This window comes from Salvelinus namaycush, chromosome 3 (genome assembly GCF_016432855.1).
Source record: "Salvelinus namaycush isolate Seneca chromosome 3, SaNama_1.0, whole genome shotgun sequence".
Taxonomy (NCBI): Eukaryota; Metazoa; Chordata; class Actinopteri; order Salmoniformes; family Salmonidae; genus Salvelinus; species Salvelinus namaycush.
Genome location: NC_052309.1, coordinates 28,425,422 through 28,569,600, shown reverse-complemented (window position 1 = coordinate 28,569,600; position 144,179 = coordinate 28,425,422). Strand labels below are relative to the sequence as shown.

The 144,179-nt window shown below is 43.5% G+C and overlaps 2 protein-coding genes and 1 pseudogene across 8 annotated transcripts; 2 read left to right on the top strand and 1 right to left on the bottom strand.

Moving 5' to 3' along the window:
• Positions 1-32,807: 32,807 nt before the first annotated feature.
• LOC120045176 (glycerophosphodiester phosphodiesterase domain-containing protein 5-like) lies at positions 32,808-104,743 on the bottom strand. Of its 7 annotated transcripts, none has more exons than XM_038990131.1 (16): positions 104,343-104,657; positions 79,503-79,680; positions 59,677-59,780; positions 59,373-59,466; positions 59,204-59,263; positions 58,996-59,094; positions 58,800-58,893; positions 58,450-58,595; positions 56,492-56,574; positions 56,012-56,162; positions 55,591-55,812; positions 55,325-55,470; positions 54,991-55,138; positions 50,613-50,695; positions 49,668-49,780; positions 32,808-34,430 (listed from the first exon to the last, which is right to left on the bottom strand). In XM_038990131.1, the coding sequence occupies exons 2-16, from the start codon at positions 79,620-79,622 to the stop codon at positions 34,384-34,386; spliced, it is 1,710 nt and encodes a 569-aa protein (XP_038846059.1). In that variant the 5' UTR covers positions 79,623-79,680; positions 104,343-104,657; the 3' UTR covers positions 32,808-34,383. The 7 variants fall into 7 exon arrangements, with proteins under 7 accessions (XP_038846059.1, XP_038846056.1, XP_038846057.1 ...); XM_038990128.1 differs by lacking the exon at positions 32,808-34,430 and adding an exon at positions 48,973-49,538 and having other exon boundaries at positions 104,644-104,743; XM_038990129.1 differs by lacking the exon at positions 32,808-34,430 and adding an exon at positions 48,973-49,538 and having other exon boundaries at positions 104,629-104,698.
• LOC120044720 lies at positions 34,565-47,051 on the top strand (annotated as a pseudogene).
• Positions 104,744-116,406: 11,663 nt separating the features above from the next.
• LOC120045178 (serpin H1-like) lies at positions 116,407-121,099 on the top strand. Its single transcript, XM_038990134.1, has 5 exons — positions 116,407-116,513; positions 118,393-119,013; positions 119,133-119,231; positions 119,365-119,597; positions 119,900-121,099. The coding sequence occupies exons 2-5, from the start codon at positions 118,416-118,418 to the stop codon at positions 120,200-120,202; spliced, it is 1,233 nt and encodes a 410-aa protein (XP_038846062.1). The 5' UTR covers positions 116,407-116,513; positions 118,393-118,415; the 3' UTR covers positions 120,203-121,099.
• The last annotated feature ends 23,080 nt before the right edge of the window (positions 121,100-144,179 follow it).

Genomic DNA, 144,179 nt, shown 5'->3' with positions numbered 1-144,179 from the left:
ATGGCAGAATGGCAGATTTTTCCACCTTGCTTGGGGATTCAACCAGCGACCTTTCTGTTACTGGCCCAACGCTCTTAACCGCTTTGCTATTTGGTAACTGAGTAACTGGGTTTTATATGGGCATTTATAACAGACTTTAGGGGTTTCTGATACTAACCAACCCCAAATATGCTGAAAAAATGGTAATACTAGAATTATGCCATTCCAATCACTCAACACAGACTTGACTGAGCACAGAACTCATGGACTGTGTGTATACAGGAAGCCCAATTCTGATATTTTTTCCACTTAAGGCCTTTGCAGACTGTATGATTTTAGACGTCTTATACTACGATTTTGCCGTCCCAGACAAATGTCCAAGTTGTGGGCAAATTCTTAGGTCGTAAATGATTGTAGGACATCTTGGCTCATTCAGTGTGACAGGGTCTAGGTCTGCCGATTAAGTACCGCTGTGTGTGGTTGTAGGCTCAGACAAAGTTCTGGCAGTGTCCGTGCATTGTGGCTAGTGTTACGAGCCAATCCCGATGACTGACCAATAGGAACACGGCCAGCACTATTTTGAATAGTCAGATTTACATAATTGTTAGATTTAAACGTTTACATGCTGTGCAAGAAGAACGATTTCCCTAATAATCTTGTTCATATGACACATCTAATATCAGGCTACCTGATGGGATTTTGATAAATGCACAAAATTGCTATTCAAAATAAATGTTCTACCACAATGACCATTTTATTTTGGGGAAGCCTATTTGATTTTGAGTTCCGACAAGTTTGTATGTCAAAACTATTTCTAAGATGCATACTTTCAGTTTTTCCCAACTCACGTCACTTGCGCATTAACATAGAGTGAGGCTTGCACTGCAGGTGCCGGCACAAATACACCGCTGCAGTTGACATAGCCTACGTTGGCTAATGTAGCTTCACAAGCGAATCGCAGAGAACTGAAGGAAATCGTACAATCTGGCCAGGTTGATATATGTGCATAGAGTTGCATGGTTTGTTTAACTGTGTAATCATTGTTTTTTGTTTGACATTTTTAAGTGAAAAATCTGAGTCTCAGCATCAATCTGTTACTGTGGAATTGCCAATGGGCATAGCTTTGAACAGGAAACTAGGGTGCATCGTTCTGTTCCTTTATTTAATGAGTACTTGAGAACAGATTTCAGTCTCCTGGCCTGACCTGGCTATCCGCATCACCCCTAATTGGAAGAGTCCAGCACATAACCAAATAACATATCTAGAACTTGCTACCAGACAGGGGACTTTTCTAGCATTACCGCATGCTTTTGACAACCAATATAACACAGTAATTAGTCATGAAACTTGGCAAATCTTGAATTTTGACCTTGGAATAAATCAATAATACCCTATGGAATAATCAATAAACCCAAGCATTCAGTGTGTTTACAGTATTGTAGCCTTCCAGTCCCTGATCATGTTGCTCTCTTTCCTCTGGTCTAGGAAGGCTCGACAGAGTGTTTGTTGAGCCTGCCCTCAACAAACACCCAGTCATCCACGAAAACAGTAGTAGAGTTCCCAGTCGACACAGTAGCCCATCTTTGAGGGGCAAGGGCCAAGTGGAGAGGCTCAGATCCATGTATACCCACGGTGAGTTCAACCAGATGTTCAACAAACTATCAATACACTAACTAACCTTCGTAACCCAAACCCTAGGCAAGTTGTTGCATATCAATACACTTACAAGTTTGAGAATTTATAGACCACCTATAGTTGACTATCCAAATAAAGTGGGACCTAAAGTAGTATATCATACCTCAAATCAGGCCAATAGCTTCCAACACACTGACGTTATAGTCTCCAACAACAACAAACCAGTCAGACACTGCTCGTGACCTGTGACTGCAGTCTGCTGCTAAAGCTTCAGGTCACTGGATGGGTGCCTGAAGACCAAACGTTCTGTGTTAGCCTATATGAACCTCTAGGTTCATCAGGGTATTCTGAAATTATTTCAGCAGATCTACTTGTGTAACACATTACGTGTGCCAAATCAATGCAAAGTGTTACATTCCATTTATTTTCTTCCCAGGAGCTGTCCGGAACTCACAAATCCCATTTGAAAAAGAAGAAGAGAAGGTGTGGAACATTTGTGTATTTATGGCTGTCAGTCAACACATGCTGTGGTTAAAGTTAGAGTGAGGGGCTTAGTTAACTCTTGAAATTGATGTGAAGGTGTGCTGCTTATATCTCCAGGAAATAATGAGTTAATCAGGAGTTCTCAGCAGGTCCACTGTTAGCGTTTTTGTCCTTGTCCTCATGGTGGCCTTCACTCTCTAAGCCTCCAGGCAGCTGTCTGTTTGGATCTTGGTCCCTTGCTCAAACCTGTTTAGAGGGCACCTATTCTATAATTTTTATATCACAACAAGGGCATGGTTCACAGTCTTTGGCAAGAGAAAGAGACACAGGTATGGAGGACACAGGGCGAGGTGCCTCGTAAGGATCCGCCGATGGCGAGTAGGAAATCTGCCCTTCCATCAATATTACCTGCCAACATACAATCATTGGACAATAAATTAGACGAGGTATGATCACGAATATCCTACCAACGGGACATCAAAAACTATAATATCTTATGTTTCACCGAATCATGGCTGAATGACGACATGGAAAACATTCAGCTGGCGGGATATATGATGCACCGGATAGATAGAACAGCAGACTCCGGTAAGACGGTATATTTGTAAACAACAGCTGGTGCATGAAATCTAAGGAAGACTCCAGATTTTGCTCGCTTGAAGTAGAGTATCTCATGATAAGCTGTAGACCACACTATTTGCCAAGAGAGATTTCATGATTTTTTTTCGTGGCTGTTTATTTACCACCACAGACGGATGCTGGCACTAAGACCGCACTCAGTCAGCTGTATAAGGAAATAAGCAAACAGGAAACAGCTCACCAAGAGGTGGCGCTCGTAGTGGCCAGAGACCTTAATGCAGGGAAACTTAAATCAGTTTTACCTAATTTCTATCAGCATGTTAAATGCGCAACCAGAGGGAAAACATTTCTAGACCACCTTTACTCCACACACAGAGACGCGTACAAATCTCTCCCTCGCCCTCCATTTGGCAAATCTGACCATAATTCTATCCTCCCGATTCCTGCTTACAAGCAAAAATTAAAGCAGGAAGCACCAGTAACTCGGTCTATAAAAGTGGTCAGATGAAGCAGATGCTAAACTACAGGACTGTTTTGCTATCACAGACTGGAACATGTTCGGGGATTCTTCCGATGGCATTGAGGAGTACACCACATCAGTCACTGGCTTTATCAATAAGTGCATCGAGGACGTCATCCCCACAGTGACTGTACATACATACCCCAACCAGAAGCCATGGATTACAGGCAAAATTCACACTGAGCTAAAGGGTAGAGCTGCCGCTTTCAATGTGTGGGACTCTAACCCGGGAAGCTTATCAGAAATCCTGCTAAGCCCTCCGACGAACCATCAAACAGGCAAAGCGTCAATACAGGACTAAGATTGAATCGTACTACACCGGCCCTGACGCTCGTCGGATGTGACAGGGCCTGCAAACTATTACAGACTACAAAGGGAAGCACAGCCGCAAGCTGCCCAGTGACACGAGCCTACCAGACGAGCTAAATCACTTCTATGCTCGCTTCGAGGCAAGCAACACTGAGGCATGCATGAGAGCATCAGCTGTTCCGGACGACTGTGTGATCACGCTCTCCGTAGCTGACGTGAGTAAGACCTTTAAACAGGTCAACATTCACAAGGCCGCTGGGTCAGACGGATTACCAGGATGTGCCCTCTGGGCATGTGCTGACCAACTGGCAGGTGTCTTCACTGACATTTTCAACATACCACAAGCAGACCACCATAGACCACTATGTATGCGGATTACTCAACACTATACACGTCAGCTACTACAGCGACTGAAATGACTGCAACACTCAACAAAGAGCTGCAGTTAGTTTCAGAGTGGGTGGCAAGGAATAAGTTAGCCCTAAATATTTCTAAAACTAAAAGCATTGTATTTGGAACAAAACACTCACTAAACCCTAAACCTCAACTAAATCTTGTAATAAATCATGTGGAAAATGAGCAAGTTGAGATGACTAAACTGTTTGGAGGAACCCTAGATTGTAAACTGTCATGGTCAAAACATATTGATGCAGTAGTAGCTAAGATGGGGAGAAGTCTGTCTATAACAAAGCGATGCTCTGCCTTCTTAACAACACTATCAACAAGGCAGGTCTACAGGCCCTAGTTTTGTCGCACCTTGAGTACTGTTCAGTCGTGTGGTCAGGTGCCACAAAAAAGGACTTAGGAAAATGGCAATTGGCTCAGAACAGGGCAGCATGGCTGGCACTTGGATGTACACAGAGAGCTAATATTAATAATATGCATGTCAATCTCTCCTGGCTGAAAGTGGGGGAGAGATTGACTTCATCATTACTTTTATTTATGAGATGTGTTGACATGTTGAATGCACCGAGCTGTCTGTCTAAACTACTGGCACACAGCTCGGACACCCATGCATACCCCACAAGACATGCCACTAGAGGTCTCTTCACAGTCCCCAAGTCCAGAACAGACTATGGGAGGCACACAGTACTACATTGAGCCATGACTACATGACTAATATTCCGACAGAAGCAGTAAAATTTGATTTTAAAAACAGATTCAAAAACTCCTAATGGAACAGCATTGGCACTGAAACATGCATGCACACACGCGCGCGCACACACACACACACACACACACACACACACACACACACACACACACACACACACACACACACACACACACACACACACACACACACACACACACACACACCCTACATACTGTACGCATGGATTTAGTACTGTAGATATGTGGTAGTGGTGGAGTAGGGGCCTGAGGGCACACAGTGTGTTGTGAATGTATTGTAACGTTTTTAGAGTTGTATAAATTGCCTTAAATTTGCTGGACCCCAGGAAGAGTAGCTGCTGCGAAAGCAGCAGCTAATGGGGATCCATAATAAATACAAATACAAAAATAGTCCCTGTGCCCAAGAACACTAAGGTAACCTACCTAAATGACTACAGACCCGTAGCACTCATGTCCGTAGCCATGAAGTGCTTTGAAAGGCTGGTAATGGCTCACATTAACACCATTATCCCAGAAACCCTAGACCCACTCCAATTCGCATACCGCTCAAACAGATCCACAGATGATGCAATCTCTATTGCACTCCATACTGCCCTTTCCCACCTGGACAAAAGGAACACCTATGTGAGAATGCTATTCATTTACTACAGCTCAGAGTTCAACACCATATTGCCCTCAAAGCTCATCACTAAGCTAAGGATCTTGGGACTAAACACCTCCCTCTGCAACTGGATCCTGGACTTCCTGACGGGCCGCCCCCAGGTGGTGAGGGTAGGTAGCAACACATCTGCCACGCTGATCCTCAACACTGGAGCCCCTCAGGGGTGCGTGCTCAGAGACCTGGCCGGGTGGTGCCAGAATAACAACCTATCCCTCAATGTATTCAAGACAAAGGAGATAATTGTGGACTACAGGAAAAGGAGGACCGTGCACGCCCCCATTCTTAATTGACGGCGCTGTAGTGGAGCAGGTTGAGAGCTTCAAGTTCCTTGGTGTCCACATCATCAACAAACTAGAATGGTCTAAACACAGCAAGACAGTTGTGAAGAGGGCACGACAAAACCTATTCCCCCTAGGGAGACTGAAAAGATTTGGCATGGGTCCTCAGATCCTCAAAAGGTTCTACAGCTGCAACATCGAGAGCATCCTGACTGGTTGCGTCACTGCCTGGTACGGCAACTGCTCAGCCTCCGACCGGAAGGCACTACGGAGAGTAGTGCGTACAACCCAGTACATCACTGGAGCTAAGCTGCCTGCCATCCAGGACCTCTACACCAGGGCGGTGTCAGAGGATGGCCCTAAAAATTGTCAAAGACCCCAGCCACCCCAGTCATAGACTGTTCTATCTGCTACCGCATGGCAAGCGGTACCGGAGCGGCAAGTCTAGGACCAAAAGGCTTCGCTACAGCTTTTACCCCCAAGCCATAAGACTCCTGAATAGGTAATCAAATGGCTACCCGGACTATTTGAATTGTGTCCCCCCCAACCAACCCCTCTTTTACGCTGCTGCTACTCTCTGTTTATCATCTATGCATAGTCACTTTAACTATACATTCATGTACATATTACCTCAATTAGCCCGACTAACTGGTGCCCCCTCACAGTGGCTACCCGGACTATTTTCATTGTGTTCTGTACCCCCCACCGGCCATCCCCCTCTTTTACGCTGCTGGTACTCTCTGTTTATCCTCTATGCATAGTCACTTTAATAACTCTACCTATATGTACATATTACCTCAATTAGCCCGAATAACAGATGCCCATTGACTCTATACCGGTACCACCTGTATATAGCGTCACTACTGTTATTTTCACTGTCATTTTACTGTTTTTTAAATAAATTTTTTGTTTACCTAATACCTATTTTTACTTAAAAATTGCACAGTTTGTTAGGGCTTGTAAGTAAGCATTTCACTGTAAGGTGAAACACCTGTTGTATTTGGCGCACGTGACAAATAAACCTGTAGCTCAGAAACTGAAGCAAGGATATGCATATTGTTGATACCATTTGAAAGGAAACACTTTGAAGTTAGTGGAAATGTGGAAATGTGAAATTCATTTAGGAGAATATAACACATTGGATCTGGTAAAAGATAATACAAACAAAAAAACATGTTTGAAATGCAAGAGAAAGGCCATAATATAGTACTGCAGTTTAGGCACAATTTAGATTTCGGCCACTAGATGGGAGCAGTATATGTGCAAATCAGGAGTATTTGTACAAACAAGATGGCGCAGAGATGGTCACCTCAATTAGTCCTTAGCAAACTATGCATTATTTAGTTTTTTTATGTATTATTTCTTACATTGTTACCCCATGAAATCTTAAGGTTTATTACATACAGCCGGGAAGAACTATTGGATAAAAGCGCGATGTCAACTTACCAACATTACGACCAGGAATACGACTTTCCCGAAGCGGATCTTCTGTTTGGACCACCACCCAGGACAATGGACCTAATCCCAGAAGCTGACTCAAAACAACAGCGCCACAGAAGGGGCAGACGGAGCGGCCTCCTGGTAAAGCTCCTTAGACGTGCACATCGCCCACCGCTCCCGAGTATACTGCTCGCCAATGTCCAGTCTCTTGACAACAAGGTAGATGAAATTCGAGCAAAGGTTGCCTTCCAGAGAGACATCAGAGATTGTAACATTCTCTGTTTCACGGAAACATGGCTCTCTCGGGATATGGTGTCGGAATTGGTTCAGCCACCGGGCTTCTCCATGCATCACACCGACAGAGATAAACTCCTCTCTGGGAAGAGGAAGGGCGGGGGTGTATGCTTCATGATTAACGACTCATAGTGTAATCATTACAACATACAGGAACTCAAGTCCTTCTGCTCACCCGACCTAGAATTCCTTACAATCAAATGGTGGCCATATTATCTCCCAAGACAATTCTCGTCAGTTATCGTCACAGCTGTCTACATTCCCCCTCAAGCAGACACCAAGACGGCCCTCAAGGAACTTCACTGGACTCTATGTAAACTGGAAACCATATATCCTGAGGCTGCTTTTATTGTAGCTGGGGATTTTAACAAAGCAAATTTGAGAACAATGCTACCTAAATTCTTCAACGCTGGTCTGACCAATCGGAATCCACGCTTCACGATTGTTTTGATCACGCAGACTGGGATATGTTCCGGTCAGCCTCAGATAACAACATCGATCTATACACTGACTCAGTAGGTGAGTTTATAAAGAAGTGCATTGGAGATGTTCAACCGCTCTCTATCCCAGTCTGCTGTCTCCACATTATTGATGGCCACCATTGTTCCTGTACCCAAGAAGGCAAAGATAACTGAACTAAATGACTACCGCCCGTAGCACTCACTTCTGTCATCATGAAGTAGTTTGAGAGACTAGTCAAGGATCGTATCACCTCCACCTTACCGGCCACCCTAGACCCAATTCAGTTTGCATACCGACTCAACAGGTCCACAGACAATGCAATCGCCATCACACTTGCACACTGCCCTATCCCATCTGGACAAGAGGAATACCTGTGTAAGAATGCTGTTCATTGACTACAGCTCAGCATTCAACACCATAGTACCCTCCAAGCTCATCATCAAGCTGGAGGCCCTGGGTCTCAACCCCACCCTGTGCAATTGGCTTCTGGACTTTCTGATGGGCCATCCCCAGGTGTTGAATGTAGGAAACAACATCTCCACTTCACTGACCCTCAACACTGGGGCCCCACAACGGTGCGTGCTCAGCCCCCTCCCGTACTCCCTGTTCACCCATGACTGCGTGGCCATGCATGCCTCCAACTCAATCATCAAGTTTGCAGATGACATAACAGTGAAAAAAACAACAACATTGCAGTGCTGCGTTATGTGGAGGGATTATGTTAAATGAGACAGCTGAATGAGAGCAAACAGGGTGTCTGTTGTTGGGTGTAATAAAACAAACTGAGGCTGAGACAGATGGCCGGGGCAGTTTCATTTGGATTCTGGACCATGTGTGGTAGTTTCAGTAGTTAACCCTACACCTGCACACAATGGCAACCTGTCATTCAGGGCAGGTGGTGCAGTGCCCCACCTGTTTTGACCCCACCTGTTTAAAAAATACAATTAAAAAGTAGGCCTGTTTTGCATGTAATTCTGGCATTAATTCATGTCACATATCAGTTGAGCAAACAATGTAAAAAAAGATTTTAGTTAATACAGTACCATACAAACTTGGTCTCCTTTGAGTAAGGCAGCTCCAAAATGCAGCTGTTTCAGCCTAGCTCAGTGCTTTCTGTGGTGGAGGGGCTGCCAGCGAAAGCACATAGAGTAGGGAGTAGGCGATGTTAATCTTGTTAATTGGCTCAGGGTTCTGTCACTCATGTGGACATTGTGTCACTGCAGAATTTACAGGAGAGCAAGGCTGAAGATTATGGATATACTGACAAGATACATGTCTCTCTGCCCTAACAATGGGAGTCATCGATTTACAGTAGAAGTGCTCATCCAAGAAGGCTCAAGGTCATCAAAATGAAGTCAAATCACGTTATATCTCCCGTAGCTTTAATTGGACTGATCATGTCAACATCATACTTTCAAAATCTTAGCTATCAAGCAAGCAAGCAGTCATCATCATTAGTCACATTGACAATGTACTGGCAAATACTTTTCAATCCTTGCCATATGAAGAGAAATTAAAGATGACATTTCTTGGTGCTCATCGGCCATTGGACATAAACATTACATACAAAGTCAGAAATCGCAAATTCTACATTAAGTTGTTGGAAGGAAGCAGTGGGTAACTGCGAGCGTCGCAAAGCAATCACTATTATGCTTCCCCTGCCTGCGATTCGGTGGAGAGGGTGTGGTTCAAGTCTGGGTTTAAGGATTTAAAACACCTGTCTGAAATGGTCTCAAAACATAAGAATTGTGCATAACATGTAGACAACGCTGTTAAACTCAGATTACTGGGGAAATCAAACACTGTGGCACAGCTAGACACCCCATCAGAAAGTAATCACACCCCTTAACTTTTTCCACATTTTGTTATGTTACAGCCTGGCCTACACACAACAACCCATAATGTCAAAGTGGAATTATGTTTTTGGAAATATTAAAAAATTAAAAATGAAAAGCTGAAATGTCTCGCGTCTTTGTTATGGCAAGCCTAATTATGTTAAATTGTAAAAATGTGCGTAACAAGTCACATAAAAGTTGCATGGACTCTGTGTGCAATAATAGCGTTAAACATGGTTTTTGAATGACTGTCTCATCCCTGCACCGCACTCATAAAATTATCGGAAAGGTCCCTCAGTCGAGCAGTGAATTTCACACACGGATTCAACCACAAAGACTAGGGAGGTTTTCCAATGCCTCACAAAGAAGGACACCTATTGGTAGATAGGTTAAAAAAAGCCGACATTGAATATCTATTTGAGGATGATGAAGTTATTAATTACACTTTGGATGGTGTATCAGTACACGCAGTCACTACAAAGATACAGGCGTCCTTCCTAACTGAGTTGCTGGAGAGGAAGAAAACCGCTCAGGGATTTCACCATGAGGCCAATGGTGACTTTAAAACACTTACAGAGTTTAATGGCTGTGATAGGATAAATCGGAGGATGCAGTTACTCCACAATACCTACCTAAACTACAGCGTGAAATGAAGGAAGCCTGTACAGACTACAAATATTTGCAACAAGGGACTAAAGAAACACTGTAAAAAAATGTGGCAAAGCAATTCACATTTTGTCCTGAATACAAAGTGTTATGTTTGGGGCAAATCCAACACAACACATTACTGAGTACCACTCTCCATATTTTCAAGAATAGTGGTGGCTGCATCATGTTATGGGTATACTTATAATCATTAAGGAATGGGGATTTTTAGGATAAAAAACCCCCGCAATGGAGCTAAGCACAGGCAAAATCCTAGAGGAAAATCTGGTTCAGTCTGCTTTCTACCAGACACTGGGAGATGAATTCACCTTTCAACAGGACAATAACCTAAAACACAAGGCCAAATCTACACTGAAGTTGCTTACGAAGAAGACAGTGAATGTTCCTGAGTGGCCAAGTTTTGACATAAATCTGCTTGAAAATCTATGACAAGACCTAAAAATGTTTGTCTCGCAATGATAAACAAAGAATTTGAGTTTAAAGAATTTTGAAAAGAATAACGGGCAAATGTTGCACATTCCAAGCATGGAAAGCTCTTAGAGACTTACCCAGAAAGAGAGGGTGTGAATACTTAAGAAAATTAAATATTTCTGTATTAAAATTTCAATACATTTGCAAACATTTCAAAAAACTTGTTTTCACTTTGTCATTATGGGGTATTGTGTGTAGATGGTGAGAAAAAACAACAATTGAATCCATTTTGAATTAAGGCTGTAACACAACAAAATGTGGAATAAGTCAAGGGGTATGAATACTTTCTGAAGGCACTGTAGATGAGCCATCGACCTTCAAAACCAACAAACAGAGGAGAATATGTACGTGCTTGCCAGAATTGTGTTCAATTGTGTTGCTGAACGAATAGGCCTATAGGCTACGTACGTCTCAGCTCGCTAATGTCTTATGCCCCGTTTACATCGTGAAGTATTTCATTACGTCGTACGTCATCTTTACAGAGTCTTGCCCCGCTATTGAACAGACAAGTGTAGTGTTGGAGGAGAGCCTGTCTTTTGTTAGAGATCACATTGATTTTGGGAGATTGCAAAATATGACCAGAGCAGCTAGTTAGCTAAAAGCTAGGCTTTTTCCCCCACCTTTATATAACCAGGTAGGCCAGTTGAGAACAAGTTCTCATTTACAACTGTGACCTGGCCAAGATAAAGCAAAGCAGTGCGACAAAAACAACAACACATAGCTACACATGGGATAAACAATGTACAGTCAATAACACAATAGAAAAATCTGTATACAGTGTGTGCAAATGAAGTAAGGAGGTAAGGCAATAAAATAGGCCATAGTGGCAAAGTAATTACAATTTAGCAATTAACACTGGCGTGATAGAATGTACAGATGAGGATGTGCAAGTAGCAATACTGGTGTGCAAAAGAGCAGAAAAACAAAAATAAATATGGGGATGCGGTAGGTAGTTGGATGGGCTATTTACAGGTGGACTGTGTACAGCTGCAGCGATCGGTAAGCTGCTCTGACAGCTGACGCTTAGAGTTAGTGAGGGAGATATAAGTCTCCAACTTCAGTGATTTTTGCAATTCGCTCCAGTCATTGGCAGTAGAGAACTGGAAAGAAAGGCGGCCAAAGGAGGTGCTGGTGTTGGGGATGACCAGTGAAATATACCTGCTGGAGCGGGTGCTACGGGTGGGTGTTGCTATGGTGACCAGTGAGCTGAGATAAGGTGGAGCTTTACCCAGCAAAGACTTATAGATGACCTGGAGCCAGTGGGTTTGGCGACGAATATGTAGTGAGGGCCAGCCATCGAGAGCATACAAGTCGCAGTGGTGTTGGAGGCTATTTTGTAAATGACATCGCCGAAGTCAAGGATCGGTAGGATAGTCAGTTTTACGAGGGTATGTTCGTCAGCATGAGTGAAGGATGCTTTGTTGCGAAATAGGAAGCAGATTCTAGATTTAATTTTGGATTGGAGATGCTTAATATGAGTCTGGAAGGAAAGTTTACAGTCTAGCCAGACACCTAGGTATTTATAGTTGTCCACATATTCTAAGTCAGAACCGTCCAGAGAGTGATGCTTGTCGGGGCGGGCGGGTGCGGGCAGCGATCGGTTGAAGAGCATGCACTTATTTTTACTTGCATTTAAGAGCAGTTGGAGGCCACGGAAGGAGTGTTGTATGGCATTGAAGCTCGTTTGGAGGTTTGTTAACACAGTGTCCAAAGAAGGGCCAGAGGTATACAGAATGGTGTCGCCTGCGTAGCGGTGGATCAAAGAATCACCCGCAGCAAGAGTGACATCATTGATATATACCGAGAAAAGAGTCGGCCCAAGAAATGAACCCTGTGGCACCCCCATAGAGACTGGCAGAGGTCTGGACAACAGGCCCTCCGTTTTGACACACTGAACTCTGTCTGAGAAGTAGTTGGTGAACCAGGCGAGGCAGTCATTAGAGAAACCAAAGCTGTTGAGTCTGCCGATAAGAATGTTGTGATTGACCGAGTTGAAAGCCTTGGCCAGGTCGATGAAGACGGCTGCAGAGTACTGTCTTTTATCGATGGCGGTTATGATATCGTTTAGGACCTTGAGCGTGGCTGAGGTGCACCCGTGACCAGCTCAGAAACCAGATTGCATAGCGGAGAAGGTACGGTGGGATTCGAAATGGTTGGTTATCTGTTTGTTAACTTGACTTTCGAAGACTTTAGAAAGGCAGGGCAGGATGGATATAGGTCTGTAACAGTTTGGGTCTAGAGTGTCTCCCCCTTTGAAGAGGGGAATGACCACGGCCGCTTTCCAATCTTTAGGAATCTCAGACGATACGAAAGAGAGGTTGAACTGACTAATAATAGGGGTTGCAACAATGGCGGCAGACAATTTTAGAAAGAGAGGGTCCAGATTGTCTAGCCCAGCTGATTTGTAGGGATCAAGATTTTGCAGCTCTTTCAGAACATCAGCTGTCTGGATTTGGGTGAATGAGAAGCGGGGGGGTGCTTGGGCAGGTTGCTGCGAGGGGTGCAGAGCTGTTGGCCGAGGTTGGGGTAGCCAGGTGGAAAGCATGGCCAGCCGTAGAAAAATGCTTATTGAAATTCTCGATTATCATGGATTTATCGGTGGTGACAAGATATCATCGTAGATAGTGACATCCACCCAATAATTATCCTCAAAAACAAACGTCATTGCCATCACAATAAACTTAAACGGGAGGCAACAGTCATATAATCTAATTGGCTTAACAGTCAATGTGTGTTATTTAACATTACTATTAAAATAGTTCTCACTTACAGGAATGGGTAATTGTTTACAAGTTGCTGTCTATCCCATAAAGTCATCACCGAAAACCTCATATTTTCATCTTCTTCTGTGGTTTGGTAACTTTCTGTTCTTCAACGGACTCTGGCTGGACTGAAGACGACGCACGGCAAAAAATTATCTAAGTATGCGTCGTCCGTCTCGCAATGGAGCCTTCAACCTAAAGGGGGCGTTGCGTTTCCACTCAGTTGTGTTCATCCCCATTGAAATGCATGACATGTGCTTATGGGTAATGTGAATGAGGCTTTATTCTAAATTAAAGCTTGCCTCTTATGCGCTCATCATTCACTTATGCCACAGTTCATACATCTCCATTGTTATATTGCTTATATAGACTGAGGGTACAAAACATTAAGACAACTTCCTAATATTGACTTGCACCTCCTGTTGCCCTCAGAATTGTGTTCTTCAGGGATGCTGGCCAATTTTGATGCCGACGCTTCCCACAGTTGTGTCAAGTTGGTTAGATGTCTTTTGGGGGGTGGACCATTCTTGATACACACAGGAAACTGTTGAGCGTGAAAAACCCAGCAGTGTTGCAGTTCTTGACACACTCAAACCGGAGTGCCTGGCTCCTACTACCATAACACTTTCAAAGGCACTTAAATATTTTGTCTTGCCCATTCACCCTCTGAATGGCACATATACACAATCCATGTCTCAATTGTCTCAAGGATTAAAAATCCTTCTTTAACCTGTCTCCTCCCCTTCATCTACACTTGTTGAAGTGTGACATCAATAAAGGATCATAGCTTTCACCTGGATTCACCTGGTCAATCTATGTCATGGAAAGAGCAGGTGTTCCTAATGTTTTGTACACTCAGTGTAGGTCTATCTTATTAGTATCTTATTCATTATTTTAGGCAATGTTAGATTGATGTATTGCATTGTTTTGCTTACTTTGTGCGTATTATAATTAGCTAATGTGCTTTTCTCCACAAGGAGGGCATACTATATAATGTTGTTGGGTCTTTAACCGTTTTTGCCAGGGACAGTGTCTTCCCGTTCAACTATTTTTGTTCAACAAAAAGTTAAATAATAGACCCATGTAGCCAAATTCCAGTCCATTTTGTGTGGGTTGTTTTGTTTGTCAATGCACTGTCTGTGCATCAGTATATTGTTTATAAAAGTGGATCCTCATGATTGTATTTTCAGTCTTTTTTAGACCACATAATAAAACATTTAAAATGGTAGGCTAACCGCTGATTCTCTCTCTCTCTTTGACTTTCTCTCTCTCTCGTGTGTGTGTGTGTGTGGTGACTTAACTTCTTATGGCTGCAGGGGCAGTATTGAGTAGCTTGGATGAAAGGTGCCCAGAGGTGCCCAGAGTAAACAGCCTGCTCCTCAGTCCCAGTTGCTAATATATGCATATTATTATTAGTATCAGATAGAGAACATTCTGAAGTTTCTAAAACTGTTTGAATGATGTCTGTGAGTATAACAGAACTCATGTGGCAGGCAAAAACCTGAGAAGAAATCCAAACAGGAAGTGGCAAATTTGAGGTTGGTCGATTTTCAACCCAGCCCCTATTGAATACACAGTGGGATATTGGTTATGTTGCACTTCCTAAGGCTTCCACTAGATGTCAACCGTCTTTAGAAACTTGAATGAGGCTTCTACTGTGATGTGGGGCCGGATGAGAGCTCTTTGAGTCAGTGGTCTGGCAGAGAGCCAGGTCCTGGTCACGCGCATTTCACATGAGAGCAACCTGCGTTCCATGGCTATTCTACAGACAAGGAATTCTCCGGTTGGAACGTTATTGAAGATTTATGAAAAAAACATCCTAAAGATTGATTCTATACTTAGTTTGAAATGTTTCTACGACCTGTAATATAACTTTTTTAACTTTTCGTCCGACGTTCGGCTGGACCTGCATGAGCGTTTGGATTTGTGTACTAAACGCCCTAACAAAATTAGCTACTTGGACATAAATAATGGTCATTACCAAACAAATCAAACATTTATTGTGGAACTAGGATTCCTGGGAGTGCATTCTGATGAAGATCATCAAAGGTAAGGGAATATTTATAATGTTATTTCTGATTTCTGTTGACTCCAACATGGCGGATAAAAAAAATAATTCTGAGCGCCGTTCTCAGATTATTATTCTGAAAGTTTTTTTTTTAAATCTGACACAGCGTTTGCATTAAGGAGAGGTATATCTATAATTCCATGTGTAACACTTGTATTTTCATCAACATTTATGATGAGTATTTCTGTAAAATTGATGTGGCTATGCAAAATCACTGGATGGTTTTGGAACTAGTGAACGTAACGCGCCAATGTAAACTCAGATTTTTTTATATAAATATGAACTTTATCAAACAAAACATACATGTATTGTGTAACATGAAGTCCTATGAGTGTCATATGATGAAGATCATCAAAGGTTAGTGATTCATTTTATCTCTATTTGTGCTTTTTGTGACTCCTCTCTTTGGCTGGAAAAATGGCAGAATTTTTCTGTGAGTTGGTGGTGACCTAACATAATCGTTTGTGGTGCTTTCGCTGAAAAGCCTATTTGAAATCGGACACGTTGGTGCGATTAAAAACAAGATTACCTTTAAAATGGTGTAAGATACATGTATGTTTGAGGAATTTTAATTATGAGATTTATGTTGTTTGAATTTGGCACCCTGCACTTTCACTGGCTGTTGTCATATCGATTCTGTTAACGGGATTGCAGCCATAAGACGTTTTAAAGAAGAGTAAAGTTAAGGTCTCAACATCTTGATGAATTTATTTTAACCAACATCTATATACATTTCTGTTGCTGTTGTTAGGTTCTTAAAACAAACAGAGTTAAAAATTCAAATGGACAACTAGAAAAAGCTCAAACCAAGTGTATTCACCCACTGGGTCAAACAGCTGCAAAGACATGGCAGATTACACAAGCACATATATTTATAACCTTCTAATAGGCGGGGTCAACTCCTTACACATTTAGAAAACCAATACATCTCTTTAGCTAGACATGAATTTAATTGGTTCCTCTCACTGTTTCTAAAACCATTGTGGAAATGTGTGTGAGATAGGACTCTAGTAGGAAAGTCGTTGTGGTGGGCCTCTCTGGCCCCCCTCCCAGATTTGTTGATTTGACCTTGAGATGCATTCCTCACTCCTCCCTAAAGTAGTTCCGCAGTCGGCCTGCCTTATCAGAGACTAACAATTTCCTTTTGCCTCCCTCCTTAGAAACATGGAACAGAATACTCTTACTCTCTTACTCTTCAGTCTTACTCTCAGTGACTTTCCATATTCCTAGTTCCCATCTACCCTTCATTGACCCCAACATATACATTCCTTATACATGTGAAGTAATTAATGAGTTCTAGTATGGCAACATGAATCAGTACATTTCAAGCTAGAATCTAACACTGTCCATTTTGACAGTTCTGAAAACATTGGCCTACCTCGTCGCAGCACATTTGCTTGCACTTGCTTATACTGATGGCTAAGTGTTAATGTTAAGAAAAACAAACATTATGAATTTACTGTATATAAATGTAATCATGTTTGTGAATGGTTCAAAAGTCAAAACTCATGTCGGCATTCATTATTATTGAAGGAGTATGTGGTTCTTATCGAATCAGCAGAAACCATATCTATTTAATAAAGTCAGCATATCAGCTATGGTTTTTAAAAAGGCAGTAAATGAGGCTGAATTAACTGTTTGGCTGCCAGACAAGGCTCCGCTGATAGCCTAGTGTAGCAGTGGTAAGGCCTCCCTCCATGGTGCTGAATGGAAAGCTCCACTGTCGGGACTGCTTTATGTAGGCCCTAACAATTTGTGGGCACCGTTTGTCACCATTATATTTAGAGCATTTAATGTATTGTTTAGTGTTGTGTAGTGGCTTCACTGGCATGCATCTAAAGAAATTGATTGAGTTTGCTCCACAAAGATTTACATGCAAAAAATTGCCACTACCTGCACATCTAGAACCAAAGTCAAGATGTTGGTGTGTGTATGTGTGTCACTGAAAACATATTGTACCAAAGAAAGGTGGTCTCATTGTCGCCTGTGGTTCCTCAGAGATGGGTCGAGGTCCTTGTCAGAGAAGCGTGTCGGCAGCAGAGGACACAGTGGAGCAACTGAACTCTGAAAGAAGAGAAAAAGATCCCACAACTCAGGTAATACTGTATCATCATCATCATTATCAGCTGTTGGACAAAATACCAAGTGTAGTTTAGCTCTATCCCAAAAATTCAATGTTGGTTTAGAAGTACTGAACTTTTCAAATGTAATCATGGCTGAATTATTGACCGGGAACGGAGGGAATGTGCGCAAGGGCCTTAACCTCCAGGTGGCACCGTTGATTTTGTTAGTCACTCTCACTCAGATATCATATTAACATGTCATAAGTCATGGATATTTTTTTGAATTGCAGGAAATTTGCTTTAAAACTTAAATAAATTCTCCCCACGCCGTGTAAAAAATGTGTAGAATTGCAGGACATTTGCAGTAAAAATGCAAAATAAATTGTTCTGTGAAGCAAACATATTTGTTTAACTTTTGTTAATATATATATTTTTTCTGCTAACAGATCCCTCTGTATGTATTAAATTATAGTTAATGTGAGTTAATGTTTAGCGGCTAATTGTATAGCTAATAGGCTATGTGTTTGTTGATCAAATGAGGTGAATGAGAAATATATTTTGGAATATTTCATTCAATTTCAATTTCCAATTTAGTTTGGACGCTCCATGTTTGCATGTGTCTTGTTGCTCCATCCCACCAAAATGTTGAGTGAGCGCGCATAAAAATACGTAGCCTGTGTGTCACGTTCGGGTCATTACTGTGAGTTGAGATACAATTAGGAAAAATGAACAGCAGTTAAATATAATGATTAGGTCTGATTTGGACAAATTTACCAATGTAATGAATAATATGTAAATGGCCTTTTATGTAGAGCCATGTTGAACATTAGGCCTAACTGTGGTTTTCACTAGAAAGATTGGGGATGTATGAATGTAACTCATTAAACTTTGATTTTACTATCAATCATCTCTGATTGTTATTTGGTTTATGCAGGTTGTCACACCCTGACCTTAGAGATCCTTTTTATGTCTCTATTTTGGTTGGTCAGGGCGTGAGTTGGGGTGGGCATTCTATTTTTTTGTTCTATGTTGTCTATTTCTATGTGTTTGGCCGGGTGTGGTTCTCAATCAGAGGCAGCTGTCTATCGTTGTCTCTGATTGAGAGCCATACTTAGGTAGCCTTTTCCCACCTGTGTTTTGTGGGTAGTTGTTTTCTGTTTTGTGTGAGTGCCTGACAGAACTGTTGGGTTTTGTTCCACTTTTGTTTTTGTTTCAGTGTTCAGGCTATAATAAACATCATGAACACGTACCACGCTGCGCTTTGGTCTAATCCTTCTTCCTCAGACGAACATCGTCACACAGGGGGTGAATTTCGAGGTCTGGAATCCAAACTATGAGCCCCCGGACAGCCACCAGCAGGACATGGTGAGTGTTATTGTTAGCAGGAGTGACCAGAGGCCTCATGCTCATGGAAACTGATGGTGTATCCAGTGGCGTGTCCAGGACTGTCACAGGACTGTGACATAACCCCCCCCCTTAAGGTGCGAACTCCGGGCGCACCAGCATAAAGTCTAGGGGAGGGTCTGGGTGGGCGTCTGTCCACGGTGGCGGCTCTGGCACTGGTCGTGGTCCCCACACCGGACTAAGTGGCAGCACCGGACTAAGGGGCAGCACCGGACTAAGGGGCAGCACCGGACTAAGGGGCAGCACCAGGATAAGGGGCAGCACCAGGATAAGGGGCAGCACCAGGATAAGGGGCAGTACCAGGATAAGGGGCAGTACCAGGATAAGGGGCAGCACCAGGATAAGGGGCAGCTCCGGACTGAGGGACGGCAGCTCCGGACTGAATGGCGGATCCTGGCTGGCTGGCTCTGGCGGATCCTGGCTGGCTGGCGGATCCTGGCTGGCTGGCTCTGGCGGATCCTGGCTGGACGGGTCTGGCGGATCCTGGCTGGACGGCTCTGGCGGATCCTGGCTGGACGGCTCTGGCGGATCCTGGCTGGACGGCTCTGGCGGATCCTGGCTGGACGGCTCATGGCTGGCTGACGGATCTGGCTGCTCATGGCTGGCTGACAGATCTGGCTGCTCATGGCTGGCTGACGGATCTGGCTGCTCATGGCTGGCTGACGGATCTGGCTGCTCATGGCTGGCTGACGGATCTGGCTGCTCATGGCTGGCTGACGGATCTGGCTGCTCATGGCTGGCTGACGGATCTGGCTGCTCATGGCTGGCTGACGGATCTGGCTGCTCATGGCTGGCTGAAAGCTTATGGCAGTACCAGGATAAGGGGCAGTACCAGGATAAGGGGCAGCACCAGGATAAGGGGCAGCTCCGGACTGAGGGACGGCAGCTCCGGACTGAATGGCGGATCCTGGCTGGCTGGCTCTGGCGGATCCTGGCTGGCTGGCGGATCCTGGCTGGCTGGCTCTGGCGGATCCTGGCTGGACGGGTCTGGCGGATCCTGGCTGGACGGCTCTGGCGGATCCTGGCTGGACGGCTCTGGCGGATCCTGGCTGGACGGCTCTGGCGGATCCTGGCTGGACGGCTCATGGCTGGCTGACGGATCTGGCTGCTCATGGCTGGCTGACAGATCTGGCTGCTCATGGCTGGCTGACGGATCTGGCTGCTCATGGCTGGCTGACGGATCTGGCTGCTCATGGCTGGCTGACGGATCTGGCTGCTCATGGCTGGCTGACGGATCTGGCTGCTCATGGCTGGCTGACGGATCTGGCTGCTCATGGCTGGCTGAAAGCTCTGGCTGATCCTGTCTGGCGGAAGGCTCTGGCTGATCCTGTCTGGCGGAAGGCTCTGGCTGATCCTGTCTGGCGGAAGGCTCTGGCTGATCCTGTCTGGCGGAAGGCTCTGGCTGATCCTGTCTGGCGGAAGGCTCTAGCGGCTCCTGTCTGGCGGAAGGCTCTAGCGGCTCCTGTCTGGCGGACGGCTCTGAAGGCTCATGGCAGACGGGCGGCTTTGCAGGCTCAGTACAGACGGGCGGCTTTGAATACTCAGTACAGACGGGCAGTTCATGCGGCGCTTGGCAGACGGACAGTTCAGACGGCGTTGGGCAGACGGGCAGTTCAGGCGCCGTTGGGCAGACGGGCAGTTCAGGCGCCGTTGGGCAGACGGGCAGTTCAGGCGCCGTTGGGCAGACGGGCAGTTCAGGCGCCGTTGGGCAGACGGCAGACTCTGGCCGGCTGAGACGCACTGTAGGCCTGGTGCGTGGTGCCGGAACTGGAGGTACCGGGCTGAGGACACGCATCTCAGGGCTAGTGCGAGGAGAAGGAACAGGGCATGCTGGACCCTGGGAACGCACATTAGGCCTAGTGCGTGGTGCCGGAACTGGTGGTACCGGGCTGAGGACACGCATCTCAGGGCTAGTGCGGGGAGCAGCAACAGGACGCACAGGACTCTGGGGACACACAGGAGGCTTGGTGCGTGGTTTAGGCACTGGTGGTAAAGGGCTGGAGACACGCACCATAGGGCTAGTGCGTGGAGGAGGAACAGGGCTCTGGAGACGCACTGGAAGCCTGGTGCGTGGTGTAGGCACTGGTGGTACTGGGCTGGAGCGGGGAGGTGGCGCCGGAAATACCGGACCGTGCAGGCGTACTGGCTCCCTTGAGCACTGAGCCTGCCCAACCTTACCTGGTTGTATGCTCCCCGTCGCCCGACCAGTGCGGGGAGGTGGAATAACCCGCACCGGGCTATGTAGGCGAACCGGGGACACCATGCGTAAGGCTGGTGCCATGTAAGCCGGCCCGAGGAGACGCACTGGTGGCCAGATGCGTTGGGCCGGCTTCATGACATCCATCCGGCTCAACGCTCAATCTAGCCCGGCTGATATGTGGAGCTGGAATGTACCGAACCGGGCTATGCACGTGTACAGGAGACACCATGCGCTCTACTGCGTAACACGGTGTCTGCCCGTACTCTCGCTCTCCACGGTAAGTACAGGGAGTAGGCGCAGGTCTCCTACCTGACTTCGCCACACTCCCTTTAAGGCCCCCCCCAAGAAATTTTTGGGTAGTACTCACAGGCTTCCAGCCTTGCCTCCGTGCTGCCTCCTCATATCGCCTCCTCTCGGCTTTAGCTGCCTCCAGCTCTTCACGAGGGAGGCGATATTCTCCCGGTTGTGCCCAAGGACCCTTTCCATCCAGTATCTCCTCCCATGTCCATGAATCCTGTGTAGGTGGGTCCTGTTGCCGCTTGACACGCCGCTTGGTCCTGGATTGGTGGGTAATTCTGTCACGATCGTCTTCTTGTGAGAGATTGGACCAAGGCGCAGCGTGTGCAAAATACATCTTCTTTTATTTTAGAAGAGAGAAAAAACAAGAAACGAACAACTATACACAAACTAACAAAATAACGACCGTGAAGCTATACAGACAAATAGTGCTCACACAAACACTACACATAGACAAGACATAACCCCATAAACCTACAAACCCCTAGACAAACCAAAACACATACTTCCCCATGTCACACCCTGACCTAACTAAAATAATAATGAAAACAAAGATAATTAAGGCCAGGTTGTGACAAGGACATTTTGTATAGGGTGGCCAAGGTGGGTCACAGACCCAGTTTAGGGGGGCAATAACATTTTAAACCGTAATCGATGCAAGTGGGTTTATTTTATATAATGATGATAGTTCAACGCATTAAATGCTTCAGCTTCATCTACTCCAAAGTCCAGCATCCAAACAGTGCACTGTGCACACGCCATTTGAATGGAAAGGGACATCTCTTAAAAACACCATAATTGTAAAAACATTCAGCCTACAAAGTGTGTGCCAAGGGAAGCTAGGCTTCTATTGCACAAGAGAAAGCATCCAAACGAGGCAAATAGCGCGCCTCTTCTTAAAGCTGATTCAAGCTGTCCGGAGACACTGTATGGAGGAAGGGTGTGACACAATTGTGGAGCCCATGGAGGGAAAATCAAGCTGAACTCTGAAAATCAAGCTCCCAAATTTTGTAACAATGCGTAGGGCTCCGTATAACTCCGCATTGACATGATTGGTTGATGGTAGGCGAGGGCAGTACATCCTGTATAAACACAAACTCACATCCTTGAAAACTTCCTTCACAACAAACATGGAGAACTTTAACGAAAGGCTATCAGAACAAGTTCGCAAATATAAACAATTTTATGATACCTCGTGTAGGGATTTCACAAAAATGAGTTTGAACTCCTGGAAAGAGATAATGGGGAGGTAATTGGGAAGGAAGGGGAAGCTTGCCACAAGAAAGGGAGGTAGATTTTATGTGACAATATAAAATATACTGAACAAAAATATAAACGCAACCTGCAACAATTTCAATGATTTTACTGAGTTTTAGTTCATGTAAGGAAATCAGTCAATTTAAATAAATACATTTGACCCTAATCTATGGATTTCACATGACTGGGCAGGGGCGCAGCCTTGGGTGGGCCTGGGAGGGCATAGGCCCACCCACTTGGGAGCCAGGCAAACCCGGTGGAGAGCCAGGCCAAGCCAATCAGAATGAGTTTCCCCCCACAGAAGGGATATGAATGGGATATGGTAGTAGGTGCCAGGCTCACCAGTTTGGGTGTGTCAAGAATTGCAACACTGCTGGATTTTTCTCGCTCAACAGTTTCCCGTGTGTATCAAGAATGGTCCACCACCCAAAAGACATCCAGCTAATTTGACACAACTGTGGGAAGCATTGGAGTCAACATTGGCCAGCATCCCTGTGGAATGCTTTCGACACCTTGTAGAGTCCATGCCCCACAAATTGCGTCTGTTCAAGGGCAAGACATGGCCAGGGATGTTCTCTCTTGATGGGTGAATTGGACCATTTTCCTGTCCTGCTAAGCATTCAACATGTAACTAGTACTTTTGGGTGTCAGGGAAAATGTATGGAGTAAAATGTAAAAAAAAATCTTTAAGAATGTAGTGAATTGAAAGTAAAAGTAGATAAAAATATAAATAGTAAAGTACATATACACAAAAACCTACTTAAGTAGTACTTTAAAGTATTTTTACTTAAGTATTTTACACCACTGACTTAAATATACAAGATATACACAATTAATGCAAAGATATCGATTTGCCTATCGTTTCATGAAGTGCTAAATACTGACTGTAGTGTATAATAGATGACGCAGCCATTGTAGATTGGAGAGAAGATCAATGCTCTATGGCATTAGCAAAATCTCCTGAGGGACACAGAAGCAGAAATCCCTTTAACAGCACAATGATAATTATTAGAAATGCAGTGCAGATGGCAGCACATGGCCATGGTAATCCCTCACCCATATGGCCCCTGAGTGGCACGCGGATCAGTCTCTCTGTGTTTGTGTGTGTGTGTGTGTGTTTGTCTGGACGTGACACGTTGATCATTGTGTCTGTAAGGACATGTTTGTTTGTTTGTGAGACCAGACGGGATGTAGCAAGCCCTCCCTGTGCTTCTATAGTATACCCACCAAACAGGCAAGGGGGATGGATGTGAGCACACATGGGTTATTACACATAGTGTCCATTTATATGGTTCTTCTGTATTTGGTCATATCCTTTTGAGATTTTCGGCACAGAAGCCATTGCTGGTGCTGGCATACATGTGTTTATAAAGTGAAATGTACCTTGCATTTTATTGTGGTGTGGCATAATAACCTCCTGGTCCCTCATCCTTCACCCCGCAAGTTGAATTACAACCAACAGATCAACGAAGTCCTCAGGTGACTGGGCAGCAGTGGAGGCTGTTGAGGGCAGGATGGCTCATAATAATGGCTGGAACGGCGCAAATGGAATGGAAACCATGGGTTTGATGTATTTGATACAATTCCACCAATTCCGCTCCAGCCATTACCACAAGATCATTCTCCCCAATTAAGGTGCCACCAACCTCCTGTGCTGGACAGACACCATGAGGTATAGATAGGCCTACTGCTCTGCTGGCCAGGTTTGACAGGGTGGTAGGGGTAAGGAAGAGGAAGAGGTAAAAGTAGGCCGTGAAATAAGCATAAGAGACGTCAGGTGTGTGTCTGTGGCGGCAGCCACATAACAGACACTCGTCAACTTTCATGGCATGTGAAGTTTTCACTTGACAACTTGAGAGTACTAGGCATTACATAATGCACACTGATATTATGGACACTGAAAGCCTACCCATATTATTCTGCTGCAGACTGGTGATGCGGAGGCTGACATCTCTGAATCTAAGGGAATGCTGAAGAGGTTCCAGAGGCTAGTGAGAGTGAAGAAGGGAAGCCAGATGGGACTAGATGATGGAAAGACTGATAGCAACGGTGAGTTCTCATGGATGCACCTCGTCACAAAAAGCAAAGACAGAGCTGCCTGCCTGCCTCTTACAGAACAGATCTTATGAATTCAAAACCGCTAAAATGTTAGGGTGAACTCTTGTTCACAAAGCTAATGATTTTATAATTCTTTAAAGATTAACTGACGTATCGTCCCACAAGGCCATAATCAGAACCTATGAATGATAGAGGTACTGTGGGACAATGTGGAACTGGTGTGTCCTAAGAAATTATTGCTTTGTAGGGCACACTTAACCCTGCCAAATAAATTGATATCCATTTTTATTAAGCATTATGATTTCTATACAAAATAATTGCTGTAATTGAACACTACACAGGGACAATTATTATTCAGGCAAACTTAAGGCCTGTTTATTTGGTACACCCATCTAGTACCGGGTCGGACCCCCCTTTGCCTCCAGAACAGCCTGAATTATTTGGGGCATGGATTCTACAAGGTGTAGCGTTCAAACATTGTTCAATTGGTATCAAGGGACCTAACGTGTCCCAGGAAAACATTCCCCACACCATTACAACACCGCCACCAGCCTGTACCATTGACACCAGGCAGGATGGGTCCATGAACTCATGCTGCTTACGCCAAATCCTGACTCTGCCATCAGCATGACGGAACAGGAACCGGGATTCGTTGGACCAGGCAATGTTTTTCCCCTCCTCAATTGTCCAGTGTTGGTGATTGCGTGTCCACTGGAGCCGCTTCTTCTTGTTTTTAGCAGATGGGAGTGGAACCCGGTGTGGTCGTCTGCTGCAATAGCCCATCCGTGGCAAGCACCAACGAGTTGTGCGTTCCGAAAGGCCGTTCTGCACACCACTGTTGTACTGCACCGTTATTTGCCAGTTTGTTGTCACATTGGTATGAATGATTCGGGAGAAAGGCGCAGGAATGCGTAATATTTTTTTTTATTTCACCCAAATTATGGCATGTCGTGTAAATGCACGGGACTAAGACCAAACAAACAATACAAAACACAGGGTAGAAAACCAAACAAAAGAGCGAGGAGTACCTCGAATAAATAACACACGCGCACAATGATTAACACACGGGACATGACCCGTAATCATCTGGGAAATCCACAATGGCACGAAAGCCAAAACACACAGCACAGGTACTCACACGCACCGACGGACATTGTAACAATAATCAACAGGACACTGGTAAACCAAGGGCACACTTATACAATTACTAATCACTGGGAATAGGGGCCAATTGTGCGTAATGAAAGTTCCAGAGGGATCCGTGACATTTGTGGCCCGCCTGTTAGCTTGCACAATTACTGCCATTCTCCTTCGACCTCTCTTCTTAATGATGTGTTTTCGCCCACAGGACTTGTTTGTCGCACCATTCTCGGTAAACCCTAGACACTGTCGTGCGTAAAACGCCAAAGAGGCCATCTGTTTCATACTACGCGCAAAGTCGCTTAGGTGACTGGTTTTGCCCATTCTAACGTTCAATCGAACAGTAACTGAATGCCTTGATGCCTTATATAGCAAGCCACGGCCACGCGACTCACTATCTGTAGGAGCAAAACAATTTTGTGAACGGGTGTATATTTTGTATTCATTTAACAATGATTTAACTTAGTGAGGTAAGAGAGCTGAAACTGCAATATACAGGATTTGTGGAATTCACCCCTTCCTGTGTTCACCAGTCTCTTGACCACTTCCTCATCAGTAGTTTTACTGGTTACAGTGAGTTGCATTTAACTTGGTGCGTTGTCAAAAAGTGTCATGTAGGCAACAGTTTGGGACATTGATTGAATAGTCTTTCAACTTTCATAAAATGATTTTACCATACAACAACAATCCAGCAGTCATCAATGAGGCTTTCTTGGTGCACTGAAGATGTTTCAGTTTATGCAGCTTGTTGACGAAACTTTACACCTTCCACCTAAAAGTACAACACATTCATGCCTTTGATTACAGATAAACAGACTGTGTAGATATAGTCACATCCTGCCTGACTTAGAGGAAATGTAGCTGCTCTGCACAACTGTTGCGGTACAGTAGGATGTTGATATGATGATTGGTCGAATAGGCTACAGCACAGTTGTTGTTTATCCAAAATAAAAAGTGTCCAGCGGTAATTCAGATTCAGCACAATGCTTCAGAGGAAACCGTCAAACGTCTCAAACAAAGACCCAAAGAGTAAGACAAAACCAAAGGTGAGATCTTTTAATTGTCAGGTTTTTGGGGGGTAAAATTTGCTTTTCGATTTGCTACTATCGAAAGTAATAACAAAAAACAATATTTTGTCTAACTCGTTGGGCATTTTGCTTGACATTTTTAAACTGCGTGTATTACAATAAATTGAAACACTCTAAGGCATATTTTTCCAAACATTGGGCTGTATTATGCACATCAAATCAAACTTCATTTGTCACATGCGCCGAATACAACAAGTGTAGACCTTACCGTGAAATTCTTACTTACAAGCCCTTAACCAACAGTGCAGTTTAAGAAGAGTTAATAAGAAAATATTTACCAAATAAACTAAAGTAAAAAATAATAAAAAGTAACACAATAACATAACAATAACGAGGCTATATACAGGGGTACCGGTACCGAGACACTGTGCTGGGGTACAAGTTAGAGGTAATTTGTACATGTAGGTAGGGGTGAAGTGTCACGACTTCTACCGAAGTCGTTGCCTCTCCTTGTTCGGGCGGTGTTCGGCGGTCGACGTCACCGGTCTTCTAGCCATCATCGATCCATTTTTCATTTTCCATTGGTTTTGTCTTGTCTTCCCACACACCTGTTTTCAATCCCATCCATTACCTCTTGTGTATTTAACCCTCTGTTTCCCCTCATGTCTTTGTCAGAGATTGTTTTATGTGAACTGTTGTTTCTTGGTGTATAGGTGCGCGACGGGTCCTCGTACCCATGTTTATTTTATGTATGTACATTTTCGTGTTTGGAGCATGTTAAGTGGACATTTATTAAAAGTCTCCATTTACACTCAGTTTAACTCTCCTGCGCCTGACTTCCCTGCCACCTATACACACGGCTCTGACATGAAGTGACTATGCATAGATAATAAACAGCGAGTAGCAGCAGTGTACAAAACAATTGGAGGTGGGGGGGGTCAATGTAATAGTTCGGTGGCCATTTGATTAATTGTTCAGCAGTCTTATGGCTTAGGGGTAGTGTAATATTTGTGTTGTGGAGAAATGACCAGGCAGGAGACGGGAGTACAGTTAGTTTTCGTTTAGTCAAAACCTCTCGTGCTCTACAGTTCCCGGGCACACTAGTGCGCATGTGCATTTCCTATTAGGTGTAGTAACGTAACACTGTCGTAATACATCACTGCTTAGTAACAGCATAGTAACTAATATAAACAGATGTAGATCCCAGATACTACACTCCTCCCCCATAGTGTTTAACTCCCAGAGAACAAGGTAAATATGTTAGGGAACTACTAATGCAATATCTGAACAATGCATTCTTAACATTTTTCAACTACTGGGTTGAAGCAGACTTTTCAGAGCCCAGCACAAATCCAGGGGATTATTCTGCCCCGAAGATGGAGTTTGTGTCCTAATAACTAACCCAGGTAATGTCCGTTTTCTTTCCTTTTATCTAGGACATATTAAAGTGTTTGTTTGTTTTACTGTCTGTTACCTTAAACAGCTCAACTCACAGGTCAAGCTTTTGAGGTGCCCTTCGCTGTCGAATAGGATATCTCCGCTCCTCCTGGGCTTCCGGTAGTGGGCCAGGTTCGGGTGGAAGGTCAGGCTCTGTCTCTCCCGTACGTCCACAGTCAGGAGAATAGTCCTGGGGGTCGTTATTGTTCTCTCGGCGTGTCTCTGCTGGGGCGTTGGACCGTAGCAGATGATCCACATGTATGCGTTCCCAAGGTGTCGCAGCCCAGGACCATGGATGAAGAGTTGCAGCAGCAGGCTTGTTGCGAACAGCTTCACAAGGTGAGCAGTGGCCTACATGCTGTTGAATGTCCTGATCCAGTCCAGGCCACCACAGATAACTGCGAGCGAGTGCTTTCATTCGAGTGATCCCTGGATGTCCCTCATGCAGGTCAGATAGCAGTCTCCTCTGGAATTTGTGAGGTACCACCACCCTTGATCCCCACAGAACACATCCTTGATCAGTGGACAACTGGTCTTTCTTGTCGATGAATGGACGAAGGTTATCGTCATTTACGAAGTTTGGCCAACCTCCTAATGTTAAGTCCAAGACTTTGGAAAGCACTGGATCTTTCCTTGTTTCCTCTGCTATGTCTGAAGCAGATATGGGCAGTTCGTCAATGAGAGAGATCTGGAAGACTGCTCTATCATCTTCACTGTCGGAGTCACTATTGCATGGTAGTCTTGATAGTGCATCTGCATTTGCGTGATCACTGGATCGTCTGTACTCAATCTCGTAGTCGTAGGCTAACAATATCAGAGCCCAACGTTGCATTTGAAGTGCAGCAAGGGTTGGTATAGCTGATTTTGGTCCAAGGATGGCCAACAGAGGCTTGTGATCTGTCAGCAGTTGGAACTTCCTTCCGTACAGGTATTTGTGAAACTTCTTCACTCCGAATATTATGCTCAGGGCTTCCTTCTCAATTTGAGCATAATTTTTCTCACTTGGTGACAGAGTCCGTGATGCAAATGCAATAGGGTGTTCTTCACCTGACGATAGAACATGTGAGATGACGGCTCCTACTCCGTATGGAGATGCATCACACGCGAGTCTCAGCTTCATCTCTGTGTTGTAGTGGGCAAGCCACTTGCTCTTTAGCAGACGCTGTTTGCAAGTCTTGAATGCTTCTTCGCATTGTGGGGACCAATTCCACTTTGTATCGGCCTGCAGCAGTTGGTGAAGCGGATGCAACAATGTGGACAAGTTTGCCACAAACTTTCCGTAATAGTTCAGGAGCCCCAAAAATGACCTCAGCTCTGAGATATTTGTGGGTGCTGGTGCGTTTACGATTGCTTCCACCTTGCTGTTGGTTGGGTGCAGGCCTTGTGCATCAATCTTGTATCCGAGATACTCCACTGAGTCCTGGAGAAACTCACACTTGCTGCGTTTCATTCTCACTCCGTATTTCTCCAGTCTTGACATCACTTTGTCCAGCACTACAAGGTGCTCTCCAATGGTTGGTGCTGACACGAGGATGTCGTCCATGAAGCACACAACGTTGTCTATACCGTCCAAGATCTGATCCATTGTGTGTTGGAATATCGCTGGAGCTGTCGAGATTCCATAGGCCAAGCGATTGAATCTGAATAGCCCCTTGTGTGTATTGATGGTCAGATACTGTTCTGACTCCGGATCCAGCTTCAGTTGCTGATAAGCGAATGCCAGGTCCAGCTTACTGAAAACCTTCCCACCAGCTAGAGTGGCAAACAGATCTTCAGCGTTTGGTAGTGGATATTCCTCTGGTAGTATGCAGCAATTTACTGTGACCTTGTAGTCACCGCACATTCTGACGGTCTTGTCTTTCTTTGGGACTACAACAATCGGGGCGGCCCAGTCGCTCCTCGCTACTTTCGTAATTATGTTATTCTTCTGTAGGCGGTCCAGTTCCTTCTCTACTGCTTCCTTAAGAGCATAGGGAACTGGACGTGGTTTGTGAAAGATAGGCTTGGTTCCTTCTTGCACTCTGACTTTTGCTGTGAAGTCTTGTATTTCGCCGTAGCCATCTTTGAAAAGTTCTTTGTGCTTCTCCAGCATGTTAGTGAGTGTAGCCTGACTCACTGGTTTGTCCTTTCTCAGACTGAAGATTTCTCCCCAGTTCAACTTGATCTTTTGTAGCCAGTTTCTGCCTAGCAAGGCTGATTTTTCTCCTTTAACAATGACAAGCGGTAGCGTCCACTCCTTCCCCTCATACCGGACTGGTACCTGGATCTGCCCTAACACAGGAATAGTGTCACCAGTGTATGAAGAAAGGCGGATGGACGCTGGCTGAAGAGGGCACTCTTTCAGTTTTTCTTTGTAGAGTCTCTCTGGAACCAGAGATACAGACGCTCCGGTGTCCAGCTGCATTTTTACCGGTTTTCCCGCTAACTCCATGTTGAGATAGATTCCATCTTTTTGTTGTTGAGCTGTGTACACTGTGGACAGTTCCAATACTGTTTCAGTAGTACCTTCCTCTTCTTGTGCTGCGTCTGACACTTTGTGCGCTCTTGCTGTGCGTTTTGAGGCTTTACACACTTTCTGTAAATGTCCAACCTTTCCACAATTGTGGCACTTTACATTTTGGAATCGACATTCACTGTGCTGATGATTATCTCCCCCACATCTGTAGCAACTTGGCTTAGACCTTTGAGATGTGGGCTGCTTTGTTCTTGTGTAACCTTGAGGACGGGACTGAGAAAAGTGTGACTTTTGTGAGCCTTTTTCACCACGTGCATCACTGACCTTGTGAACACCTTTCTGACGTTCTGCATATCCCGATAGCTCAATAGTATCCCTGTGGGCAAGCTCGAGTCCAAGTGCGATATCACAGGCTTTCCGAAAGGTCAGGTCCTTCTCTGACAGAAGCCTTCTGTGATATGCTTCACCTGTGAGACCACATACAAACTTGTCTCGAAGAGCATCATCAAGAAATTGTGCAAACTCACATGTACTTGCCAGCCTTTTCAAAGCAAGGATGTAGTCAGCCATGGTTTCCCCTTGACTCTGGTGACGTTGGTAAAATCTGAAACGTTCTGCAATGAGAATTGGCTTAGGCTTCAAATGCTTTGAAAGAGTTTCAGTCAGTTCTGCATAGTTCAACTCCACTGCTTTTATTGGTTCAATGAGACCTTTCAGCAATCCATACTCAGTTGGACCCAAAACACTGAGAAATACGTCTGCTTTCTTTTCATCTTTGATTTCATTTGCAGCCAGCCAACGCTCAAAACGCTCCAAATAGGAATCAAAATCCTCTTTTGTAGTCTGGTACTCGACCAATGGTTGCCATTTTCACAGTTAATTGTTCAGTTTCCTTATTCCTTGTATTCCTTAATTTGCATCTAATTCTTCACTTCAGAAGTTTCTGCAATTTCTTCGTTCACTGCACTCATTTGTAATAATGTACACACCGTGTTACGTTCCTTCTTCCTTTTTTTTCTTTCTTGATAATATTTCTCCACTGAGATCGCCTAATTTCAATGGGTTCAATGACAGTTTTTTTTATTTAACCACCAGAGGGCAGTGTCGCTATTCTGGACTCCAATAGTCTTGCTACTTGGCAGCTCCTGAACACTGTACCTGCTAGCAGTGCTTAGCCTTTTTTTTACTGGTGAAAGAAAATAAAAAATAACTGACGAATTACGTAATTATTTTGAGTTTCATTACTCACGCAACATTCTTCCCTTCAAGCAATGTCCGTTAAAGAAGTTTAATCACCTCGTCGCCACTGTAATATTTGTGTTGTGGAGAAATGACCAGGCAGGAGACGGGAGTACAGTTAGTTTTCGTTTAGTCAAAACCTCTCGTGCTCTACAGTTCCCGGGCACACTAGTGCGCATGTGCATTTCCTATTAGGTGTAGTAACGTAACACTGTCGTAATACATCACTGCTTAGTAACAGCATAGTAACTAATATAAACAGATGTAGATCCCAGATACTACAGGTAGAAGCTCTTAAGGAGCCTTTTCATCCTAGACTTGGTGCTCTGCTACCGCTTGCCGTGCGGCAGCAGAGAAAACAGTCTATGACTTGGGTGACTGGAGTCTTTGACAATTTTATGGGCTTTCCTCTGACACTGCCTAATATATAGGTCCTGGATTGCAGGAAGCTTGGCCCCAGTGATGTACTGGGCAGGATATTAAAGATGAAGATTCACTCAAAAGATTTGAGTTCATTATAAAATAAATTCTAGCATTTGCTGCACTTGCTATTTGACCATTATTTCTATTAGATATCATTAGCTTTCCCCAGTAGGTGACGGTGACTGCAGCCGGCCAAGGTTCACGGTTCAGTAATGGTCAGATAGTCAGTGTTGGGCCACAAGCCAGGGTTTAATGTAACAGATGTTGGACGAGAGCCTCAGAATTAATCTAATGGGGCGCCAGTGAACAACGGACCATTGCTTTTCACACTCTTTCCATTTTAATGACGCTTTTGCCGATTATCTTTCAATTAGATTATCTTCAATTAGATTACATGTTTTAGGGAGATCAGGAGGACTAGAATGTGCTAGAACTGTGGTTCTCCCCACACGTCACGTGTATCTCTATGGCCACAAGCACTGACCATGGCATAAACGGTTCACACCCTTTTTGTTTGCGGAGAGATAATTGTACATGTTTAAAGCTTATTTCCTGCAATTCTATCCATTTTGCCATGGACAGATGTCATTTTCTTTGCCATTTAAAAGCAAATTTCCTGCAATTCTACACATTTTGTCATTTCTTATTAGTGTTCATGTGATATCTGAGTGACTCAAACATTACAACAAAATCAGTGGGTAAAACAACCTAGCTGAAAAACATTAGCTGACATGATATAGTTGATCTGGACATTTCTGATGTTATAAATAGATCTCCAAGGTCTGCAATGACTGACATGACAAGAAGAAAACAGCTGATACACTACCCAATTTTACCCAAATGTTGTTGTTTTTTTTTTGGGGGGGGGGGAACACTGAACAAATAAAGTAGCAAAATAATAACAAAATACTATAATATTCAATGTATTGATTTGGCATAAGATATACATTTACATGACATCAATTTATGGAAAATGGCCGACCATAACTGATACAAACCTCATTAGCTGCAGTGAAGCTGAGCGCCACTCAGCACTCATCCATTACTGTACAGTAGTTCTCATAATGCTCATGAGTCCAAACTGAAACTGCAGTTACATCATCAAATCCAACCCTAATCAAATGCAACATTAGATACAATTCAGTACAAAAAAGATCAAAGAAAAGTCTTAGTCCGGTGGATAAAATGGCATAATAGAGCCTGATGGTAATACAGATAGTACTATGTAAATACATGGCCAGAAGAACAGCAGATTAGATGGTTTACAGGGTATAGGCCTACAGACATGACTGCTCGGAGTTCTACATAAACACGGCAGCCAGACAACATGTGTCCTGCTGTTACCATCCAAAACACATTTTAATCCGTTAATCTCCCATCTCACCCAGCGCTCCACCAGCTTTGGCCGATTTGACACCTTCCGACACCAACCAGCCCCAGTGAAGCCAGAGGAAAATGGCGATTCTTCGGTACGTGAAGCATCTGTCTGATTTTGTCGGCTACTTCAACCAGTAATTCCTTATAAGTGACACTGTAAACTTTCTTCATTGTTTCAACATTAGTTTTCGACATTTGTTGAAACAACATGTTTCAAGTCAGCGGGGCTGACTCATCTTTTTAATGTTAACACACAATATTTCTGAAACACTAACTTTGGCCTTTGTATATTGCTGTATCGTAGTTTAAGCATGTCAACTATGTAACAAAATGTGTGTGTTAATGTGCGTGCAGTCTGCAGAGGGAGAGCAGGTTGACAGTGGTGACCAGACCAGATCAGGAGGTATAGGGAAGAAGATGAAGGCCATCTCACTGACGATGATGAAGAGGATGGGCAGGAATTATGCCAAAGCCCTGTCAGAGGAAATGGTGAGTGAGCAGAGCACATTGTGTCATACAGATCAGGCCTGAACATTCAGTGTACCATAGACCTCGGATAAAAGTCAAAAGAGTGAAATGTAAGTTCAACGAAAAGAAAGCGGATGCCCAAATGCAGAGGTATGGGCTAGTATGTAGAAAATACTAAGACCACACAAACTATAGGAATAGACACGCTGTGTAATAAAGAGTCAGAGCCTATGGTAGATTACACACACTTCCTGGCCATGTCAAGTCTCAGTAATAAATGGCAAGGCAGCTCTGTGTGGATTAAGGACTCTTGGCAGAAGAGAGGAGAGGAGCTCTTCTGTGCCCTTACAAAAACTGCCTGGGATACTGAGCAGCTTTGGCACATGAGAAATTAAACACGGAATAGCTTAGAGCCCTGGCCTGACCCAGCCCTCTGATTGGTTTAGCTTTTTCCTGTTCTTCCTCCTCAACTGCCATGCTGTGAGATAAGATGAGATGGGGAGTAACAGCATAAGAAGAAAAGGAGGGCAAAGAAAATAATAAAACCTGACCTTATGTTGTTTTTTACTGTGTAGGTTGACGGGACAGAGAGAGATGAAGAAGGAGAAGGGGATATTGTTAATGGTGCCCATTCATTTCCAAAAGGACACAGAGTGTCCAGTCACTCCCTTGAAAGTATCTACTGTCTCAACAGTGGACACAGCAATTCCAGTAAGCTTCTTGGGCACACAGCCAAGACCTTACTGAACTAATTAAGTTCCCTTTCACTCTCTACTAATGCAATTTTCGCTTACTCTGCGTTACAGTAAAGCATGCTACACATTGTGGTTGATAAAAATCTAAGTATGGAACCCAATCTACAGTTGAAGTCGGAAGTTTACATACACTTACGTTGGAGTCATTAAAACTCGTTTTTCAACCACACCACAAATTTCTTGTTAACAAACTATCGTTTTAGCAAGTCGGGTAGGACATCTACTTTGTGCATGACACAAGTCATTTTTGCCAACAATTGTTTACATACAGATTATTTCACTTACAATTCACTGCATCACAATTCCAGTGGGTCAGAAGTTTACATACACTTAGTTGACTGTGCCTTTAAACAGCTTGGAAAATTCCAGAAAATGATGTCATGGCTTTAGAAGCTTCTGATAGGCTAATTGACATCATTTGAGTCAATTGGAGGTGTACCTGTCGATGTATTTCAAGGCATACCTTCAAACCCAATGCCTCTTTACTTGACATCATGGCAAAATCAAAAAATCAGCCAAGACCTCAGAAAAAAATGGTAGACCTCCACAAGTCTGGATCATCCTTGGGAGCAATCTCGAAATGCCTGAAGGTACCACGTTCATCTGTACAAACAAAAGTATTCAAGATTAAACACCATGGGACCACGCAGACATCATACCGCTCAGGAAGGAGACGCATTCTGTCTCCTAGATATACGTACTTTGGTGCGAAAAGTGCGAATCAATCCCAGAACAACAGCAAAGGACCTTGTGAAGATGCTGGAGGAAACAGGTAAAAAAGTATCTATATCCACAGTAAAACAAGTCCTATATTGAAATAACCCAAAAGGCTGCTCAGCAAGAAAGAAGCCACTGCTCCAAAACCGCCATAAAAAAGCCAGACTACGGTTTGCAACTGCACATGGGGACAAAGATCGTACTTTTTGGAGAAATGTCCTCTGGTCTGATGAAACAAAAATAGAACTGTTTGGCCATAATGACCATCATTATGTTTGGAGGAAAAAGGGGGAGGCTTGCAAGCCGAAGAACACCATCCCAAACGTGAAGCACCGGGGTGGCAGCATCATGTGGGGGTGCTTTGCTGCAGGAGGGGCTGGTGCACTTCACAAAATACATGGCATCATGAGGCAGAAAATTATGTGGATATATTGAAACAACATCTCAAGACATCAGTAAGGAAGTTAAAGCTTGGTCGCAAATGGGTCTTCCAAATGGACAATGACCCCAAGCATACTTCCAAAGTTGTGGCAAAATGGCTTAAGGACAACAAAGTCAAGGTATTGGAGTGGCCATCACAAAGCCCTGACCTCAATGCCATAGAAAATTTGTGGGCAGAACTGAAAAAGTGTGTGCGAGCAAAGAGGCCTACAAACCTGACTCAGTTACACCAGCTCTGTCGGGAGCAATGGGCCAAAATTCACCCAACTTATTGTGGGAAGCTTGTGGAAGGCTACCCGAAACGTTTGACAAGTTAAAGGCAATGCTACCAAATAATAATTGAGTGTATGTAAACTTCTGACCCACTGAGAATGTGATGAAAGAAATAAAAGCTGAAATGAATCATTCTCTCTACTATTATTCTGACATTTCACATTCTTAAAATAAAGTGGTGATCCTAGCTGACCTAAGACAGGGAATTTTTACTAGGATTAAATGTCAGGAATTGTGAAAACGGCATTTAAATGTATTTGACTCAGGTCTATGTAAACTTCCGACTTCAACTGTACTAAGGCATGTTGTTGGACCTTGATTAACCCAACAAGGATGCCTGACAAACATAATCAGTCAAAAGTCTAAACTGACAATGTTTCACTCACTGCCATACCTTTCATAACTTAATGTTCAAATCAGTAAGTAGGCTATCATTAGACCAGCATCAATCCTCATGAATAGACATTCACTGCATCAAAGAGCAGAAAACTCCCTCACTATGTAGCATGATGTACTACAGTACCCAAAATGCTCTGTGTAACACATTTGGCTTTGTCTTTGTAAATATTGATGTGAAGCCGAACAACATGATGTCGGTCTCCTACCAATCAAACTGTGTTGTGTGCTGCTCCCCAGGTGGGTTGACCAGTGGGTCAGATGGCTTCAGTAACAGAGACAGTCTGAGGCTGGATGAGGAGCTGCCCTACACAGGCCAGTTCTGTGGCAGAGCCCGGGTCCACACAGACTTTGTCCCCAGTCCCTACGACACGGAATCACTTAAACTTAAGGTAATTAGCCTACTTGACTAAACCAGTTGTATCCTGATTCCTGACTGACTGAAATATTGCTGTGAATGTAGAATAATATAACATATTATGAAGAATTGTTATAGACAGCCTCTTTCTCAAATGTCAAACCTGTCATTCCACACATCTTCCTGGATTTTTAAGCCGTTGAGATCGAGCCAATGTCTTGCAAAGTAGGCTGTGTAGACCTATTACATGTACAGTATTTCTCAAGTAAAAGAACCAACTCTTCTTTCAGGTGGGGGATGTGATTGAGATAATCAGCAAGCCTCCTATGGGTACATGGACAGGCATGCTGAACAACAAGGTGGGAAACTTTAAGTTCATCTACGTGGACCTCATAGTAGAGAAGGTTCCCGAAACGCCTCAGAAGATGAGGACACACTGGAGGAGCAGGAGACCCCGTCCCAAAACGCTACAGGAGCTCCTAGAGCGCCTCAATCTGGAGGTAGACTGACTCTCTCTTTCTCTCTCTCTTCTCTGTCTGTCTCCTCACAGTGGTTACAAATAATCCCTTGCAAAAAAACAGGTTCCCTGGATTCTTTGGAAAAAATCCCTAGATAAATTGCATCTTTAGGGAACAATATGTTTCTGATGTCAATACAGTGCTAATAGACTGGTTTTAGTTGCGTTTTTCATTGCAACATGGCGACTTGCTTACAGATTGGTATTGTTTATATGTATTGTAGGAGTATGCCTCTTCACTGCTCCTGAATGGCTATCAAACAGTAGATGACCTGAAAGAGCTGAAGGAGAAGTATCTGATGGAACTCAATGTGACTGATCCTGAACACAGACATCTTCTCATGGCAGCCATCGAGTGCCTCCAAGAACCCCAAAGTGAGTTAGGGTAGTCTTCCTCCTACTTAAATTTCCAGGTGGAATGCAACGGGCGGCAGCGTAGCCTAGTGGTTAGAGCGTTGGACTAGTAACCGAAAGGTTGCAAGATTGAATCCCCAAGCTGACAAGGTACAAATCTGTCATTCTGCCCCTGAACAAGGCAGTTGACCCACTGTTCCTAGGCTGTCATTGAAAATAAGAATTTGTTCTTAATTAATAACCTCTAACGAGTCTCCCTCCCGGATCCGGGATCCTCCTCATCAAAAAAGCTGACTAGCATAGCCTAGCCTAACGCGACAGGGATATCATATAATATAATTTCATGAAATCACAAGTCCAATACAGCAAATGAAAGATAAACATCTTGTGAATCCAGCCATCGTTTCCGATTTTTAAAATGTTTTACAGCGAAAACACAATATATATTTATATTAGCTCACCACAATAGCCAAAAACACAACGCCATGTTTTCACCATGTTTCCACCGCATAGGTAGCTTTCACAAAACCCACAAATAGAGATAAAATTAATCACTAACCTTGAACAACTTCATCAGATGACAGTCTTATAACATCATGTTATACAATACATTTATGTTTTGTTCAAAAATGTGCATATTTGAGGTATAAATCATAGTTTTACATTGCAGCCACCATCACAAATAGCACCAAAACAGCGAGAATAATTACAGAGAGCAACGTGAAATACATAAATACTCATCATAAAACATTTATGAAAAATACATGGTGTACAGCAAATGAAAGATAAACATCTTGTGAATCCAGCCAATATTTCCGATTTTTTAAGTGTTTTACAGCGAAAACACAATATATATTTATATTAGCTCACCACAATAGCCAAACACACAATGCCATTTATTCACCGCCAACATAGCTTTCACAAAACCCAGAAATAGAGAAAATTAATCACTAACCTTTGGATAACTTCATCAGATGACAGTCTTATAACATCATGTTATACAATACATTTATGTTTTGTTCAGAAATGTGCATATTTAGAGCTACAAATCGTGGTTTTACATTGTGAATACGTAGCCACAATGCACCATATTGTCTGGAGATATTTTGGACAGTCACCTAATCTAACCAAAGAACTCATCATAAACTTCACTAAAACATACATGTTGTACAGCAAATGAAAGATACACTGGTTCTTAATGCAACCGCTGTGTTAGATTTTTTAAAATAACTTTAGTACAACATACAGCATGCAATATTGTGAGACAGCGCCCTACAATTCTCTGCCTTGTTGGAGCCAACATAAAACACAAAAATATGAAATAACATCATAAATATTCTCTTACTTTTGATGATCTTCCATCAGAATGTTGTGCAAGGAGTCCTAGTTCCAGAATAAATCGTTGTTTGGTTTTAGAATGTCCATTTCTTCTGTTGAATTAGCAACTTTGGCTAGCCATGTGGAGGGCACATGTCCAAGAAATAGTTGCGCCTGGAACGAAAAATTCCAAAAGTCCCAATAAACGTTGAATAAACTGGTCAAACTCGGTTGAAAATCCTACTTTATGATGTTTTTCTCATATGTATCCAATAAAATCAGAGCCGGAGCATTTCGTCGTGTATACGTAACGCATTTCAGAAGACAATGTGGAGCTCCCCTGTGCGCAGTTGAAAACTGACAAAAGAGCAGACCTGTCACTCCAAAAGCTCTCATTCGGCCTCACATCAAGCTAGACACCCCATTCAACCTTCTACTGCCTGTTGACATCTAGTGGAAGGCGTATGAAGTGCATACAGATCCATAAATATAAGCCAGTTGAATAGGCAGGCCCTGACACAGAGCCCCATTTTCAGAATTTTCACTTCCCGTCTGGAAGTTTGCTGCCAAATGAGTTCTGTTTTACTCACAGATATAATTCAAACAGTTTTAGAAACTTCAGAGTGTTTTCTATCCAATAGTAATAATAATATGCATATTGTATGATCTAGAACAGAGTACGAGGCCGTTTAATTTGGGCACGATTTTTTCCCAAAGTGAAAACAGCTATTAAGAAGAAGTTTTAACTAACTTGCCTCGTAAAATAAATTTAAAAAGCATCAGAATTGATAATTGAAACCAATAGAAACCCAAACTCCTTTAGGTGTTGCGCAATAGTGTTAGTTCTGACAAAAGCATATGTATTCAGCATATGTATACAGATCGCCAAAGCAGGTAAGGAAGGGTATACCATCAGCGGATGTGCTGTATCAGGGCTGTGGTATCAGATACACAAGTAAAGAGGCTAATGATAACAGGATACCCTTAATAAAAACACATGAGAAAAAACACTGGGTTTTTGGACACGTGACATTTCACATGGATTTTCACATGAACAAATTACATGTGGTTTGCATACATGTGTGAAGTTCCACATGACCATTTTTCATGACACAGACATGTGGTTTTCCAACATTTCACATGTACTATTATAACTGTCAGGATTAGAACCCAGGCCTCCCACAAGTGAAGCCAACGTGTTGACCATTAGACTAAGAGGGTCAACACAAATCCCGATTAATCGCAAATTCAGAATTTGCACAAATTTAAGATTTTTTAATAAAAAAGCATTGTAAGAATGTTAACGTCTTGATTTTGTCCAAAGTAACATTTAGCAAAATTAGTTTCATTAATGAGCACACTTTCTTTAACCTCAATGTTAACTTGTTTTGAGATTGCATTGTTGTTTTTAGCTGTATAGATTATGTATTTTGAATGTTTTCAGTGTATTTTGAACGCTTTCAGACAATGTGATAAATCACAATAAAATGTGATTGAGTTAACTGATTAACCAAATGTTTACATGTTAAACATGATAAATAAGGAGTCATCTGAGACGCCATCTTTTTCTCATTGACTTGCATACAAAAGTTAGCTAGCTAGCTACTTAGCTTGGCTAAACTCATGTAAATGGTAAAAATCGCACCTTTTTTACTCGTCAAAACTTAACTTAGAAATTGAAAATGACAGTTAAACATGTTATCTCTAGATTTTGAAAATGTAACCTTGCGTAGAAACCGTAAAAAAGGATAAAATTTGGAGACTCAGAGAGCTATCTTACCTGTTATTTTCATTCGGCATCTTCCAATGGTCACTGACCAACGTATGAAGAAGAGAGGCATGCGCCTGCAGCAGTAACAGTCCAAATGAATGGCTCAGAAATAATAAAAAGTTATCTTTAACACACTTGAAATTATAATACTCAGGTAGGCTAAGTAGTAATGTGCAAGGAGAATAACACTGTTTCACTGCCACATGTGAAAGTGAGATTTTCACGTGAAGTTTTCTTACATTTGAAAATGCAAATTAGATTTTCACATGTGATTGGGAATTTGGGACCTTGGGAACTTGCAGTTCCACTTATGAAAGTGAGTTTTTCACATCTGGAAGTAGAAGTAGTAAGAAAGTTACTTTTTGGACCTGAATGCCAAAAGATTTAGAAAATAGAGGTGCTCAAAGTTGACCCCATTTGCAAACCCCTTGCCTGATGACTCTAACTGAATTCTTCCGCTGCTCTGTCGTTCGCTACATACAGTGCATTCGGAAAGTATTCAGACCCCTTGACTTTTTCCACATTTTGTTACTTTACAGCCTTATTATAAAAATGATTGAATTGTTTATTTTTCCTTATCAATCTACACACGATACCCCATAATGACAAAGCAAAAGCAGGTTGCTGAAATAAAAAAAACTGAAATATTACATTTACATAAGTATTCAGACCATTTACTCAGTACTTTGTTGAAGCACCCTTGGCAACGATTACAGCCTCGATTCTACTTGGGTATGACGCTACAAGATTGGCACACCTGTATTTGGGGAGTTTCTCAAATTCTTCTCTGCAGATCCTCTCAAGCTCTGTCATGTTGGATGGGGAGCATAGCTGCACACCCATTTTCAGGTCTCTCCAGAGATGTTTGATCGGGTTCAAGACCAGGCTCTGGCTGGACCACTCAAGCACATTCAGAGGCTTGTCCCGAAGCCACTCCTGCGTTATCTTGGCTGTGTGCTTAGAGTCATTGTCCTGTTGGAAGGTGAACCTTCACCCCAGTCTGAGGTCCTGAGCACTCTGGAACAGGTTTTCATCAAGGATCTCTCTGTACTTTGCTCTGTTCATCTTTCTCTTGATCCTGACTAGTCTCCCAGTCCCTGCCGCTAAAAAACATCCCCACAGCATGATGCTGCCACCACCATGCTTCACCTTCGGGATGGTGCCAGGTTTCCTCCAAACGTGACGTTTGGCATTCAGACCAAAGAGTTAAATATTGGTAACCAGAGAATCTTGTTTCTCATGGTCGGAGAGTCTTTTAGGTGCCTCTTGGCAAACTCCAAGTGGGCTGTCATGTGCCTTTTACTGAGGAGTGGCTTCGTCTGGCTAATCTACCATAAAGGTCTGATTGGTGGAGTGCTACAGAGATTGTTGTCCTTCTGGAAGGTTCTCCCATCTCCACAGAGGAACTCTGGAGCTCTGTCAGTGACCATCGGGTTCTTGGTCACCTCCCTGACCAAGGCTCTTCTACCACGATTGCTCAGTTTGGCCGGGCAGCCAGCTCTAGGAGGAGTCTTGGTGGTTCCAAACTTCTTCCATTTAAGAATGATGGAGGCCACAGTGTTCTTGGGGACCTTCAATGCTGCAGACATTTTTTAGTAACCTTCCCCAGATCTGTGCCTCGACACAATCTTGTCTCAGAGCTCTATGGACAATTCCTTCAACCTCATGGCTTGGTTTTTGCTCTGACTTGTGCTGTTAACTGTGGGACCTTATATAGACAGGTGTGTACCTTACCAATCAATTGAATTTACCACAGGTGGACTCCAATCAAGCTGTAGAAAAAACAGGATGCACCTGAGCTCAATTTCGAGTCTAATAGCAAAGGGTCTGAATACTTATGTAAATAAGGTATTTCTGTTTTTTATTTTTAAGAGATTTACAAAAATGTCTAAACAACTGTTTTCGCTTTTTCATTATGGGGTATTGTGTGTAGATTGCTGAGTTAATTTAAAAAATAAATAATACATTTTAGAATAAGGCTAATGTAACAAAATGTGGAAAAGGTCAAGGGGTCTGAATACTTTCCTTAGGCACTGTACTTCAGTCTGAGACTGCCATCATTTAAGTTGTTTGGGGTGATGTCAAAATGTGGGGGGTTGTTCAAAACAATGTCATTAGCAATTGGATCATCTCTAACCAATCAGAGTATCAAAGCCAATGACTTTTCAAAATGCCGCTAAACCCACGTGTGTTCTTGCTCTTGCCTAACCCATCGGTTTCTGGGACCAATCAGACAGTCTAGAATAGATTTCCATTCTAGAAATTGTCGGGGAGGTACTCAGATCCAGACTCATTGCGGAGAATAAACTAATGTCCATGGGCGTCACATAGCTTTTGGCCGGAGCAAGGATTATGCTTTCACGTCAATTATCTAATATCGCCAGATTTAGATTTTTTTCTTGTTCATAATATATGTTGTAGCTTAGGTCCTATTTGATGTATTTATTGATGGAGGGTTTCATTCAAATCAAAAGGGGTTCAGTCAGAAAGTAATTGAATTCATATAGAAGACGCAGTAAAGACTGTCTGTATTAACAAAGTAATATCACTGCAAGAAGTGAATTTCAGAATGTAACATTAATTGCGTTCACCTCACAGTGTGTGTAAATAACAGGATATCAGCCATCTTGTACTGGCCATGGCTAGCTAAAGAAGATGTGTTATACTATTTGTGTTATACTACCAGTCAAACATTTGGACACACCTACTCATTCAAGGATATTTCTTTATTTTTACTATTTTCTACATTGTAGAATAATAGTGAAGACATCAAAACTATGAAATAACACATATGGAATAATTTAATAACCAAAAAAGTGTGAAACAAATCAAAACATATTTTATATTTGAGATTCTTCAAAGTTGACACCCCTTGCCTTGATGACAGCTTTGCAGACTTTTGGTATTCTCTCAACCAGCTTCATGAGGTAGTCACCTGGAATGTATTTCAATTAACAGGTGTGCCTGGTTAAAAGTTAATTTGTGGAATTTATTTTCTTCTTAATGTGTTTGAGCCAATCAGTTGTGTTGTGACAAGATAGGGGGTATACAGAAGATAGCCCTATTTGGTACAAGACCAAGTCCATATTATGGCAAGCACAGCTCAAATAAGCAAAGCGAAATGACAGTCCATCATTACTTTAAGACATGAAGGTCAGTCAATACGGAACATTTCAAGAACTTTGAAAGTTTCTTCAAGTGCAATCGCAAAACCATCAAGTACTATGATGAAACTGGCTCTCATGAGGACCGCCACAGGAAAGGAAATCCCAGAGTTACCTCTGCTGCAGACGATAAGTTCATTAGAGTTACCAGCCTCAGAAATTGCAGCCCAAATAAATGCTTCACAGAGTTCAAGTAACAGACACATCTCAACATCAACTGTTCATAGGAGACTTCATGAATTAGGCCTTCATGGTCTAATTGCTGCAAGGAAACCACTACTAAAGGACACCAATAATAAGAAGAGACTTGCTCGGGCCAAGAAACATGAGCAATGGACATTAGACCCGGTGGAAATGTGTCCTTTGGTCTGAGTCCAAATGAGCTTTTTGGTTCCAACTGCTATGTCTTTGTGAGACGCAGAGTAGGTGAACAGATGACCTCTGCATGTGTGGTTCCCACCGTGAAGCATGGAGGAGGATGTGTGATGGTGTGGGGTTGCTTTGCTGGTGACACTGTCTGTAATAATTTATTTAGAATTCAGCTTTACAGCTTTCTGCAGCGATACACCATCCCATCCAGTTTGCACTTAGTGGGACTATCATTTGTTTTGAAGCAGGACAATGACCCAACACACCTACAGGCTGTGTAAGGGCTATTTGACCAAGAAGGAGAGTGATGGATTGCTGCATCAGATGACCTGGCCTCCACAATCACCCGACCTCAACCCAGTTGAGATGGTTTGGGATGAGTTGGACCACAGTGTGAAGGAAAAGCAGCCAACAAGTGCTCAGCATATGTGGGAACTCCTTCAAGACTGTTGGAAAAGCATTCCAGGTGATCTGTCATCAAGGCAAAGAATATATTTTAATTTGTTTAAAACTTTTTTGGTTATTACATGATTCCATATGGGTTATTTCATAGTATTGATGTCTTCACTATTATTCTACAATGTAGAAAATAGTAAAAAATTAAGAAAAACCCTTGAAAGATGGGTGTCCAAATGTTTGACTGGTACTGTATATGTAATCTATATACACTGCAAATACGCAAACCACTGCTTATAGGCTGTAAAGAGACAGTTACTAGAAGGACATGAAAGGAAAGGCAGAGTCGGAGTCAGGAAACAACATTGAGTGGTGCAAGACAAGACAAGCTACTAACAGGAAATGTCATTTTCAGAGGTAAGACACTGTGGTATGGGCGCTGCACTAGCTTATCTATCTTGTTTTTCAAGCTTATGCAAACCTTTTTATCTTTTGAACTTCACTTTTCGCTGCGGTAAGCAAATGTAACAGGGTCTCACAGCTTTCACAGCCTACATAAAGATCAACCATCCAGATACAATAGGCATATTTCGGTGCTGGAGAGAAAGAGGAAACTATGAAAAAAGTTATTTCTGCTACTCTGATATTGTGGGAGCATATCTGTGGCCATTACTTTTGAATAGATCAATACAAGTTCTCAAAGCCCCCATGCCCATTCCATTCTAGGTGATGGTCAGGAGGGAGAGTTGAACCAGGAAGCCAAGTCCCCGACTGAGAGTATTTAAAGCGGACCTGAACGACTGCCCCAGAGACTCTGGCTGTTACATCCCTTCTGACTGCTCAGACAACAGCAAGGAGGAGACAGACATCCACCTGCCAGCACTGCACCATCATCCTCCCATGGCTCAGACCTAACCTAAATATGATCGATGTGGATCGATGCAATTCACCCAGATCATGGTCTAATGTAAAAGCCCTTTTTTGCATTACAAGAGCACTCCTCTTTGCTTTCATACTGCATTTAGTGTCTGTAGCCTATGTGGCTGGCACTGCAATTGTTATGCATGAAGCTACTGTACACAATTTCCTGTTCTAGTGAGTTGGCTTGGCTGCTGGTTTGTAAATGTTAATGATGATGTATCCCAAGCCTTTCAAATCACTGACATTGGACCTGTGAAATCATCACAGTAGGCTAGGCTTTGTTTTTAGCACAATGTGCAATGTTAACTTTACTGTGTGTGGGTGTACAGTACAAGAGGTGCCTGTGGAAATGGGAGAGATTAAATACAGGCAGGTCACCCATGATACAAGTCAGTATTCAATGTCCATACATGTCTGAGGAGGTCGGGAGAGGACGTGGAAACTGGCTCTAGGGGCAACAGTAAGTGCTGTTATCTTTAAGTAGGTATTGTGGACAGGGATGGCAGATGTGCGTAAGCATCTGCCTGTGGCTCCAAAGGTTACATGTTTGAATCCAGCAATAGAAAGTTGTTTTTGATATTTTGCTTTAAGCCTATCCCTTACCTTAACCATTTGGCGTTAATGCCTAACCTTAAGACTTCAGAGTTAATACCTACAATTTAACCTTGGAATTATACAGAGAAGTAACTAAACACTTTGACGTTTGATGTTTGGAATAACTTCAACATTTTATGTTTAAGAAACATGGATGAACGTCTAATTCTGATGTGCGACTGCGAGAGCTGGTTGATTAAATGAGGGTTTAAAGGATTTTTGTACTGTATCTTACAGTTTTGATTTATGGTATTATTTAACATTTTGTTAAAGTTCTTTGAGAGTTAGTAGCATACTGTCAGTTTCTTGAATGCTCTCCTTCATTAAAGCAATTGTTACACCAATGTATTATTGAAATGCAGCTGTTAAATCATTTATGGTGAGAATGGCACACAGGACAAAATAAGTTTGGGCTGAAGTTTCGATGAGAAGAACAACCAGCAGAAGTATGGCAACATATAGAGTTGAAGTCGGAAGTTTACATACACTTAGGTTGGAGTCATTAAAACTCGTTTTTCAACCACTCCACCAATTTCTTGTTAACAAACTATAGTTTTGGCAAGTCGTTTAGGACATCTACTTTGTGCATGATACAAGTAATTTTTGCCAACAATTGTTTACAGACAGATTATTTCACTTATAATTCACAGTATCACAATTCCAGTGGGTCAGAAGTTAATATACACTTAGTTGACTGTGCCTTTAAACAGCTTGGAAAATTCCAGAAAATGTCATGGCTTTAGAAGCTTCTGATAGGCTAATTGACATCAATTGAGTCAATTGGAGGTGTACCTGTGGATGTATTTCAAGACATACCTTCAAACTCAGTGCATCTTTGCTTGACATTTGGGGAAAATCAAAAGAAATCAGCCAAGACCTCAGAAAAAAAATTGTAGACCTCCACAAGTCTGGTTAATCCTTGGGAGCAATTTCCAAACGCCTGAAGGTACCACGTTCATCTGTACAAACAATAGTACGCAAGTATAAACACCATGGGACCACGCAGCCGTCATACCGCCCAGGATGGAGGCGCGTTCTGTCTCCTAGAGATGAACGTACTTTGGTGCGAAAAGTGTAAATCAATCTCAGAACAACAGCAAAACACCTTGTGAAGATGCTGGAGGAAACAGGTACAACAGTATCTATATCCACAGTAAAACGAGTCCTATATCGACATAACCTGAAAGGCCACTCAGCAAGGAAGAAGCCACTGCTCCAAAACCGCAATTAAAAAAGCCAGACTACGGTTTGCAACTGCACATGTGGACAAATATCGTACTTTTTGGAGAAATGTCCTATGGTCTGATGAAACTAAAATAGAACTGTTTGACCATAATGACCATCGTTATGTTTGGAGGAAAAAGGGGGAAGCTTGCAAGCCGAAGAACACCATCCCAACCGTGAAGCACAGGGGTGGCAGCATCATGTTGTGGGGGTGATTTGCTGCAGGAGGAACTGGTGCACTTCACAAAATGCATGGCATCATGAGGAAGAAAAATGATGTGGATATATTGAAGCAACATCTCAAGACATCAGTCAGGAAGTTAAAGCTTGGTCGCAAATGGGTCTTCCAAATGGACAATGACCCCAAGCATACTTCCAAAGTTGTGGCAAAATGGCTTAAGTACAACAAAGTCAAGGTATTGGAGTGGCCATCACAAAGCCCTGACCTCAATCCTATAGAAAATGTGTGGGCAGAACTGAAAAGGCGTGTGCGAGCAAGGAGGCCTACAAACCTGACTCAGTTACACCAGCTCTGTCGGGAGGAATGGTCCAAATTTCACCCAACTTATTGTGGGAAGCTTGTGGAAGGCTACCCAAAACTTTTGACCCACTGGGAATGTGATGAAAGAAAGAAAAGCTGAAATAAGTAATTCTCTCTACTATTATTCTGACATTTCACATTCTTAAAATAAAGTGGTGATCCTAACTGACCTAAGATAGGGAAATTTTCTTAGGATTCAATGTCAGGAATTGTGAAAAACTGAGTTTAAATGTATTTGGCTAAGGTGTATGTAAACTTCCGACTTCAACTGTATTACCTGTTAGATACTGCTGCACTGTCTGTCGGATCTAGAAGCATAAGTATTTCGCTACACTCGCAATAACATCTGCTAACCATATGTATGTGACCAGTAAAATTTGATTTGATTTGACAATGCAAGAACAGTTCATTCCCATAATGCAAAATGTCATTCACACATTGATAGGAGAGGACACACATGTTAGTGAATTCAGTCTTATATCATACAATCAGAACTCCAAACCATGAAAATCCTATGAGGGAAAATAAAATAACAGAAAAACTCAACTCAATATACAGAGCAGGACGCTTTTCCTCTGCTATATAAACAAATTACCAAAGAAAAACATCCCATGATCCGTCAGAACAACTTCTAAAAAAGTCACTCCAGCAAGGTCAACAGTCTTCAAAATATTGAACATTCAGAACTTTTTAAAGTTCAAACTTCCGACATGTTGGTAGAAACATCCATGTTTACAGTAGCAGCCATTGTGATTCTGCATGTTACGGTCACCATGTTATGCCGTCATAAGTGTAGCTGTCACAACCAGCTCAGACAGGTACAGAGACAACTCATCCTTCCTGCACATTGGCATAGCCATTCTCATGGTATAGAGACAGTTCATCTGAATGGACCATTGTCCTAGCCATTCTCCAGGTATACAGACACAGCTCACTTGTACTGCCCAATGTCATAGCCATTCTCTGGATATAGATGTTCATCTGTACTGGTCACTCCATTACTTACCTCTAAAAAAGGAGAGAAAAGAAGAGTTAAACTTTGACCCTCACTCTTTTCCATTCTTGATTAGGTCAAGTGGGTTAGTTCGACCATGGTGCTGGCAACACACATTTTTCCCTTTTCCTGTGTTTTGGTACCTGAGAATATTAGCTTCTCCTTCATGATGTTGACATCCCGGCTGGGCCTGCGCGCCACAGCACTCAGCATGATCTGCTCTGGATTGTAGTTCTGCATGCCACTCATCCTCCACCTGGTGCAGCACAGAGAGGCACAGCACCGTCAGACACACCGTTAGAATCAGTGGAGACTGCTGAGGGATGGGCGGCTCATAATAATGGCTGAAATGGAGTCAACGGAGTGGTATCAACCACATGGAAACCATGTTTTTGACGTGTTTGATACCGTTCCATTGACTAGATTCCAGCCATTATTATGAGCTGTCCTTCAGCAGCCTCTACTTGTTAGAATTGATAAAACATTGACAAATGATGAATACATTAAGAAAAATGAAACCTATAGTGTTCACTGAGTTCATGAACTTTAGAGACACACGAGAAGCTCAAGGATAGAAGACAGATAAGACAGAAAACAAGGAAGCAACATGAGCCAGTGAAGTCACCTCAGTTACCTGATCACATGATAGCTGACAGACGCCAGAGTGCAGCAGAGAAACGTAGCATGCAGATCAGGCAGAACAAAGGACAAACAAGGCAAAGAGAGAGGAAGGAGGAAGGAATAAATGAGAGATAGTGAGAAGGAGAGAAATGGAAAGACAGTGATGAGGAGAAGAATGAGAGACAGTCAACAAAGAGAACGCGAGAGAGCAGAAAGGCAGGGCAGTGAAAGGGAAAGAGCAGAAGAGTCAGTTGAGAAGCAGAAGGCTATGTAGCACAAACCTCATTACAGAGATCAAAGTAGACTCAGACCTCTACAACTACACAACAGTTGTTAAACTTTTACAGTGAAGCAGACATATAGTATTAATGCAGTGTAAAGTATGCTGCAAATATACAACTGCTCATAGCAAAATGAGAAGGAAATCAAGTATGATAATAGAATCTCAATAAAAAATGGGTACCTACTTTTGAAAGATGAATATTCCTATAACTATGGCGATGGAGACTAGATCGGAGGTGATCCAGACCAAGCAGTATTTATCTGGGCTCTGGAACAACAAGACAGCCAATGAGAACCAACATCCTCCACCACTAGATAGAAGCATAACCACACAAACATACAGTCTCACAGTACCTCTCATACATTTTTTGCAGAAGGAGCTCTATTTTGGTGGCGACTGGTAAATACTAATGCCTGAATTCCATCTGAAATACACAGCAAAATGATTGAATACTTTATCGAGTTTACCTCCCAGATTAGAAAAATGAGTTGTAGTATACTGGACAAAGATTTTTTCTTTAACAAGTCGAACGCAAAGGATTTATTTCAGACACCCGACAAGGCCCAAATCCCCGTCATTCGCATGAATAAGAGACAGAGACAGAGACATCAGGGACGTAGGTCAGGGTACTTTGTAAGGCTCCGACAGCGAGTGAGTACTACCATCAGTCCTATTAGCCAATGTGTAATCATTGGATATCAAAATGGATGAGCTCCGATCAAGACTATCCTACCAATGGGACATAAAAAACTGTAATATCTTATGTTTCACTGAGTCGTGGCTGAATGACGTTATGAATAACATACAGCTGGCTGGGTTTTCAGTCCATCGACAAGATAGAACAGCTGCCTCCGTTAAGACAAGGGGTGGCGGTCTGTGTCTATTTGTAAATAACAGCTGGTGCACAAAATCTAATATTTCAGGAAGTCTCAAGGTTTTGCTCGCCTGAGGTAGAGTATCTCATGATAAGCTGTAGACCACACTATTTACCAAGAGAGTTTTCATCTATATTTTCCATAGCTGTCTATTTACCAGCACAAACTGATGCTGGCACTAAGAAGGCACTCAACGAGCTGTATAAGGCCAAAAGCAAACAAGAAAATGCTCATCCAGAGGCGGCACTCCTAGTGGCCAGGGACTTTAATGCAAGGAAACTTAAATCCGTTTTACCTAATTTCTAATGTGCAATCAGAGGAAAAAAACTCTAGGCCACCTTTACTCCACACACAGAGATGCGTACAAAGCTCACTCTCACCCTCCATTTAACAAATCTGACCATAACTCTATACTCCTGATTCCTGCTTACAAGCAAAAACTAAAGCAGGAAGTACCAGTGACTCGCTCAATAAGGAAGTGGTCAGATGATGCAGATTTTTTTATATATTTTTTTATTTATCCGTTATTTTACCAGGTAAGTTGACTGAGAACACATCCTCATTTACAGCAACAACCTGGGGAATAGTTACAGGGGAGAGGAGGGGGATGAATGAGCCAATTATAAACTGGGGATTATTAGGTGACCGTGATGGTTTGAGGGCCAGATTGGGAATTTAGCCAGGACACCGGGGTTAACACCCCTACTGTTACAACAAGTGCCATGGGATCTTTAATGACCTCAGAGAGTCAGGACACCTGTTTAACGTCCCATCCGAAAGACGGTACCCTACACAGGGCAGTGTCCCCAATCACTGCCCTGGTGCATTGGGATATTTTTTAGACCAGAGGAAAGAGTGCCTCCCACTGGCCCTCCAACACCACTTCCAGCAGCACCAGGTCTCCCATCCAGGGACTGACCAGGAACAACCCTGCTAAGCTTCAGAAGCAAGATGGCTAAATGCTAAGCTACAGGACTGTTTTGCAAGTACATACTGGAATATGTTATGGGATTCTTATTCTTCCGATGGCATTAAGGAGTACACCACATCAGTCACTGGATTCATCAATATATGCATCGATGACGTCGTCCCCACAGTGACCATATGTACATACCCCAACGAGAAGCCATGGATTAGAGGCAACATCTGCACTGAGCTAAAGGGTAGAGCCGCCTCTTTCAAGGAGCGGGACTCTAACTGGACGCTTATAAGAAATCCCCCTATGCCCTCCGATGAACCATCAAACAGGCAAAGCGTGAATAGAGGACTAAGATTGAAAAGTACAACACCGGCTCCAACACTCGTCAGGTGTTGCAGGGCTTGCAAACGATTATGGACTACAAAGGGAAGTACAGTCGCAAGCTGCCCAGTGACGCGAGCCTACCAGACAAGCAAAATAATTGCTATGCTTGCTTCGAGGCAAGCAACACTGAAGCATGCATGAGAGCATCAGCTGTTCCGGACGACTGTTTGATCACGCTCTCAATAGCCGATGTGAGTAAGACCTTTAAACAGGTCAACTTTCACAAGGCCGCAGGGCCAGATGGATTACCAGGATGTGTACTCCGAGCATGCGCTGACCTACTGGCAAGTGTCTTCACTGATATTTTCAACCAGTCCCTGACCAATTCTGTAATACCAACATGTTTCAAACAGACCACCATAGTCCCTGTGCCCAAGAACACCAAGGTAACCTGCCTAAATTACTACTGAACCATAGCACTCACGACTGTAGCTGTTATTATCTATGCAAAGTCACTTTAATAACTCTACCTATATGTACATATTACCTCAATTACCTCGACACATGTGCCCCCGTACATTGACTCTGTGCCGGTACCCCCTGTATATAGCCCCGCTTTTGTTATTTACTGCGGCTCTTTAATTATTTGTTATTCTTAGTTTTTTTGTGGTATTTTCTTAAAACTGCATTGTTGGTTAAGGGCTTGTAAGTAAGCATTTTACTGTAATGTCTACACCTGTTGTATTTGGCGCATGTGACAAATCAAACTTGATTTGATGCTACACGCTTGGCACACCTGTATTTGGGGTGTTTTGCAAATTCTTCTGTGCAGATCCGCTCAAGCTCTGTCAGTTTGGATGAGGAGCGTCACTGCACAGCTATTTTCAGGTCTCTCCAGAGACAATTAAACGGGTTCAAATCCGGACTCTGGCTGGGCCACTCAAGGACATTCAGAGACTTGTCCCGAAGCCACTCCTGCATTGTCTTGGCTGTGTGCTTAGGGTCGTTGTCCTGTTGGAGCGCTGAGTTCCTGAGCGCCCTGGAGCAGGTTTTCATCAAGGATCTCTTTGTAATTTGCTCCGTTCATCTTTTCCTCGTTCATCTTTTAGTCCCTGCCGCTGAAAAGCATCCCCACAGCTTGATTCTGCCACCACCATGCTTCACCGTAGGGATGGTGCCAGGTTTCCTCCAGACGTGATGCTTGGCATTCAGGCCAAATAGTTCAATCTTGGTTTCAACATACCAGAGAACCTTGTTTATCTTGGCCTGAAAGTCAGCGACGATCTCCAGTCCGGAGCCTCCAGCGACGGCTCCAGTCCGGAGCCTCCAGCGACAGTCTCCAGTCCGGGGCCTCCAGCGACGGTCTCCAGTCCGGGGCCCGCAACGAGGGTGCCCAGTCCGGGGCCCGCAACGAGGGTCCCCAGTCCGGGGTCGGCGACAAGGGTCCCCGCACCAGAGGTGCCACCAAAGTGGGGTGAGCCAGTGGTGGAGCGGGTTCTGCGTCCCGCACCTGAGCCGCCACCGCGGATAGATGCCCACCCAGACCCTCCCCTATAGGTTCAGGTTTTGCGGCCGGAGTCCGCACCTTTGGGGGGGGGGGGGGGGGTGGGGGTGGTACTGTCACGCCCTGACCTTAGAGAGCCTTTTTATGTCTCTATTTGTTTTGGTCAGGGTGTGATTTGGGGTGGTCATTCTATGTTTTGTTTTTCTATGATTTTGTATTTCTATGTTTTGGCCGGGTATGGTTCTCAATCAGGGACAGCTGTCTATCGTTGTCTCTGATTGGGAACCATACTTAGGTAGCCCTTTTCCCTCCTTTCTTGGTGGAAAGTTAACTTTGTTTGTGGCACATTGCCCTTAAGCTTCACGGTTGTTTTGTATTGTTTATTGTTTTTGTTGGCGTCACCTAAATAAAGGAATATGTACGCTCACCACGCTGCGCTTTGGTCCACTTCCTTTGACGGCCGTGACAACGGTGTTCTTGGGGAATTTTTTGGTACACTTCTACAGATCTGTGCCTCAACACAATCCTGTCTCGGAGCTCTAAGGACAATTCCTTCAACCTCATGGCTTGAATTTTGCTCTGACATGCACTGTCAACTGTGGAACCTTATATAGACAGGTGTGTGCCTTTACAAATCATGTCCAAACAATTGAATTTACCACAGGTGGACTCCAACCAATCAATCTTGAGGATGATCAATGGAAACATGATGTACCTGAGCACAATTTCGAGTCTCATAGCAAAGGGTCTGAATACTTATGTAAATAAGGTAAATCTGTTACTACATGATTCCATATATGTTATTTCATAGTTTTGATGTCTTCACTATTATTTTGCAATGTAGAAAATGTACATTACAGCTATATTCTAAAATTGATAAAATATTTTTTTCCCCCTTCATCAATGTAGAAAACAGTAAAAATAAAGAAAAGCTGCTTACCATAAGCCAGATGGGGTAAGGCACCTTGCGGAGGACCTGAGGGGTGTCAGAGGAGACAGAAGACACCCCGCTGCACCACAGCACTGAGTAGAGCCACGGCTCATTCACCGGGTACACCGTCACACTCATGTTGTTTGCCAAGAAGTCCCTACATAGACAAATAGTTATTGGAAATGCTGGCCTGTGAGTAATACAGGGTGAGGTTAGGGATTTAGATAACATTTTTTGACCTACCAGATAAGATTCTTGGAGCATGCCCGGTTAAGATTGTGGATGATCACAGCAGGTGAAGGGTTAGGGTTAGTGTTTGAGAGTAACAGTAGGTATGTCTTACTGAATGTCCTTGTTGCTGGCCTGTGAGTAGCGCAGGGTGAGGCTGCTGATGCCTCTGTGTCTGAGCTCCTCCACTGACAGCTTCTCCAAGGAGGTCTGCTGCAGCCCCCTGACACGGCCCCTGTCTGTGTCCGGGGTCCACGTCACCTAAAGCGCAATAGGGCACAAGATACAGGGTAAGAGACTGGACCTGCTTTTTGATTCACACTTTTCTACCAATATTACTAATAAGGATTCAGTGAGATCCATAAACAGAGTCCTTCTCACTCTCTTCTGTGATATCCCAGACCTCTGGACGGCCCACAGGGTGTCCATGATCCAGGTCTTGTAGTGTGGGTGTTCTGGCGGAGGTCTGCGGAGATACAACAGGGCTGAGCGGTTGGCCCTGGCAGCCAGACGCAACATCTCTACCAGGCTACACACTGTCAGGTTCCGTATCCGGTTCCGGTCCCTTCCTGTCAGAGACCCAACAGTCCAGAAGGGGTCGTTCTGGAGAGACAGAGAGGGTATTTTATTTTATGAGGTGATGCAAAAAAAGATACATTCTAAAATTGTCTCGGTGTAGGGAGAGGGAGAGGTAGACTAGAGAAGGGAGAGACGAAGAAAAAAGAGCAATACAAGGAGAAAGAGAGTGTCATAGATACTGAGAGAGAGAGAGAGAGAGAGCGAAAAAGAGAGAGAAAGGTACCTCCAAAAACCACTGCCCTGCATTTAGAGAGCGAATCTCTGTCCAGTTGAAGAGAGAGGCGTCCTCGTGCTGCCTGTCTGGAAAGACCTTGGCGATGTCAGTGGTCCGTTTCAAGGTGCGGTCTCGCATCAGGAAGGGCACCCCGTCCAGACTGGAGGGGAGAGGTGGGACCACAGACTTACATCACTGAACCAGCAACACATGTCATTCACACGTATGTCACTGCTTTCATAAATAAAGAATATGTTTCTGTGGCAATGAAAGTAAAAAAAAGGGCCTGTAATAAAAGGCCTATAATGCATTGAAAAGGAATGGATGTGAGATTAAAATGGTCTTAAAACATGTTGACTATATCAAAGGCAGCGACAGAATGGGGCTCTTGGGTTACCAGTCTACTGTAGAGGACTCATTGCTCCTAACATTGAGGTGGTAGGTGTGGGGTGGGGTTAGGTTATTGGCTGGTCGAGTATGGTTGGTTACCTGACGGTGACGTCGGCCTCCAAGGAGCTAACCCCCTGCTGCAGAGCCTTGTTGAAGGACATCAGGGTGTTCTCTGGAGCCAGCTACAGCACAGGACACACAGACAGAGGGACAGAGAGTATAATGGGTTATTATGGGTTGTTAGAATCTGATGGTGGTCATTTGATCTAGTGGTGGGTGGCATTATTATTTCAGTATTTTAATAAAAAGGTCAGCAAAAGAGGTAATTGTATGTGCGGGAGTTATCTTTTATCATAAGCTTTTTAAACGTTGTACAAATGGTGAGGTTGGTGAGACCTGTAAAAAAGCCATTGATCTTTCTAGCAAGTGGATGTCAGAGAGGCACGTTTACTTAAACAGAGGCATTTACAGCAGTACACCTCTGACATCATCATTTCAATGAAACTAAACCTCGCTCTCTGTGACAAAGATAGGTATCTACACCACAACTCAAACCTACTACAGCCTTACAATGTTAGACATACTAATCCACGTCTGAATATATTGATCCTTTGATTTCTCCTGAGGGAAGAGGTCCTTGTCTGAGTTTGTAGAATAAAGCTCATAGAAAGACAGAATAATGGATCTGTCTTGTCCTTTGGGAAGCAGCTTTCAGGCACTGGTCTCCTGTCTCCTTCCACAGACAGCTACCATATTACCCACAGCAGGAGTCAATAGAGGCAAGCCCTGACGGGCTGAAAGTGTGTGTTTGTGTTTTTGTGTTTGTGGAGTGTGTGTTTGTGATTTGAAGGCAGGTAGACAGGCAGAGTGTGTGTCTGGGCTACAGTGTGAGTGTATATTTGTTTAAAGCAAGTGGTCTGGAACAATGTTTACTTACCCAGCTGCTTGGGGACAGAACAGTTTATTGTGTTCCCTACCAACAGTAGAAAACAAACCAAACATCTACAATCCTAACAAATGTGCTCTCGATCAATGAACCTATTGCTACTCCATTGGGGGAGGGGGGCGACATATGGACTTGTTTTAAGAAGGTCATACAATGGATCATTTAGCTATTTGATCTACAATTTTAGGACCACTTTAGGTATAAAAAATATATATACACATTTTTGATAAAATATAGAATTTGGCCTTTAATAATTTAATACTATAGCCCATAGAAACAAATTGAATAACACATTCATAAATCGCAAAAAAGACAGTCCAAAAATAAACCACAAAGAATAAGGTATTGAAGTGTCTGTCCTATATCTATATCTCAGGAAATATGTGTATTTTTTTATACATATTTAGCCCCTTTTCACAAAACTACCTCCATACTTCTTTTCATTTGTATGGGTTACCTTTAGACGAGTCCCGTGACACTTGTGAGGGGTCTTTGAGCAAAACAGAGAACATTGTGTTTGTGAGAGTCTCCCCTTTCTATAGAGTGGTTTGTATTAGTTTGTAGGCCAAACCGTTCGCATGCTAAATACGTTTTTGTGAGAAGACCAGTTTTCGGGATGTCTCCTTGTCTGACAAACAGCGTTGTAGCTCTGCCACTTTCCACCGCAGATGTGGAAGGGTGACATAGGTGGTTTTGGTGGATTGAGACACAGCCCATGCAAAAATATATCTTTAGCTTAAACTAAATAATTATTATTACCGGTGCGTCAATAGACTCTAGGTTATACACTGCTGTTTGTCTGGCCCTATATAGCCTGCACTCATTACAAGGTCAAGGCAGCACAGTCAGTGCATGTCACAAAGCAGACCTGTTTTAACCTGATTGTGAACTCCACCTATCCAATTAACTGTTTCATTGTCCAGCAAGTAAATATTGTTCGCTAATGGGGCTCTTTATTGGGGCGCCAAGACATTCAGTACATTCAATACCCTGAAGCAGAACAGCTCTCAAATTGAATGTGATTGTGAACTCCAGCCACCATTATCGCTTATACCTATTTAATAATTAATGATCTACATGAAGAGGCTAGAGGGTAGAGCCATTGCCTTACCATTGGCGCTCCCCGTCGTCCAATGACGTCAGGTCGAGATTTGAGGCTGTTCTTGTCCATGATGCAGGGTGAGGAGATGGCGAGGGGAGCCATGTAGAGGGCCAGCAGGACACTCAGGTAAACCAGCAGCAATATCATGTGGAACTCTGGGAAGGAGGAAGACCACAGAGTGAGGACATTAGGTCTCACAAATTTCTGAATGCTGCTGCAGTTATTGTTCGTTATCAAACATCTTAATGGTTATAATGGTTAACAATGATAATAATTATGATGTAATGTAATATGTATAATATTGGTATTATTGGTCAGAGTTACAGTGAAAGCCAATCATAAGCCAACACAACACTTACTGGTTCTCTCTGCACGGACCACATGTTCAGCAACTAGCCAGCCTAGCGCTGTGACGGCAGCCAGAGCTCCTATGTGCAGGAAAGGCCCTGTGGACTGAATTACAACACAGGAAGAGAGGAGTTTTATAACCTTGTTTACGCACAAACATCTACCAAAAAGGCCAATAGAGAAACGCAGACAAATAGAGATGTAGACCTGTAGAGATATGAGGATGATGTCCCATTCGTCCCCCCACACGTCATCGATGGAGACCACGCCACTGACAGTGGTGATCAAGGCAGCCAACACACCAACCTGAGTTAAAAAACATACTAACAGTTTGATTTGTTCTACACATTCCTATGCAGGGCTAATAGTAATAGGGTATTTATTTCCGTAGGTCAGAGTTCATTTGGAAGCCTACCTTGTGGATCCAGTAGAGGTTCAGCTGCTGTCCCAGTGAAATATGACAAAGTGCTAAAATCTGGAAACGAACAGAGCCACAATCAGGTTAGATCATACTGAAGCTGCTGCAGCAACATGTGCTTTACTGTGTGTATAGGCATATAACCAAACATGGGTAACTCACTCACCATTAAAAATGTAATGTAACTAAAGCCAACTGCGGTGGTTGCGAGAATGGGGACAGTCCCGTCCTTCCATTCCCCAGAACGGTTGTATAGTAACCTGAGGATGAGAGACAACGGGTGGGGAAGGTGAACCAGTGCCTTGACAAGAAGAGGATGAAACAGACAAGCCCTTCTAGAAGATATTGAAATATACACACATTCAATTACTCATTTAAAACTGCTCAAAAGAGAGAGTGCTTCTGAGGAACAGAAACAATGGTACAAACAGCTCACAGTCACTCTGGTAAGGACTAACTGCCCCACTCACCAGTTGAATTGGTTGTAGTCATTGTGGGCCTCCAACCAGAAGTAAGCCCAGAAGAGGAGCAGGGAGAAGGTGCTGCACAAGATGATGAACCATGCACACTCCCACTGGTGAACACACAACAGACAAGAAGAATACATTTGTGACTCATTTCAGGAAATTAGGCATATGTCACACGTCACTACTTCACAGGAGAGTCATTAGAACATAATTTTTTTTAATCAAAATGCTTTTTTGGGGGGCAGAAATGCCTTCTGGAACAAGTGAACTTTCAGGTCCCTTAATAACAAACTTGTATTCCATCCGTAAATACAAATACAATTGCTAAATGACGAGCCTAGTTGGTTTAGCCTTGGAAAAAGTCAGGAACCTTCCCACTAGCCATGATTGGCTTAGATAATGGATGGGCTGGACATGCCAGGAGATGAGTTTGGATTGGTCTGCCATGTAGTATGCTTCTGTTTATAACGTGAGTTGCTCAGTATGTGTTGATAGTCCTTTCTACTGCGCCGTTTTTGAAATATATAACGTTAGCCATTGAGAACTACAAAAGTTTAGCTACTTTTCTCAACAACATTGATGCCCTGAATTTAGCAGGCGCTATCGACAGATCAGTTGGGAAAAGTGATTTGCTACTTTCTGCACCTGCCATGGTCATTGTGAACTGGAGTGACTTGACACAACGCTGGCCTAACAAGATGTAGCTACAAACAAAATGGAGTTAAATGGTTCCAGTCTGTTGTGAAGCATTCATTAATGTACACGGGTAAGAGTCTAGCTATATTTTCAGGTATTATACGTTTCTAATTTTGTCAGAAAGTTGTTTTAATTGCAAGTTAAAGCGTACTGTTAGCAAGCTAGCGAGCGTTAGCGTTATAGCCTAATGTTAGCTACTGTAGCTAACATTGAACCTGGTTGGTTAGCTTTAGCTACCTGCAGATTCATATTACAGCTATGACAATGTTTGTATTGGTTGGTAGTAGTATGAGTTGGGATAATGCCGGTTCATTGTTTAGTTAGCTACATGTCTAAACAAAACACTTCGCCAGATAATTACATGACCCATCAAGATAGACAGGTGTCCGGGGGTGATTACGGCCATCTATTGTATTTCATGAACATGTGTACATGTCTAGAGAATAGTGACTCATCCACTTAACTAGATGTGGCTGGGGAGTGGTTACAGCATTTATTTCATGTGACCCATCAATTTAGACAAGTGTGTCTGGTAAGCTGGACACTTTCTGTCTTTGATATTGTTACTATGCAAGTAACCATTTCACTGTACTGTTTACACCTTCTGTATCCGGTGCATGTGACAAATCAACATTTTATTTTGTTTGATATAGTGTGTTTACCAGACACGGTAATGTGAAGAACAACATGACCTGCACCCAAGTCAGATTAGGATATAGGCCAAGGACTAGATAAAGTGTTTTTTTTACCTGGAGTTTTTCCTTATTGTAGGCTACTACTTTTACCACTTTTTAGTCTTGAAATCTTTGGTTGTTTACTAAACTAATCACTCTGTTCAGCAAATGGCCTCACATGTGAATCGTTAAAGAGATGGGTGGGGCTAAGGGTTAAGAGGGTGGGAACGATGCTGAATGGATTCTCACATGACCTCTTAAATAAAAATAAATTTTCCCCTTGATTGCTAACATAACCTTCACCTTTTGTCTGTCCTCTGGCTTGACTTGTAGAGTGAAAGTATAGGAGAAGGTTTGGACAGATTACCAGGCACTTCCCCCAAAGTAATGAACTGGATTGAAGGGGATAAGACAGGTCAGGGGCCCATGCAGCAGGGCACAACGTTGCGGAAGAGCACATTTCCCAAGGATTATAAAGAATATGGTATCATGTCAGCGCTATTCATGACATCTCTTTCTGCAAAGTTCTACAACGTTTGCCTACTGAACGTGGCCCAGGTCAGACCACAGCCAGGTGGAGTTGACCAGTGATCAGTTTTACACCTCATGCTGGCCAGACTAGTGCGGCATCTCCTCCACATCTCCTACAGTCTATTATTAGAGGTGTGTAGATGTGTGGTTAGAGTGGAATACCACATTAACACTTCACACTGCACTCAGAGGAAAGATGAGCAACCTGATCAGAGAGGTCTCACCTTCTGCAGGTTAGAGTTAATACACAGGGGAGAATGGGAGAGTAGAGGGCTGCTGTTTTAATGAATTCTGGTTTCTGAGGTAACCACCACACCACTTCTGTTGAGACATTCAATTACCTTGTCCTGCACAATACTTTACAGCCTCGACTTGACTGTGTGTGTGTGTGTGTGTGTGTGTGTGTGTGTGTGTGTGTGTGTGTGTGTGTGTGTGTGTGTGTGTGTGTGTGTGTGTGTGTGTTTGTGTGTGTGTGTGTGTGTGTGTGTGTGTGTGTGTGTGTGTGTGTGTGTGTGTGTGTGTGTGTGTGTGTGTGTAAGCAGTAAAGTTAGACCCTAGACCTAATGCGACTAAGGTAATAGAGGTAATACGAAGTGACAGTGGGGCAGGGGCTCTAACAAAGTCAGGTTGTAGTATTTAATTGGTCAACTTACAGTGAGCTGAAAGTGCATAGGTGTAGGACTACAGCCACAGTCACATGGTGAATCTCACATTCACTCAAGAACAGTCGGAGGAATCTCTCCAAAGCAGGTTTGGGGTGAAATGAATTTCCGATTCCGTTAATTCAGGAAGTTAGCTAGTGTTAGGAGAGAACCAAGGAGAAGGATATTTTGTAAATATTTAATAGACAACACATTACAGTGGGTGACTCATTCATTGTCACCAAGCTGATGACGTCTAATCCTGACGTCCTTCCAATCCCATTACATCCTCCTCCAGAGCACAGTAGCATATGGGCACCCAGACGGTGTCTGGCCTTCCTTCTCCTCCCCTCTCTAACGTCTTCACAGCCTGCTAATTATAACCCTAATAGGCAGTGCTGATCTACCACACTGTTACATCTACTGAGAAGAACACTGATTAATCACCATGAATGTGCTTAATCAGACAACCAGTATGACTGGTTGCCATTACCAGCAAACCTTCTCAGACAGACAGTTCACATCTCGCTTCTGTATTATAAAGTACACACACACAAGTTATCCTATGGATTTTGCCATATCAGGTGCGTGGTACTACATTGAAATATGTACATAAAAAATAAGGTGCAATATTAATGTGAATATTGATGCTTTGTGCCTCAATAATAACTTGCAACATATGATTGAGCTATGGATCATAAGAAGACCTCCAGCTGGAATTCCCTCCTCACTCCTGTTCAGCATGGGCTGCTTCATGGTGTGCTAGTGTTGAGTGAAAGTTTTTCTATGTCATTTATTACAAAGTTCTCTATTGGCTGGAAGAGCAGGAAAGAGCTAATCTGTTTCTGAGAAATACCAGCCTACCACTAAGTACCAGCAAGCAATGATATACAAACACAGGAGGATCAACTCAGGACTGGGAATCACAGCAGTACTATCTCAATGGTCAAGTCAATATCAGAATGAACTCTAATAATAAAAGTGAGAGAAATAAGTATTGTTAGAGAGTTGCATTTAGTCTGAGTATACCATAGACCCACTACAGTTTGCATACCGCCCAACAGATCCACGGATGACGCAATCGTCATTGCACTGCACACTGCCCTATCCCACCTGGACAAGAGAAATACCTATGTAAGAAAGCTGTTCATCGACCACTGCTCAGCCTTCAACACCATATTTTTATTTTATTTTTTATTTATCCGTTATTTTACCAGGTAAATTGACTGAGAACACATTCTCATTTACAGCAAAGCCCTGGGGAATAGTTACAGTGGAGAGCATAGTTCCCTCCAAGCTCATCACTAAGCTCAGGGCTCTTGGTCTGAACCCCTCCCTGTGCAACTGGGTCCTGGACTTCCTGACGGGCTGACCCCAAGTGGTGAAAGTAGGCAACAACACCTCTGCCACGCTGATCCTCAACACAGAGGCCTCACAAGGGTGGAAGCTCAGTACCTCTGTGGGGCAATTGCAACGTCCGCAACAGCAGGGCTCCTCAGAGAGTGGTGTGGTCAGCCCAAGGCATCGTCGGTGGCACGCTGCCTGCCCACCAGGACATCTACAGCACCCGGTGTCATAGGAAGGCCAAGAAAATCGTCAAGGACCCCAGCCACCCGAGCCACAACCTGTTCACCCCGCTACCATCTAAAAAGGCGGAGACAGAACAGGTGCATCAAAGCTGGGACCGAGAGACTGATAAATAGCTTCTATCTCCAGGCCTTCAGACATTCACCACTAGCCGACCTCCGCCCAGTACCCTGCCCTGAACCTCAGAAAATGTCACTAGCCGGTTACCACCTGGTACTCTAAGCTGCACCTTAGAGAACACTGGTTATTTCAATAATGTTTACCTAATGTTTTACGCAATTTATATGTATATACAGTATTCTAGTCATGGCTCATCTATATAACTACTGTTATACAAACCATTTATATTCACATTGTTAGGTTCTAAATGAACCTATTAAAACTCACGGACGATTAGTAAAGATTAATTAAACCGAGTTTATTCCCCCATTGGGCCATACAGCTGCATAAGACAAATACATATTTCCACCAGTGGTAATATATATACCCCAATTTGGGTGGAGTCTCCTTCTCTCTTAACATTACATCTTTATTACTAGGCAGGAAATTAAGTGATGCGGGCCACAAACTGTTCCTTCTCCCTTAAGGTGACCTGACCTCAACCCCCTTCCTCACTTCTCCACAGCTCCCCACCATTATCAGTGACTGCAATCATGTGATTGCCTCTCCTCTACTCAGCACCTCCCAAAGCCCCCTGGATCCTATCCAATCTTCCTTGAACCCACCATAAACATTCCTCCTACAGATAACCATTAACTACTGGTGAATAAACCAGACTATGGCACTACTCATGTCTCTAGTATAACTGATGATTAACAACATTTAAAAAGTTTAGAAATCCGAACCCATCAACTTACTTTCCATACTGTCTATACACACATACACTACATGGCCAAAAGTATATGGACACCTGCTCGTCGAACTTCTCATTCCAAAATCATGAGCATTAAAATGGAGTTGGTCAACCCTTTGCTGCTATAACAGCTTCCACTCTTCAGGGAAGGCTTTCCACTAGATGTTGGAACATTGCTGCGGAGACTTGCTTCCATTCAGCCACAAGATCATTAGTGAGGTCGGGCACTGATGTTGGGCGATTAGACCTGGCTCGCAGTCCGCGTTCCAATTCATCCCAAAGGTGTTCGATGGGATTGATGTCAGGTCTCTGTGCAAGCCAGTCAAGTTCTTAGACACTGATCTCGACAAAGAATTTCTGTATGGACCTTGCTGAAACAGGAAAGGGCCTACCCAAACTGTTACCACAAAGTTGGAAGCACAGAATCATCCAGAATGTAATTGAATGCTGTAGCGTTAAAATTTCCTTTGACTGGAACTAATGGTTCTAGCCCGAACCATGAAAAACAGCCCCAGACCATTATTCATCTTCCACCAAACTTTAAAGTAGGCAGTATTCATAGGGGAAGGTAGCATCTTGCTGGCATATGCCAAATCCAGATTCGTCGGTCAGACTGCCAGATGGTGAAGCATGATTCATCACTCCAGAGAATGAGTTTCCATTGCTCCAGAGTCCAATGGCTGCCAGCTTTACACCCCTCCAGCCAACGCTTGGTATTGCACATGGTGATCTTAGGCTTGCGTGCAGCTGCTCGGTCATGGAAACCCATTTCATGAAGCCCCCGACGAACAGTTATTGTGCTGACGTTGCTTCCAGAGGCAGTTTGGAACTCGGTAGTGAGTGTTGCAACCGAGGACAGCCGATTTTTACACACTTCAGCACTCGTGGTCCTGTTCTGTGAGCTTGTGTGGCATACCACTTAGCGTCAGAGCCATTTTTACTCCCACACATTTCCACTTCACAATAACAGCACTTACAGTTCATCGGGGCAACTCTAGCAGGGCAGAAATTTGACAAGCTAACTTGTTGGAAAGGTGGCATCCTATGACAGTGCCACGTTGAAAGTCACTGAGCTCTTCAGTAAGGCCATTCTAATGCTAATGTTTGGCTATGGAGATTGCATGGCTGTGTGCTCTATTTTATACACCTGGCAGCAACGGGTGTGGCCGAAATAGCCGAATCCACTCATTTGAAGGGGTGTCCACATACTTTTGTATATATAGGGTATCAAGTTGTTTCAGATCTATACAAATGAATGTATGAATGAACAAATCACCAGTTGGCAGCCCATCCCTTATGGAATTAATTGACACATAAACAAACATTACAATAATTCAATGTCATAATTTTTCAATACAAAATAGTAAATAAGGTTATCCAAATAATAATTATATGCCTAGAGCAGTACAAAATATACATTCATATACATACACAGTTGAAGTCAGAAGTTTACATACACTTAGGTTTGGGTCATTAAAACTCGTTTTTCAACCACTTCACAAATTTCTTGTTAATCTTCTGGCTGCAGGGGCATAAAAGGTGCCCATTTCAAACGGCCTCGTACTCAATTCTTGCTCGTACAATATGCATATTATTATTACTATTGGATAGAAAACACTCTCTAGTTTCTAAAACCGTTTGAATTATATCTGTGAGTAAAACAGAACTCATTTGGCACAAACTTCCTGACCAGGAAGTGGAAAGTCTGAAAACGATGCTCTCTTCTAGGTCCTGCCTATAAATGGGCATGATACGTATTAGTATACATGCACGTCATACACCTTCCCCTAGATGTCAAGATGCATTGAGAGAAGAAATGGAGTGTTTATCTTGGTCTGAGATGGAATAAATCCTCTTGGAATGACGTGTCACCCATTTCCTGTTTTCTGGAAAGCGTGAGGTTGGACCTGGAATTGCCTTCTGAAAAGCTTTCGTTATAGGCGACTACTATCTCCGGCTTTGATTTTATTTGATACATGTGACAATATCATCGTAAAGTATGTTTTTTCAATATAGTTTTATTAGACTATTGAAATTTATTCGGGACGTTAGGCGTGTTGCGTTGTGTGCCTTTGTTCAGGAAGGAGAGCTTCGCGCCACTTGGCTAGTGCGCTTGCTAATTCAAGAGGGAAAAAGGACGTTCTAAATCCAAACAACGATTGTTCTTGACAAAGGACCCCTTGTACAACATTCTGATGAAAGATCAGCAAAAGTAGGACCCATTTTATGATGCTATTTCATATATCTGTCGAACTGTGTACTATTAGTTTTGCGCCCAGGTTTTGGGCACTCGCTCGCCATAACGTAAGCCTTATGTCGTAATGAAGTTATTTTTAGAATTCTAACACGGCGATTGCATTAAGAACTAGTGTATCTATCATTTCCTATACAACATGTATTTTTTAGTTATGTTTATGAATAGCTATTTGGTCAGAATATGTGTGTCAGAAAAAGTGTCAGAAAAATATCCGGACGTTGTGGGAAAAAGTAGCTACGTTAGCACAATGTATAACCACTGATTTCAGCTATAAATATGCACATTTTCGAACAAAACATAAGTGTATGTATAACCTGATGTTATAGGACTGTCATCTGATGAAGCATATCAAGGTTAGTCAAAAATTATATATCTTTTGCTGGTTTGTAACGATCGCTAACTTTTGCGGCTGGGAAATGGCTTGTGTTTCTGGCTATTGTGGTAAGCTAATATAACGCTATATTGTGTTTTCGCTGTAAAACACTTAAGAAATCGGAAATATTGTCTGGAATCACAAGATGCCTGTCTTTCATTTGCTGTACACTATGTATTTTTCAGAAATGTTTTATGATGAGTATTTAGGTATTTGACGTTGGTGTCTGTAATTATTCTGTCTGCTTTCGGTGCAATTTCTGATTGTAGCTGCAATGTAAACTATGATTTATACCTGAAATATGCAAATTTTTCGAACAAAACATAGATTTATTGTATAACATGTTATAAGACTGTCATCTGATGAAGTTGTTTGTTGGTTAGTTTGGTTGGTTCTTGGTTAGTTAGGTTGGCTTTGTGCATGCTACCTGTGCTGTGAAAAATGTCTGTCCTTTTTTGTATTTGGTGGTGAGCTAACATAAATATACGTGCTGTTTTCGCTGTAAAACATTTTAAAAATCGGACGTGTTGGCTGGATTCACAAGATGTGTACCTTTCATTTGCTGTATTGGACTTGTTAATGTGTGAAAGTTAAATATTTCAAAAAAATATATTTTGAATTTCGCGCCCTGCACTTGAAGTGGCTGTTGTCATATTGATCCCGACTTAGGGCTTGCAGCCAGAAGAAGTTAACAAACTATAGTTTTGGCAAGTCGGTTAGGACATCTACTTTGTGCATGACACAAGTAATTTTTGCCAACAATTGTTTACAGACAGACAATTTCACTTACAATTCACTGCATCACAATTCCAGTGGGTCAGAAGTTTACATACACTGGAGTCTGGAATGGCCCAGACTCGGCGAAGGAGCACTACCCGGAATTCACCCGCCGCTTTCGTGCCGTGTTTGACCACCCTCCAGAGGGCCGAGCGGTGAGAGAGCGACTGTTCCACCTTAGGCAGGAGAAGAGGAGCGCCCAGGATTACGCTTTGGAGTTCCGGACCTTGGCCGCTGGGTCTGGGTGGAACGACAGGGCCCTGATAGACCACTACCGGTGTAGTCTCCGAGAGGACGTCCGCAGGGAGCTAGCGTGTCGGGACACCGCTCTCTCCCTTGATGAACTTATCGACATGTCTATCCGGCTGGACAATCTGCTGGCTGCCCGCGGGCGTTCGGAGAGGGTCCTGTTCGTTCCACCATCCAGCGCCCCCGCTCCCATTCCTATGGAGTTGGGGGGGGGGGGGGGGGGCGTGCCGAGAGGTACCGGAGGAGGAGGCTCCCCCTGCACCAGCTGTGGTCGGAGAGGACACACGGCCGATCGGTGCTGGGGGGGCCCGTCTGGGAGTCGAGATGGCAGGCGGAACGCTTCTCGTCACCCCAGTTGAGTCAGCATCAAACTCACCCAGAACCCCCTGTTTTTCTTGATTTTGTTTCTTGAATTTTTCCCCTCTTCCCAGCATAAGGCACTAGTCGATTCAGGTGCAGCTGGGAATTTTATGGATCGCGGACTCGCCATCAAGCTGGGTGTTCCGCTCGTGCCGATAGATTCTCCCTTCCCCGTGCACTCCCTAGATAGCCGGCCATTAGGGTCAGGGTTGGTCAGGGAGGCCACAGTTCCACTGGACATGGTGACGCAGGGGAATCATAGGGAGAGAATTAGTCTCTTCATTATCGATTCGCCTGCGTTTCCAGTGGTGCTGGGGATTCCCTGGCTGGCTAGTCACAATCCTAAGATTTCGTGGAGACAGGGGGTTCTCCAGGGGTGGTCAGAGGAGTGTTCTGGAAAGTGTCTGGGAGTTTCCATCGGTGCCACGTCGGTGGAGAGTCCAGACCAGGGTTCCACGGTGCGCATTCCCCCCGAATATGCCGATTTGGCAATCGCTTTCAGTAAGAAGAGAGCGACTAAATTACCACCTCATCGACCGGGGGGGATTGTGCGATAAATCTCCAGGTAAACGCTGCGCTTCCCAAGAGTCACGTGTACCCATTGTCCCAGGAGGAGACGTTGGCTATGGAGACATATGTCACGGAATCTCTGGGACAGGGGTACATTCGGCCCTCCATCTCACCCGTCTCCTCGAGTTTCTTTTTTGTGAAGAAAAAGGAGGGAGGTCTGCGTCCGTGCATTGATTATAGAGGTCTAAATGCCATCACAGTGGGGTTAAGTTACCCACTACCTCTCATCGCTACGGCGGTGGAATCATTTCACGGAGCACAGTTTTTCACAAAACTGGATCTCAGGAGCGCGTATAGTCTGGTGCGTATTCGGGAGGGAGATGAGTGGAAAACCGCATTTAGTACCACATCGGGCCACTATGAGTACCTCGTCATGCTGTATGGGTTAAAGAATGCTCCAGCCGTCTTTCAATCCTTTGTAGACGAGATTCTCAGGGACTTGCATGGGCAGGGCGTGGTCGTTTATATCAATGATATTCTGATCTATTCCGCCACCCGCGCCGCGCATGTGTCTCTGGTACGCAAGGTGCTTGGTAGACTGCTGGAGCATGACCTATACGTCAAGGCTGAGAAGTGTGTGTTCTCCAAAGGAGCCGTCTCCTTCCTGGGTTATCGCATTTCCACCTCGGGGGTGGTGATAGAGTGTGACCGCATTAAGGCCGAGCGTAATTGGCCGACTCCTACCACGGTGAAGGAGGTGCAGCGGTTTTTGGTTTGCCAATTATTACCGGAGGTTTATCCGGGGTTTTGGCCAGGTAGCGGTTCCCATTACCTCACTGCTGAAGGGGGGGCCGGTGCGTTTGCGGTGGTCGGCAGAGGCGGACAGAGCCTTCAATAGGTTGAAGGCGCTGTTCACGGATGCAACCGTGTTGGCGCACCCGGACCCCTCTCTAGCATTCATAGTGGAGGTGGACGCGTCCGAGGCTGGGGTGGGTGCCGTGCTATCACAGCGCTCGGGTACGCCACCAAAACTCCGCCCCTGCGCTTTCTTTTCGAGGAAGCTCAGTCCGGCGGAGCGTAACTATGATGTGGGGGACCGGGAGTTGTTAGCGGTGGTCAAGGCCCTGAGGGTGTGGAGACACTGGCTTGAGGGGGCTAGGCACCCCTTTCTCATCTGGACCGACCACCAGAATCTGGAGTATATTCGGGCAGCTAGGAGACTGAATCCACGTCAGGCAAGGTGGGCCATGTTCTTCACCCGATTTAGGTTTACTCTGTCTTATAGACCAGGCTCCCTGAACGTAAAGGCCGACGCGCTGTCCCATCTTTATGACACGGAGGATCGGTCCACCGAGCCTACTCCCATCCTTCCAGCCTCGAGGCTGATGGCACCAGTGGTATGGGAGGTGGACTCGGACATCGAGCGGGCGTTACGGGCGGAGCATGCGCCTCCTCAGTGTCCAGCTGGGCGTAATTACGTGCCGCTTGGTGTTCGGGACCAACTGATTCGGTGGGCTCACACCCTACCCTCCTTGGGTCATCCTGGGGTGGCGAGGACAGTGCGGGGCCTTCGGGGGAAGTATTGGTGGCCCACCTTGGCTAGGGACGTTAGGGTTTATGTCTCTTCCTGTTCGGTGTGCACCCAGAGTAAGGCTCCTAGGCACCTTCCTAGAGGGAAGTTACAACCCCTCCCCGTTCCACAACGGCCATGGTCTCACTTATCAGTGGATTTCCAGACCGATCTCCCCCCGTCTCAGGGGAACACCACGGTTTTGGTGGTTGTGGATCGGTTTTCTAAGTCCTGCCGTCTCCTCCCGTTGCCCGGTCTCCCTACAGCCCTACAGGCTGCGGAGGCGTTATTCACCCACGTCTTCCGGCACTACGGGGTGCCGGAGGACATCGTCTCTGATCGAGGTCCCCAGTTCACGTCCCGGGTATGGAGGGCGTTCATGGAGCGTCTGGGGGTCTCGGTCAGCCTGACCTCCGGTTATCACCCCGAGAGTAATGGGCAGGTGGAGAGAGTGAACCAGGAGGTGGGTAGGTTTCTGCGGTCGTATTGCCAGGACCGGCCCAGGGAGTGGTCTAGGTACGTCCCATGGGCGGAGTTGGCCCAAAACTCACTCCGTCACTCCTCGACAAACCTATCTCCGTTCCAGTGTGTGTTGGGCTACCAGCCGGTCCTGGCACCTTGGCATCCGAGTCAGACCGAGGCTCCTGCGGTGGAGGAGTGGGTGCAGCGCTCCATGTAGACCTGGAGGGCCGTCCAGGAATCCCTCAAACAAGCCAGTGGACGGCAGAAGAGGAGTGCTGACCGCCACCGCAGTGAGGCCCCCGTGTTTGTACCGGGGGACAGGGTCTGGCTCTCGACCCGAAACCTACCCCTCCGCTTGCCCTGCCGGAAGCTGGGGCCGCAGTGTGTGGGGCCCTTCAAAGTCCTGAGGAGAATAAATGAGGTGTGTTATCGATTACAACTCCCTTCCTATTATCGTATTAACCCCTCGTTTCATGTGTCTCTCCTCAGGCCGGTGGTAGCTGGTCCCCTGCAGGACGGTGACGTGCCGGAGGTCCCTCCTCCCCCTCTGGACATCGAGGGGTCCCCGGCGTACACGATACGGGCCATTCCGTCTCGAGACGCCGGAAGTTAAAGCTTGGTCGCAAATGGGTCTTCCAAATGAAAATGACCCCAAGCATACTTCCAAAGTTGTGGCAAATTGGCTTAAGGACAACAAAGTCAAGGTATTGGAGTGGCCATCACAAAGCCCTGACCTCAATCCCATAGAAAATGTGTTGGTAGAACTGAAAAAGTGTGTGCGAGCAAGGAGGCCTACAAACCTGACTCAGTTACATAAGCTCTGTCAGGAGGAATGGGCCAAAATTAACCCAACTTATTGTGGGAAGCTTGTGGAAGGCTACCCGAAATGTTTGACCCAAGTTAAACAATTTCAAGGCAATGCTACCAAATACTAATTGAGTGTATGTAAACTTCTGACCCACTGGGAATGTGATGAAAGAAAAAAGCCGAAATAAATAATTCTCTCTACTATTATTCTGACATTTCACATTCTTAAAATAAAGTGGTGATCCTAACTGACCTAAGACAGGGAATTTTAACTAGGATTAAATGTCAGGAATTGTGAAACTGAGTTTAATGTATTTGGCTAAGGTGTATGTAAACTTCTGACTTCAACTGTATATTACTGAAAATGTAAGAGTATGGTGACTCCCCTTTCGGGCCTCAAACCGAGGCCACCAGCAACAATGTCAAACACCCTAACCACTGTCCCAATAAGGGATATCTGAAGGGCATGTGCTTATTGGGCCAGTAAATTTAGGCCCTGTCCAGAAGAAACTCCTCCTACCTAGGAACTTATGTAGATGAATCAACTTGATTGGTGTAAGGAATAGATGAATGCAACTTTGAAATAAATCTCAGCTCTGTTAAAAGTACACTCAATAAAAACTATTTTATTCATCATAGTGATTCCGGAGTAACAATAAAACAGGTTAACATGCCCCACCAACATTAGACAACTATACAAAAAGCCTTTAAAATCGCTGAAATAAGTAAGTCAAATCAATGATGAGACTCGTCAGATTAACTGACATCTGACACCGACATGGTGGCGTAGTGGAAAGATCAGAGTATCGTGGACCAAGAGGTTTTGAGTTTAAATCTCAGGTGAAGACATGATTAATAATTACTATATACATGAACATGCACAATGAAATCATTTATGTAAAATAGGTAAGTTGAAAACTGCATGTTAAAAGCAATGTGTCGGTGTGAAAGTATCCCTAACCTTGCCAAAAGACAAAGACCTATGAATGGATCAGTGGTTCACTAATCAGGGCCTTGATTGGCTCTGCAAAAGTAACAAGGCATGATGTTATTGAAACATTCATTTTTGGGGGATTGTTTCTTTGGGAACATCAGGCGACGTTCTGACAACTGATACACAGAAATGTTCTTGCAACGTTCCCATGAAACATGTCTAGAACATTAACATCTTAGATTCTGAGAACATGGCAACCATGTTCTGTGTATGTTTGGTGGGACGTTGATGGAATATTCTCCTTACCCTCAGAAAACTGGACACATTCACATCTTATGTTCTGAGAACACGGCAACCGTCTGGACACATTAATGTTCTTGCAACGTTACCATGAAACGTGTCTAGAACATTAATATCTTAAATTCTGAGAACATGGTAACCACATTCTGGTTCTATTTTACAATAAGGGAATGGCCTCTTGGAAATATTCCTTGTACATAATGGAAACATTCCTATGAAAACGTTAGTTAATGACCTTATGAAACTCTTAAGGGAACATTCTCGAAAGTTTGGGAACATTTTTTGTTAACTGCATCCTCACCAACTGCACCATGCAGCCAATTCCTGGTCAGTGGAAGGCAATATTTGTCTGTCTAATCGTTAGGGTGTTCTTGGTTGACCTCCGGAAACGTGACCAAAGATGTGTCTGAAACATTAACCACCTTTAAAGCGATTCTAAAGATACAAGCAGAACAGAGGATACAAATGAAAGTGACATTTGAGACCTCTCTCTTACCAATTAATTGTACACATGTTATGTTTTCAGTTTGTAAGTGTGTGATATGGGAGTTAAGAAAAGCTTATTTCAACATTTATAAACAATATGCCTGTTGATCTGAGCCTTGCTGTTGGAAAACCACTACAGTGTCCGACTTCGGCTGTCACAGATTCATCTCCCCCAACTACACTCATCGACTTCCGTATAGTTGGTGTTGTTAGCCTTACTACTCGAACACACCCAATGAGATGAACATTATGCAAGACTTTGCTCTCACATAGTCACACAGAGTATCTGCACATGGGCACGGGTGTGCTTCACTCTGCTATAACCGGGTAGTTACGGGACCAAAACAGCTGAGAAGTTTAACCTCGCACTACAACGCTCCTGGTTGTGGTGGAAATTGACCCACTACTACTGTTTACTTCATTAAGCTACAACATCTCACTGAGTGTACCTTTAAACTTAACCTAGCCTATGACCTGACCAAGGCCACAGGGTTCCGGTCTAGAAGCACACTTTCCACTGTACCCAGAGGACTTTTTTTGTCTTTCGGTATTGCAGTTTAGCTGAATTCAAGCCCAAAAAGATAATTGCCATAGAGTAGTCCACACTGAAAATTGCAAATAAGACGCCTTAGTCATCACCTTGAGTCAAGTAATTGTCTTAGATGCCATTTTTTTCCATCACTCACAGCCAAAGATATTAACATTTATACTTCACAAAAATATAAACACAATATGCAAAGTGTTGGTCCCATGTTTCATGAGCTGAAATAAATGATCCCAGAATTGTTCTATTTGCACAAAAAACATTTCTCTCAAATTGTGTGCACAAATTTGTTTACATCCCTGTTAGTGAACATTTCTCCTTTGCCAAGATAATCCATCCAGCTAACAGGTGTGGCATATCACGAAGCTGGTTAAACAGCATGATAATTACACAGGTGCACCTTGTGCTGGGGGCAATAAAAAGCCACTCTAAAATGTGCAGTTTTGTAACACAATGCCACAGATGTCTCAAGTTTTGAGGGAGCATGCAATTGGCATGCTGATTGCAGGAATGTCCACAAAAGCTGCTGCCAGAGAATTTAATGTTAATTTCTATACCATAAGCAGCCTCCTGCGGGAGCATCTGAGACCAGTCACCCGGACAGCTGATGAAACGGAGGAGTATTTCTGTCTGTAATAAAGCCGTTTTGTGGGCTTTGATTGGCTGGGCCTGGCTCCCAAGTGGGTGGGCCCATGACTGTGCTTCAGCCCTAAACTTCATAGATTAGGGCCTAATGGATTTATTTAAATTGACTGATTTCCTTATATGAACTGTAACTCAGTAAAATCATTGAAATTGTTGCATGTTATGTTTATATTTTTGTTTAATGTCTGCCATGCTTCTGGATGATGTGATGACGCTGCTCGCGCTTGCTCCAGTGCGCACTGAGTGCTAGCTATCGGCTCTATAATGCAGATGGCAACCACCATGAAACGGGGTATGTGAACGTGAGTAAATTACATTAAAAACAACGGGTGTCTATCTTGGACTATAACTCAAAAGGACCTGACCCATCACCTTATGCATTACTGCCCCACAGTGGCAAGAAGTGACATCTCAAAAAACACCAAAACTATACAAAACATAAATGGCTCCTAGCCTCCCACACATAGGCTACTTTCTGTCCCTAACACTAAAACTGAAACCAAATAACATAAAAACTAAATAGAAATGTTTTTATAAAACTTAAACTAACTAAAAACTAGTAAATCAGATCTGAAAACTGACTGAAACTAAACTGAATTTCAAATAAAATCTTGAAACTAATAGAAATATATATTAATATAAAAACACAAAACTATATTAACCTTGGTGTGCATGTGTGTGTGAGTGACTACATTCTGCTTTGTAAATGGAGAGAGGGAAAGCAGGCGTGCAGCTGTGTGTTCGTATTTTTCCTCTTGGTCAGCACTTCATTAATGCCCCGCTTACACATTCCCTAACTGGCCTAATTTATGGACAACCTACTGGGTCTTTATAGTCCAATGACAAGTCAAGTACAGCAGGAGTGGCTGTAATACTCTAGTCTGCGTCACACACAGCTGGGAGTCTGGGTCAAAGCATTACATTAAAACACCCCATTGACTTCTACACTAAGCTTATGGCTGCCAATGCCTGCCATAAAGCTACAACTTTACAATGAGCAGCAAAGTTTGATTACTACTCCTCGCTGATACAGACCACTATTTACAGAACATTGAATTTGAGTTGCATTTCATAACAAGACAATAACTGTATTTTGGAAATAATTATTTTGAATCAACTGAATAATGTCTGTCTGTCTTTCTTTATGTATGTATGTATGTTTGGAAAATTGTTCAAATATTCCTGAGGTGTGATCAGCTTTCAATACAGGATGGGCAGAACTGTGTCCTGCTAGCCATTTAAAAGGAGTTTAGCGTTATAGTACACACTGACCTCTATACCTATGCACACTACTCGCTGCCTCCCTCTGTAACATTTTACAGAGCTGACAGGTATAACACTATATTACTTGTTATAAGCATATATGAACTATAATGTCTTATTATAAGGCGTATAATACTGTATCTTATTTCTCTCTATGAAGCCTAAGGCAAAGGTCATACAGGCAGGCTCTTGCCTTGCAGGCTGACTGATATTGTCGTGCCCCATCTCACACGTGTCAGGTTACTGTATCTCAGTCAAGTTTCCTTTGTCACTGTTTTTTCCCTGCAGGTGATACTGTATGTCTCCTGACTTTGTTTTGCTTACAAACAAGCCTCTACAGCTGCCATAATCTCACTAACAAATTTGTTGGAAAATCATCCATCACCCACCCATGGTCTGAATAAGGCAGTTCTTCAATAAACAGACTTCAGACTAAACTAGCATATGGAATGGATTTAAGATGGTCATACCATGGATCATTTAGCTATTTTATTTAGAATTGTAGGACCAATGTAGGTATAAAAAAAGATACATATATATATATATATATATATAAAAAAAGATAAAATATACAATTTGGCCTTGTCTTCTATAGCCCATAAACGCATTGAATAACACATTCCTAAATGGCAAAACATACAGTCCCAAAAAAATCATAAGGAATAAGGTTTTGAAGTGCCTGTCCTATATATAGGAAATATAAGAAAGCTCAGGAATATGCACTGAACTAAAATATAAACACAACATGTAAAGTGTTGGTCCCATGTTTGACGAGCTAAAATAAAAGATCCCAGAAATGTCCATTTGCATAAAGAAGCTTATTTCTAAAAGAAATTGTATACAATTTTTTTTATATCCCTGTTAGTAAGCATTTCTCCAAGATAATTCATCCACCTGACAGGTGTGGCATATCAAGAAGCTGATTAAACAGCATGATCATTACACAGAAAATAAAAGGCCAATCTAAAATGCACACAACACAATGCCACGGATGTCTCAAATCTGAGAGAGCGTGCAATTGGCATGCTGACTGCAGGAATGTCCACCATGTTAATTTCTCTACCATAAGCCACTTCCAACTTTGTTTTAGAGAATTTGGCCAACCGGCCTCACAACCGCAGACCACGTGTATGAAGTTGTTTGGGCTAGCGGTTTGCTGAGGTCAACATTGTGAACAGAAAGCCCAACGGTGGCTGTGGGGTTATGGTATGAGCAGGCATAAGTTACGGACAACGAGCACAATTGCATTTTAACAATGGCAATTTGAATGCAGAGAGATACCATGATGAGATCCTGAGGCCCATTGTCGTGCCATTAATCCGCTGCCATCACCTCATGTTTCAGCATGATAACGCACGGCCCCATGTCGCAAGGATCTGTACACAATTCTTGGAAGCTGAAAAGTCCCAGTTCTTCCTTGGCCTACATACTCACCAGACATGTCACCCATTGAGCACGTTGGGATGCTCTGGATCGATGTGTACGACAGCGTATTCCAGTTCCTTCTAATATCCAGCAACTTCGCACACCCATTGAAAAGGAGTGGGACAACATTCCACAGGCCACAATCAACAGCCTTATCAACTTTATGCGAAGGAGATGTTGCGCTGCATGAGGCAAATGGTGGTCACACCAGATACTGACTGATTTTATGATCCACGCCCCTACCTTTTTCTTTAAAGGTATCTGTGACCAACAGATGCATATCTGTATTCCCAGTCATGTGAAATCCATAGATTAGGTTCTAATGAATTTATTTCAATTGGCTGATTTCCTTACATGAACTAGCTCAGTAAAATCTTTAAAATTGTGGCATGTTGCGTTTATATTATTGTTCAGTACATATAAATATATGTTTTTTTTGTTTTGTTTTTTTTACACGTATTTAACCCCTTTATTTGGAGCACAAAATACTTCCAAACGTCCTGGTACTGGGAGAACACCATCGTGTTCGTGGGAGTCTCATCTTTCCATCAAGTGGTTATATTAGTTTGTAGGCCAAACCTTTCTGACGCTACAAACGTTTTTGTGAGAAGACTACCGGTCTGTCAAACAGCACTGTAGCTCTGCCTCTTTCCACCACAGATGCAGAAAGGCAACATAGGCGGATGCGGTGCATTGAGACGCAGCCCATATCTCTAACTGAAACTTTTTATGGGGAAACTTTTTATTGACGCAAAGCAGCCAATCCATAAACATTCGAACGTCAGACAGTAACCAGTTTGTCAAAGATCATTCTGGTTTAAACATGTTGATTCCACTTCGGTACATGGAGCTAAATCAGGTATGCTGCAGTAATGTTAATGACAGCCTAATAAACTGTCAGACAAACACACAGACACACTCTCACTCACTCACTCACTCACTCACTCACTCACTCACTCACTCACTCACTCACTCACTCACTCACTCACTCACTCACACTCACACTCTCTCACTCACTCACACTCACACTCTCACTCTCACACTCTCACTCACTCACACTCTCACACTCTCACTCACTCACACTCATACTCATACTCTCACTCTCACACACAAATACTAATTGTGCTTACATTTAGCAGACGCTCTTATCCAGAGCGACTTACAAATTGGAAAGTTCATACATATTCATCCTGGTCCCCCCGTGGGAATTGAACCCTGGTCCCCCCGTGGGAATTGAACCCACAACCCTGGCGTTGCAAGCGCCATGCTCTACCAACTGAGCCACACGGGACCAGTTGCTTATGAAGGTCTATCAATCCCTATATTGGTAATTCATCATTACCATTGATGTTTTGCGGTCTCCTGCTGCTCAGTAAATGTCAGATGAGGAGATCCAAAGCGTTTTCTTTTGAGCTCAAAGCATAGTTAAGCAGCATTAGCACAGATTCTCTGTTTGGGCCTCAATCCATGTGGGTAAATAGATATTATGACTAACGGTCATTCAGTGCATCTACTGGTTATTAGTGATGGGGGAAGAAAATATTATCGATACAGTTACATATCACAATATTATTTTGTAGGTAGCATTAGCTAGCGCTAATTGGCTGTACCTGCGCCCAAAACTCTGGTATTTTTCATCCTATAGCTTGTTCTCCATCTTATTTTTTAAATAGTGAGCCCTTTAATAATGGAATTTGACTGATTGAGGACTAGAGTGGTCCTCCGTAACAAGTCCGGGCATGTTGCCAGCAGGTGCATTTAAAGGTCAGGACAATCTAGCTCTCAGACATTCCACTGATTTGTATGACAAGAGAATGTACAAATACACCTATCATTTGTCCACAACAGAGCATCTTGTGACATTTGCAGAAGTCTTGTCTCTCACCTTGGAGCTGTCGTCATGTGAACGCTGGTAGCGTTTCCAGCGGCAGCCATAGATCCCAGTGAGGAAGGACAAACACAGCTGCTTCTCATAGACCTGCTGCAAGGGTTGGTGCTTCACCATGCTCCTTCAGCCTCGGCTCGCCACCGGTCCGCTAGCATTCCACACTGAACAAGGAAGCCTGCAGGAGAAGAAGACCGAAACATCTTGAAGATAATTAAAAACTGGAGAGATCATTTGGAGAGAATAAAGTAACTTGAAGGAAGATAAAGGAGTGTTTGTGTGGAATACCGTTTATTATATTTTCCAGCTACTCAACATGATGACTGTCTTTCCAGTAACTGAACTCCATGGTGATTGTTGTGATGAACAACAGGAACCCTATAAAACCTTAAAACATGCATGAATATTCCGTGCCTTAGTCATGTAACTGGGGTAGTTGGATTGTGGATCAGTGGATTGATTTCTTTATCTTTACTCATGGTTACTCTGCCACCCGAAGCCTCCAACCATCCTATGATTAATGAGTTCTTGGCAACCAAGCACACATCAGCACATTTCAAAATGGCCTGTTAAAAGAATAGCCTGCTCGAGAAAGAGGCCCAGTATGTTCAGCTCCCATTTGCCTCATGCTTTTTAAAATGTTGGTTGTCTTGGTTGCGTTTAAAAATGTCCTCTTGGCAAAGATAGCTTTTTCATGCCCCTTTGGAGAACAAGGAAACCTTTCCTCAAATTGCTGACACTTCTGTTCTGGAGTTGTCACGCCCTGACCATAGAGAGCCTTTTATTCTCTATGTTGGTTAGGTCAGGGTGTGACTAGGGTGGGTCATCTAGGTAATTATATTTCTATGTTGGCCTGGTATGGTTCCCAATCGGAGGCAGCTGTTTATCGTTGTCTCTGATTTGGGATCATATTAAGGCAGCCAATTCCCCTTTGTGCTTTGTGGGATCTTGACGATGATAGTTGCCTGTGAGCACTATTGTAGCTTCACGTTTCATTTGAGATTTATTGTTTTGTTTTGCTGTGAGTTTCACTTAGTAAATAAAAGATGTGGAAACCAGATCACGCTGCGCTATGGTCCACTTATTATAACGAACGTGACAGGAGTCACTGTCTATCATTTGTTTTATTACTCTCTGGTTCAACATTTTCATCTTGACAGTCATTTAAACAGCAGTATACAGCATTACGTAAACAATACCTTTGAAAGTGTCTCAATGCAACTACTGTAGTATGAACCTTCCTCATGGCTTCATAATACTTAGACACAACCAATGGATCAATTCTCTACAGTTGCAAAACAAGAGTCGATTTTGTGAAACATTGACCTTCAGTTCTCTTTCTAACTGCTCTCGATGGTGCAGCTGCAGAACCTTTTGAGGATCTGAGGACCCATGCCAAATCTTTTCAGTCTCCTAAGGGGGAATAGGCTTTGTCGTGCTCTCTTCACGACTGTCTTGGTGTGTTAGGACCATGATAGTTTGTTGGTGATGTGGACACCAAGGAACTTGAAGCTCAACCTGCTCCACTACAGCCCTGTTGATGAGAATGGGGGCATGCTCGGTCCTCCTTTTTCTGTAGTCCACAATCATTTGTCTTGATCACATTGAGGAAGAGGTTGTTATCCTGGCACCACACGGCCAGGTCTCTGACCTCCTCCCTATAGGCTGTTTCATCGTTGTCGGTGATCAGGCCTACCACTGTTGTGTCATCGGCAAAGTTAATGATGGTGTTGGAGTCATGCAAGGCCGTGCAGTCATGAGTGAGCAGGGAGTACAGGAGGGGACTGAGCACGCACCCCTGAGGGGCCCCCGTGTTGAGGATCGGCGTGGCGGATGTGTTGTTACCTAACCTTACCACCTGAGGGCAAATAGAATACAGTATATACATTTGAAATGAGTAAAGCAATGAGAAACTGGAGAGGTGCCCTGAAATAGTAGGCAAAACATATTCACATTAATTATGAACAAAAAGCTGGATAAAGCAGCCTAGTCCCATAATAAAAGAGTGAACAATCTAAAGTTGCAGCCTTCTCAATTATTGTGATATATTCTTATTACAATAAACTCTTAATGTTGTGTGACTATCATCCATCCTCTGGCAACTCTCTTGATACTGAGGACCAATACCATGTTTTAATGGACAAAATGACAAATCAATGTCCTTTCAATTCAACACATATCAAGCCAAACCCAACCTCAGCACCCAGAACCAAATCAGCTGAGGCTGTCATGAGCGACTACGCCTAACCACATGTGATGCACTTTCCAACATTCAATGAAAGTATTAATTACATGTAAAACAGAACATGATTGCACTTTTTGTGTATCTACAGTGTATTCGGAAAGTATTCAGACCTCTTGACTTTTTCAAAATATTTTCCTCATCAATCCACACATACCCCATAATGACAAAGCGAAAACAGGTTTTTAGAATTTTATGTACAAAAGTCTAAAGAATTTAAAACAGTAATACATTATTTACATAAATAATCAGACCCTTTGCTGTGAGACTCGAAATTGAGCTCAGGTGCATCCTGTTTCCATTGATCATCCTTGAGATGTTTCTACAACTTGATTGGAGTCCACCTGTGGTAAATTCAATTAATTGGACATGATTGGGAAAGGCACACGCCTGTCTATATAAGGTCCCACAGTTGGCAGTGCAAGTCAGAGCAAAAGGAATTGAGGTCAAAGGAATTGTCTGTAGAGCTCCGAGACAGGATTGTGTTGAGGCACAAATCTGGGGAAGGTTACCAAAACATTTCTGCAGCATTGAAGGTCCCCAAGAACACAGCGGCCTCCATCACTCTTAAATGGAAGATGTTTGGAACCACCAATACTCTTCCTAGAGCTGGCCGCCTGGCCAAACTGAGCAATCGGCGGAGAAGGGCCTTGGTCAGGGAGGGGACCAAGAACCGATGGTCACTCTGACAGAGCTCCAGAGTTCCTCTGTAGAGATGGGAGAACCTTCCAGAAGGACAACCATTTCCGCAGCACTCCACCAATCAAGCCTTTATGGTAGAGTGACCAGACGAAAGCCACTCCTCAGTAAAAGGCACATGACAGCACGCTTGGAGTTTGCCAAGAGGCACCTAAAGACTCTCAGACCATGAGTACCAAGATTCTCTGTTCTGACGAAACCAACTCTTTGGCCTAACTACCAAGCTTCACATCTGGAGTAAACTTGGCACCATCCCTATGGTTATGGCAGCATCATGCTGTGGGGATGTTTTCAGCGGCAGGGACTGGGAGACTAGTCAGGATCGAGGGAAAGATGTACTTTGCTCCGTTCATAGAGATCCTTGATGAAAACTTGCTCCAGAGTGCTCAGGACCTCAGACTGGGGCAAAGGTTCACCTTCCAACAGGACAACAACCCTAAGCACACAGCCAAGACAACGCAGGAGAGGCTTCGGGACAAGTCTCTGAATGTCCTTGATTGCCCCAGCCAGAGACCGAACTTGAACCTGATCGAACATCTCTGGAGAGACCTGAAAATGGCTGTGCAGCAACACTCCCCATACAACCTGACAGAGGTTGAGAGGATCTGCAGAGAAGAATGGGAGAAATTCCCCAAATACAGGTGTGCCAAACTTGTAGTGTCATACTCAAGAAGACTCAAGGCTGTAATCGCTGCCAAAGGTGCTTCAACAAAGTACTGAGTAAAGGGTTTGAATACTTATGTAAATGTGATATTTTATTGACAGCTGACCCTTACCTACTGACTCTTACCTTAACCCTAATCTTAACCTAACCTTAATGCAAACAAATTTGGAAATTATATATCAGTTTGCATGTCAGCCACATCCCCTTAGTTTTTCCCTACCTCAAGCTGAAAATCAATCTTACACAAGAACATACGGTATCAATCATTGCCAAAAGCTACATTTCCACTATCTCCTCCACTCTGTTGATTTATCAAATCAATGCTACCATGCCAACCTAAACGAGATAAGCACGGAAATATTGATTGGTCTTCTTAATCACACCAGCGTCAGTATTCTCTCAGTGAATGGCTGTCAGATGATGACATAGAACAGTGACAGGAGCCCATTTCCTGGTTAATCTTCCCAGACAAAGAGAGCAGTGAATTTCCCCCTGTTCTTTATCTCCTAACAGACTGACCGATTCTCAGAACGGAGAGATAGAGAGAGTGAGATTGAAAACGTGAGTGGCCGGCAGCTCCAGCTGTATTATCTGGTTTCCTCAGCTCAGCTGTGTTTGTGTAAAGCTACTGTGCCAGGGCCACTGTTTCCATGACGCTGGAACGAGCTCCCTATCAGCCTTTCACAGATCTAGCCTGGTCCAGGAATAGGGTTTATTCAAGAAATAAGATTGATGCTTTATTGAGTAATGACCATATAAACCAGTGGAGGGTCTTCAGATGAGAATGTGGAGGAGCATCCTCCTCAGTGAATTTCATAAAAATTAAAATAGTGAAACATTAAAAAAGTCATCCTTTTTATACAAAACTATACTAAATATATTCACGTCACCAAGTAATTGATTAAAACACACTGTTTTGTAACAGTCTACAGTAGCCTTAACAGCACTTTGTAGGGTAGCACCATGGTTTAGCCGGAGGACAGCTCGTTTCCGTCCTCCTCTTGGTACATTGGCTTTAATACAAAACCTAGGAAGCTCATGGATCTCACCCCTTTCCATAAACTTACACAGTAATTATGACAACTTCTGGAGGACATCGTCCAATCCATCAGAGCTCTTACAGCATGAATTGACATGATGTCCACCCAATCAAAGGATCAGAGAATGAATCTAGTACTGAAAGCATAAGCTACAGCTAGCTAGCACTGCAGTGCATAAAATGTTGTGAGTAGTTGTCTAAGAGAAAGACAATAGTTGAACAGTTTTGAACAAATTAATTAATTAAAAAATTAAGGAGAAGCAAAAGAGCGAGAGAGATATGTATTTTTCTTTTCACTTTCACTTAGCTAGTGAATGCAGCTAGCTAGTTTAGCCTACTCAAACACCGGCAGAGAGGGATGCTATGTTATCTAGCTGGCTATGGCTATCCAACACTGGAACCCTTCCAAGTCAAGGTAAGCTTTTGGTTTAATTAATTATTGCCACCGGGGTCCACGGGTGTAACTGCTAAACTGTTTGCTGACTGTACACTGTACTGCATGATTGTAGCGGGTTTACTAACGAGTTAGTTCTAGTAGCTATGTTGACTATGACGTTAGCTTATATAGAGACAACAATGTAGGCTGTGTGTAGCGGTTAGGGGTTATGATATGAAGGTTTGGCTTCTAAAGGTTTTTTCACCTGGTCACAGACAGCTGATGTGTTTGTTGTACACTGAAGTCTACAAGCGAAGGGAAAAGGTAAGAGGAGGAAAGCGTGTAGATGTGAGAAGGAATTATACAATGAGCAAAATGATTATGCTGTTTGTATGTGGCTGCTATGAAAGTGAACTGTGTTTGTGTGTGATTAGGGGTGTATTCATTCCACTGAGTTTGTTGAAAAACATATCTTAAGCGGAAGCAAACGGAACAAAATGGAGATAAACATACACTAACTATACTGAACAAAAATATAAATGCAACATGCAACAATTTCAAAGATTTTACTAAGTTACAGTTCATAGGAGGAAATCAGTCAACTGAAATAAATGCATTAGGCCCTAATCTATGGATTTCACATGACTGGGAATACAGATATGCATCTGTATTCTCATGACTGTACCAGATAAGGTATCTGTATCTGTACAGACACCTTAAAAAAAGGGCCTCACAATGGGCCTCAGGATCTCATTGCGGCATTTTTTGTGCATTTAAATTGCTATTCGATAAAATGCAATTGTGTTCGTTGTCCATAGCTTATGCCTGCCCATATCATAACGACACTGCAACCATGGGGCACTCTGTTCACAATGTTTACATCAGCAAACCGCTTGCCCACACGCTTGCGGTTTTGAGGCCAGTTGGACGTACTGCCAAATTCTCTAAAACGATGTTGAAGGCGGCTTATGTTAGAGAAATGAACAATAAATTCTATGCCAACAGCTCTGTTGGACATTTCTGGAGTCAGCATGCCAATTGCATGCTCCCTCAAAACTTGTGACATCTTTGGCATTGTGTTGTGTGACAAAAATGTACATTTTAGTGTGGCCTTTTATTGTCCCCAGCACAAGTTGCACCTGTGTAATTATCATGCAGTTTAACTAGCTTCGTGATATGCCACACCTGTCAGGTGGATGGATTATCTTGGTAAAGGAGAAATGCTCACTAACAGGTATGTAAACATTTTAGAGAAATAAGCTTTTTGTGCACATTTCTGCAATCTTTTATTATAGCTCATGAAACATGGGACCAACACTTTACATGTTGCGTTTATATTTTTGTTCAGTGTACATTACCAAAGGTATGTGGACACCTGCTTGTCGTAAAATCTCATTCCGCTCAGCCACAAGAGCATTAGTGAGGTCGGACAATGATGTTGGGTGATTAGGCCTGGCTTACAGTTGGCTTTCCAATTCATCCCAAATGTTTCGATGGGGTTGAGGTCAGGGCTCTGTGCAGGCCAGTCAAGTTCTTCCACACCAATCTCGACAAACAATTTCTGTATGGATCTTGCTTTGTGCACAGGGGCATTGTAATGCTGAAACAGGAAAGGGCCTTCCTCAAACTGTTGCTACAAACTTGGAAGAACAGAATTGTCTAGAATGTAATTGTATATTGCAGGGTTAAGATTTCCCTTCACTGGAACTAAGGGGTCTAGCCCGAACCATGAAAAACAGCCCCAGACCTTTATTCCTCTTCCACCAAACTTTACAGTTGGCACTATGCATTTGGGAAGGTAATATTCTCCTGGCATCCGCCAAACCCAGATTTGTCTGTCAGACTGCCAGATGGTGAAGTCCGTTTCATCACTCTAAATAACGCATTTCCACTAATCCAGAGTTCAATGGCGGCGAGCTTTACAGCACTCCAGCCGATGCTTGGCATTGCGCATGGTGATCTTAGGCTTGTGTGCGGCTGCTCGGCCAACAGTTCTTGTGCTGACATTGCTTCCAGAGGCAGTTTGAAAGTCGTTAGTGAGTGTTGCAACGGATGATTTTTACGCGCTACGTGCTTCAGCACTCGGCGGTCCCATTCTGTGAGCTTGTGTGGCCTACCACTTCGCGGCTGAGCCGTTGTTGCTCCTAGACGTTTCCACTTCACAATAACAACACTTACAGTTGACCGGAGAAGCTCTAGCAGGGCAGAAATTTGACGAACTGACTTGTTGGAAAGGTGGTATCCTAGGACGGTGCCACGTTGAAAGTCATTGAGTTCTTCAGTAAGGCCATTCCACTGCCAATGTTTGTTTAAGGAGATTGCATGGCTGTGTGCTCAATTTTAAACAGCTGTCAGCAACAGGTGTGGCTGAAATAGTCGAATCCACTAATTTGAAGGGGTGTCCACATACTTTTGCATATACAAAGCATTTTGAAAGAATTCAGACCCTTTCACTATTTCCACATTTTGTTACATTATTTTAAAATGGAACACATTAAAAAAATCGTCATCTATTTACACACAATACCCATAATGACAAAGTGAAAACAGGTTATTAGAAATGTTTTGCACATTCATAAAAAAATGTATAAAAACTTATTTACATACAGTTGAAGTCGGAAGTTTACATACACCTTAGCTAAATACATTTAAACTCTGTTTTTCACAAATCCTGACATTTAATCCGAGTAAAAAGTCCCTGTCTTAGGTCAGTTAGGATCACCACTTTATTTTAAGAATGTGAAATGTCAGAATAATAGTAGAGAGAATGATTTATTTCAGCTTTAATTTATTTCAAGTTTACATACACTCAATTAGTATTTGGTAGCATTGCCTTTAAATTGTTTAACTTGGGTCAAACATCTCGAGTAGCCTTCCACAAGCTTCCCACAATAAATTGGGTGAATTTCGGCCCATTCCTCCTGACAGAGCTGGTGTAACTGAGTCAGGTGTGTAGGCCTCCTTGCTTGCACACGCTTTTTCAGTTCTGCCAACAAATTTTCTATGGGATTGAGGTCAGGGCTTTGTGATGGCCACTCCAATACCTTGACTTTGTTGTCCTTAAGCCATTTTGCCACAACTTTGGAAGTATGCTTGGGGTCATTGTCCATTTGGAAGACCCATTTGCGACCAAGCTTTAACTTCCTGACTGATGTCTTGAGATGTTGCTAAAATATATCCACATAATTTTTCTTCCTCATGATGCCATCTATTTTGTGAAGTGCACCAATCCCTCCTGCAGCAAAGCACCCCCACAACATGATGCTGCCACCCCGTGCTTCATGGTTCAACGTGTTCTTCGGTTTTCAAGCCTCCCCCCTTTTCCTCCTAACATAACAATGGTCATTATGGCCAAACAGTTCTATTTTTGTTTCATCAGACCACAGGACATTTCTCCAAAAAGTACGATCTTTGTCCCCATGTGCAGTTGCAAACCGTAGTCTGGCTTTTTTAATTGCGGTTTTTGAGCAGTGGCTTCTTCCTTGCTGAGTGGCCTTTCAGGTTATGTCGATATAGGACTCGTTTTACTGTGGATATAGATACTTTTCTACCTGTTTCCTCCAGCATCTTCACAAGGTCCTTTGTGGTTGTTCTGGGATTGATTTGCACTTTTCGCACCAAAGTACGTTCATCTCTAGGGGACAGAACGCGCCTCCTTCCTGAGTGGTATGCTTGGTCCCATGGTGTTTATACTTGCGTACTATTGTTTGTACAGATGAACGTGATACCTTCAGGCATTTGGAAATTGCTCCCAAGGATGAACCAGACTTGTGGAGGTCTACCATTTTTTTCTGAGGTCTTGGCTGATTTCTTTTGATTTTCCCATGATGTCAAGCAAAGAGGCACTGAGTTTGGAAGTAGGCTTTGAAATACATCCACATGTACACCTCTAATTGATGTCAATTAGCCTATCAGAAACTTCTAAAGCCATGACATAATTTTCTGGAATTTTACAAGCTGTTTAAAGGCACAGTCAACTTAGTGTATGTAAACTTCTGACCCACTGGAAATGTGTGAATTATAAGTGAATTATAAGTGAAATAATCTGTCTGTAAACAATTGTTGGAAAAATGACTTGTGTCATGCACAAAGTAGATGTCCTAACCGACTTGCCAAAACTATAGATTGTTAACAAGAAATTTGTGGAGTGGTTGAAAAACGAGTTTTAATGACTGCAACCTAAGTGTATGTAAACTTCTGACTTCAACTGTATATCATACATACACTGAGTGTTCAAAGCACCTTCCGAATATTGAGTTGTACATTGTTTGCCCTCAGAACTGCCCCAATTCATCGGGCATGGACTCTAGAAGGTGCTGGAAGCATTTCACATTAATGCTGGCCCATGTTGAGTCCAATTCTTCCCACAGTTGTGTGAAGTGGACTATTCTTGATACACCTGGGAAACTGTTGAGCGTGAAAAGGCACTTCAAACCTTGGTCTTGCCCATTCACCCTCTGAATGGCACACAAAGTCATGCACAAAGTAGATGTCCTAACCGACTTGCCAAAACTATAGTTTGTTAACAATACATTTGTGGAGTGGTTGAAAAACAAGTTTATTGACTCCGACTTCAACTGTAAGTTCTCAGACAAGAGATGCACAATATATCGGTGAACATATCGGAATCAGACGATATTAGCATAAAATGCCAACATCGGTATCAGCCCAATGTCTAGTTTAACGGCGATGTGCAAAACCGATGTCAAAGCTGACATGCATACCTATATAACGTAGGTACATGACGTAATGACACCATGGAAAATGTTGCGCTACACGTGCAACACAGCATTTCTAACCCAGCCCACAATGTCTGCTGTGTGGAACGAGCAGTAAACAAGTTGAGCAGTCATTTGAAAGAGTAATAAAATTCAGTGAGACAACTCTAATGGAATTCATTGCCCTTGACAATTAACAGTTCTCTGTCGTGGGTGATGTTGGCTTTCGCTAACTGGTCGAGCACCGGTACACACTACCAAGTGCGCTATTTTTCAGATGTTGCCCTACCGGAGTTACACAGTAGTAGCGTCACTGCTATTAGCTTCACGACATACTATGGAATGCTGTTTGGGTCTGTGCGTGATACACATAAAATAACACTATTTGACGCGTTAAATAACACAGTTCTATTATAGAATGTTGTGTGTTCTGAATTTGCACATGCAAGTCAAGCGCCACCACTACTATCAGTAGCACTGTCAAAGCTGTACAAAAATGTCTGCAAACAAGCCAACACCGGCCACGAACGATGTATAATACCGCATTGATAATAAAGCATAATTTCTTTGACCGCAACTTCTGGGGTAGCTAGCTTTAGCTTGGTACTTAGCTAGCACCAATACAACCAGCCTGAAAACAATGACCAGTAGAAACTGCAGTCATTTTCATTATTCTTTGCAATGGTTTAAGAATCCTTGTGAATAAGTATTAGCTTGGTAGCCACTTGTTGTTCGCCTATTGAAATGTAACTTCAGTTCATCAGAAAAGATAGCTAGCCATCTACTTAACCCTGTTGCCCAAAGCTAACGTTATAAGCAGCCAGCTAGCTTCATCTGGCAAGTGATGCTCGACCGGACCGGGGTATGTGTTGTGAAGCTAGCCACAATAAGGATTAGGCACAATAGTGGAATTTGCGGTTTGCCTTCAAAATAAAAGTACTTATTTGAAAGTGATGCAGAAGGTTACAATTGGTGGATAATGTTAAACAAGGTTGGAATGTGAAGCAATGAAATGGGGTATCAGTCTACTCGGTGACACCCACAGAACACAACTGTGAAGAGTTCACGCAAATTTTAGTAATGTAGCTCTTATCGCGGGACTGTGACTGTGTGAAATCACCTCCCCAGTCAGCCTATTTTGTGTATTGACATTCATATTGCACTGTACAGCTTTACCTAAGGATTGGGGATCAATGAAATGGGGTTTCAGTCTACTCAATACTCAAGATATTTTTTCCCCAACGTCCTCCTCAACTTATCAGACTCCAAAACATCCACGCAGTGTTGTTTTTCCTCGGGAATAGTGTTCAATACAAATAGGTTGACAATAAATGTGGCTCAATTCACAGTTGTTTCAGAGTCCCGCAATATGCCCCCAGTGCAATTCTAAAGTATAATACATCCAGTGTGATTAACAGATTTTTGCAAATTAAACAATTATTGTCTTCTGTTGATTTTATATAACAACATTCCAACCTCGTTTAGCATGATCTATTCAATTATGGCATAATTCTACTATTTGTATTAATTTGTATCACTGTCCATTTTAAAGGCTAACCGCAAAGTCCACTATTGTGGCTAATCCTTATTGTGGCTAGCTTCACATAGATGGGTCCGACCACCATTAATCAAATAAGACCTGTCTTATAAATTAGGGTTATTTTAGATGATGACACCAACTGTAGCTATATAGTTAGCTAACTTTACCAGCATCATAGCATACATATCGATGAATCATTATGACATATGAAATACGAGTGATAGTGTAATCAATGTGTAATAACTACGTAAAAAATGTATGAACACGTTCAATTATTCTGTGGCGTGCAGTCCTATTCAGGTCCTGATTGGTCAACAAGCTTAATTGACATGTCAAATAGTGTTTATATATATATATGTATATATATATATATTGTGTTTGTGTTAATGGTGTTAAATAGTGTTATAGTGTTATATCTTTTTTGACACGCAAAGACCCAAATGGCGTTCCATAGAAATCCTGATTGAGAATGAAACGACTGAACAAATGAACAACAAAAAACAGCACAGCAAGTAAGTGAAATAAATAGGTTTTGATTATGTTTTTCTGGTAATGGGGACATACGTAAATGCCAACAAAATAACTTTTTGGTCAGTGGTGTGTGTGTGTGTGTGTGTGTGTGCGTGTGGAACCTTTATTTAACTAGGCAAGTCAGTTAAGAACAAATTCTTATTTAGAATGACGGCTTACCCCGGCAAAACCCGGGACGAAGCTGGGCCAATTGTGCGCCACCCTATTGGACTCCCAATCACGTCCGGATGTGATACAGCCTGGATTCGAACAAGAGACTGTAGTGACGCCTCTTGCACTGAGGTGCAGTGCCTTAGACCACTGCATCCATGTGTTGTGTTAGCTATTTAACTGTACTAGAACGCAAAAATGTTTACTATTGGTTATTGGTATTGGTTTAATTTGGCAATAAAAATATCAGATATCGGTATCGACCAAAAATGTCATATCGGTGCATCACTAATTCAGAACCTTTGCTATGAGACTCGGTCAGGGAGGGGACCAAGAACCGATGGTCACTCTGACAGAGCTCCAGAGTTCCTCTGTGGAGATGGGAGAACCTTTCAAATGGACAACCAGCTCTGCAGCACTCCACCAATCAGGCCTTTATGGTAGAGTGGCACGACGGAAGCCACTTGTCAGTAAAAGGCACATGCCAGCCTGCTTGGAGTTTGCCAAAAGGCACCTAAAGGATTCTAACAAGATTCTTTGGTCTGATGAAATCAGGATTGAACTGTTTGGCCTGAATGCCAAGCGTCACGTCTGGAAGAAACCTTGCACCTTCCCTACGGTGAAGCATGGTGGTGGCAGCATCATACTATAGGATGTTCTTCAGCGGCAGGGACGGGGAGACTAGTCAGGATTGAGGGAAAGATGAACGGAGCAAAGTACAGATAAATGCTTGATGAGGTCCTGCTCCAGAGCACTCAGGACCTCAGACAGGGCTAAGGTTCACCTTCCAACAGGACACCGACCCTAAGCACACAGCCAAGACAACGCAGGAGTGGCTTCGGGACAAGTCTCTGAGTGTTCCTGAGTGGCCCAGCCAGAGCCTGGACTTGAACCCAATCTAACATCTCTGGAGAGACCTGAAAATAACTGACGTTCCCATCCAACCTGACAGAGCTTGAGAGGATCTGCAGAGAAGAATGGGAAACTCCCCAAATACAGGTGTGCCAAGCTTGTAGGGTCATACCCAAGAAGACATGAGGCTGTAATCGCAGCTAAAAGGTGCTTCAACAAAGTACTAAGTAAAGGATCTGAATACTTATGTAAATGTAATATTTCAGTTTTTATTTTATACATTTGCAAACATTTCTAAAAAACAGTTTTTGCTTTGTCATTATGTGGTATTGTGTATAGATTGAAGAGGGGGAAAAAAACAATTGAATCCATTTTAGAATAAAGATGTAGAAAAAGTCAAGGGGTCTGAATACTTTCCGAATGCCTGAATTGTCCAATAGAAACTCTCGTTTGCAACCCTAGATCAGCTAGATGCAGGCAAGAGTGTGCAAGGCAGTATTGAATTTGTCACTGTCTGTCACCCTAATTACTCAATATTTCCTCTCGCCCTGTGCACCTACAGTACGCTGTAAACTCTAAATCATAGACCTAGCCCAGAGCAGCTCACCATGCTGGGCGAGCTGGGCCGTGGGCACCCTGCCAGAGTCCACACCCTGGACAGGCCCCCAGGAGAGAGTTATGCTGGGCCACCCAGCCCTCCATCACAAGGGAAATATTTTACCCAGGTCAGGTCACCCACCCCCCTATTGACACACTCTGCGTTTTCAGAACAAGAAATCTGATGACAGGTTAAATGTTTATCCCTGTTAGGCTGTTCCATTCAAATGAATAGTTGAACACAAAAGTAAAGGCCTTTATTTTTCTTTTGAATAGGTTTCAAACAGACAAGTGGAGGACAGGTGAAGCCAGCAGCTAGCTGTTTCAGTATGATATGTTGGATAAAGGAATAAAGACAGACACCAATGTCAAGTTCAATAGCCTTGTTCATGCATTGTACAAATCCCTACACGCAAATCCCGGCTAGTCGATTACCTATCAACTAGACTCCGTAACATCATCCTTTTCAATAGAAAGTGCAAACATAACGGCATAACATTAAGTTATTAACAGTCAAGTCATAACAATTGAAAAGGCATGACATTTTCTTTTTACTTCAGTTGTCAACTTCCTCAAAAACATTTTTTTATAAACAGATGACAAGTTAACACAGTCTCTTGCTTACAGAGCAAGCCTGTCCGGCTGCTTGCACAACCGACCCACCCGTGAGTAAGTATTGGCTCTGACAGGGGTAGGATTAGGGCCATGAGGTGGAGAGCTTGGTGGGGTAGAAGCCTCACCTTCAGTTGGCTCATGTCTCAATTCTGCGCCCCTTACCCTTAGGCCTGGACTGTGAACCAGCTCATCTAGGTGAGTGTATGGCGTGTTCTGGTTTGTCTGCTCTGCTACGCTCAGATCCACCTGATTGCGACGATAGAGGGAGCCACCAACATCCACCAGGTAAGAACGTGGTTTAACTCTCTGTAGGCACGTGCCCAGCCTCCAAAGTCCTGTGTGGTATCCCGGCAGCGGTTTCATCCTTATCGTTTCACCCACCTCCAGCTCTGGTAGGTCTCGAGCAGTCCGGTCATAGAAGCACTTAGCGAGCTGCTTTCTGTGATGCAGTTTGTCCGTGACGCCAACCATGACGCAGGGCTCAAGTAGCTTGTTAGCTACGGGGATGGTAGTCTTCAGACGTCTGGACAGAAGGCGTTGTGCTGGGCTGCTGTCCATGTTTTCAGTGGGTGTGTTCCTCCACTGTAAGATCACTTTTCATGGGTCGTTGCTGTCGCGCAAGGCCCTGCTTAACAGGTGTTTTGCAATCTTGACAGCTGATTCTGCCTTGCCATTTGCTTTTGGGTGTCTTGCAGAGGAGGTCACGTGGTCAAACTCCCATTCTGAGGCGAAACACTTGAACTGTGCACTGAATTGTGGGCCATTGTCTGTGATTACCTTGTCAGGCTGACCTTGCCTTGCAAACTGCGCCTTGCAGCGCTTTATGACCGTCTCTGCAGACAAGTCAGGGAGCAGTTCAATTTCTCAAAATTCAGAGTAGTGATCAACGATGAGAAGATAGTCCTTTTGTCCTTATCAGTGTGTTGCCTGATCTGGGCTAGGCGGTGATCTGTGACGTTTAAGTAGTCTGCCTGATTGATCTGTTGAACATCCTGTTGTTCCTGCTGTAGCGAACAGATGTCCGGCAGTGCCTCTGCCTGTACATTGTGCTGTTGCCCTGCTCAGTGTGTTGCTGATGTACATCTCTGGTCCTGGCTTGTAAATGACCTTCAGGCTGTAGTTTTGCAGAGTCATGAGCATGCTTTGAAGCCTCTTGGGCGCGTTGGGGAGAGGTTTACTGAATATGGCAATGAGTGGTTTGTGGTCAGTTTCAGCAGTGACCAGCTCTCGACCATATAAGTAGTGATGGAATCGCTGGCAGGAGAAGACAATGCTGAGGCACTCTTTCTCAATTTGTGCATAGTTTTGTTCGGTGGGGGTGAGCGCTCTCGAGGCAAACGCAACGGGTTGGCCTTCCTGCATAAGGCAGCATCCAAGTCCCCTTTGGCTGGAGTCGCTCTGGATTGTAACAGGCTTCGTGACGTCGTAGTAGCACAACACTGGCATGGATGAAGCCAGAGATTTCATCTCCTGCACTGCGGCCTCGTGCTTGGGTAGCCAGTGCCATGGTGTGTCTTTGTCCAGCAACCAGCGCAGAGGCTCACAGACTGCTGATAGGTGTGGCATGAACTTTGCAAGATAGTTTGCAAAACCGATGAGACGCTGTACTCCTTTTGCATCAGACGGGTTTGGCATGTCGAGGATCGCTCGGACCTTGTCTGGGTCCGGCTTCAGGCCTTTGCCGAGAGAATGTGGCCATAGAAGTGGACGTCTTTCACCTTGAACTGCAGCTTCTTCAGGCCAAGACGAAGCTTAACTGATCGGCAGCGCTCCAGTGCCAGGAGCTTCACATCGTGGTCGCGTTCTGCTTCTTCATCTGTGTCACCACAGCCTACGATCAGGACATCATCGGCGATGGGTTCAATGCCCTTGAGCCCAGCCAGTAACTCGTGCTGCTTGCGTTGGTATACCTCAGGCGCCACTGAGACACCAAACGGGAGCTTGAGCCAGCGTTTCCGACCCCAGGGGATCCAGAAGGTAGTCATGAAGCTGCTTTATTCGTCCAGCTTGCATTGAAGGAATGCATCTCGGGCATCCACCAAGGTGAAAATCCTGGCCTTGGGAAGCTTGTAGAGGACATCCTCTAGTGTCGGCATGATGTAGTGGGATCGTTTCAGTGCTTGGTTCAGATGCTTTGGGTCGATGCAGACCCTCAGCTTCTCTGTTTTTTTCACTATGACCATATTGCTGATCCAGTCAGTTGGTTCAGTCACAGATGTCATGTGGCCATCGGCCTCATACTTGTCCAGCTGGGCCTTCACAGCCACTTTCATTGCAATGGGCACATTGCGAGGAGCACACTGGACTGGAGTGATGCTCTCATCCACTTCAAAGTGTACCTCCCCAGGCACTGATTCAACGGGCATGTTGAATACATCGTCATATCTGCTGAGTAGTTGTTCTTTGGACAGGGGTCCATGCTGGAAATGATCCACAATGTGCAGGTCATTTGGTACAGTGAACTGCATCAGTCCCAGGCATTCGCATGTAGAGCCTGAGAGGAGAGGATGTTGACTGGTTTTCACAATCTCAAACTCCAGCTTGTGTTTGTGTCCCCGAATAACACATTCGGTCTCAAAGGTGCCCATAGAGCTCATTAGCTCTCCTGAGTACAGCTTTAGTCTAGTATCGCTGGGCAATAGATGTATGTCAGGTGCCAGATTGATTTTGTCTTTGTAGCTCATTACGTTGCATGTAGCACCAGAATCCAGTTGACATTGTTGTTGCTTGTTGTGTAATCGTAGTGTCACAAACTATTTCTTCCCTCTTGAGTGTACAACCCCAATGGATTCATGCATGTAAATGTCACTTTCACTGTTCAGCTCTGAACATTGAGTGACATCATCAACACAGTGAATCTTGCCCTCACTCACCCTTATTTTGCTTTTGAGACACACTTTTGCAAAGTGATTATTAGTTCCACAAGCTCTGCATGGTTTTCCGTAGGCAGGGCAGTGCTCTTTGCCACGTGTGTGTGTGTATTCCCACAGTATTTACATGCTACGGGGCTCTCTGTGTTCACCGTTTGTGGTGAATTACTCTGCCTCGATTGGTTTTGTGTGAATGTCTGCCTAGCAACAGCGTGAACAGTATCCACGTCGGAGCGTGGGGTTTCGATTTCCATTGCTCTCATTCTCATGTCAGTGACTTCAGCAGTGCGGCACATTTCGAAGGCAGTTACTAATGTTAAGCCTCTCTCTCTCAGTAGACGCCGGCACGTATCCTCATTTGCAATTCCCAGTACTATTTTGTCACAAATCAATTCCTCTTTCAATCCCCCGTATTCACAAGTGGCGGATTTTTCTCTCAAACGGGTTACAAAGTTGTGTACTGACTCACCCTCTACCTGTTTGCAGCTTCCGAAAACAAACCGCTCGTAAATTACATTTCTGGCGGGTTTGAAGTAATTCTCCAATGCATCCAATATAGCCTTTGCATCACACTGTTGTCGTGCTGTGAGGGTGAGATTGTGCAGGTAGATATGCCTGCATTCGCTGCCCATTAAACTCCTCAGAGTTGCCGCTTGTACCTCGGTGGGTTTCTCATGTAGACCGGTCGCCAGCGCATAGTCCTCGAATTCATCCCTGAAGTTGTCCCAATTAGTATTCCAGTCCCCTGTGAGAACCAAGGGATTTGGTGGCAGAATGTTCGCGCCATAGCGATGGAATAGGAGATTTCTTTGCCTTCAGTCATCGAGGTAGGTAGTGATGCTAGCTAGCCAGCTAACAACGAGTTGATCAGTATTGTGACTAGGAGTTGGAAACGGCGTGTGTTCGCATATGGAATGTAACTGCGCCTATAATGTACTTAGCTACAAAAATAACAAACGTGTGTTTTTCGAGTCACTTCTGATACCATGTTTCAGTATGATATGTTGGATATAGGAATAAAGACAGACACCAATGTCAAATTCAATAGCCTTGTTCATACATTGTACAAATCCCTACACGCGGAGTCCGGGGAACAGTCCGGCTAGTCGATTACCTATCAACTAGACTCCGTAACAGCTGCTAGAGGGATGAAGTTGCAAAAACACATACCATTCAATAAATCTAACTGCCTTAAACAGAGACTAAGTCAGATAATTATTTTTGTCAATATTCTCTTAAAAAATTCAAATGTTATTTGTAACATGCGCCGAATACAACAGGTGTAGACCTGACAGTCAAATTGTCACGCCCTGGCCTTAGTTATCTTTGTTTTCTTTATTATTTTGGTTAGGTCAGGGTGTGACATGGGGGATTTATGTGTTTTGTCTTGTCTAGGGGTTTTGTATGTTTATGGGGTGTTTTCTAGTCTAGGTGTTTGTATGTCTATGGTTGCCTAGATTGGTTCTCAATTAGAGGCAGCTGTTTATCATTGTCTCTGATTGGGAACCATATTTAGGCAGCCATATTCTTTAGGGATTTCGTGGGTTATTGTCTATGTGTTAGTTGCCTGTGGCTGCACTGTTATATATAGCATCACGTTCATTTTGTTGTTTTGTATTAGTTTGGTTAGTGTTTCTTCTTAAATAAATAGAAGTCCTCCTCTCTTCCACATTACGACGAACGTGACACAAATGCTTACTTACAAGCCCTTAACTAACAATGCTGTTCAAGAAATAAAGTTAGGAAAATATTTACTAAACAAACTAAAGTAAAAAAATCTAATCACATCAAAGTAACAAGAAAATGACGTAACAATAATGAGGCTATATTTATTTTATTTGACTTTTATTTAACTAGGCAAGTCAGTTAAGAACAAATTCTTATTTACAACGATGGCCTACCAAAAGGCCTCCTGCAGGGACGGGGACCTGGGATTTAAAAAAATAAATACAATATAAATATCGGACAAAACACACATCACAACAAGAATGACAACACAACACTACATAAAGAAAGACCTAAGACAACAAAATAGCAAGGCAGCAACACATGACAACACAGCATGGTAGCAACACAAAACATGGTACAAACATTATTGGGCACAGACAACAGCACAAAGGGCAAGAAGGTAGAGACAACAATACATCACACAAAGCAACGATGATGTGATGTGTCCTATAAGGAGCATTGGTGACAAATCTGATGGCCGAATGGTAAAGAACATCTAGCCGCTCGAGAGCACCTTACCTGCCAATCTATAAATTATGTCTCCATAATCTAGCATGGGTAGGATGGTCATCTGAATCAGGGTTAGTTTGGCAGCTGGGGTGAAAGAGGAGCGATTACGATAGGGGAAACCAAGTCTAGATTTAACTTTAGCCTGCAGCTTTGATATGTGCTGAGAGAAGGACAGTGCACCGTCTAGCCATACTCCCAAGTACTTGTATGAGGTGACTACCTCAAGCTCTAAACCCTCAGAGGTAGTAATAACACCTGTGGGAAGAGGAACATTCTTCTTACCAAACCACATGGCCTTTGTTTTGGAGGTGTTCAGAACAAGGTTAAGGGTAGAGAAAGCTTGTTGGACACCAAGAAAGCTTTGTTTCAGAGGAAGTAACACAAAATCTGGGGAGGGGCCAGCTGAGTATAAGACTGTATCATCTGTAAATAAATGGATGAGAGAGCTTCCTACTGCCTGAGCTATGTTGTTGATGTAAATTGAGAAGAGCGTGGGGCCTAGGATCGAGCCTTGGGGTACTCTCTTGGTGACAGGCAGTGTCTGAGACAGCAGATTTTCTGACTTTAAACACTGCACTCTTTGAGAGAGGAAGTTAGCAAACCAGGCCAAAGACCCCTCAGAGACACCAATACTCCTTAGCCAACCCACAAGAATGGAATGGTCTACCATATCAAATGCTTTGGCCAATATACAGGGGGTACCGGTAGCAAGTCACGTTAGTCGAGGTAAATCCTGGATGTCCTTCTTGTTTACCTTTTAAATTGACGACGTTATTGTCCGGTTGAAATATTATCGATTATTTAGGCTAAAAACAACCCGAGGTTTGAATATAAACATCGTTTGACATGTTTCTATGAACTTTACGGATACAATTTGGATTTTTTTGTCTTCCTGTTTTGACTGCGTTTGAGCCTGTGGATTACTGAAGAAAACATGTGAAGAAAACGGAGGTTTTTGGATATAAAGAGACTTTATCAAACAAAAGGAACATTTATTGAGTAAATGAATGTCTGCTGAGTGCAACCATATGAAGATCATCAAAGGCAAGGGATTAATTTTATCTCTATTTCTGACATGTGTAACTGTTCTACTTGGCTGGCTACTGTTTGTAATGATTTGTCTAGTGGGCTATGTTCTCAAATAATCATTCGGTATGCTTTCGCCGTAAAGCATTTTTTAAATCTGACACCGTGGTTGGATTCACAAGAAGTTAATCTTTAAACCTATGTAAAATGTGACACTTTAGGGTCCACTCATTCAGACTGCTCTTACTTCTTCATTTTTCAGAATACAAGCCTGAAACAATTTCTAAAGACTGTTGACATCTAGTGGAAGGCATAGAAACTGCAATTAGAGTCCTAAGTCAATGGATACTGTAATGGCATTGAATAGAAAACTACAAAACCAAAAAAAACTACTTCTTGAATGGATTTTTCTCAGGTTTTCGCCTGCCAAATCAGTTCTGTTATACTCACAGACACTATTTTAACAGTTTTGGAAACTTTAGAGTGTTTTCTATCCAAATATACCAGTTATATGCATATCATATCTTCTGCGCCCGAGAAGCGGGCAGTTTAATTTGGCATGCATTTCATCCAAAATTCCAAATCCTACCCTAGTGAAGTTAAAGTCCCCGGCCACTAGGAGTGCCGCTTCTGGATGAGGATTTTCTTGTTTGCATATCGCCTTATACAGCTCGTTGAGTGCAGTCTTAGTGCCAGCATCGGTTTGTGGTGGTAAATAGACGGCTACGAATAATATAGATGAGAACTCTCTCGGTAGAAAGAGTGGTCTACAGCTAATCATGAGGTATTCTACCTCAGGCGAGCAATACCTTGAGACTTCTTTAATAACAGACATCACGCACCAGCAGTTATTGACAAATAGACACACAACCCCGCCCCTCGTCTTACAAGAAGTAGCTGCTCTGTCCTGCCGATGCACGGAGATTCCGATTCGTCGTTTAGCCACGTCTCGGTGAAACATAAGATATTACAGTTTTTAATGTCCAGTTGGTAGGATAGTCTTAATCGTAGATCATCCAGTTTGTTTTCCAATGATTGCACGTTCGCCAATAATACGGAGGGTAATGTGTGGTTTACCTACTCGTCGTTGAATTCTTCAAGCACTCCTTGGGGTTTAACATACAATACTGCCAATGTTTGATGCAGTTAACTGGAGAAATATCTATAACAACGCCTTTCAAGCTTTTACCCTGGGCAGGAAAATATCCCAGGTAGTAAGACTTCAGAGGCCTTTAAAGGATCGCTGCAGGGAGTTTCATAACTGGCGCCTTACTGTAGCTGAGGAACAAGTGTCCCAGGGGCAAACAGAGAAAAGCAAAACAACCTGAAACAAGACAAAACAAACAAAGCAAAACAACCTGAAACAAGACAAAACAAACAAAGCAAAACAACCTAAAACAAGACAAGAGACAGGGCGGTGTATATCACAAAACAACTGGCAAATCAAATAACAGAGAAGGGTGTAGTCCCCTTTGGGAATTAGTTGTAAGTTGTATAAATTGTTAAAAACTAGAGAAACAGTCGCAGGTGTGGGGATGCTATGCAATGTTGGTTTCGCTATTTTGGAAAAAGATACAACAATTCCATAATCCACTGCAAATGTCTGTCAACACACTCTATCAGACGGCACTGTCTAGTTCCACCTGTGAGAGATGGAGAAATCAGTCTGGTTGTCTGTTTGCTGACCGGAGTGTCTTCAACACCCGTTGTTTTAACGTCCCCCTAGCAACTTGTAATAACCATGCAGAAGAGCCACCCAACTGACTGGCCCCTAAACGTCTTGTGACATCTTTCATCAACAGTCTCCTCTCAGCTGTTTGTGGTTATCTGTCCATAGCCAGAGGGACTGAACTGAAGAGACAGGACTTCCTTCCTGTTGGGGTGTCATTATGTCTTTCCTCTGAGTCTGGCTTCCCTGGTCAAAATATCTACCACACTCCATCTCAATCATCTCAAGTGGCTTCCTCTGCTCATCTCCTGTTTGAGTCTGCTTTCTTTCAAGCTACCGACCAACACTGCTACATCTCAATAATCTAAAGTGGCTTCCTTTCCTTGTCTCTTTTTTTAGTCTGCTTTCCTTGATGCTACCTACCAACATGGCTGCATCTTAATCATATAAAGGGGCTTCCTCGTCTCCATCTGCACTAGTATGAGAAGACAAGCCAAGTAAAAGCCTTACAGCAGAGGGACTTGTTTTCTTCTGTCCAGCATGCAGGTAAAGGAGAGGAGACAAGGAGAGTGAATCTGTTTAGATTATTTGAGAGGCTGCCCACAACAACCTGAGAAGACTTCTCTAGGTTTCTCTCTCTGTCTCACTTCCTTGCCAAATCTGTTCTAGAACCATCCTCTCAGACGATAGCCGTGTTCTATAATTGGCTTCTCAGATGACAGCACATGTCAAAGTTGCCGTTGTCATTAGAATCATCAGCTCATGGTTATTCATAGAATAATCTCTGCCATGGATATATATAAAATTAGCTCTTTATATTGGTCAGTGTTACTTATCTCCAGGCTCCCTCATCATTCATTCATTCCCTCATGAAAAATATATTACATTAGTTATTCATTCCTGGATCTCTCATTCAGTGTATTCACCTCCCCACAATAGGGTTTTCATTAGAGCAATGTTCTCATTACAGCTACTCATCAAAGGGATGGGAAGACATTGAACATTTACTAACACTGCCCTCATCATTCAAACCATAGGTTCAGATATGACTCATACTACATGTGAAATCAATCATCGCTGAGGTTGCTGGTGCCAGAAATAGACTTTGCTGACGCTGTGTTATGTACCTGACTTTATCAGGTCGTGGATGGATGTGACTTAAAGCTGATTGAGATGTCCCTTAGTAGCAACGCTGTGTAACCTCTTGGCCTTCATTTGATCATTCATGCAGAGTCTGCCACGTAGAGGCCAAATCATGATTTCATTAATGATGATTCAGACCTGACAGATTATAACCTCATGATGACACAGGTTAGGAAAGGCAGGGTAAGATACAGACTGGAAAGTGTTGTTACAAAAGCACTGTCTCTACACTCACACTCTTAGAAAAAACAGTGATATCTAGAACCTAAAAGGGTTCTTTGGCTGTCCACATAGGAGAACCCTTTGAAGAACAATTTTTGGTTCCAGGTAGAACCCTTTTTGTTCCAGGTAGAACCCTATTGGTTCCAGGTAGAACCTTTTGGGGTTCCATGTAGAACCCTTTCCACAGAGGGTTTTACATGGAACCCAAAATATTTCAAACCGGATCCAAAAGGGTTCTCCATGGAACCAAAAAGAGATCTCCTATGGGGACAACCGAAGAACCCTGTTGGAACCCTTTTTTCTAAAAGTATAGTCTCTCGACCAGATTCTCAAAGACAACTTAATTAACCCAATTAATTAAAATGGAGATCCTAGAGTTGCTTATGACTGAGATGTTACAACTGCCCTGGTGCGAATTGCTGCTGTGATTACTAGAGCAACATCCCAACCTTCTCTCTAAAACTATTGACGGATCTGGTACAGGACAAAGATAGGAAGAGATCCATATCACAACCTGGTTGGCCTACACCTGCTGAAAATATTTCAGGCAGTCTACGGGCTCCGAGTGGCGCAGCGGTCTAAGGCACTGCATCTCAGTGCTAGAGGCTTCACTAGAGACCATGGTTCGATTCTAGGCTGTATCACAACCGGCCGTGATTGGGAGTCCCATAGGGAGGCACGGGTTAGGGTTTGGCCAGGAGTAGGCCATCATTGTAAATAAGAATTTGTTCTTAACTGACTTTCCTAGTTAAATAAAGGTTCAATAAATACAAATTATAACCTGTCAAAACAGGCCTCAATATTCATTGTATTAAAACACAAAGCTAAATGGGTGCATTCACAAATGTTGATCTTCTCTCAGAAATCATAATCTCTATGACAGGCCCAAGCTAGACAGACAGATAATAGCAGCCCAGAGATGTTTCATGTCACCCCCCTATCATGATGTCTTTGCTGGCCCAATCCTATATGGCAGAGGACCCAAATGTAACTATGAGCCATTTCTTCATTTGGCCTTGAATTTAACTCTGGTTATAGATCAAGAGATATGAGTTGGGAAACAGTTTGCATAAAGTTGCCCTTCTGCAATCTGTAACTAAATAGTATTGTCTAATTACTCAGCTAGTACTACACTGTAATTGTAGACACAGTGCATAAAACAACTAATTAAACTAGAATTGAAGCAAGTGGCCAAGTACTTTCTGCATTGGTTACTAGTACAGTTACTGTGTAGTTATTTGGTAATTACACAAGTGAATTCAATTTCTATTTAACTAGGTATCAGTGTAACTTAATGTAAGGGTTGACCAGGAGTTTTAGGCTACAGTGAGAAATAATACAGTAAGGTATGATGATGGTGATGATGTGATAGAGGACAAAAATCATCTTTAAACTGTCCAGGTCTGGTCAGCCACTGTGAGCTACCTTACCTGTGCCAATTAACATGTTTTATATAAATTATACAGATCTGTATTTTATCTACCCAGTTAGCCAACATAAATACAACTTTCTGGTCATCATGGTCTCATTGCGTCTCATGAAATGATAGCAGGTAAACAAGGCAAATCACACAGGTCAATAGACTATGTGACAGCGATCGGATTATATGAAACGTAATCCGTTAACCTGCGCACAATGTCAACACTCACCTTCCCTCCACGACGGCGTATCTTCTCCAAAGCAAAAAGTATAAAACAGGTTCCTATCTGTCACAGCTATGTTCTTGTGAGATTAGGCTACACCAATACTTGTCCCCTCTTTGAAGTTATTGCAGATTCAAACTTCAAATAATACGCAAATGTGTGGTTTCTGGTTATGTTGGCAACCCATCTAATGACAAAACATCGCATGAATTAAACTAAACGCAGAGCGAATTATATTTCAAATGACAATGTCCGAAGTTATTTTTCCTTAAATTCAAAGAAAATTACTCACAGGACTGTGACTCACCGACTATTTACACACTTCGCAGATCAGGAGAGAGCCTTAATCCATTCGACACGGTGTGGGTGGAGCTGCAGTGTATCCTCTGCAATGCCCTGGTTCGGGGTAGAGGGCGTTAGAAACTAGTGACACAATGAGCATCGGAGGTATGATCAACTGAATGAGGTCTACACGTTGGATAGGTAAATAAAAGTGCACACTGTAAACGACATATTCCAATAATGACTAAATAACTCAATTGTCAATTATTTTTTCCATAGGTTCCCTACAAGGATCAAATTCCTAATCAGGGCCAGATTAATCCAGGCCCGTAGGAGGCCCAAGAAGCAGCTAAAAATAAAATAAAATGTTAAACTAATACATCAAGAATATAACACTGAGTGTACAAAACATTAGAAACATGCTATTTCCATGGCATAAACTGAACAGGTGAAAACTAGGATCCCTTATTGATGTCACCTGTTAAATACACTTCAATCAGTGTAGATGAAGGGGAGGAGACAGGCTAAAGAAGGATTATTAAACCTTGAGACAATTGAGACATGGGTTGTGTATGTGTGCCATTCAGAGGGTGAATGGGCAAGACCAAGGTTTGAAGTGCCTTTTCACGCTCAACAGTTTCCCAGGTGTATCAAGAATAGTCCACTTCACACAACTGTGGGAAGAATTGGAATCAACATGGGCCAGCATCAATGTGAAATGCTTTCAGCACCTTCTAGAGTCCATGCCCAATGAATTGGGGCAGTTCTGAGGGCAAACAATGTACAACTCAATATTCGGAAGGTGCTTTGAACACTCAGTGTATGTATGATATACATTTGAAGTAAGAAGTTTACATACACTTAGGTTGGAGTCATTAAAACTCATTTTTCAACCACTCCATAAATTTCTTGTTAACAATCTATAGTTTTGGCAAGTCGGTTAGGACATCTACTTTGTGCATGTGTAACAGTATAACTTTAAACCGTCCCCTCGCCCCGACACGGGCGCGAACCAGGGACCCTCTGCACACATCAACAACAGTCACCCACGAAGCGTCGTTACCCATCGCTCCACAAAAGCCACGGCCCTTGCAGAGCAAGGGGCAACATTACTTCTAGGTTTCAGAGCAAGTGACGTAACTGATTGAAACGCTAGTAGCGCGTACCCGCTAACTAGCTAGCCATTTCACATCCGTTACACTCACCCCCCTTTCAACCTCCTCCTTTTCCGCAGCAACCAGTGATCCGGGTCAACAGCATCAATGTAACAGTATAACTTTAAACCGTCCCCTCGCCCCGACACGGGCGCGAATCAGGGACCCTCTGCACACATCAACAACGGTCGCCCACGAAGCATCGTTACCCATCGCTCCACAAAGGCCACGGCCCTTGCAGAGCAAGGGGCAACATTACTTCTAGGTTTCAGAGCAAGTGACGTAACTGATTGAAACGCTAGTAGCGCGTACCCGCTAACTAGCTAGCCATTTCACATCCGTTACACATGACACAAGTCATTTTTCCAACAATTGTTTACAGACAAATTATTGCACTTATAATTCACTCCATCACAATTCCAGTGCATCAGAAGTTTACATACACTAAGTTGACTGTGCCTTCAAACAGCTTGGAAAATTCCAGAAAATTATGTCATGGCTTTAGAAGCTTCTGATAGGCTAATTGACATCAGTTGAGTCAATTGGAGGTGTACCTGTGGGTGTATTTCAAGGCCTACCTTCAAACTCAGTGCCTCTTTGCTTGACATCATGGGAAAATCAAAAGAAATCAGCCAAGACCTCCGAAAAAAAATGGTAGACCTCCACAAGCCTGGTTCATCCTTGGTTGCAATTTCCAAACACCTGAAGGTACCACGTTCATCTGTACAAACAATAGTACGCAATTATAAACACCATGGTACCACGCAGACATCATACCGCTCAGAAAGGAGATGCATTCTGTCTCCTAGAGAGGAATGTACTTTGATGCAAAAAGTGCAAATCAATCCCAGAACAACAGCAAAGACCTTGTGAAGATGCTGTAGGAAACAGGTAGAAAATTATCTATATCCACAGTAAAACCAGTCCTATATCGACATAACCTGAAAGGCTGCTCAGCAAGAAAGAAGCCACTGCTCCGAAACCACCATAAAAAAAGCCAGACTACGGTTTGCAACTGCACATGGGGACAAATATCAAACTTTTTGGACAAATGTCCTGGTCTGATGAAACCAATATAGAACTGTTTGGCCATAATGACCATCGTTATGTTTGGAGGAAAAAGGGGGAGGCTTGCAAGCCGAAGAACACCATCCCAACCATGAAGCACGGGGGTAGCAGCATCATGTTGTGGGGGTGCTTTGCTGCAGGAGGGACTGGTGCACTTCACAAAATAGATGGCATCATGAGGGACAAAAATTATGTGGATATATTGAAGCAACATCTGAAGACATCAGTCAGGAAGTTAAAGCTTGGTCGCAAATTGGTCTTCCAAATGGACAATGACCCCAAGCATACTTCCAAAGTTGTGGCAAAACGGCTTAAGGACAACAAAGTCAAGGTATTGGAGTGGTCATCACAAAGCCCTGACATCAATCCTATAAAAAATTTGTGGGCAGAACTGAAAAAGCGTGTGCGAGCAAGGAGGTCTACAAACCTGACTCAGTTACACCAGCTCTGTCAGGAGGAATTGGCCAAAATTCACCCAATTTATTGTGAGAAACTTGTGGAAGGCTACCCGAAACGTTTGACCCTAAGACAGGGAATTTTTACAAGGATCAAATGTCAGGAATTTTGAAGAACGGAGTGTAAATGTATTTGGCTAAGGTGTATGTAAACTTCCGACTTCAACTGTATTCTATATACAGTATATATCAGTGTTCCCCAACTGGTGGCCCGTGAGCTGAATTTGTCCCTTAAGTTTTCTGAGCAAAAAATACCATGGCAATTTCACTGTTAAATGTATGGGTGTGCTAACAATGGCTGCCAGTCCTGACTGCCATCTAGTGATTATATTTCTATGGTTGTTCTCAAGAAAAATGTACAGTTTGGAAAGCAAATGTTTAAAGCTGAAAAGAGAAGACTAATCTGTCTGTAGAACAAACAGAACATTTTATTTTCTCAACAACTCCCAATTTTTAACAGCACTGTTTTTCAAAGTAGCTCATCTTTAGAAAGGCTATTGCCACGATGAGGGCATCAGCCGTCACTGTGAGGAGCCTTAATCTTTGTTATTAGGTGAGTCAGTGCGCCATTGGAAATGTTAATTAGTAGCCTACTGTAGCCTATATTCAAACCCCTTGACTTTTTCCACATTTTGTTATTTTACAGCTTTGTTCTAAAATGGATTAAATAGATTTTCCCTCGTCAATCTTCACACAATACCCCATAATGACAAAGTAAAAACAGGTTTTTAGAAATTTTAGCAAATGTTTAATAAAAAAATAAAACACTGAATTATTACATTTACGTAAGTATTCAGAACCTTTACTCAGTACTTTGTTGAAGCACCTTTGGCAGCAATTACAGCCTCGAGTCTTCTTTGGTATGACGCTACAAGCTTGGCAAACCTGTATTTGGGGCGATTCTCCCATTCTTCTCTGCAGATTCTCTAAAGCTCTGTCAGGTTGGATGGGGAGCGTCGCTGCACAACTATTTTCAGGTTTCTCCAGAGATGTTCGATCAGGTTCAAGTCCAGGCTCAGGTTGGGCCACAATGACATTCAGAGACTTGTCCCGAAGCCACTCCTGCGTTGTCTTGGCTGTGTGCTTAGCGTCATTGTCCTGTTGGAAGGTGAACCCTTTCCCCAGTCTGAGGTCCTGAGCGCTCTGGAGCAGGTTTTCATCAAGCATCTCTCTGTACTTTGCTCTGTTCATCTTTCCCTCGATCCTGACTAGCCTCCCAGTCCCTGCTGCTGAAAAACATCCCCACACCCTTCACCTTCGGGATGGTGCCAGGTTTCCTCCGGACGTGACGCTTGGAATTCAGGCCAAACAGTTCAATCTTGGTTTCATCAGACCAGAGAATCTTGTTTCTCACGGTCTGAGAGTCTTTTAGGTGCCTTTTGGCAAACTCCAAGCGGACTGTCATCTGCCTTTTACTGAGGAGTGGCTTCAGTCTGGCCCCTCTACCATAAAGGCCTGATTGGTGGAGTGCTGCAGAGATGGTTGTCCTTCTGGAAGGTTCTCCCATCTCCACAGAGGAACTCTGGGGCTCTGTCAGAGTGACCATCGGGTTCTTGGTCACCTCCCTGACCAAGGCCCTTCTCCCCCGATTGTTTAGTTTGGCCGGGTGGCCAGCTATATGAAGAGTCTTGGTGGTTCCAAACTTCTTCCATTTAACCTCTACGGGATCGGTGTCTATAAACCGGTACAGTTGTTGCTAAAGTGCGCTAATGTGTCCCATTTACATTAGCTATTACAGTGAAAAGATACGACGCTATTGTTTGAGGAGAGTGCACAACAACAAAACACTTTTATCACGTCAACTTGTTTGATACATTCACCTCTGAAGGTAAATAATGTAAATAATGTACAATTTGATACATTCACCTCTGAAGGTAAATAATGTACTTACGTTCAGTAATCTTGCTCTGATTTGTCATCCTGAGGGTCCCAGAGATAAAATGAAGAATAGTTTTGTTTGATAAAATCAATTTCTATATTCAAATGTAGGAACTGGGTTCTACAGTTTGAACCCCTGCTGTCTCTGGCCCCACACCCACCCCTAGACATGTGTCGGTTAGTGTTTTTTCTGTAGGGAAGCTAATTATCCATCATGTATGACATTCCTGGATGTGTGTAAACTTACATTTTTCATTACCATAGCATTTTTGTATGTTCTCTATACTTATGCACTTGAAAATGTATCAATTGACCAATCCGGCACATTTGGGCAAACTCCTGGCAGACTATATTGTAGGAATATAATACTTCTCTGGATCAGTCTGAAACTTTGCACAACACTGCTACCACCTGGTGGTCAAAATCTAAAATTACACAAACTCCTTTCTCTTGCATTTCAAATATCATGGAAGAAAAAAATAAATTGCGAATATAGGGGGTGCTGTTTCGCATTAGCATAATTTGCACTACAGATTAAACGGCTTCCTACTCAATTCTTGCTCGTACAATATGCATATTATTATTATTATTGGATAGAAAACAGTCTCTAGCTTCTATAGCCGTTGGAATTTTGTCTCTGAGTGAAACAGAACTCAATCTACAGTACTTTTCATGATAGGTAGTCAGATTTCAAACATTTTGGCCACTGATCTGGAGTCAGTTTGAAGGTCCGTGTAAATGCTATGGAGAAACAGACACGTCTTACGTCTTCCCCTGGATGTCAGTGCGTGATGACGCTTTGAATGGAGTCGATTGCGCAATCAGGGGCTGTATAAAACAGCAAATACCGGAAGTAGCTTCCCTTTGCTGCCTGCGCCTTGCGCGCGAAGGACATCGGACTCGCCTCCTTCCAAGCTTTAGTTTAGCCAGTAATATTTCTCTGGTCATGTTTTTACTCGTTAGAGGTGTTAAAAACATCATAAGGTAGTTAATTTAAACCGTTTTATAGCAATTTATATCCGTTTAGTGCGATTTTGAGGCATTGCTTTGTGTTGCACTTTGAAGCGCCGGGCACGTTTCGGGGTCCTGGTCGAACGTTAGTGGGCATTTCGACGGACAAGAGGACATCTTTCGACCAAAAGACGATTAGACCCAAGAAAGGATTCTTTGCCCAAGATTCTGATGGAAGAACAGCTCACAGTAAGAACAATTTATGATGATAAATCGTGTTTCTGTCGAAAAAATGTAAACGCTTATGGCGCCATTTTGTTTTCTATAGCTTCGCTTGGCGCAACCTGTATTGAAAAGTAAGGATAATTTAAAAAATGTAAATCAGCGATTGCATTAAGAACTAATTTGTCTTTCGATTCCTGTCAACCCTGTATTTTTTAGTCAAGTATATGATTAGCTTTCAATTAAACTAGATCACTCTGAAAGATGACGTCAGACATTTTGAGGCTTGATTTGCTACTATTTTCATTGTATAACCACGGTTTTTTATGGCTAAATATGCGAGGTTTTTTCTTTGTTAGTGGCTATCAATATCTTAGTTTAGCCGAATTGGTGATAGCTACTGATGCAGTAAGAAAATGGTGGAGTAAAAAAATTGTTGTCTTTTGCTAACAGTGGTTAGCTAATAGATTTACATATTTTGTCTTCCCTGTAAAACATTTTACAAATCAGAGATGACGGCTTGAATCACAAGATCTGTATCTTTCATTTGGTGTCTTGGACTTGTGATTTCATGAACAATTTTTTTTATGATATCCCTGTAACTTTAGGCTAGGCTATGCTAGTCAGCAATTATGCTGGGGGGGATCCCGGATCCGGGTTTGGTGGTCGGTAGAAGCGTTACATGGGCTTGCTCCTACCTATCTTTCCGAGTTGGTCCTGCCGTACATACCTACACGTACGCTACGGTCACAAGACGCAGACCTCCTAATTGTCCCTAGAATTTCTAAGCAAACAGCTGGAGGCAGGGCTTTCTCCTATAGATCTCCATTTTTATGGAATGGTCTGCCTACCCATGTGAGAGACGCAGACTCGGTCTCAACTTTTAAGTCTTTACTGAAGACTCATCTCTTAAGTGGGTCATATGATTGAGTGTAGTCTGGCCCAGGAGTGTGAAGGTGAACGGAAAGGCTCTGGAGCATCGAACCGGCCTTGCTGTCTCTGCCTGGCCGGTTCCCCTCTCTCCACTGGGATTCTCTACCTCTAACCCTATTACAGGGGCTGAGTCACTGGCTTACTGGTGCTCTTTCATGCCGTCCCTAGGAGGGGTGCGTCACTTGAGTGGGTTGAGTCACTGACGTGATCTTCCTGTCTGGGTTGGCGCCCCACCTTGGGTTGTGCCGTGGCGGAGATCTTTGTGGGCTATACTCGGCCTTGTCTCAGGATTGTAAGTTGGTGGTTGAAGATATCCCTCTAGTGGTGCGGGGGCTGTGCTTTGGCAAAGTGGGCGGGGTTATATCCTTCCTGTTTGGCCCTGTCCGGGGGTAACATCGGATGGGGCCACAGTGTCTCCTGACCCCTCCTGTCTCAGCCTCCAGTATTTATGCTGCAGTAGTTTGTGTCAGGGGGCTAGGGTCAGTTTGTTATATCTGGAGTACTTCTCCTGTCTTATCCGGTGTCCTGTGTGAATTTAAGTATGCTCTCTCTAATTTTCTCTTTCTCTCTTTCTTTCTCTCTCTCGGAGGACCTGAGCCCTAGGACCATGCCTCAGGACGACCTGGCATGATGACTCCTTGCTGTCCCCAGTCCACCTGGCCATGCTGCTGCTCCAGTTTCAACTGTTCTGCCTGCGGCTATGGAACCCTAACCTGTTCACCGGACGTGCTACCTGTCCCAGACCTGCTGTTTTCAACTCTCTCGAGACCGCAGGAGCGGTAGAGGTACTCTTAATGATCGGCTATGAAAAGCCAACTGACATTTACTCCTGAGGTGCTGACTTGCTGCACCCTCGACAACTACTGTGATTATTATTATTTGACCATGCTGGTCATTTATGAACATTTGAACATCTTGGCCATGTTCTGTTATAATCTCCACCCGGCACAGCCAGAAGAGGACTGGCCACCCCTCATAGCCTGGTTCCTCTCTAGGTTTCTTCCTAGGTTTTGGCCTTTCTGGGGAGTTTTTCCTAGCCACCGTGCTTCTACACCTGCATTGCTTGCTGTTTGGGGTTTTAGGCTGGGTTTCTGTACAGCACTTTGAAATATCAGCTGATGTACGAAGGGCTATATAAATAAATTTGATTTGATTTGATTTGATCCAGTAATCAGGATGGCTGGCCTACTACAGGTGCCATCAAGCACCAACCCCTGATACAGCTCGGAGGCATTGAGCCAACACCAGGCACAGGGAGTGACATCCAACAGGATATCTATTTCAGGCCTAACAGCCACAGATTAACCCCTGGCTTCGAAGATGATTGCGTCAATTCCCTCTAATCTTGTGCAACTGACAAGTGGAGTTAATTTACTTTAGCATACTGTACAGTAGGTGACCAGAGACTCTGTGAATCTGTGTCTGTCTCTGAGAGCACTCTGCTGGAGTTTGACTGCAAGAATTTATAAGGCGGTGTACAAGGAGTTTATAAACTGTAACTGTTAATTACTGTTACTTTTAAATATATAGATAGTTTCTAAGTCTATAAACAATGGTTGAAATTGTGTGACTGTCATTGGATAAAAAAAACAGATATCTAAATGCTATAATCAAGTGGAGATTAAAAAATATATAATAATTGTGCAACAGAGCTCATGGCTGAACATTCCCTAGCATTTGGTAGTCCCTGGTGGTGAATCATAATCGTCTCCTCTCTCTATAAGTCCCTGATCCCTGCTCTGTCATGATCATGGCACATTAGCAGATTTTCATCCACCAGAGGATGCTATTGCCATCTGTAGCTCACTTTGCTCACTTGAGGGCCTCTCTCTAAAACATTTGTCCAGTTCCAAATGTACACTAGCCCTTACTCCTACGCACAACGCCTGAAAGTATTGGCAAGATGTATGTCAGCAATATGACCAAAAACTTACAAAAGATTCTGGATGATACAAATCTTCTACACAAACTCTACTCATTAGTGCAGTGGTCTTCAATCATGGTTCGAAAGACCCACAGTGTGTGCAGGATTTTGCTCTAGCCCAGCAGTAACACACCTGATGTCAACTTACCCCCTGATTAACTGACTCAGATTCATTAGTATGGGGCCGGAACAAAAGTCTGCTCACCTGGCAGTGGGTCTTCAGGAACATGATTGAAGAACACTGCATAAATAGGATCAGAATAAACTGTAACAGTATATCTCTGCACACTTCCACTCTTTCCAGACAGGCACTAAACTACTGTACCAGAGTTTATACAGTGAATCACATCTTTGAGTGGGTTTGGCAATAGTTGGTGAGAGTTAAACAGCTGAAGGTTGCATTAGCATGCAGGGCAACATTACTGAGGTCTTACATCATGAGAATATCAGGCACATTTCTATTTCTAAAGGAAGAAACCCTCTGTGACCCTGCTTCCTCTTACAGAGAGCTCGTATTTGAGAGAAAAGTCAAGGTTTGCTGAAATTTTTTTTTTTAATAAGTTAAGCTGAAGTGCTGAACGAATTGTAGGGTAACTGAAACCACATGGCCTTGGCAGTTTTTCACATGAATGCTTATTTTTCCCCCTCCATGATCAGCATCTCCATCCCTCTGCTACATGGTATTTCTGGATGTGGAACCAAGGCAGGTCATCACAGGAACCTGGACAACATGGAGACGGATATACGTTCTGTTCCACTGCCCCTTTTTCCTACTGTTTGTTGATGTGATTCCCATGCTGCCATTGTTGCTGTTGTTACATGCATCTTGACATGCAGTATTGTGCAGGCAGTAACCAACATGAGCTATTAAGTCCTCAGTGAAGGTATACAATACAATACAGCATAGGAGGTTGGTGGCACCTTAATTGGGGAGAACAGGCTCGTGGTAATGGCTGGAGAAAAATAAGTGGAATGGCATCAAATACATAAAACACATGGTTTCCATGTATTTGTCATTCCATTTGCTTCGTTCTGGCCATTATTATGAGCCGTTCTCCCCTCAGCAGCCTCCTGTGCAATACAGTAATCTATTAATGACAGAGAACATTGTGTTTCGCATTGCCTATAAGATCTTAGTTGGAGACTGCACTATATAGCCCTTTATATACTGTACACAGCCTTACCACAATTAAACCATTCATGGATTGGTCTGTAAACATTTGTAGAAATATGCAGAAAAGGCACACGATGTTTAAAACCATTACAATATCTTAAGAGGGTCTGTTCCATCAGTTTTACCATTATGTCTCTCCTACAGATGTAGGATGGATCTTAATGTAACCAGTTTTCACAACAGGAAAATAAGCCTGCAGAAACAGGAAATTATAAATATTGTGTGGATTATAATTAATGGGCATTTTTGTAGGGGTTGATACATTTTTAGTTAGGGCAAAACTTTAGAAGCCTTGAATACACTACAAATGTGCATTTCCAGCTGTGCAGGACATTTCCTGCAACAACAGGGTGACCAAATTGAGATCCTACTTCTGTATCTGCCGTTAATCAGTGACAGTGAGTTTGAGTTTAATAAAAGTACATCTGAACTGTATAGATGTTCGAAGTCCCGTCTCTTGGCTAGCTGAGCTGCAAGCCTTAGCAACAGAGTTAATTGAAGCTGCCTAGCCCTATATGCACACAAAACTAAACCAATGCTGCCCTCAGGCAGTATATCAGGCCAACCTATTCTTCTGAGACAAAGAGCCAGTTTGGAATTTAGCTATGTAATACAAAAGCATGTAGCCAAGTGCTATGCTTTTTCATGTTGAGGGTGGAGATGTGGTGTGGGTGAGTGGGGTTACTTATTTTGTACTCAGACCAATGTTGGCTCTATGTAAATTGTTAATTTATCTAAACATCAACAGAACATGTGTCTTATGCATAGCCTTTTCACTCTAGCTGTGCTGAGGCATAGCCAATGTAATGTGACCTAATTTCTAACATGATGTCACAAATCCCTTGGCACCAAACACTGGGCTACTGTGGCATGTTGAGTGATTTCTTAAACTTTATTGCTCTTCAGCAGAAACAATCCATGTTTAAGAGTGCCTGAATAGATTTTTCGACAGGGAATAATCAGATACACTGCATGCATGTCCACAATGACATGTTGTTCATTTTGGGGAAAAGTGAGTCAGTTAGACACCAGGGGATAATTTAACAATTTGGCATGGCTAGGCAGACCAGGCAGGGGGGCTTGAATGGACACATTCCCCATCCTGCATCCCACGCTATCAGTCTCTCAAATCAGACAGACACAACCACAGACGTGGCACTAAGAAGGGGGAGGAGGAGGAAGAAAAAACTGTCAAATCTTCACAACTTGCAAGCAAAATGTACGAATCATAACAATTATAATACCAACGTTTTTTCTACCCCCTAACAATTATTATTCTTCGGTCTCATGGAATTTTTGATTTTCAATGACCTACTTAGAAAACTTCCCTGCAACTCTGTTTGCAGTAGGTAATCCAAACAGATGGCACTATTATTCATTTTATGTTTGCCATCTGCGTCTGACTTTAATGTACCCAGCCCGCTATACACTCGTGTCCACCAGGGACCAGCTCATACATAAAGCATCATCCATTCAGGCTGCAAAGGCGTCAATTTCCTCCTTAACCTGATTTAATGGCACACACAAAAACTAGGAAAATATGTGTACTGTCTTAATAAAACACAATTTCCCACCACTATTTTATGATTTTCTGACAATTTACAGATGTTGCACACTGTGTTCAGTCCAGCAGTCTGTTGTTTACCCCTGGCTTAAAGCGGTGTGCAACATCTAGAAATTGTCAGAAAATCTGAAAATGGAAGTGGAAAATGTTGTTTTATTAAGACAGTATGCATATTTTCCCTGTTTTTTAGGCAGGAGGGCCATTAATACAAAATAATGTTTCTCTATGATGCATGGTCTAAAACTGTGTACAGTATATTACAGTAGCAACATTTGAGAATACAGAACTATGAACTTTATAGAAACTCTGCCAGATGTCTGTCTGCAGTGTGAATGAGCTTTCAGTGTGTCTCAGGCTTTAGGACCTGGAGGGGGAAAGTCCCACTTACATAGCTGCTCAACAGATACTGTGGGAGGGCCCAGTGCTACTCACTGTGCATTGAAAATCACTGTACATCATTAACATTTTCCATTCCTCAACTTCCAGAATATTTCGCCCACGGTTTGTAGACCAGCTGAAGGATCGTGTGGAAGCTAATAGAGAAATTAGAGGAAAACTGCTGAAAGAGCCTGGTAAGTTAAAAGGGGATGCGATGGGAGGGGGAGGGGGCTGGACTTGTGTTAACTGCAGGAAAACTTCTGACCAGGAATCTGAAAAGTCCCTCCATTTTGGGCTTATAAAATTATTTTTGCGAATTTAGTTCTGTATTACAATACAGCTTCATGTGATTGAGCATGTGCAGGCCAGTTGAAAGGAAAAAGTTGCCAGGCTAAAACATACTTCTTCCTCCCAACTTCACTGTTCACACTTAATGAATGGGTCACATAACAGTGAAAATGCTATAATGATCAAATAAAAGTGATGGTTAATTAACAGTGGCAATGCTGCTTTGAATTGTGTCATGTCTGAGGAAGCCTATCTAATTAGTAGCGGTCCCACCCAGAAACAGACTCTTGTGCTCTGATCTGAGTCACAGTTGCCTCTGCCAGGGGGCATCTCACTTTACTTGGTCAATTGAACACATGCTGTGTGGTGGTAGAGAGTGTAGAGAAAGTATCAGATAGATTATCAGAAGAAATGAGCTGTGTAATTTATAAACATATGTTCAGACAGATATTAATGACGATGCACGGAACTGTAAACCAGCATATTCCTCCTCCTCTAAACTTTCTCTCACACTGGTTTCTGTCCAATAAGATGAGACCGTCATTGCCGGTATTTGTACGTGCCAGGATGTTTCTTAGTTATGACTTATAAGGGCATTGAATTACGCCCGATGTCCACCAGATGCATATGCATTTTGTTTTGCCGGATGTCTGGCCCATATTTTCCGTACTTGACACACATGTGTTTCGCTTTTCAACTAGCTAAAACCTAGCTAGTTGGAGTCAGTGTGTTTACCTCCATTTGTACCACCGCATGGTAAAGCAAAGCACAAGTTGAAAATATTGAAAACATGCAGTACACAGACAGTTGTGGACTGCTTCATTCACAATGAAGAGTTTGATGCATCTGGTGGACATGAGCCGTTAGCTTGTGCTGTGATTTGTAATTATGCATGCATAATCAAAATAATAGGTAATGCAAATTTAGAATGTACTGGAATAATTTGTAGTTCCAACAAAACTTCTAAAGGCATCATTGTTACAGTAAAGATCAAACTTTGTTTAGTACTGAAAAATGTGAAACCTCACGCCCGCTTAAGGTCACTCATTCCAGGCCTCAGAGGATGCATAGCATCCTTTTGTTTAGACTTCATGGCTTAGCCTGATCATGTTGCTACTTGTCTGCTACCGTAAGCCTCCTGCAGGGCAACACAGAGCAGAGAGAGATAAATAAAAAGTGATTGGTCCCCCAAATGAAGAGAGAGCTTGATATAAATTTCCATTTTCTTCTTAAGAGAACTTTTATTCTTCATTCAGTAGCTAATGGCCCTCAGTAGTTGCTGTAGAATTATTCCACTTAGAATGTTGACGACTGTTTCATCTTCTAGGCGTTTTACAGCTGCAGTGTCAACGTGGCTCTTGAGTCTTGCCTTGAATGTCTACTTGGAGACTCTCCATTGGCACAGTCAACCCTGCTCTCAGATTCTCTACCAATGAATTCAGGTCTATAATTACATTACAGACTGCATAATGAAAGCTTAGTATACCACACAGCATGTCCATTCTGCATCATCCAGGTTGAATAAAAGAGAATGTGGTATTCCTCTTGAATCTCAGCAAAGTGTTTGAGAAGTGCGTTATCTCCTTAACTCATGCTATCACTGGCAAGAGCAAGGAGAGAAGTCCCACAAGAGGTTTTCTGTATTCAAAATCCAGGACAAATTTAATTTAATTTGCCTCTAACACCTGGGATTTGAGACTCTGTTGCTCTGTAATCGATATGATGCTCCATAAGGAAGTCCACTGTATAAATCTAACACATACACCTTTTCCATGTCCCCTCAAGTCTCTACTGATTCGGTTGACACCATGTGGGTGACTAACCTGGTAGCCATGGCCCTATTGGCCACTGCAGCCTCCGCTGCCACCGCCGCCTCGGCAGACAAGGTCCTGAGCAACCACGCCACCCTGTTGGCTGACAACAGCGCCAGCCTGGCGTTCAGCCTCTACCAGAACATAGCCAAGGAAAAGGACCTGGAGAACATCCTCATCTCCCCGGTGGTGGTGGCCTCTTCCCTGGGCCTGGTGGCACTTGGGGGCAAGGCTTCCACCGCCTCCCAGGTCAAGACCGTGCTGAGCGCTAACAAAGTGAAGGACGAGCAGCTGCACGCTGGCCTGGCCGAGCTCCTGGAGGAGGTCAGCGACTCCAAGGCCCGTAACGTCACCTGGAAGATCAGCAACCGCCTATACACCCCCAGCTCGGTCAACCTTGCAGATGCCTTTGTCAAGAGCAGCAAGAAGCACTACAAATATGACCACACAAAGATAAACTTCAAGAACAAGAAGAGCGCTGTGAAGTCCATCAATGCTTGGGCGGCCAAATTCACCGATGGCAAGCTGCCCGAGGTAACCAAGGATGTGGAGAAGACCGATGGGGCCATGATCATCAACGCCATGTTCTTCAAACGTGAGTTCTCTCTTACAAAGGACCAGAATCTTTTAGATTCACTCTTCTCTCTTTCGCTTAGTTGATTTACTCATTCATATATTTACAGTATAATTGTATTTTACTTTATATCTGAACAGCCCATTGGGATGAACAGTTCCACCATAAGATGGTGGACAACCGTGGCTTCCTGGTGTCTCACACTCACACTGTTGGTGTACCCATGATGCACCGCACAGGTCAGCCCTCATTATAATATCATAAAGTACCTTTGAACTGAACTGGGGTGTTCTCATTTCAAAGTGAAGGAAGATGTAAAGAAATGCACTAGAAATGTCTCTGTGTCTGTATCCATACTGACTGTACCTGCAGGTATCTATGGCTTCCACGAAGACACAGTGAATAAGCTGTTCATCCTGAGCATGCCCCTGGCCCATAAGAAGTCCAGCATGGTGTTCTTCATGCCCTACCACGTGGAGCCCCTGGAGAGACTGGAGAAGCTACTGACCCGCAAGCAGCTGGAAGACTGGATGGGCAAGCTAAAGGAGACGGCTGTTGCTGTGTCTCTGCCCAAAGTCTGCATGGAAGTCAGCCACAACATTCAGGTACTGGAAATACCTAGAGATGACACAGGTCATTGTTTAAAACAACATTTATTAATCATTTTGTTAACTGTTTATGAGATACAAGTTTGAATAACAATCATTTTGTTAACTGTTTATGAGATACAAGTTTGAATAACAATCATTTTGTTAACTGTTTACAAGATCCAGGTTTGAATAACATGTTAGAACACAGTACACATCACTGATGCTCTTAGGTGGCTGAGAGTTCCTTCATGCTTCAAACTCCTTTACAATAAAGATCTCTCTCTCACTCACTCTCTCTCTCACTCTCACTCTCTCAGAAACACCTTGGGGAGCTGGGTCTGACTGAGGCTGTGGATAAGACCAAGGCGGACCTGTCCAACATCTCTGGGAAGAAGGACCTGTATCTGTCCAATGTCTTCCATGCCTCTGCCATGGAGTGGGACACCGATGGGAACCCCATAGACAGAAGCATCTTCGGCACAGACAAGCTGAAGAACCCCAAGCTGTTCTACGCTGACCATCCCTTCATCTTCCTGGTGAAGGACACCAAGACCAACTCCATCCTCTTCCTCGGCAGACTGGTGCGGCCTAAGGGCAAGAAGATGAGAGATGAATTATAACACTTTGGCGTCTTATGTGAAGTGTTTTTCTATGTGTGTGTGTTATGGTGTTTGTGTGTGTGTTTATGTGTTTGTATTTTTCTATGCAAAGAGAGGAAAGGGAGAAAATGAATTTGTATGTCTAATACCTCAAGAGTACATTCCCATTTGATCATCAATGTGCCAACATTTGTGCCTGTTAATCACTATGCATGATTCAGAATTATATTTTTGTGTTGTAAGAAACAAAGCATTGTGCACTCTAACTTCACCTTGACATGGTATTATCATCTAGCCTGGTTTCAAAACTGAATATCGCCCCATTTCACAAAAGAGAGTGATATTGGGTTTGGTCACCCTCATGTTTGAGTATTTAAATTAAGATGAGATCACAGGATGGATACTTACATTAAGCATGATCTACCAAACTATTGCTTAAATGTAAAATAAGCATTCCTCTGTTTTCCTCTCCTGTCTCCAGTTGGGATCCCAACTGATTGCACACTGTTTCACTTCACTTTGGATTATAGGCTATTCTTCTGTAGTAGTTGTTTATTTGAATTTCACTGAATCAACATCAACTTACTATTCTCTGGGTATTCAGTACACTATATTCAAGAAATAACTAATTTAACCTTTATTTTAAAAAGTATATGGACATCTCTTCAAATTAGTGGATTCGGCTATTTCATTGTATGCTGTACCGTTAAGATTTCCCTTTACTGTGCATGGTGATCTTAGGCTTGTGTGCGGCTGCCTGGCCATGGAAACCCATTTCATGAAGCTCCCGACGAACAGTTCTTGTTTTGATGTTTCTTCCAGAAGCAGTGTGGAACTAGGTAGTGAGTGTTGCAACCAAGGACAGAAGCTACGCGCTTCAGCACTCGTCGGTCGCGTTCTGTGAGCTTGTGTGGTATACCACTTAGCAGCTGAGCCGTTGTTACTCCTACACGTTTCCACTTCACAATAACAGCACTTACAGTTCATCGGCTCAGCTCTAGCAGGGCATACATTTTACAAACGGACTTTTTGGAAAGGTGGCATTCTATGACGGTGCCACGTTGAAGGTCACTGAGCTCTTCAGTAATGCCATTCTATTGGCAATGATGTCTATGGAGATTGCATGGCTGTGTGCTCGATTTTATACACCTGTCAGCAACGGGTGTGGCTGAAAAGCCAAAGCCACTCATTTGAAGGGGTGTCCACATACTTTTGTATATATTATTGGACCTAAGTAAGTCAGGTTCGTATCCTGCTGCTCTTGGTAAGATTGTCAGGTCAGCCAATTGTTGGCATTCAATGAGTTGCTCTTATACCTGGGTATTAAAGAGATTCTCAGGTACTTTTGTATACTTTTTATCCAGTAGTTCTGAAAGTAGTGCTCACGAGACAAAAGTGGTTACCAAAAATTGCGTACTGCGTCAAAAACGTGTATATATCTGCTATATGTCATTGCTCTCTCTTTCGCTCTGCTGTGTGTGCATGTTGATAGCTGTCACTCAAATGGTGAGGGGCTGAAGCTCATTGGATAGAAATCGAATTGCTTGGGGGCTGGCCCACGTGGGAGAAAAAGTAGGGAAAATAGCGCATCACAGCTTCCAGAAAAACAGTCTCTGGTTAATTAAGTAAAAGTTATTTTGCTTATAGATTATACATGTATGAACTACAAATTGAAACATCCAGTTGCCAATGTTCCAGAACATTAAATATATGTTGTTACTGTAGTAATTAATTACACAGGTATAAGAGCAAGTGTTACCCAGTTGTTCAAAGGAGTAAGCCTAAATCCGTGCTCCTGCCGTTTTCCTGACACAGCCCAGCCGCCCTTCAACTGCCCTTTAACCGCTCTTCTCCCAACCAACGACACTACTACAGCTGCCAGTTGGAGGCAAGACGCTAATTTAGCATCAAGCCAGCAGCATGCCTACTACCTGTCACCACTTATTTTTTATATTTATAGATTTTTATTATTTAAGGTACATTGGATGCCATGTCCAGTTGAAAAAGGTTTGTGGAAAGATGCTGTAAATGATTGTGTGTGCAAAACATATCAGATAACGAGGGTCAATCGTAGTCACCTGGATCCACTGGTGACGACTAATCAAATGTTATTGTCATGTACTTGCAGGTGTCGTGTCTTTGCTATGCCGGATTAAGTGATATGACATGCTATTCTATAAAATAATTTCTCTGTAATTAATATTACCTGATTGAACTAATTATGTAAATGTAATTAACTAGAAAGTCGGGGCACCACGAAATAATATTTATACAGCTGTTATCTTCTGAATAAACTCTTAAAGACCTGGTAATCTTTTACATCAATAGCAGTCAATTCTTAATCGTCACCTTATTCAGTCTCATCTGAAGTCATAGAATTCTTGGTTATCTTCACGAACCCTGGCTAACAAGTTGAATCAGCAATACCAAATTTGGTTTAATAATTTATTTACTAAATACCTAAACAATCACACAGAATTACATATACACAGGATGGGTCATACATTGATTACTAATTATGTCATAACAGAAAAAGTCCCTAGCGGACGGAACAGATATGACGGCTGTGTCACGATCGTCAAAGGGAGAGAGAGAGGACCAAGGCGCAGCGCGTGAAAAATACATCTTTTTATTATAAGAAGGAAAACGAAACAAAACAACAAACAGACGACCGTGAAGCTATATAAATACAGATAGTGCTGACACAAACACTACACATAGACAAAGACAATTACCCACAAAAACCTAGTGCCTATGGCTGCCTTAAATATGGCTCCCAATCAGAGACAATTAATGACATCTGTCTCTGATTGAGAACCCTTCAGGCAACCATAGACACAGCTAGACTTCTATACTAAACATAAACCCAACTACTCTAATAAACCCCCTAACCTTACAACCACCCTAGACACTACAAAAACACATACATTCACCATGTCACACCCTGACCTAACTAAAATAATAAATGAAAACAAAGATAACTAAGGCCAGGGTGTGACATAACCCCCCCCTTAAGGTGCGAACTCCGGGTGCACCAGCATAAAGTCTAGGGGAGGGTCTGGGTGGGCGTCTGTCCACGGTGGCGGCTCTGGTACTGGTCGTGGTCCCCACCCCACCATAGTCACTACCCGCTTTCGTAGCCTCCTCCAACTGACCACCCGCCAATTTAACCCCACTGGATTAAGGGGCAGCACCGGACTAAGGGGCAGCACCAGGATAAGGGGCAGCACCAGGATAAGGGACAGCACCAGGATAAGGGGCAGCTCCGGACTGAGGAACGGATCCTGGCTGGATGACGGCTCTGGCGGATCCTGGCTGGACGGCTCTGGCGGATCCTGGCTGTACGGCTCATGGCTGGCTGACGGATCTGGCTGCTCATGGCTGGCTGACGGATCTGGCTGCTCATGGCTGGCTGACGGATCTGGCTGCTCATGGCTGGCTGACGGATCTGGCTGCTCATGGCTGGCTGACGGATCTGGCTGCTCATGGCTGGCTGACGGATCTGGCTGCTCATGGCTGGCTGACGGATCTGGCTGCTCATGGCTGGCTGGCGGCTCTGGCAGATCCTGTCTGGTTGGCGGCTCTGGCAGATCCTGTCTGGTTGGCGGCTCTGGCAGATCCTGTCTGGTTGGCGGCTCTGGCAGATCCTGTCTGGTTGGCGGCTCTGGCAGATCCTGTCTGGTTGGCGGCTCTGGCAGATCCTGACTGACGAATGGCTCTAGCGGCTCCTAACTGACTAACGGCTCTGACGGCTCGGGACAGACGGGCGGCTCTAATGGCTCGGGGCAGACGGATGGCTCAGACGGCGCTGGGGAGACGGATGGCTCAGATGGCGCTGGGGAGACGGATGGCTCAGATGGCGCTGGGGAGACGGATGGCTCAGATGGCGCTGGGGAGACGGATGGCTCAGATGGCACTGGGCAGACGGATGGCTCAGATGGCACTGGGCAGACGGATGGCTCTGGCCGGATGAGGCGCACTGTAGGCCTGGTGCGTGGTGCCGGAACTGGAGGCACCGGGCTAAGGACACGCACCTTCAGGCTAGTGCGGGGAGAAGGAACAGGGCATACTGGACCCTGGGGACGCACATTAGGCCTAGTGCGTGGTGCCGGAACTGGTGGTACCGGGCTGGGGACACGCATCTCAGGGCTAGTGCGGGGAGCAGCAACAGGATGCACAGGACTCTGGAGACGCACAGGAGGCTTAGTGCGTGGTGCCGGAATTGGTGGTACCGGGCTGGAGACACGCACCATAGGACGAGTGCGTGGAGGAGGAACAGGGCTCTGGAGACACACTGGAAGCCTGTTACGTGGTGTAGGCACTGGTGGAACTGGACTGGGGCGGGGAGGTGGCGCCGGAAATACCGGACCGTGCAGGCGTACTGGTTCCCTTGAACACCGAGCCTGCCCAACCTTACCTGGTTGAATGCTCCCCGTCGCCCGACCAGTGCGGGGAGGTGGAATAACCCGCACCGGGCTATGTAGGCGAACCGGGGACACCATGCGTAAGGCTGGTGCCATGTATGCCGGCCCGAGGAGACGCACTGGAGACCAGACGCGTTGAGCCGGCATCATGGCACCTGGCTCAATGCCCAATCTAGCCCTACCAGTGCGGGGAGGTGGAATAACCCGCACCGGGCTATGAACACGTACAGGAGACACCGTGCGCTCTACTGCGTAACACGGTGTTCGCCCGTACTCCCGCTCTCCACGGTTAGCCTGTGAAGTGGGCGCAGGTCTCCTACCTGCCCTCTGCCCACTACCTCTAAGCCCCCCCCCAAGAATTTTTTTGGGCTGACTCACAGGCTTCCTACCGCGTCGTCGTGCTGCCTCCATTCGCCGGTATCCCTCCTCGCACTGCGCCAGAGAATCCCATGCGGGCTCCGGCACTCACCCTGGGTCGATCGCCCACCTGTCGATCTCCTCCCACGTTGTGTAGTCCAGATTACGCTCCCATTGCCATTCCTCCTTGCGCTGCTCCTGTTGCCGCTTATCACGCTGCTTGATCCTGGATTGGTGGGTAATTCTGTCACGATCGTCAAAGGGAGAGAGAGAGGACCAAGGCGCAGCGCGTGAAAAATACATCTTCTTTTTATTATAAGAAGGAAAACGAAACAAAACAACAAACAGACGACCGTGAAGCTATATAAATACAGATAGTGCTGACACAAACACTACACATAGACAAAGACAATTACCCACAAAAACCTAGTGCCTATGGCTGCCTTAAATATGGCTCCCAATCAGAGACAATTAATGACATCTGTCTCTGATTGAGAACCCTTCAGGCAACCATAGACACAGCTAGACTTCTATACTAAACATAAACCCAACTACTCTAATAAACCCCCTAACCTTACAACCACCCTAGACACTACAAAAACACATACATTCACCATGTCACACCCTGACCTAACTAAAATAATAAATGAAAACAAAGATAACTAAGGCCAGGGTGTGACAGGCTGGTTTCACAAAGGAAGGGGGTTGGGGTTTGAATGAAAGCGCGGGAAGACTGAGGAACAAAGGATTTGGTCTCTGATCGGACCTTGTAAAGCTATGCTATCGTAAATACAGAATCTTATGCATTCTAAATAACCGCCCATTTGGAAAAGGAAAATGCAAGAAATATTTACTCTGAGCTGTGCTTCAATAGGTTGGTCGTAGATGGAAGGCCGTGTTGCCCAACAGAGATCTTCCTGTCCTCTGAAGAATGTCTGGTAGAACGGATGCATTGTAGTACCATTGTGTGTTTGGTAGAAGAGATACTTTGTTCGTCCTTTCCTAGCCCACGTTTACAGCTGCTGCTGCTCACTCAACGGCTAGGGGGTATCACTTCTTTAGTGTATAAGAGTTCAAAGTTCATACCAAGTTGCCATACTTTAACCTCTACTTCATCACCATCCCTGATCCGGGAGCATCCTCATCAGTAAAAAGCTGACTAGCATAGCCTAGCATAGCGCCACAAGTAAATAATAGCATATAAATATCATGAAGTCCAATACAGCAAATGAAAGATAAACATCTTGTGAATCCAGCCATCATTTCCGATTTTTTAAAAGTTTTACAGCGAAAACACAATATGTATTTCTATTAGCTAACCACAATAGCAAAAGACTCAACCGCATATTTTCACCATTTTTTTACCGCATAGGTAGCTATCACAAAACCGACCAAATAGAGATATAATTAGTCACTAACCAAGAAACAACTTCATCAGATGACAGTCTTATAACATGTTATACAATAAATCTATGTTTTGTTCGAAAATGTGCATATTTGAGGTATAAATCATAGTTTTACATTGCAGCTACAATCACAAATAGCACCGAAGCAGCAAGAATAATTACAGAGAGCAACGTGAAATACCTAAATACTCATCATAAAACATTTATGAAAAATACATGGTGTACAGCAAATGAAAGATAAACATCTTGTGAATCCAGCCAATATTTCAGATTTTTTAAGTGTTTTACAGCGAAAACACAATATAGCATTATATTAGCTTACCACAATAGCCAAACACACAACCGCATTCATTCACCGCAAAGGTAGCGATCGCAAAAAAACAGCAAAAGATATAAAATTAATCACTAACCTTGACCAACTTCATCAGATGACAGTCCTATAACATCAGGTTATACAATACACTTATGTTTTGTTCGAAAATGTGCATATTTTTAGCTGCAAACCGTGGTTATACATTTTGAATATGTAGCATCGATTCACCAGAATCTCCGGAGAAATTTTGGACAGTCACCTAATCTAATCAAAGAACTCATCATAAACTTTACTAAAAAAATACATGTTGGACAGCAAATGAAAGATACACTAGTTCTTAATGCAATCGCCATGTTAGATTTTTAAAAATAACTTTACCATAACAAACAGCTTACGTTATAGCGAGACAGCGCCCGCAAAAAGGAAGGAAAATACGACTAAACATTTTCCACAGAAATACGAAATAACATCATAAATGGTTCTTACTTTTGCTGAGCTTCCATCAGAATCTTGTACAAGGAGTCCTTTGTCCAGAATAAATCGTTGTTTGGTTTTAGAATGTCCTCTTCTCCTGTCGAATTAGCAACCTTAGCTAGCCAAGTGGCGCGAAGATGTCCATCTTCACCTAACGCAGAGAACGGGAAACTCCAAAACTCCCGATAAACGTTGAATAATCTGATAAAACTATATTGAAAAAACATACTTTACGATGATATTATCACATGTATAAAATAAAATCAAAGCCGGAGATATTAGCCGTCTATACCGAACGCTTTTCAGAAGCCAATGCTGATGTCCTTCCCGCGCCTTGGTAGACAAAGGAAATAGTGGTCACGTCATTCCAAGAGCTATTGTTCGACCTCAGATCAAGCTAGACACCCCATTCCACCTCCCACTGCCTGTTGACATCTAGTGGAAGGCGTATGAAGTGCATGTATATCCATAGATTTCAAGCAAATGAATAGGAAGGCCCTGGAACAGAGCCTCGATTTCAGATTTTTCACTTCCTGTCAGGAAGTTTGCTGCAAAATGAGTTCTGTTTTACTCACAGATATAATTCAAACGGGTTTAGAAACTTGAGAGTGTTTTCTATCCAATAGTAATAATAATATGCATATTGTACGATCTAGAATAGAGTACGAGGCAGTTTAATTTGGGCACGATTTTTTACAAAGTGAAAACAGCACCCCCATATTGACAGGAAGTTTTAAGCTCACGCTGAAGTTGGCTTAGTTCTGTAGTTTGATAATAGCCCTTTTAACGTATGGACCGTTGTCCTCACGTCCTCGGGAAGACAAATGTAACATTTTTGTAATGTATTTATTTATGTAGTAGGGAGAGAAGGGCGTGTTTCATAGTTCACAACCAATGTCTGTTCACATGGGCGGGGCCACTGAGTTGAGCCTAGTTCACTTATGAAAACCAATTCTCTCATTTAGAAGCTAAAATTACATTTCATCTGTTCACAAATAGTTTCAAATTTAAACATTTAAATTGCACAACAATTCCATGTGAATCTGATAACTATAATGTGTAGACTTTCCAAGATACAGTTTTTGTCATCCTATCATCAGTAATAATGTCTAAGATGACAACTGATCTGATATCATATTCTTTAAGTACCAACGCATATTTTCAACTGGTTGGATTACCGAAATATGGTTCTGTTCACCACCCTTTTGATGTTAACAGACCCTCTCTTTGTTAACAAAGGGCTTTCCAATAGTCACATCTGTAGAGCAGAGAGAGGAAAGGGGGAAAGGTATTTATGGTGGTCATAAACCTCACCAACAGGGCAACGCGTTGACACAGGCTTCTCACCAAAGTAACATAGTCATCAAATAAATAACATAGGAAAGCCATCAAATAAGTGACATAGTAAATATACTGTATAACATACTACTAAAATACAAAATAAATTAAATCAAGTACAAGAGGCATGCAGAAAAGAATATAAGATAAAGTAAAATAAGATTTTTTTTTTAAATACCCTATAGTGGTATATTAGACTATGGACATCGTTTGCCCATGTGCATTATGAGTGGAATAAGTACAGCGCAGTTGCAGCATAGAATTATATGAAAGCATATTCATTAGTAGTACTGGAAGGTGACATAACTATTGCATTGGTTCGGTCTACAAAACTGATTTCGGTGTGTACAGAATATAAATAAATGCTAAGTGTGTGGTAGGGTGCAGTAGTTCAGCTGTTGGAACAGTCTTGTGGCTTGGGGGTAGATGGCTTTGAGACAGGTGGTTGTGGCGATGGCAAGACGGCTTGACAGAATGCAAGGTAGCATCCACCACACTGTCGACTTCAGGTCCTTGGCACCCATTACAGCCAGATATCTAAGCTACAAAATGTAAAAGAAGTATTAGAAATGATACATTTCCCTCCCCCACCCCCTATATTTTATATAAATGTATTGTGACATTTTAAAGACAGATGGCAGATATTTCAAATAAGTATTTACATTTAAGTTGGTAACAGTTATGTTCTTACCTTCATATCTGCGGCTCAAATTAGGCATCGTTGGCTCGTTGTAGTGTCTCAGTCTTGGCCCTGTTTGAAACGATAACGTTATATTGAAATGAAATAAATGCTGTGCAAAAAAGAACAGACAGGCAAAGTCTCATCTGGGCTAAGTGAATGTAACGTTACATACATCCATGACTATCACATCCAAATTAGAGGTCGACCGATTATGATTTTTCAACGCCGATACCGATACCGATTATTGGAGGGCCAAAAAAAAGCCGATACCGATTAATCGGCCGATTTTATTATTTTATTTGTAATAATAACAATTACAACAATACTGAATGAACACTTATTTTAACTTAATATAATACATATATAAAAATCAATTTAGCCTCAAATAAATAATGAAACATGTTCAATTTGGTTTAAATAATGCAAAAACAAAGTGTTGGAGAAGAAAGTAAAAGTGCAATATGTGCCATGTAAAAAAGCTAACGTTTAAGTTCCTTGCTCAGAACATGAGAACATATGAAAGCTGGTGGTTCCTTTTAACATGAGACTTCAATATTCCAAGGTAAGAGGTTTTAGGTTGTAGTTAATATAGTATTTATAGGACTATTTCTCTCTATACCATTTGTATTCCATATACGTTTGACTATTGGATGTTCTTATAGGCACTTTAGTATTGCCAGTGTAACAGTATAGCTTCCGTCCCTCTCCTCGCTCCTTCCTGGGCTCGAACCAGGAACACATCGACAACAGCCACCCTCGAAGCAGCGTTACCCATGCAAAGCAAGGGGAACAACTACTCCAAGTCTCAGAGCGAGTGACGTTTGAAACGCTATTAGCGCACACCCCGCTAACTAGCTAGCCATTTCACATCGGTTACACCAGCCTAATCTCGGGAGTTGATAGGCTTGAAGTCATAAACAGAGCAATGCTTGAAACACAGTGAAGAGCTGCTGGCAAAACGCACGAAAGTGCTGTTTGAATGAATGCTTACGAGCCTGCTGGTGCTCAGTCAGACTGCTCTATCAAATATCAAATCATAGACTTAATTATAACATAATAACACACAGAAATACGAGCCTTTGGTCATTAATATGGTCGAATCCGGAAACTATCATTTTGAAAACAAAACGTTTATTATTATCGCATATACCCTGACTCTGCGTGCAATGAACGCAAGAGAAGTGACACAATTTCACCTGGTTAATATTGCCTGCTAACCTGGATTTCTTTTAGCTTAATATGCAGGTTTAAAAATATATACTTCTGTGTATTGATTTTAAGAAAGGCATTGATGTTTATGGTTAGGTACACGTTGGAGCAACGACAGCCCTTTTTCCGCGAATGCGCACCGCATCGATTATATGCAACGCAGGACACGCTAGATAAACTAGTAATATCATCAACCATGTGTAGTTAACTAGTGATTATGATTGATTGATTGATTGTTTTTTATAAGATAAGGTTAATGCTAGCTAGCAACTTACCTTGGCTTCTTACTGCATTTGCGTAACAGGCAGGCTCCTTGTGGAGTGCAATGAGAGGCAGGTGGTTAGAGCGTTGAACTAGTTAACTGTAACGTTGCAAGATTGAATCCCCGAGCTGACAAGGTAAAAATCTGTCGTTCTGCCCCTGAACAAGGCAGTTAACCCACCGTTCCTAGGCCGTCATTGAAAATAAGAACGTGTTCTTAACTGACTTGCCTAGTTAAATAAAGGTGTAAAAAAAGTATATATATATATTTTTTAAACGGCCAAATTGGTGTCCAAAAATACCGATTTCCGATTGTTATGAAAACTTGAAATCGGCCCTAATTAATCGGCTACTCCGATTAATCAGTCAACCTCTAATCCAAATGGTGCTGTGGTGAATATGATGCTTGGGCTGACCATTGCCCTAATGGAAAGACACCTTAGATTAGCTAGCTAGACTAGCTAGACTAAAGGGACTTTTTTGCCTCTGAATTTAGCTACATATATCATTAGTCAATATTGTCAGCTAGCAAACCATAGATTGTTAGCAAGCTAGCTAGCTAGCAATGACACAATCAGATAGCAGACTAGCCAACTTAACAGCATTTACCATAATTTAGCTAGCTAGCAAGGGTCAAATTCATGTTTCTATCTAGCCAGCTAATGTTAGCAAGCTAGCCAAGTAATGTTAACTAGCTAGCTAGCTTGCGGAATTAGCTAGCTAATGAAGTCTATTGTCTCCTGCAAATGATCCACTCCATGCATGATTCAAAATCCAAGCTATCGAATTGGTGCTCTATCTATATATCGACTGAATGAGTGCCGCTATTGTTCGGTATTTCCAAACGTTTGGTGGTGATAAATAAATAAAATGCAACTGTTATTTAGTTCCAAAAGCCTGTGGCATTTTCTTTCCCAAAAGCTACTGGCTAAGAATGAAAGACAGGATTGAAAACTTGATGGAGGATGGTAACAAAGTACTTCCTGTTGAGGCTTTTCAGCTTCTTCTGTGGTATTTTAAGAGGTTCCACCACCTACTGTATGTAGTGATCAACACTTTTCTTCAAATTGATGGAGAAGCTCCTGACTGCAGTGTGCAGTTCGGGGCCGGGCTCAGTATGGGCAGAGTCAAACGCGTTTAAAGCGAACCCTTCCCATCTCCTTCAAGGTCACCCAAGTTGACGTTCACGTGGAAGGTATCAACGTCAACGAAAGTGAATCTTAATCAAACCTAACCTAGATGGATAAAAATATAAACCATGGAAGTGAGACTGTCATTATACATAATGCACTTTATTATATTCATATTATACCAGTGCAGTGGTAAATTTTTATATAACCAACTACCGCACGATGTTAGCATAGCGTTAATTAGCACCCATTTGCACGTGAGCTAGCTAATTGCTTATAATGAGGGAATCTTACTTGGACAAATTTGCCTACTTGAGCAGTAAGCCTAGGTTTACATGTACAGTTATGTAATCGATTTGATCGTTGATTTTATGTGTTTTTTCAATGTATGCCTTTTTGTGTGTTTGGCTGGCTCTACGGCCATTCTCTAAGTTACACATAGCGAGTCTACACAGCCTACGCATAGTATATACAATAATGAAATTAAATGCTTATTGCTTATTTTATGTCTATGCTTATTATTTTTTTATGTATAGAGACACGTTAGTGTGTTATTGGAGGGCGAGAGTCCCAAAATTAAAAAATGCAGCAGTAGTCAACTTCATCACTGCCCCTTCTGCACATATAAGGCTGAACAATTTATAGTCTTCAACCACATCAAATATCATGCTTCAGCGAGGCACAGAGGTACTATTTCTTTCTTTGTTTGTTGAATATATTTGATGTTCATGTTTTTTGATTTGCCCTATTTTTTCAGTTACATCAGTGTATTTCATTTAATTTTATAACTTGTTACTTTACTGTTATTGCTCTTTTTATGTCATACCCTGATCTGTTTCACCTGTCTTTGTGATTGTCTCCACCCCCCTCCCGGTGTCGCCCATCCTCCACATCATACCCTGTGTATTTATACCTGTGTTCTCTGTCTGTCTGTTGCCAGTTCATCTTGTTTGTTCAAGCCTACCAGAGTTTTTTGTCTCAGCTCCTGCTTTTCCCCTGTCTCTCTTTTCTCGTCCTCCTGGTTTTGACCCTTGCCTGTCCTGACCCTGAGCCTGCCCGCCTGACCACTCCACCTGCCCCTGACCCTGCCTGCCGTCCTGTACCTTGGCTCCACCTCTGGATTACCGACCTCTGCCTGACCAGACCCTGTCTGCCGTCCTGTACCTTTGCCTCGTTGCTCTAATAAACATTGTTACTTCGAACGGTCTGCATCTGGGTCTTACCTGATTCCTGATACTTTCAGAGTTCACAATCATAAAGTGTGGCTTCAGTTGTAGAAATGTGACACACTTTCATTGTTGCTATTGCCCGGCAACAATAATCAACAGAGCACAGTTTCTGAAGCACCTGAAATACCACCTGAAATACCACACATCCAATGACCCCTCGAGCACCCAGAGGCCCTTAAACAGTCCCCAAACGCCCCTCAAGAGCACACAGAGGCCCTTAAAAGGCAACCAGTAGCATCCACTGCATTCCATATACCTCAGATACGGCTCCCTAAATCACCTGGTCCCAACATACATGGCAAGTCAAGAAAAGTCATTGTAACTTCAAATCAAATAAGTTTATTTGTCACGTGCACCGAATACAACAGGTGTAGACCTTACAGTGAAATGCTTACTTACAGGCTCTAACCAATAGTGCAAAAAATGTGTTAGATGAACAATAGGTAAGTAAAGAAATAAAACAACAGTAAAAAGACAGGCTATATACAGTATCGAAGCTAATAAAGTAGCGAGGCTACATACAGACACCGGTTGGTCGGCCCAATTGAGGTAGTATGTACATGAATTTATAGTTAAAGTGACTATGCATATATGATAAACAGAGAGTAGCAGCAGCGTAAAAAGAGGGGTTGGGGGGGGCACACATTGCAAATAGTCCGGGTAGCCATTTGATTATCCGTGCACAGGAGTCTTATGGCTTGGGGGTAAAAACTGTTGAGAAGCCTTTTTGTCCTAGACTTGGCACTCCGGTACCGCTTGCCATGCGGTAGTAGAGAGAACAGTCTATGACTGGGGTGGCTGGGGTCTTTGACAATTTTTAGGGCCCTCCTCTGACACCGCCTGGTGTAGAGGTCCTGGATGGCAGGCAGCTTAGCCCCAGTGATGTACTATGCCGTGTGCACTACCCTCTGTAGTGCCTTGCGGTCAGAGGCTGAGCAATTGCCGTACCAGGCAGTGATGCAACCAGTCGGGATGCTCTCGATGTTGCAGCTGAAGAACCTTTTGAGGATCTCAGGACCCATGGCAAATCTTTTTAGTTTCTTGAGGGGGAATAGGCTTTGTCGTGCCCTCTTCACGACTGTCTTGGTGTGTTTGGACCATTCTAGTTTGTTGATGATGTGGACACCAAGGAACTTGAAGCTCTCAACCTGCTCCACTACAGCCCCGTCGATGAGAATGGGGGCGTGCATGGTCCTCCTTTTCCTGTAGTCCACAATCATCTCCTTAGTCTTGGTTACGTTGAGGGATAAGTTGTTATTCTGGCACCACCCGGCCAGGTCTCTGACCTCCTCCCTATGGGCTGTCTCGTCATTGTCGGTGATCAGGCCTACCACTGTTGTGTCGTCTGCAAACTTATGATGGTGTTGGAGTCGTGCCTGGCCATGCAGTCGTGGGTGAACATGGAGTACAGGAGGGGACTGAGCACACACCCCTGTGGAGCTCCAGTGTTGAGGATCAGCGCGGCAGATGTGTTGCTACCTACCCTCACCACCTGGGGGCGGCCCGTCAGGAAGTCCAGGATCCAGTTGCAGAGGGAGGTGTTTAGTCCCAGGATCCTTAGCTTAGTGATGAACTTTGAGGGTACTATTGGTTGGTACTATAGTTGGTCAGCACATGCCCGGAGCACATGCCCTGGTAATCCGTCTGGCCCCACAGCCTTGTGTATGTTGACCTGTTTAAAGGTCTTAATCACGTCGGCTACGGAGAGCCTGATCACACAGTCGTCCGGAACAGCTGATGCTCTCATGCATGCCTCAGTGTTGTTTGCCTCGAAGCGAGCATAGAAGTGATTTAGCTCATCTGGTAGGCTTGTGTCACTGGGCAGCTTGCGGCTGTGCTTCCCTTTGTAGTCTGTAATAGTTTGCAAGCCCTGCCACATAAGACGAGCGTCGGAGCCGGTGTAGTATGATTCAATCTTAGCCCTGTATTGGCGCTTTGCCTGTTTGATGGTTCGTCGCAGGGCATAGCAGGATTTCTTGTAAGCTTCCGGGTTAGAGTCCCGCACCTTGAAAGCGGCAGCTCTACCCTTTAGCTCAGTGCGAATGTTGCCTGTAATCCATGGCATCTGGTTGGGGTATGTACGTACAGTCATTGTGGGGACGACGTCCTCGATGCACTTATTGATAAAGCCAGTGACTGATGTAGTGTGCCCCTCAATTCCATCGGAAGAATCCCGGAACATGTTCCAGTCTGTGATAGCAAAACAGTCCTGTAGTTTAGCATCTGCTTCATCTGACCACTTTTTTATAGACCGAGTCACTGGTGCTTCCTGCTTTAATTTGTGCTTGTAAGCAGGAATCAGGAGGATAGAGTTGTGGTCGGATTTATCAAATGGACGGCGAGGGAGAGCTTTGTACGCGTCTCTGTGTGTGGAGTACAGGTGATCTAGAATTTCTTTCCCTCTGGTTGCGCATTTAACATGTTGATAGAAATTTGGTAGAATTGATTTAAGTTTCCCTGCATTAAAGTCTCCGGCCACTAGGATGAGTGGTGAGTGGTTTCCGGTTTGCTTATTTCCTTATACAGCTGACTGAGTGCGGTCTTAGTGCCAGCATCTGTCTGTGGTGGTAAATAAACAGCCACGATAAGTATAGCTGAAAACTATCTAGTCTAGTGGTGGCCTGCAATTTATCACAATATACTCTACTTCAGGCGAGCAAAATCAGGGGCAGATGTTCTTCTAAGGGACACCCTAGAGGCAGCAAGGTGGTGTGAACGCCACACATTTGAAGGCACCGTTTCCCTCCCTAGTGTAATTTGGATGGACGGGGAAGACCACATTACAACCCTTAAAGAACTACGGTTGTATGATGGCCTGGATGAAGAGGAAAATATTCTCCTCAAGGAACCATTCATGTTCTCGTTCCAGTTATAGAGACATTATGAGATGTTCAATGTGGAGGCAGTTGACTACAATAAAATGACTGTCTTTGTCTCTTTTGAGGAGCAGGAGTGAAGCCATTTTTGAGGAGTGGTCAAACCTTGTTTTTGTCTGCTGTGTTAATTGTTTAAATTGTATATTGTGTTATGTTGTTTAGTAAAGTTGATGTAGAAGTCACCTGAGTCTCTGATCTCTTCACTGGAGCTGGTATAACTTAATGTACAAAGCACATTCAGTATGTCTATATGGTATAGTCTGTCCCCATTCTCATGAGGAAAGTAAATAGCATTATAAATGAGGATAGGTAGTAGCTCTATATATATGCTCAATTAAATAATATAATTACAAAGTTATAACATTTATCAACACAATTTTAACAGTACATGACATACATAACAAGCCTGTTGTTCACTGCAACAATATCAGTACCGTGTCTCAAATATAGCATGAAACAAAAAGTGTTACAACACCACTTTATATAATATTTAGTACGATCTTCAAAAATGAAATATGTTTGTATTCAACGTGTGCCTTGCACCAACGTGTGTGTTTGTATTCAGTATGTGACTGTCAAACCTCATATGGACCAAAAAAACACCGGTGGGCGGGGTCAAACGTGGGCGGAGTCAACGTTTGACTCCTGCCACATTGAGCCCCGCCCTGAACTGCACACTGCAGTCAGGCTTATTTGAATCAGTGAGGTGGTTTAGGGAGTGGCATTTATTGCTAGACAGGAACAGTTTGTACTGCCTCAATTTATAGTAGCCTATATTAAATTAATGGCAAAAATGTTGGCTATTTTTGGACATAATCAATATATCATTAATCTACATAACCTGTAAATGATTAGTTGTATCACTTTTTGTGTCATCCTCAATGATTTGAATGCATTATGTCCACGTGCATTGTATTGTGTTTTTAAATTGGCAAATACATGCAATTACTTTAAAATCAAAACAAATGTAAGGTATTTATAGAAACAACCAAAACAGCTTGCAGCCTCTGGCTGGCTGTGGTTAGTGGAAGGCGGCAGGATGAATTTGAGATTAAAGAAATTCCTTGCTATTGTCTTTCAAATTAGGTCATGGCTAGATGACTTGCCTTGGGTTTATAGCTATCCTCTGAGCGGAGGGTAAACGACAGAGATGAGAAAGCTGCCTGCTAAATGCTTATTGCGATCGTATGAATGGGGGCTACCCGACAGAGATGCAAATCAGTTCTTCATTTGGCAAACTCCATTCGCCCGCTGGCGGTAGGAATTTATAGCCTTGGGCGTAAGGAAAGCAGAAAATAGCATGTGGGAGGAAGGCCTACAGGCAAAATGTTATCATCCCATGGGATAAATGGGCTCAAGAGGCCTACTTTGATTTCTCCCTCAGATCAAGAATAAGTATCGGTTTGCTTACATTTAGATTTTTAAATTGCGTGTAAAATGTATCCAGCATATATTTGTTTCATACCAATTAAAATAATGTTTTTGACTTCTTGACTTATTAGATCATATGTTCGCATATTGGCTTTAAGAAACATATAAAATATGAAAAGCTTTACTGCAATTAAAGTCAAACATCAATCTCATGAAATGTGTTAATTCAAGGACTACATGTATTTGTGTTGTTGAGCGTCCGTCCCAGGCTGGATTTTGACTGCGGTCAAGCTATCCTGCAAACGAAAATGATCGCTCAAGCCATCCGCGCTGTAGAATTTGTGTAAGCGTCCACTGCACGTTATGGTATCAAGCGTAATATGTTTGACAGAAGAGATAACCTATTCTTAACAGATTTAGTGTCGCCAGATAATTATGTTATGTTGATGTGAAATATTTATATCCAGTAACTTAATTCAAAAAGTGAGGCAAATAGTAGTGTCTTTTTTCACACTTTTTTTTGTTTGGTTTCAGTACCAACATGCATCAAATGCTGAAGCACATGCCTCCTTGTCAGTAGTTCGTTTAGACACTATTCAGTGAATATTGGGGGATCTGGGCTTGTTTTCATAATGTCCATGGCATTTCTAGGACAGTGAGATGTGTTTCACACATACAGTGCATTCTGAAAGTATTCAGACCTTCAACTTCACTTTTTCCACATTTGGTTATGTTACAACCTTGTACATTTTTTAATTAAATAAACATTTTCCCTTATCGATCTACACACAATACCCCATAATGACAAAGCAAAAACAGTTTTTTTTAATGTATAAATAATGTATATAAAAAAAAACATAAATACCTTAACATTGATCATCCTTGAGATGTTTCTACAACTTGATTGGATGCCACCTGTGGTAAAATCAATTGACTGGACATGATTTGGAAAAGCATACACCTGTCTAGATTAGGTCCCACAGTTGACAGTGCATGTCAGAGCAAAAACCAAGCCATGAGGTCGAAGGAATTGTGCTCCGAGACAAGACTGTGTCGAGGCAAAGATCTGGGGAAGGGTACCAAAAAATGTCTGCAGCATTGAAGGTCCCCAAGAACACAGTGCCCTCCATCATTCTTAAATGGAAGAAGTTTGGAACCACGAAGACCCTTCATAGAGCTGGCTGCCCGGCCAAACTGAGCAATCGGAGGAGAAGGGCCTTGGTCAGGGAGGTGACCAAGAACCCGATGGCCACTCCTACAGAGATCCAGAGTTCCTCAGCGGCGATGGGATAACATTCCAGAAGGACAACCATCTCTGAAGCACTCCACCAATCAGGCCTTTATGGAAGCCACTCCTCAGTAAAATGTCCATGACAGTCCGCTTGGAGTTTGCCAAAAGGCACCTAAAGGACTATCAGACCATGAGAAACAAGATTCTCTGGTCTGATGAAACCAAGATTGAACTCTTTGGCCTGAATGCCAAGCATCACGTCTGGAGGAAACCTGGCACCATCCCTACGGTGAAGCATGGTGGTGGCAGCATCATGCTGTAGGCATGTTTTTCAGCGGCAGGGACTAGTCAGGATCAAGGGAAAGATGAACGGAGCAAAGTACAGAGAGATCCTTGATGAAAATCTGCTCCAGAGCGCTCAGGACCTCAGACTGGGGCAAAGGTTCACTTTCCAACAGGACAATGACCCTAAGCACACAGTTAAGACAACGCAGGAGTGGCTTTGGGACAAGTCTCTGAATGTCATTGAGTGGCCCAGCCAGAGCCAGCACTTGAACCCGATCGAACATCTCTGGAGAGACCTAAAAATAGCTGTGCAGCGACGCTCCCCATCCAACCTGATAGAGCTTGAGAGGATCTGCAGAGATGAATGAGAGAAACTCTCCAAATACAGGTGTCCCAAGCTTGAAGCGTCATACCCAAGAAGACTCAAGGCTGTAATCGCTGCCAAATGTGCTTCAACAAAGTCTGTGTAAAGGGCCTGAATACTTATGTAAATGTGAAATCATTTTTTTTATTTTTAATACGTTTGCAAAAATGTTTTAAAAAATCTGTTTTTATGGGGTATTGTATGTAGATTGATGAGGGGTGAAAAGACAATTTAATCAATTTTAGAATAAGGCTGTAACGTAACAAAATGTGGAAAAAGTCATGTGTCTCCCTCTGCCATATGGAAGAATTGTATGATACAGCGAGAGCAAATGGCGCCAAAAGAGCTGAGCACAGAACTTGGAGATATACTGCAGCAGGTAACTTCAATTGTAAACTAAACCACATCCACTGCGCACCTGCCTTTTCACAAAGCTATGCGAAGATATGGGATCAGAGCCTGACAATGTTCTATTTCACACCGAGGTTTGGTGGTTATCGAGGGGGAGTGTTGTAAAGATTTTTTGCATTGAGAGAGGAACTGTTTTTTTTTTACAATGGATGTAAAAATAAAAACAAACACTTGGTTGACTTTCTGTGTAAGAAAATGTGTCTCCTTGCCTATGTAACAGACATATTTGGTAAACTGAACAAACTGAACGCAAGCATGCAGGGGAAATACAAAAACATTCTACAGATGAGAGACCAAATCAGAGTATTCAGATCAGAGGAAATAATTTTTTCAAAAGTGAACCATGCCCCTTTCCCTCGGCTGTGCAGGTTTCTTACATAAGACAGCATCAGTAAGTGTCCCACACGAGTGACTGCTCATCTCCAATGCTTGGAAGAGCACTTTAGGACCCACTTCCCAATCTGTTTGATCCTGGCTCAGTTGACATGCCGGTAAGTGATCGAGCTGTTATGTGACCGAATGCTGCAGACAACGCATTCATGGGTCACAATGCAGGAGTTTTGGTTTCAGACTCAAAGGGAATATCCTGCAGTCTCCCTCTGAGCATAAATGCGGCATTCAAAACAACTGGGAACTCAGAACTTGGAAATCTCATACTTCCGACTTCAGTGCGTTCAAGACAACTGGTGAAAAAACTAGCTCTGAGTGAGAAAAATCATTTTGAACGGTCATCCAACTCGGTATTTCAACTCAGGAACTCCGGCCTATTTCTAGAGCTCCAACTTTCCGACCTGAAGATCACGGACGTCATGATTTGACCATGTATTTTTCATAGTTCCCAGTTATCTTGAAAGCACCATAAAACTCATGGTACCCTAAGCCAGCTCATATCTGTGTGAAGCTGGATTCAGTGCACTCATTTGCATTAAAACCAAATATCCAGGTTAGATGTGACAGCAGAAATGAGGTGCGCACTGTCGACTACGCCCCCTGACTTTGAGAAGGTCTGACGCGACATGCGTCAGACTAATTTGCAATTGACTGTCATAGCCCCACATTAAAAGTATGTGATGGTGAGCTTTGATAGCCCAGCCCCGAAGACTATCTCACTATAGCAGACAAAGAGCTGGTCTGTTGTTCTCACTGACCGTGTCCACTCCACATAGGCAACCAGTGGCCTCACAGGGCACAGCATGTCGGAGGGAGGCCCAGACTTTCCCGCCACTGCCGGGGGACAGAGCCTTCAGGAGGAATAAAGTGTTGGGGCAAAGAGATATACTCCCCCCCCCCCCCGGGGTCCATCCGGTAGCACTCAGAACTTACCGAAAGAGCATGGAGCTCACCCACCCTCTTCATGGAAGTAATCGCTACCAAGAAAGCCACCTTCATAGAGAGGTGTTTCAGGGAGGCAGACTCCAACGGTTCGAATGGTGGCTTTGCCAAAGCTGCCAAGAACACATCCAGATCCCAGCTCGCCACAGAGCGGATCTGGACACAAGCGATGAATGAACCCCCTTCCTAAACCTGGAGACCAAGTGATGGTGCCCCACTGGCCTGTCCATCCATCCCACATGGCAGGCTGATATAGCGGCCAAATACACTCTAAGTGTAGAGGCTGCTAAGCCCTCATCCAAGTGAGAGTGCAGGTATTGGAGGTCATAATGCACCCCGCATGGTCGGGCAGCACCTCGAATACCAGTGCACCAAGAGCAGAACAACCGCCAGCGCAACTGGTATGCCGAGGTTAAAGCCAGTGCCCTTGCACTCTGCATGGTGTTCATTACACCCTCCTGTAGTCCTAACATGGACCATTGGTGCAGTGGCCAAGCCCACAGACTGAGGCGGTGCTGCCTCAGATGCCACAGAGTTCCCCCAGCCTGAGACAGCAGGTCCGGTCTCAGGGGAAGTTGCCAAGGTGTCCCAGACAACAGGGACAGGAGAAGGCTGAACCAGGGTCTTCTGGGCCAGTATGGGGCCACCAGAAGCAGACGATGCTCTGCCATCGTGGTCCTGTCCAGCACAGCCTGGATCAGGGGAAAATGGGGGGAATGCGTAAAGCTCCAGCCCTGGCCAATCGTGAGCCAGAGCATCCAAGCCCTGAGGTCCTGGTGGCTCTGACATGGAGTACCACAGGGGGCAGTGCGCATTGTCCAGGGAGGCAAACAGGTCCACCTGTGCACTCCCGGACTTGTCCCACAGGTGCTGCACCACCTGGGGATATAGGCTCCAGTCCCAAGGTGGCGGGCCCTCCCTTGAGAGCATATCCACTGCCACATTCAGGATGCCAGGTACGTGCGCTGTGCGTAGAGACGCTAGACGTTCCTGAGCCCAGAGAAGGAGATCCCGTGCCATAAGATGGACGCGGTGGGACCTCAGTCCACCCTGATGGTTGATGTAAGCCACCACTGTGGTGTTGTCAGTTCTCACCAGGACATGTCTTCCCTTCAGATATGGAAGGAAAGACTGCAGGGCCAGCAGTATAGCTCGGAGCTAGTGTATTGATGTGCCTGCCGCTTCAAGGGGGTAGCCAACAGCCGCTGGCCGACCTGCCCTTGGTCACACCCCCCCAGCCGATCTGGGTTGCGAATGTGCTGACCAGCTTCCGGTGGCACATCCACAGTATCTCCACCCCACCTGAGAGAAAGGAGTGACACTTCGGGTGCAGCCGGTGGGAGTTGAACCACCATTGAAGAGGCCGGAAATGGAGCAGCTCCAGGGGAGTCAACAATGAGGCCGCCGTCAGCAAGCCCAACAGGCGTTGGCAGGTTAGTGCGGATATCACCCACCAATGCCGAAGGTGGTCGAGGCAAGATAAGATCGCCTGAAATCTTCTGGTGGGCAGGCGTGCTCTCATGAGGACTGAGTCCAGATCCATGCCAATGAAGGCCACCCTCAGGGTGGGCGTCAGATGACTCTTGTCATTTATAGTAATGCCCAGCCCGCCGATGTGGGTCAGAAGCATGTCTCTGACAGGACCTGGGTCCTGGTCGGGGCACAAATCAGCCAATCGTCCAGGTAATTGAGGATCAACAACCCTCGGGATGTGAAAGGTGTCAGGACAGCTTCCATGCACTTTGTGAAAGTGTGGAGTGCCAAGGAGAGGCGCCCGAGCCCCTGGGTCACCCAGGCACACCCCTATGGCGGTGACGGTTGACAGGTTGTTGCTCCACCGCACGCTGTGCCCCCCCCATGCTGTCGTTCCTCAGCACGAGGCGATGCTCATAGCATCTCGAGCCGCTGGAGGAGATGAAGCCCCACTGCCAGCTTCTGATGGCCTGTCAGCCTGGTAGCCCCGCTCACGGTGATGAACATCGTCCCCCAGGAACAACCTAAGACTGGCCAACAGGGAACAGCTGTCGTCACCATTGCATCTATCAACCTCCTGGCGCAGGGCATGCGCACTCCATTCAAGGTGGTCCCAGTGGTCCAACTCCTGCCCCTGTCCAGGACTGGCAGTAAACGGGCCCTGCCTGCGGTGGCTCAGGCCACTCTTCCTGGGAGGGGTACTGGGCCCAGTGGAGGGACTAACAGCTCGCTGGCGCACCACTCCTGAGGGAGGGAGCTCGTCCACAACCTGAGCCCGAGTCTGGCCGACCCACACACGCATGGCCTCCAATCGCGCCAGGCTCAGGCGTTTTGAGAACACCACACAAAACAGGCATCCAGTAGGGCGCTCCACCGCCCTCTCCCCGTGGCTCAACCCAAGGCAATACATACACGAGTTATGCAGATCTCCAGGGGGGATGCCAGCATCACACCTGTCACAAAGAGAAGCCATAAGCTCAGTCAAGTCAGCAAGGCCACGGAGCAGGGGACCGACGCCCTGGGAGAGCTTTTGTCGTGACCCGCTTGGAGGAATAGGAACCCGGTGAGGGATAAATTACCCAGTACCTCTGCAAAAAATGGGAAAGACCCGTGTGGGAAAAACAGGCAGACAGAAAAAACAGCAACCAGGTAATGGATTTGATTGATGTGTTTTTGTTCGTTTTTTATGCCAACTGCAATATTACCTAGCCGGTTTAATATCCAAACAGAAAACAAAAAACAGCACAATTTGATGGAGTAACTCCGTTAAGCAACTCCAAAGTTAATGTCTCAACGTAGTGGAAGCCCACCACAATACTCTTACATTCTGCAGGGGAAAGAACAAGAAAAAAAAAACCTGTAGGGTAATTTGCAGAGAACCTGCGCGACAGCATGTTAAAGCACACACACAGAACAAACCAGTCGGCAAGTTATGTAAGTTTTAGCAGCAAGAGCCACCAATATAATAATGGATGCACACGGAGTCATAGTGTAACGCTAACGAAACACAAGTACGACAAACCACGGGCGGAAGATACAGATCAACCGCCGGCAGCGAGTGGAGCACTCAAGAGGAGGGGTTGTCTATGTGGCCAGCTGCTCCAGGCTGCAAACAGCCAGTGACTATACTTCCACGCAACATATTACACTTACCAGTGACTTACCAAGCAAACTTCAGAAATTTGTACCTTAAACCATACGGACGTCCGCCGAGAATGTGTGTCGCAGCCATGGAGTCTATATATAGGGGCAGATCCCAGCCGTGACACAGGTATACACTGGAGTAAACCTGTAAATCTTCACCTCGGAGTGATCCAATATAGTGAAACATA

Excerpts from the sequence above, each read along its gene's own strand:
- LOC120045176 (XM_038990128.1), bottom strand. The coding sequence starts at position 79,622 with ATGGTGAAGCACCAACCCTTGCAGCAGGTCTATGAGAAGCAGCTGTGT. Across the intron at positions 58,596-58,799 it reads GGTCCGTGCAGAGAGAACCA|AGTTCCACATGATATTGCTG; the intron begins GTAAGTGTTGTG and ends CCTCCTTCCCAG. Across the intron at positions 49,539-49,667 it reads GGAGAAGCTAATATTCTCAG|AGGTAAGTAATGGAGTGACC; the intron begins GTACCAAAACAC and ends CTCCTTTTTTAG.
- LOC120045178 (XM_038990134.1), top strand. The coding sequence starts at position 118,416 with ATGTGGGTGACTAACCTGGTAGCCATGGCCCTATTGGCCACTGCAGCC. Across the intron at positions 119,014-119,132 it reads CAACGCCATGTTCTTCAAAC|CCCATTGGGATGAACAGTTC; the intron begins GTGAGTTCTCTC and ends ATATCTGAACAG. Across the intron at positions 119,232-119,364 it reads ACCCATGATGCACCGCACAG|GTATCTATGGCTTCCACGAA; the intron begins GTCAGCCCTCAT and ends CTGTACCTGCAG.